This window comes from Toxorhynchites rutilus, chromosome 1, assembly GCF_029784135.1.
Source record: "Toxorhynchites rutilus septentrionalis strain SRP chromosome 1, ASM2978413v1, whole genome shotgun sequence".
Taxonomy (NCBI): Eukaryota; Metazoa; Arthropoda; class Insecta; order Diptera; family Culicidae; genus Toxorhynchites; species Toxorhynchites rutilus.
Window position 1 is genome coordinate 132941970 of NC_073744.1, and position 121896 is coordinate 133063865.

General features: G+C 39.0%; 5 protein-coding genes across 8 annotated transcripts in view; 3 read left to right on the forward strand and 2 right to left on the reverse strand.

Annotated features, from left to right (window-relative positions):
- LOC129766273 (myosin heavy chain 95F) overlaps positions 1 to 39223 on the reverse strand; it is an 87700-nt gene extending 48477 nt beyond the window's left edge. For 2 of the 4 annotated variants that reach the window (XM_055766810.1, XM_055766795.1), the window contains exons 1-3: positions 39086 to 39223; positions 38446 to 38665; positions 11860 to 11881 (exon numbers count right to left, since the gene is read on the reverse strand). The gene's annotated coding sequence lies outside the window, so the exon portion shown is untranslated. Of the gene's footprint in view, positions 1 to 11601; positions 11671 to 11859; positions 11882 to 38445; positions 38666 to 39085 lie in introns of all 4 variants that reach the window. The other 2 variants (XM_055766805.1, XM_055766800.1) reach the window with 2 other exon arrangements.
- Positions 39224 to 42049: 2826 nt separating this feature from the next.
- LOC129775575 (pre-mRNA-processing factor 17) lies at positions 42050 to 44250 on the forward strand. Its single transcript, XM_055780460.1, has 4 exons — positions 42050 to 42427; positions 42490 to 43533; positions 43600 to 43955; positions 44018 to 44250. The coding sequence occupies exons 1-4, from the start codon at positions 42215 to 42217 to the stop codon at positions 44193 to 44195; spliced, it is 1791 nt and encodes a 596-aa protein (XP_055636435.1). The 5' UTR covers positions 42050 to 42214; the 3' UTR covers positions 44196 to 44250.
- A 14974-nt stretch (positions 44251 to 59224) lies between these two features.
- LOC129761958 (uncharacterized) lies at positions 59225 to 61493 on the forward strand. The gene is made up of 2 exons (XM_055759821.1): positions 59225 to 59344; positions 59403 to 61493. Exons 1-2 carry the CDS (start codon positions 59288 to 59290, stop codon positions 61254 to 61256), a joined length of 1911 nt encoding a protein of 636 aa, XP_055615796.1. The 5' UTR covers positions 59225 to 59287; the 3' UTR covers positions 61257 to 61493.
- Positions 61198 to 102936, reverse strand: LOC129761960 (paxillin). Its single transcript, XM_055759824.1, has 4 exons — positions 102735 to 102936; positions 88939 to 89154; positions 61566 to 61799; positions 61198 to 61496 (listed from the first exon to the last, which is right to left on the reverse strand). Exons 1-4 carry the CDS (start codon positions 102735 to 102737, stop codon positions 61413 to 61415), a joined length of 537 nt encoding a protein of 178 aa, XP_055615799.1. The 5' UTR covers positions 102738 to 102936; the 3' UTR covers positions 61198 to 61412.
- On the forward strand, positions 102713 to 120768 carry LOC129761959 (uncharacterized). The gene is made up of 2 exons (XM_055759822.1): positions 102713 to 103356; positions 120249 to 120768. Exons 1-2 carry the CDS (start codon positions 103010 to 103012, stop codon positions 120652 to 120654), a joined length of 753 nt encoding a protein of 250 aa, XP_055615797.1. The 5' UTR covers positions 102713 to 103009; the 3' UTR covers positions 120655 to 120768.
- Positions 120769 to 121896: the final 1128 nt, after the last annotated feature.

Consider the following 121896-nt stretch of genomic DNA (forward strand, 5'->3'; position numbering starts at 1 on the left):
GTGAAATGGAAATCTAGGCACTGAACAAGTAGGAAAAAATGCAAGATTTGGAACGCTTATAACTCGAGCATTTCTCAATAGATCGCAAAAGTTTTTGCATCAGTTGATAGGAAATATATCTACGCATCTATCATAACGAATATCATTTCATTTTTCTTGAGATAAATAATTGAATAATTGTGAAATATCAAGCATTGTCAAAATGCACTATGTGCCCATTTTTGATTGGTCCATTTTGTGCTCCTCAAATCGTACCGACCAAAACGGGCAACCAGAACAGCAGTGAAATAGAATGAAGCACGATTGGAAAGGAAAAAGAAAAAAATTAACGAAACATTGGTCGCAGTCTCACACATACGTAATTCTCGAACCAGCCAGTCAGCTTAAAAATCCCCGCTCCGCTGCCGTAACGATCATTCTCATTCAAACCGTACACCACATCGGTTCGCATCACAACACATCAACAAACCAACCCAAGCAGCCATGTCTGGACATGGTAAAGGAGGAAAAGTGAAGGGAAAGGCAAAATCCCGCTCGAAGCGTGTTGATCTGGAGTTCCCCGCAAGGGTAGCTAGGCCGAGCGCGTTAGTACCTAGCCGGCGTTATATAGTTTCGGCCGCCGAAGTGATCGAGTTAGCTGGCAAAGCTGCTCGCGACGATAAGAAAGCCCGCATTCGGAACAGAACACATTCGGTTCGGTGGACATCAAGACAACAGGCAGTTGCAGCGAGTGACGAGTGGCAAACGCAATCGCAAAACGGCAGCAGGTAGCAGAAGAAAAAAGTTTGTTCTTTATACAAACTGCTTTGGTGGCAAATCCAGAACAAGGCGGCATCGAGGGCGTTCGAAATGGTTTTTTTCAAAACCACGAGTACTAAGTTTTCTAAATTGGAACCAGTCCATAAAACATGGCGCATTTCGGGGCCATTAAACCTTCCAAAAAAGAGTTTAGGAAATACAGTTCAATGTTTTCTAAAACAATATCCAAAATAATAATAAAACACAAATTGATTTTTTCATAATTTGTTTGCTAGGATCTGATGAGTATGTGAATTTGGCAGTTGTTCTGAGCTTATTGATAGTTGGGGACTTTCCTGATTATTCAATTTTCACCAATTCTTAAATTGTTTCCAGATTGAAAGTACAGTAATTTACAATTAGTTCGACATTTAGCTAATTGGACGGACATGTAATGCGACTTATTTAGTTGGACATTTTTGTAAACATAGAGATCCAAATTATGACCCCACATTGAAAGTCGACACTGTACCACTGTCGTCTCAAATGTTCAATTTCAGGTTAAAATCGCCTCCAATGCGACACTGAGTGGGGCTTCGGCACGTCGCATTGAATGTAATTTACTGTACAACATGTCACAAAGCTGGATGGGAAGAAATTTTCCAACTGTGAAAGCTGTGGCGAGTGGCAACAAATCGCGAAACAGAAAGGTTTAGCCGAACAAGATGGGGATATCGAGCGATAACAAAACAATAAACTCTTTAGATTGAAGATAATTTTGAGATCCTGAAAAGGATCCTTTTTAGCCTGCATGTGAATCCAACGAGCGAACAAATCGTAATGAATGTATTTTTTTTGCCATCGCTCCCTTTTAACGCTCATTCGTTCGTCTCGTTGGACTCGCCCCTCTGGCTGAGTCTCCCGATTTGTCTCTATCCTGTGAGTGTGTACCGCTAGAGTATAAAACACGCGGACCCCAAAAAAATATTCTATTTTCTTTCAAACCGTAAACCCGTGTGGTTGTACGGCATCGGCATCGTGGACGTAACAAAGGAGGACAAGTTAAGGGAAAGGCAAAGTCTCACTCGAACCGTGCAGGTCTCCAGTTCCCAGTTGGTCGCATTCACTGATTGCTCCGCAAGGGTAACTAGGCGGAACGGATTGGTGCCGGAGCACCAGTATACCTAACAGCGATTATAGAGTTTCGGCCGTCGGAGTGCTCGAGTTGGCTTGCAAAGCTGCTCACGACAATCAGAAAACCCGCATCAAGAACAGAGCAGCTTCGGTTCGGCGCTCATCAAGGCAACAATTAGTTTCAGTGAGTGGCAAAGTGTTTCTCCGGCACGTCGCATTAAATGTAATTTACTGAACAATATGTCACAAGCTGGATGGGAAGAAATTTTCCAACTGTGAAAGCTGTGGCGAGTGGCAAACGCAATAGCTAAACAGGAAGGTTTGACCGAACAAGATGGGAATATCGAGTGATAACAAAAACACAACACCAAAGGTTCGTTTCAGAACCATCAACATATTCATAAAGAGTAAACAGTAAACTAATCCATTTTTCAGGTAGATAGGTAGGTATTCACGTAGGAGAAGAAAATAAAACAATATATTTAAAATATATATTTAACAAAAGCTGTCCCCTTTGTATAGTTCTACGTCACTCCGGTTATGTCCCCGACATTACCCACCCGTCTTTTTTATGTAAGTATTGAACACATACTTCGACAATGTTATAGTCCCATTTATTTGAGATATCTTTGTAGAACAAAGTTTTTCTCTATCTCTCGAAATAATAAATAAAGCGTCTTTTTTCTATGTTACGTTAGGGTCACCATGAAAAAAACTGTTTTTCTGGTTTTTCTGCTCTAACTTTTATATCTCAAATTCTACATACAAACCGTCTTCGGAAGACTTTTAGAACTTACTAATATAAACATTTTGCGATGCAGAACTTGTCAAAATCTCAACTTAACTCAAAGTTAAAAAAAATACGCTCTGTTCAATTGTTTGTCATTCTTTCTGGGGCAAACATAAACAAAGTTTATTGGCGGCATTTGAAAGAGCATATTCCACTCTACATGATGTGTGATTTTCAAAACTATGTTATTTTTCGTGTTTTAAATTAAAATTGGAATCATGAGTTTTTGGGTAAAAAACCATCAACCATCTGCATCGCAAAATGTTGGTATGAATAAGCTCTAAAAGTCGTACGAAGACAGTTTTGATGTAGAATTTGAAATATAAAAGTTAAAGCAGAAAAACCTGTTTTTTTCATGGTCACCCTAATGCAACTTAGAAAAAAGCGCTAAATTAATTATTTTAAAAGATAGAAAAAAGCTTTGTTCTACAAAGTTGTTAAAAATAACTGGGGCTAAAATATTGTCGAACTATGTTTATCTCTATCTATAAAGATAAGAATGTTAGATTTTTCATTTCATCGACAGTTTTGGTCACCCTATTTTTAATAGCATAAAAATGAGCGCTCTATCATATGTAACAACTTTGTCGAAGATAGTTTTTGTCTAAACAATAAATATCTCCCACAAAGTTGTTTTTAGCGCTTTCTATCTGAGTTGCGTTAGGGTAACTATGAAAGAACGGTTTTTTTACTTTAACTTTTATATTTAAAATTCTACATCAAAATTGTCTTCGTACGACTTTTAGAGCTTATCAATACCAACATTTTGCGATAAAGAATTTGTCAATATCTTAATCCTGCTCAAAGTTATTGATGGGGTTTCATCCAAAAACTCATGATTTCAATTTTAATTTACTCAAACACAAAAAATAACATAGTTTTGAAAATCACATATTATATAGTGTTCTTTTAAATTCCGTCAACAAATATTTTTTATGTTTGCCCCAGAAAGAATGACAAACAAATGAAGAGTGCGTGTTTTTTGGGAAGAAATGTCAATAACTTTGAGTGAAGTTGAGATATTGACAAGTTCTGCATCGAACAATGTGTGTATTAGTAAGCTCTAAAAGTCTTTCGAAGACAGTTTGCATGTAGAATTTGAAATATAAAAGTTAGAGCAAAAAAAAACAGTTTTTTTCATGGTGACCATAACGTAACTTAGAAAAATCGCGCTATATCGGCTATTTCAAGAGATAGAGAAAAACTTTGTTCTAAAGGGTGTGTCACATCAAATTGCATCACGGAAAAAAAGCTGTAGAAATTTAATTTTTAGGAATTATATCTTCAGATTTCGCTTATAATCAGATAAGAGTGTATAGATCACGTTGGCCATGCTTCACTGTCAATTTTTCGTAAATTTGGAAAAATGTCGTCGAACGAAAAAGTGCGTCGTGAATTAATCCTGTGCACTCATTTCGAGAATCCGGAGTTGTCACATCGGAACATCGGCAAGATACTGGGAATCGTCCAATCCACGGTCAGCAGAGTACTAAACCGATACTTCGAGAACCTAACCACCAACCGGAACGGCAAAAATGGATGCTCCGTCAGTGAAAAAGATCACAAGCGCGTAGTTAAGCAGTTTAGACGTGATCCGAGAAGTTCGGTCCGGGATGTCGCCAATGAGCTGAATTTGTCAAGTTCATTCGTCCAGCGGACCAAGCAGCGGGAGGGCCTGCGTACATACAAGGTTCAGAAGGCTCCTAACCGCGACGAAAGGCAAAACATGGTGGGGAAGACGCGAGCCCGGAAGCTGTACACCGAAATGCTGACGAAGCCGCATTGCCTGGTAATGGACGACGAAACCTACGTCAAAGCGGACTTTCGTCAGCTGCCGGGCCTGTTGTTCTTCTCCGCAGAGGACAAATTCAGCGTTCCGGAGGAGATTCGCAAGCAGAAACTATCCAAGTTTGCCAAAAAGTACATGGTGTGGCAAGCGATCTGCTCTTGCGGAAAGCGGAGTGCCCCCTTCGTGATGACCGGCACGGTAAACGGGCAGGTTTACCTTAAGGAGTGCCTACAGAAGCGCTTACTACCACTATTGAAGCAGCACGAGGGCCCGACCATCTTCTGGCCGGATCTCGCTTCGTGCCACTATTCAAAGGACGTGTTGGAGTGGTACGGAGCCAACGGGGTCACCTTAGTGCCAAAGGAAATGAACCCGCCCAACGCGCCGGAGCTTCACCCAATAGAGAAATATTGGGCGATTATGAAGCAGGCCCTCCGGAAGAACCTAAAAGTTGTCAAATCAGAGGCGGACTTCAAGAGAAAATGGATTTCTATTAAAAAAAACTACAACCTGACGTTGTACAGAACCTTATGGACGGGGTAAAGAGGAAGGTGCGAGCATACGGGCTTGGGCTCGAAGTATGAATAAAAAGAAAATGCCAAAAGTTGTTTAATAGTTTTTATTTTACTGTCTAAAATTTTCAAAAGGATCGGTCTACTGGGCGAATTTCTACAGCGTTTTTTCCGTGATGCAATTTGATGTGACACACCCTTTACAAAGATGTTTCAAATAAATGGAGCTACAACATTTGTCGAACTATGTTTACCTCTATCTATAAAGATACGAAAGTTAGATTTTTTATTTCATTGACAATTTTGGTCACCCTATTTTTGACAACATAAAAACAAGCGCTCTATCATATGTAACAACTTTGTCTAAGACAGTTTTTGTTTAGAGAATAACTGTCGAGCTCTAAATGCTAATTTCCACTTAAATGCATCTCCTGGACCATTGTGCATTGGTTTCACTTCTCTGATAAAAGAAATTCATCTTGAATAGAATTCATACTGGAAGGACTTACGGAACGCGTCATGTAATTTTTCAATTCGTAACTTTGCAGGCAGCAGTTTGATGGTTTGAGGAACATATTTTCAAAAAGGCCTGATTCCGATAGCTTTTCATCAACATGAATGCAAAGTCAGAAGTGCAATGAAGTACTCCATAATCATTCACTGTTATTTTTACATCGAAAACAATGTGATAATTGGGTTATTTGGCATAAATTCATAAAATCCGGCATGATTTAATGAATAGGGGTTTCAGATTTTGGACTGGTAAGTTTGTTTACCAGATCAAAACCCTGTCAAGAACATATGGGGAGTGATCGTACGAATAGTAGATACAGCTCACAAGCAGTATGAGTGATTTGAAGAGCTCAAACGAGCAGTATCTTCTGCGTAGAACGAAATACACACTACAATATGGCGCAGCTTGATCGAAACCATCCCGACTGGGTTGTTTGAACAGATTGAGAACTAAGGATGACCTACGAATTAGCAACTTATTGTATTCCATGTGAAATTGACGTTTATTTTGTAAATGAGTGAGAGTTTTTCCATCTGGTTCTATAGTTATAAAACACTGGAATTTAAGTTTTTTTTATGTTTCGCACCTGAACGCAAGAATAAAGTTTAAATGATCAGTCTTATAAATGGAGATAGTTTTTATATCCTACACTATATACTTCAATTCAACTGACTTCTTACATATCTCTGGGAACTCAGAAAAAAAGAGTGGTTCTATAGTTATGAAACGCAGTGTATTCAAGAATCAAAAAGAGTAATACTCAAATTTATGTTCAATATTCAAATATTCATTCTCTGAATTAATTCCGATTAATTTGATTCTTAATTATAGATTTGAGAAACATATTCAGATTCAGATTTAGATTCCGAACTCTAATTAAAAAACAGGACAACTTCAGTCCAGATTTCAGCTCAAGATCAAGGAACAGATTTTATCTCCAAACTTCATATTCAGATTCAGATTCCTATTTAATGGATCGAAAAACGTACTCTGAATTTCAAAACGCCAGGTTCATTCCAAATTCAGACAACGAAACAGATTACAAATGCAAACTTTCAAACATAATGCCACAATTCAGAGGAAGATTCCGATCCGTGTTTCAAGCTGAAATTCTTGGAAAATGACAGAATCAGATCTAGAATTCAAACTAACATTGGAATGCAACACATACAAAATTTCTGATTCAACATTCGGATTCGGATTACCAATTGGAAAATAAGAAAACTGTCCTAGGTTCAGATTCTTGATTCTCAATTCTCAACTCAATTCAGTCCAGATTCAAATTAAGACCGAGAAACAGATTTCATATACAATCTCCATATGTACTCAGATTCATTTTACAAATATCTGATTCTGACTGAATATGGAAAAGCAGATTTGAAGGAATAAGCCAGATTCTTTAGTTAGATTTCAAATAAGGATCTAATATACACATCAAATACATAAAATCCACACATATAGTATTATTTTTCAAATGCAAACCTCTGGAATTTCCCTACCCTCAAATTTAGATTCTAGATTTGAAATTCTAGTTTCCGCGAAACTATAAGGGATAAGTGTATCATAGTTATCGTATATGGATGCTTCAATTGCCAAATCGATTAACTCCATAAAACAAGAAGCCGAGAAAAATCATAAAATATTACATGTTTTTTTAAATTCTTTTCAAATTACAAATTCGAAAATACGATGTAGAATGTACACCCAAAGTTATTTTTTAGCACATGTTATGGCATCCCAATTTATTACATTAATTGTGCTGAAAAATAACAGAAAATGTTCTACTCCCCTATACATGTACATCATTTGTATAATATATATGCTAGAGTCAATATGAGCGAGCGAAACAGGAGACACATTTAAATGAAAGTATATGAAGTGAGTGAATATGGATAGCGTGGTCGTGTGAAATAGCTTTGCATTCCAGCCGGCCTTGGTTCGATCCCCCTTGACGTCGTATGGACTTTTTTTTTGGCACAATCCCAAATGAAATGAGAAAAGAAAGCAGAAAGAGATGTCTGCTCGCATACACACAAACCATTTTTAAGCTTTCAAAACAGCTCATTGAAATGATTTGAAATGTTTTCAGCCAACGCTAGTTTGGGTGTATTATTGCAAACGCATATTTGATCTGACGACATATTAAAAGTATAAGATGGAATAAACTTGGAGTTTTTGTTTTAATTACTACAATTTTTTTGTGATTAGGGGAGTTAATCGATTTGGCAAGTGAAAGCCAATTATTAATTAAAATTCAGTCTTTGAATATTTTTTTTTTATTACGAATTTTAAAATGTTTTTTTCAGATATTAAACGTCCACTTCTATTTCTGTATCTTACACCATTCATTATGCTATGCTTTTGGACATTTCGGTCCCATTGATCAGGATTACGACTTCTTTTTCGTCCAGTCCTTCTGCAAACCCATATTGTCATGCTCACTCCCCCAATTCGTAATACGAAGCTCAATGCCGTCACCGCGAATAACGAAATTAAACGAACAACTAACAGATGTCTCCGTAGGAGAGGAAAGATAATGCAGCGGGTCAACTAGATTTTCATTATTATGCAAATTCATTATAATATGGAATTAATCAGATTGGCTTCTGACATAAATTATTTATTATTCAATGGCTAAAAAGATTTTGTCATTTAGTGTTGTAATAGTTATTATTAAAAAAAATTGTTTTGAATATGTACAGTTAGAAGCTAATCAAGTACTTTGATATTAAAATTTAATAATATTAAAAAATGGAGTTAATTGATTTGGCAAGTGGAGCATCCATATATTTCTCTCATAACGAAATAGAATGTTGATTGTCGGAGTGCGGGTTGAGTTTGGAAATGAATTTCGGTATTGACCTACTGAATAAAGAATGAAGAAGACTATCAAACATTAAAAAATGAAGGTGACATATTTTATAAATGGTGCACTAAGAGTTTATTACAGCTCAATGTTAGGAAATGCACTTTTATGACTTTTACAAGAAGAAGAACACACTTGAACAATGGTGTTAAGCTGGGAAATCAACCCATCAATAGATGTCAACGAGTAAGAGACTTAGGCGTGGTCTTAGATTTAGAAGCTAATCTTCGTTGATCATTATAATACAATCATCCATAGAGCAAACAATATGTTGAGCTTCATCAAACGCTTTAGTCACCATTTCCAAGATCCGTACACAATAAAGACATTGTATATTACATATGTCAGATCAATTCTCGAATACTGTAGTATTGTATGGTCCCCCTATATATCTTCACACGAAGACAGAATTGAATCTGTACAAAAACAATTTTTATTATTTGCACTTCGTAAACTAGGCTGGTCTTCATATCATCTCCCTCTATATGAAGCACGCTGTATGCTAATCAATATTAAAAGCCTAAAAGAACGTCGGAACTCTGCCATGATTCTATTTATTATTGACATCATATCACAACGAGTGGACTCAGAAGAAATATTAGGGAACCTAAATTTTTACGCACCGATTAGGCACCTGAGAAATCCTAACATTTTCTACATAGATTACCGAAGAACGAATTATGCCAAATATAAAGGGTGTGTCACATCAAATTGCATCACGGAAAAAACGCTGTAGAAATTCGCCCAGTAGACCAATCCTTTTGAAAATTTTAGACAGTAAAATAAAAACTATTGGCATTTTCTTTTTATTCATACTTCGAGCCCAAGCCCGTAAGCTCGCACCTTCCTCTTTACCTCGTCCATAAGGTTCTGTACAACGTCAGGTTGTAGTTTTTTTTGAACAGAAATCCATTTTCTCTTGAAGTCCGCCTCCGATTTGACAACTTTTGGGTTCTTCCGGAGGGCCTGCTTCATAATCGCCCAATATTTCTCTATTGGGCGAAGCTCCGGCGCGTTGGGTGGGTTCATTTCCTTTGGCACGAAGGTGACCCCGTTGGCTTCGTACCACTCCAACACGTCCTTTGAATAGTGGCACGAAGCGAGATCCGGCCAGAAGATGGTCAGGCCCTCGTGCTGCTTCAATAGTGGTAGTAAGCGCTTCTGTAGGCACTCCTTAAGGTAAACCTGCCCGTTTACCGTGCCGGTCATCACGAAAGGGGCGCTCCGCTTTCCGCAAGAGCAGATCGCTTGCCACACCATGTACTTTTTGGCAAACTTGGATAGTTTCTGCTTGCGAATCTCCTCCGGAACGCTGAATTTGTCCTCTGCAGAGAAGAACAACAGGCCCGGCAGCTGACGAAAGTCCGCTTTCACGTAGGTTTCGTCGTCCATTACCAGGCAATGCGGCTTCGTCAGCATTTCGGTGTACAGCTTCCGGGCTCGCGTCTTCCCCACCATGTTTTTCCTTTCGTCGCGGTTAGGAGCCTTCTGAACCTTGTATGTACGAAGCTTGGTCCGCTGGACGAATGAACTTGACAAATTCAGCTTATTGGCGACATCCCGGACCGAACTTCTCGGATCACGTCTAAACTGCTTAACTACGCGTTTGTGACCTTTTTCACTGACGGAGCATCCATTTTTGCCGTTCTTCACCTTCCGGTCGATGGTTAGGTTCTCGAAGTATCGTTTTAGTACTCTGCTGACCGTGGATTGGACGATTCCCAGCATCTTGCCGATGTCCCGAGGTGACAACTCCGGATTCTCGAAATGAGTGCACAGGATTAATTCCCGACGCCCTTTTTCGTTCGACGACATTTTTCCAAATTTACGAAAAATTGACAGTGAAGCATGGCCAACGTAATCTATACACTCTTATCTGATTATAAGCGAAAGCTGAAGATATAATTCCCAAAAATTAAATTTCTACAGCGTTTTTTCCGTGATGCAATTTGATGTGACACACCCTTTAGTCATATTAATCGTATGATGAGCCTCTGTAACGAACACAGTGAAATAATTGATGTAACCATGTCAAGGTCATTGCTTAAAGACTATCTGAATAGAATAAGATATAGTTAAATTTCACCGAAATATTTGGGCAGCATATTTAGTCTACGCTGGTTTGACGAAACAAATAAATGGATTAATTTTTTTTTGATTATGTAATACAGGGTGGGCCATTTAAAGTGGAAGCATCTGGCAACCCCATAACTTTTGATGTCAGATTAACAAATGTCATACCGCGTTGGAAGCGTCATTTCAGTACAATTTTAACCATGGAACAATACACACCTAAACAACGCGCTGAAATTGTTCAGCTGTACATTCAAAATAACTTCTCAATTGTGGCTTTTGGCAAAAAATCATAATGTCTGATGAGGCGCATTTCAACTTGAATGGAGGAGTGAATAAACAAAATTGTCGGTTTTATGCTACTGAAAACCCTCAATTCATCGAAACGCAACCTCTTTACGACCAAAAAGTTACTGTGTGGTGTGGCATTTATGCCGATAAAGTCATCGGCCCGTACTTCTTTGAAAACGAAAATGGAGCAACGGTAACCGTGAATGGGGAGCGTTATCGGACAATGATAACCGATTTTTTATTGCCATTTGTTCGTGAAAATGAATTGGACAATTACTGGTTCCAACAGGACGGCGCTACATGCCATACAGCGGCTGCCACGACCAAATTATTGCGCGAAATGTTCCCCGGAAGATTAATATCGAAAAACGGCGATTATGACTGGCCACCGAGATCACCTGATTTGACGCCTCCTGACTTTTTTTTATGGGGATATTTAAAATCCAAGGTATACACTGGTAAACCAAGGACCCTGGCTGCGCTGAAAGACAATGTCCGACAAGAAATTGCTGCCATATCGGCCGAAACATTGGGCAAAGTGATGGAAAATGCCGAAAAAAGGGCACATTTTGCGGTCAAGGCCAGAGGCGGTCATTTACGAGATATCATAATCAAAAAGTAGTTAGAACAAATCTCCTTGGACCAAAATAAATGAATTTAAAAAAAAAAATTTAAATTCCACTTCTTTACTTTGCTATTGCAAAAACAAATCCTTCCACTTTAAATGGCCCACCCTGTATGTTAAAATCCTCTTCTAAATTAAACGGATAAATTATCCAGCTAGCTCTCTTTAATTTTTTTTTAGTTTTAAGTAAGTAGTTTTAAGTATTATTAAGAATGTATCGGTCTACAATTTTGATTGACGACAATAAATAAATAAATAACAATAATTACCCAACTGATAGCCACCGGTCACAGCATCAATGCTTCGTGCAATTTTGATAGTTCAGGTAAAAAATTAACCTAGTGAAGAAAGTTCAGACTGAATAGAAATAAATTTAATTTGAGCAGGAATTTGGTGCGAAAAAAAGAAAGACCGATGACAGAGGGGATCTACTGCGAAAAAAGGACAGTATGCACCATCCAGATGTACTTTAACATTCGAATCCAGGGTGAGTTGTAGAAACGCCAAGCAAAATTTGCGTGACTTACCTTGTTCGAAAACTCCGTTTATCTGAAAAGAAGAAAGAGTAGATGGCATGAGAAAATCTCAAAATACACAAATAAATACATTTATGTGGTTGAAATATCAACATTTTAGACTTGTTATCGAGACAAGTGATACGCCCAATTGCAGTTAATCGTAAGCAATTATTCTCTCTACCGCCATGAAACCTTCAATCCACACGTTCAATCGCTTATATCTGGCTCGAACTGACTCCACTGAAGCAGACTACTATAGCGATAGCATCTATCACGTACCGGTGTACCGACAACCCATGATCATAAACTCGATCTACGAGAGCGATATAAGGAAAAAATAATAATCAGATTATAGATGAATACACTTTCTCCTTCAATAATTGATAATACAAAGCAGTGTGCGTGTTACGTTGACTTCCGAGACTGTAAACTTAACTCGTTCACACGTGTTGATGAAACACGGTTGATCTGCGCCGTTGTGCTCCAGCAGTTGAATGATTCGAAAATTACAAAGCACTAACGTATGTAATCAACGATTGCAGAAGATGAACACAATGGTTGCATAAACCTCCATTTCCTTCGGCTTAGGGCAAGTGAGAATGATTTGCATGGAAAGCGCAATTTATCCACAGTGTTGATGGGGGATGCGGAAATATGCGAGTTCTATTATAATCTGAATTATATTCCGAAATAAAAAAAAATCTCGCAAGACAAATCGATGGAGGAGCAAAAAAGGTTTGTGCTGATGGTGTCGAGTGCAACTGCATTTCAAGAGGGATCATTGCAAGCCAACTCTCGTTTGGGGCCGAGGTCACGAAGAAGTATTGATTTATCACCGCAGTAGAGTGAAGATAAACACGTATACAGCATCGTTCTCATTTCCATAGTGTTTTGGAGACAAGCCAACTGAAAGTTGGCCAATTTAATTCATTTATTTATCACTGATATTCTTTTTTTTTGTTTTACTGATGTCTCTCGATTGGCAAGGGGAATACTGTTATTCGTGTAATTCACGCATCACTCTTCGAAACATTACAAAAATTCATCATAAATAATTGTTTTTTTTTCATCCGTAGATTTTCCAGGTGCCACTGGAAAAATACATGTTTCGCATTTTATGATAACCGACAGAAAAAAAACCACACATACGGAGGCGATGAACCAGTTCTGGAACTATGCAATGTTCAGGCGTGAAAGTTTTGCGAGTCCGAACTTGGCAATGAACGCCCACTTTTGCCTACACGCTCGCGCCTGCAGCGAACGGAATGCGGGAGTTGTGACTTCCATTACGAGTATAACTTTTTTTTTCCTTTTTTTTCAATTACTTATTGAATGATTTATTACCACAACTTGTCTAGTATTTCTGATAGTTGTTGCATATGCTTTGGTTGATTCACAACATTACATGTGACATCTCAAGTCTAAGCCAGATATCCATCAAACGCCTTTCGTGCCAGGACCGTACAAACCAAACAGGTGCTCAAGATTTGTCTAACCGAAAGTATTACGTGACGAGCCCAGCCTGCGAGCTCTATTTATTTTACAAATCAATCAATTTAGACGGAACGGTTACGATGACCATTGCTGATCTGTCAACCGCAGAAAGGAATTGGTTTGTAACAATCAACCCAAAAAAACTGAAACAAAAACACAAAGACAACAATGGCAATGAACATCAATAATTGCGAAAGTAACTATGAAACCGAGATAAACGGAGCAGTTTTGAGAGAGATATATGGAAATAGCCACCATACAAAACGAATCCAGTTTCGGGAGCGTATGTGCATGACGATGATGAAATAATAAACGCTGCGTGCAAAATAAAGTAATAAACAAACGCCAATTAATTGCTAGGGTAATCGTGAGGTGTTTGACTCGAGGGGCCGAACGTTTTCCCCACCTTTGTTGGCTCTAATGCTTATAAGTTCAAACATAAATCCAACAATGGTAAAAGTGGACCACATTAAGTTGGTTTTGTTTTCGCGATCGGATGTGGATCGATACGGTGTCTTGGTCATCTCAAGGGGGGTTGCGTAAGGGACTTTGACTGCTCCGAAGTTATGTTAGAAAGACACACATACTGCAGCCTCTTCGCAGTAGAGTGCACATATGCTTTGAATTGTTACATTATGCTTTGATAATAACGAACCATTGGATAAATGTTATGTGTGTACGGTGTCGCGTTCCGCAAGGTTTTCGCACTCCGTTGACCATTGAATATAGTTGATCACTGTTTTCCTTCAACTATCTTGGTTATTTAACTCAAACGGGCGCATAACAAACGCATATTTCTGTTGACTTGAGTTTACAAATATGAACCGTGTAATTGTAATGTTTCAAAAAAAAAACCAATTTTACGACGATTGAAATGGTTCAGTATAAATGTTACAATTTGAATGAATGCTTATATATACAACCAACGGTTTCGGGAACCACGTTCATCATATCAAACATTTGAAAATTAACCGTAAACGAATGTTTTCGTATTTTGAACTGTCAAGTTTCGATAAGTCCAGTTACATTTTCCGTTGTTTTAGTTGTTTTGATCAATTAAATCTGGCAAATGCCGAAGGGAAAAGTCCTCACGGAGAAAGAAGAAAGACAAATCGATGCATTTCACCAAGAAAATGTTGGTATCAGAGAAATATCTCGTCGGATTGGACGATCCCATCAAGTAGTGCGGGGAGCGTGATATCTCGGCTTATGTCCAATCACTACAACCTAAACGCGCATCTCTATCGCATTGGGCTCGCAGCAAACAATCTTTGTGATTGTGGCGATGGCTACCACGACATCGAGCATGTTGTCTGGTCGTGTATCCGGTTCCATGCTGCTCGCTCTCAGCTCTCTAGAGCACTGAGAGCACAAGGCAGACAATCGGATATCCCCGTCCGGGATATCTTAGGTAGCCGTGATCCTGATCTTCTGCTTCATCTATACCTGTTCCTCAGAAACGCCGATGTCAACGTTTAATGATGTTTCCTTTGTTGTGTCCCCGTTTCATATCCCTCCTATCTGATCGATAAACTTTTACTTAGTCGCGGCAATACATACACATACTCTTTACAGATGCACGGGCCGAAGGTTGTGCAGTCCACTGATCATTCAACAAGAGCCAAAGGTTGTACCGCTCATGACAACTCTACACGAGCTGATGATTGCGCCGGCTAGTGACCATTCTATCCTGGATTCCTCGAGTCGAGAAAGACGCACCACGCTAGATATGGGGTACAGACTAGGGGGGCGTTGCTGATTAATGGTCAGCTGCATCCCAATAGGAAGTATCCCGTGTCGGGCAAACGTACAGAGCATCGAAGACTGCAGCATACCAATTATGAGAACACTTGTAATACTAACCTCGAGCCAACCGCGAGTAATCGGTTACATATTACTAACATAGTTGTAAGCAAACATTGTCGAAATATTGAACTCCCGGCCCCGTTAGGCTGACGCCATATGAGCCTTAATAAAATATATATTTTGGATAAAAAAAAAGTAGTGCGGCGTGTCGTAGAACAAATTCCAATGAATCTTTTGAAACTTTAGAACAATACCGAAAGCGTTACATAGGGGTTTTTGAAAATTCGAAAAATTTCCAAAACGGCGGCCATTTTTGTTAAAAATTAGATATTTTTCATGGAAAATCTCTAAATAGCCATTTAGATCCTGAGATATTGATACCGTCAGTAAAAATAACATGGTTTTGAGAAAAACACGATTTAAAATTCGTACAGCAATACTGTATCCCTTGAGGTGACTTCATGCTTTTGGCTGTAACTTTCCAACGAAATCAAATATCGAAAAATCCTAAGCTTCCCAAAAATGCAAAAAACTAAAATTATTTTTTTTCGATTTTCCAGACCGGGGTCCCCCCTTAAGGTATAATGATCTGACACGTGTACGTATACCCTTTCGAACATCTGAATCAGCAGCAAGTTGAATTCTTTCGTTGCATTTTTACATTGCCAAACAACAGGCTCGATATCATGATATTCTGGACCACAATTACATAAAGTGTGAGTAGCAAGATCTACACGATAAAAACGGTTTAGTGTGCTGCTTTGGAGATCACTGAAAGTTTTGGAAACCGCGTAAGGCCAACAGGCAAACTGCTCCAACATACCCGTGAAAGGCGTGAACCTCCATAGCGATGGAGATTGGAGCGACGGGTCTCAAATAAGCGAGCCGCAATTGGAAGACTGGTGGCTTGCAAAAAAAAAGTCAGCAGATCGGCCAAACTATGTCGAGTAGCTGTGCAGCCAAATGAACTTCACCAGCTGGAAGCTCACTCGAACAAGAATCCTTCCTGAATTCGCCATTCATTCTCCCAATAGACAACAATACGTTGAACCCATCAAAATACGGACCGATAACGTGCCTACCGAGTCTGTAGTAGCTAAGTAGCATTACAACTGATAAAGTTTTTGCTCACTGCGAACAGTACATTTTTTTTATCTCATTTATTTATTTATCAGGCTCATTAGCATTTTATCTGTAACAGAGCCGGGTTTTTATCGTGTACATGTACATATGTTTATGTTTCTATAAATTGTAAATTACACAATAGAAGTAGTAGCCATTTAGGCGTTAGGTTTTCTGTTCCATTACATTATGGTAAATTACACTGTAGTAGCCGTTTAGGCGTAAGGGTATTCTATCTGTTCTTCCATTGTTCAGTAGACCGGACAGCGGAGACAGTTGATATTGATCATTGTTGGGTTATTTATAGAACAGCAGCCCGTTGTTTCTTGCAGAGCAGAGCAGTTGTATGGATGAATCGATCTTTGTTCCACCGTGGATCGATCTCCATAGCTGATGATGGTTGCGTGGACGTAGTTTTTCTTTAACAACACAAAGATGGTCAATTGAGGGCCCTGAGTTTGAACTCACGATCGATCGCTTAGTAAGCGAACGCGTAATCAAGTGGCTACGAAGACCCCCAATTATGCAGTACAACATTATCGCAGTAGAACAGAAGGGATGCAAGAAAAGTATGCATGGCTGTAAAGATCATCATCAATACAGCAAAAGTCGGACAAGCAGTTTACAACCACCGGAACTATCGGAAGGTTTATGACTCCATCTCGTCAATGTATTGTAGGTCTATAAAATTAATGCAGTCTGGTTCCTGTAGCCTGTGATGAGGCATTGGGACCAGGGTTACCATATCTACAGAATAATCTGTATTTATACAGATTTTTTAGACTTTTTGAAACCAAGAATCTGTAGATACAGATTACAGATTTTTTTTGGTTTTCATACAGATTTACAGATTTTTCAAAATAACGATCCAATATTAGTTATGGCTTGACATCAAACATATTTTTTCCCAACTCACCAATTTTATTCATATAGCATTCGAATCAGTCTGAATGAGAGTCATATTGCCATTCATATGTAGAGTGTAGTACTGCTTTCTCATGTTCAATCTAAGGCGAAAAGGTTCAATCATGTTCTACGCTGATGGGTCGAAAATGGGAATCAGAACAGGTGCCGGAGTGTATGGTCCCAGAACAATAATCTCTGTGGCTATGGGAAACTGGCCAACAGTTTTTCAAGCAGAAATAACTGCAATAATAGAATGTTTCAATGTCTGCCTCAAAAGGAAATATAAACATGCTAACATCTGCATATTCTCAGACAGTCAAGCGGCACTTAAAGCTCTAAATGCTTTTGAATGCTCTTCAAAAATTGTCTGGGAATGCATTTCCCTTTTACGGCAATTAAGTCAGATAAGTTCGGTACAATTGTACTGGATTCCTGGCCATTGCGGTATAGAGGGCAACGCGAGCGAGCAGATGAACATGCCAGGAACGGCTCAAACTCACCATTCACTGGTCCAGAACCATTCTGTGGACTTTCTGACTGTGTGTTGAAAAGTGAACTGAATAAAAGGGAAGACCGGGAAGTTACAGCCAATTGTATGGCTGCAAAACTTAAACAGGCGAACAAATTTATTACGCCGAGTATTAAAATTACTCAACAGCTGCTAAGTCTTAGTAAGAAAGACCTCAGCACATTCACTGGTCTTGTAACAGAACACTGCCCGAGTAAATACTATCTTAAAAACATAGGTTTAGCACAAGATGATATTTGTCGCTTTTGTAATGCCGAAAGCGAAACCTCGGAACATTTGCTCTGTAACTGCGGAGCTCTAACTAGACGCAGACTTCAACATCTTGATAAAGTTACTCTGGAGCCCAAGGAAATTTGGTCTGCGTCGCCGATCAGGATTATAAATTTTATCAAACAGATTATTCCTGATTGGCACCTATCTCGCTATAGTTTTTAGTCCACTCCTTCATCAATAAGAAGTAGATAAGCTTGAAGTGTAGTATAAAAAAGGGGTATACCACAATAGTTCAAAATAATTGACGCAGTGGTTCACACCCAACAGGAAAAAAAATGCGAAAATATGCAAAAGTCTGCGTCATCGGCTAGCTTTATTACTCTGTTTATATTTTTCCCAATAAAGCATACTGAATACAAATTTTTAGGTGGATTCCAGAAACATCGTCAAATTCATAATAACTATTCCAATGATACTTAACCTAAGATTATGATCCAAGATTGAACTTATAAATCCCTTTGCGGTCGAATTAAATTTCGACATGTGCACTGGTCGCAATTTTTCACATGATAAAGCAATGATGTTTAGCTTTGTCAGATTGTGAAAGATGAACAAGGTTCCTTTATTTTTATGTAAACATCTGATAAGTATGTTCTTATGTTTATGTCTTGCAATGTTGTTATGTTTATGTTTTAAAAATAGTTGCAAAAGGTTGATACAGATTTTGATACAGATTTTCTGAGAAAAAGACGGGTGGGTAATTTCGGGGACATAACCGGAGTGACGTAGGACTATACAAAGGGGACAGCTTTTGCTAAATATATTGTTTTATTTTCTTCTCCTACGTGAATACCTACCTATCTACCTGAAAAATGGATTAGTTTACTGTTTACTCTTTAAGAACATGTTGGGGGTTCTGAAAAGAACCTTTGGTATTGTGTTTTTGCGTTTTTTTTACAAACCTGATTCTTGATTTTTTTCTGAAGGCTTTGTACTTATTAAATGTTCAACGCCGGGCATCTTTCGGCGTATGCACATATCGTACAATCAAAATGATGACTGTGATAAGGAATGCATAGGTGGTCATCAGCTTACCGTAACTTAAACTGTGGTTTCGGAGACGAATGAATTGTAAGATTTGTAGTCTCCGTAAACAAAGTAAATAAAAATGAAAAAGAACTGAGGTTTTGGAGACGAACTCTACGATCTGTCGAGAAATAAACGAGCTATAAGCATTCTGAAAAACCAACAGTAAATACAGGGACGGATGACCTTCGGATTAAAGTCCTTTAAAATAAGAACAGAGCAGCAGGAAGTACATAGCTCATCATGTTGCTCCTTAGTTATTTTTCTATACAATGCAGATGTAACGTCAGTCAATTTTCAACATCAGTTATCAACCAAAGGAAGCAGTTCTTGCTACCGAGAAAATTCGTTAATGCCATCCTGCATACAATGTGTTGTAATTTGAAGCCACTTTTAATTCGGAAACTATGCATGGGTTTGTGAAAACTGAATGATCAATTTAAAAGACCCCAACCACCAATAAGTTCAAGAACAAGTATAAAAAAAATAAATTAGTTTATATTATATGTCATATTATGTCACTTTAGAATGCATTGGTATTGTGAAAAACTTTTAATAACTCTTCTTTGAAAGGTTTAATGGCCCTGAAAAGCGCCGTGTTTTACGGTGGCTGGTTTTGCCACCAAAGCAGTCTGTATAAACAAACTTTTTCCTTCTTCTACCTGCTGCCGTTTTGCGATTGCGTTTGCCACTCGCTGAAACTAGTTGTTGCCACCGAACTGAATGTGCTCTGTTCTGTAGGTGGGTTTTCTTATTGTCGTGAGCAGCTTTGCAAGTCAACTCGAGCACTCCGGCGGCCGAAATTCTATAACCGCTATTAGGTATACTGGTGCTCCGGCACCAATCCGTTGATGCGATGTGAACTGAAACGATGCCATACAACCACACTGAGATGCCTCCCAATCTATGGTGGGATAGCATATGTTCCAAGCTTTATGTAGAAAAATCGAATGCATTTAAAGCTTATCGGAAACGTGGAACCCCTGAAAATTTTCAGACGTATTTGGACCTTGAAAATCAATTTAAAAACTTGATCAAAGGGAAAAAACGTGCTTATTGGCGAAATTTCGTGGGAGGTTTGTCACGAGAAACGTCAATGAAAAAATTATGGAAAGTGGCTCGAAACATGAGAAATCGCTCTTCAACGAATGAAATCGAAGAATATTCACATCGATGGATTTTGAATTTTGCACGGAAGGTTTGTCCTGATTCCGCTCCTGTGCAAAAAATTGTTCGAGATATACCACAAGATAGGTGCGATCTTGATTCCGAGTTTTCGATGGTAGAATTCTCTCTTGCTCTCCTTTCATGTAACAATTCTGCTCCGGGATCGGATAGAATTAAGTTCAACTTGCTGAAAAACCTCCCTGATGTGGCGAAACATCGCTTGTTGAACTTATTCAATCGGTTTCTGGAGCATAATATTGTTCCAGATGATTGGAGACAAGTACGAGTTATAGCTATTCAAAAGCCCGGAAAACCCGCGTCCGACTTCAATTCGTACCGCCCAATAGCAATGCTGTCTTGTATACGGAAATTGTTGGAGAAAATGATCTTGTTTCGCCTTGATCGATGGGTTGAAACGAATGGCCTACTCTCAGATACACAATATGGGTTCCGCAGGGGCAAGGGGACGAATGATTGTCTTGCGTTGCTTTCTTCAGAAATTCAAATGGCTTACGCCGAAAAAAAACAAATGGCTTCAGTATTCTTGGACATAAAGGGGGCCTTTGATTCTGTTTCAATAGAGGTTTTGTCGGACAAATTACACTCTCGGGGTCTGCCGCCTCTATTGAATAATATGTTATATAACTTGCTTTGTGAGAAACATTTGAACTTTTCTCACGGAGATTCGGCAGTAAGTCGGGTCTCTTACATGGGACTCCCCCAGGGCTCATGTTTAAGCCCCCTTTTGTACAACTTCTATGTAAGCGACATCGACAATTGCCTTACACAAAATTGCAGCCTAAGACAACTTGCAGATGATGGAGTGGTGTCTGTCGTAGGATCAAACGAATCCGACTTGCAAGGACCCTTACAAGATACTTTGAACAATTTTTCAACCTGGGCCATTGGGCTAGGGATCGAATTCTCCACGGAGAAAACAGAGATGGTTGTTTTTTCTAGGAAGCATAGACCAGCAAAACCAAAGCTTCAACTTTTGGGTAAACCGATCACTCATGCTATGTCATTCAAGTATCTTGGGGTCTGGTTCGACTCCAAATGTACTTGGGGGCCCATATTAGGTATCTGAGTAAAAAATGTCAACAAAGAATAAACTTTCTCCGTACAATTACCGGCACCTGGTGGGGAGCCCATCCCGAAGATCTTATTATGTTGTATCGAACAACTATTCTCTCAGTGATGGAGTATGGCAATTTCTGTTTTCAATCAGCTGCCAAAACACACTTCATTAAACTCGAGCGAATTCAGTATCTTTGTCTCCGTATTGCGTTGGGATGTATGCCCTCAACGCATACCATGAGTCTCGAGGTTTTGGCAGGCGTACTCCCACTAAAAGATCGCTTCAATTTATTATCTCTTCGGTTCCTCATCCGGTGTAAGGTTATGAATCCATTGGTGATCGGAAATTTTGAGCAATTGATCGAGCTAAATTTTCATTCTGGATTCATGAATTCATATCATGAATTCACCTCTATGCAGGTTGTTCCTTCTTCGTATATTCCCAACCGTGTTTGTTTTCCTGACTACATCAATTCTTCTGTACATTTCGATCTGTTCATGAAGGAGAAAATCCATGAAAATCCAGATTATCTTAGATTGGGGTTCATTCCTACAATCTTCAATGCAAAGTATGGGCGTATCAATTGTGATAATATATACTTTACTGATGGGTCCTCTATGAATGAGTCCACAGGATTTGGAGTGTTCAACGTATTTTTTAGCACCTCACACAGTCTTCAGAATCCTTGCTCGGTATATATTGCTGAATTGGCAGCGATATACTGGGCGCTGGACAGCGTCGCCTCACGACCTGTTGAACACTATTACATTGTAACGGATAGTCTTAGCTCTGTCGAAGCTATCCGTTCAGTGAGGCCGGAAAAGCACTCGCCGTACTTCCTTGAGAGAATACGAGAAATTTTGAGTGCTTTATCCAGACGCTGTTATGTCATTACCTTTGTCTGGGTCCCTTCACATTGCTCAATTCCGGGTAATGAGAGGGCTGACTCATTGGCAAAGGTAGGTGCAATTGAAGGCGATATTTATCAGCGTCAAATCGCCTTCAATGAATTTTATTCTTTAGTTCGCAAAAATACCATCGCTAACTGGCAATGTAAGTGGAATGAAGATGAATTGGGCCGGTGGTTTCACTCGATTATCCCAAAGGTTAGCCTCAAACCGTGGTTCAAAAGTCTGGATTTGAGTCGGGACTTTATTCGCACCTTCTCCCGACTCATGTCCAATCACTGTTCGTTAGATGCACTACTCTTCCGTTTCAATCTTGCCAGCAGCAATCTCTGCGTTTGTGGCCAAGGTTATCACGACATCGAGCACATTGTTTGGTCGTGCGAGGTGTATCTGGTCGCCAGATCGAATTTAGAAAACTCCCTTCGGGCCCGAGGAAGACAGCCCAATGTGCCGGTGAGAGATGTGTTGGCTCGGTTAGACCTTGATTACATGTCCCATATATATGTTTTCCTTAAAGCTATAGATCTTCGTGTGTGATTGTCCCTACATCCTTATACCCTCCTTTCCTTCCTTTGCGGGTAATTCGTCCCCTTGCTATAAATAGTAGAATAAGTTGAAATGTAAATAAACTATAGATATACGAATAGATTTAAGAATTGAGTGCTCATCAACATTGTTACAATTTCCTTATATCCCATCCTTCTCCTAAAAATATGTCACCCTTCTAAACTCGAGTACACCGCGAGTAATCGGTTTTCCACCTTACTAACCATAGATGTAAGAAAATTGTTTCTATATATATATAGTTTTAAAAATATATTTAAGAATTCGGCTCCTTTAAACTTAAGTAACTGAGCCTGTAAAAATAAACGAATTAAAAAAAAAAAAACCACACTGATTTACGGTTTGAAAGAGAATGAGATATTTTTCAGCGGATTCGCGCATTTTGTACTTTAGCGGTACATGGTCACAGGATAGAGACAAATCGGCAGACTCAGCCAAAGGGGCGAGTCCAACGAGACGAACGAATGAGCGTTAAAAGGCAGCGATGGCAAAAAAAAAAAAAACTCATTACGATTTGTTCGCACGTTGGATTCACATGCAGGCTGAAAAGGATTCTTTTCAGGATCACAAAATTATCTTTATTCTAAAGAGTTTATTGTTTTGTTATCATTCGATATCCCCATCTTGTTCGGCTAAACCTTCCTGTTTAGCGATTGCGTTAGCCACTCGCCACAGCTTTCACAGTTGGAAAATTTCTTCCCATCCAGCTTGTGACATGTTGTACAGTAAATTATATTTAATGCGACGTACTGAAGCACCACTCAGTGTCGCATTGGAGGCGATTTTAACCTGAAATTGAACATTTGCGATGGCAGTGGTACAATGTCGACTTTCAATATGGGGTCATAATTTGGACCCCGATCTCTATGTCTACAAAAATATCCAATTAAATATGTCGCATTACATGTCCGTCCAATTAGCTAGATGTCGAGCTAAATGTAAATTACTGTACTTTCAATCTGGAAGCAATTTAAGAATTGGTGAAAATTGAATAATCGGGAAAGTCCCCAACCATCAATAAGCTCAGAATAACTGCCAATTTCACATACTCATCATATCCTGGCAAACAAATAATGAAAAAATCAATGTGTGTTTTATTATTATATTGGATATTGTTCTAGAAAGCATTGAACTGTATTTCGTAAACTCTTTTTTGGAAGGTTTAATGGCCCTGAAAAGCGCCGTGTTTTATGGAATGGTTCCAATTTAGAAACCTTAGCACTCGTGGTTTTGAAAAAAAAACCATTTCGAACGCCCTCGATGCCTCCTTGTTCTGGATTTGCCACCAATGAGGTACATATAGAGGTGGAGCAGTAGGCGAAGTATATCTGTATTGGCAAGCAAAATATCGTGTCGTAATTATTTGCATTCAATATGGAATGTATATGGAAGATACAAAACAATGTTCAAAGTACACACGGTTGCATGATAATTTGAGCCAAAATTCTCATGAAATCATTCAACTGGTCGAAATAAGCCACGATATAATTGCCATCTGTTAAAAAACATAACAGATGGCAATTATATCGTGGCTTATTTCGATTATTCCTGCGGAAAAAGGTCCAGAGAGCAGTCGTATGCTTAGTTCTCGAAAGCAGTAACATTTTCGGTGAAATTTTGATTAATTGGCGATTATTATCTCACAACATACACACCAACACTGAGAGCCTTCGAAACATCAACTTCATAACGGTAAAATAATGGAACTTCGTTTGTTTCTTTGAACGCGGGGGAGTGAAAATGGCACATGGAAATATCAGTTTTATCCGTCTTTTTCGACGTGATTTCACGAATATTCACTCCACGCTATCACATTATCCTCATATTCAGCGGGAGCTCTAAAAAAATGTACGTTTTTAATTTATAAATTACATCCTGAAAATAGCATTTTTACATGGATGCGGTGGGCTATCAAAGATAAACACAACGACTGACGTCACTATTTGCTAAATAGTTATGACAGCGCATGCTATGTCGCTCAAAACTCGACCATCTTCATTACCTTTTTTCCAGGACATTGATTTGCCACCAAAGCAGTTTGTATTAAGAACATTTTTTTTCTTCTGCTACCTGCTGCAGTTTGCCACTCGCCACTTGCTGCAACTGCCTGTTGTTGTCTTGATGTCCACCGAACCGAATGTGTTCTGTTCTGAATGCGGGTTTTCTTATCGTCGCGAGCAGGTTAGACGTTCCGGTTAGACGTAGTCTTACGTCAAAAACACAGATAAAAAGATTTTTGGAGACCAAAAACACAGATTTTATTATGGCAACCCTGATTGGGACCCGTCTCTGTGTATATAGTATATAGAGGACAGGGGATTCGGCGCCCTGTACTTGGTGCATACGAAGTGTCAGCCCAACCGCAATCTGCAAACAGTGGAGGAGAAAATTGTAGCTTGGAAGCAGATGATGACAGTACATGGTGTCCACCCCCATGAGCATGAGTCTACAAGTACCGACCATCGCGATGGAACTCAAGGAACTGTGGGAGCTAAAGGAGGTTTCAAGAATCGCTTCCGAAGAAAAAAAGAAATGGAAGAAAAAAAAACTATGGATGGGTTATACCTATGATATAACCGCAAGGTTGACGTAGGACTGCCGTTGACTTAGTAATCAATTGTAATTCTTCAATTAGCAATAATCCCACCTCGGAAGTTCCTCATTGGGTACGATATCGCTGCTGCGTAACCAAACCAGAGAATAGGTCATGATTTGATGAAATAATGTTAACGTGAATAAGTTTTTTTTTGCTACGACCGAAATTTGATGATATGTACAGTAATCGAATCATCTAGGGAGGCGATCTGGCGTAGTGGTAACATCCATGCCTCTCACGCTAAAGGTCACGAGTTCAATTCTCACTCCCGACATTCTTCCAAAAATGGAAGTTGAAGTGACGAACCAGCCAAATGAGTTGAAAGTCACTATAATACAGATATAAAAAAAAAAAAAGTAATCGAATCAGATTTGTTTGTTATGCCGTGCATTACGATTCCACAATCTGTAAACGAAGTAAACTAATGAAAATTGGAAGCATTCCTATTTTCCCATATTTTTATTTTGTCCATTTGTGTGCTTACCTACCCGTTCGTCAATAACGAGCAATCACATACATCGATGGCCAATGCCAATTTCCTCAGGCTCCATGATTTTGAAGTCTGTGTTAAGGAAACATTCCAATTTGCAGAAACGCAAGCGAGTACAAAAGTACCCGCTGCTTGCATCCAATTTGCTATGCCAGTTTCTCCTGGCTCCATGGTTTTGAAGTCTATGTTAGGGAAACATTCCGATTTCCAGAAAGTGCAAAAGTACAAAAGTACCCGCTGCTCGTATCTATTTCGCAATACCAAGGTTCCATGGTTTTGAAGTCTGTGTTAGGGTAACATTCCGATTTCCAGAAACGCAAGCGAATACAAAAGTACTCGCTGCTTGCATCTAATTTGCTGTGTCAATTTCCCCAGGCTCCATGGTTGTGAAGTCTGTGTTAGGGAAACATTCCGATTCCCAGAAACACAAGCGAGTACCAAAGTACTCGCAGCTTGCATCTATTTTGCAATGCCGATTTCCTTAGGCTTCATTTTTTAGAAGTCTGTGTTAGGGAAACATCCATCCATTCCAGCGATCGTACCTCAAACGTTGCGCAATCATAACTGAGTGGATTTCCGAGCGGCACTCGCTTATATACCGATTGGAGTGATTCCAGTAGCCTATTTTGAAGGCAATTCTAGGGCTATTGAAACAAGTTTTTGGATGAAAAAGTAACAATCATATAAGGCGTAGACATTTTATCTTTCAAATGTAGTGTTTATCATACCATTTCGTTCAGTTGTTTATGAGCTATTAACGCTCAAAATCTCGTTCTCCGGCGTAACGCTTTCGTTTCCGAAACTTTGAACTTACACCCCAGTATAGAAATGAAAGACGTAGTCCTACGTCAAAATTAACGAGATAAGATAAATAAAAAAAATGAAGAAGTAAGAAGAAAGAAGAATGAAAAAAATCGAGAAGAAAAGAACAATAAGAAACGAAAAATGAAGAAATAAATAAAAAAGGTAAATGAGAAGGAAAAAAAGTGGATTCATTTTGCAAGGATAATTTTGCCAAGTCAGCTGTCTGGGCTCGAAGCATAGTTGAAAAGTTCATTAGCGTATAGTAACACACACGGGGAAAATCCTAATATTATTGTCTGTAACTAGACATCAGTTACACTAGTTTCTGGACGGGGTATGCGTATGTTGAAATCAACTAAACAAACTTAAACAAATTCTATGTATTCTACAAGCCAGTGGTTCCAAATGTTCCACTCATTACCTACCAGGTGGAATCCAACCGGGTTAGCTGTAATGGGGGAAAAAATGAAAAGGAAACCTGTCGTTGCCCTAGGAAGGAAGGGTGTAGCTTTCCAGTTTCGGATCGCCTGCTGCACATCGAAAACCCCATAGGCAGCAAGGCAGTACAAGCGTTCAAAAACCGCTGCTGCGTTAAGCCCTGGGTATGGCGAGCGAAATGATGCGATTACGTGAATTTTTTTTCCGAGTACACTAACCGTCGTCGGCTGCCCTGTGGCAGGAGTGTTATTGTTATGATAATAATAATAATGCTATTATACACATTTTTGCTTTTATGCGCATATGCGCGCCCGGCGTGTGTGCAGCTTGTTGCGAGCAGTTTGTTGTTTGTGTCTTACTTCCTAATATCACGGAACCAGCGCACAAGCAGCAGCACTTGCTGCAATCTATGCGAAACCGAATGTTGCTGATGTTGCGCCTTCAAACAATCGCGGAAATTCGTTCTTGGTCCCGCAATGTTCACACACAACGGCGTTTCGCGGGAACTTTCGTGGACGGTTGAGGTTGTGAGAAAATCACGGTTTCAACATCAACTTTGTGGTGTTGTCTCCGAATTCTTTGTCAGCTTTGAAGTTGATAAAGTATCGCAACTCTGGTAACACTGCCAAGTTGTTCGAATCACGCAAATGGGTTGAGACCGAAATCTGAGCTCGCGAGGGCGTACCGAGAATCACAGAATGAGGGAGGGGAAACAGACGATTCGTTTAGGCTTCGTTATAGAACAAAGGCAATCATTATTAGTTTCCCGGGTGGGATTGTGTACACCTTATGGTATCTTATCACCGTGCATTGGTGATTTTTATCAGAACTAGTCGTCTGACCATTTCTGTTGTTTTCTGTATTTCTGTTATCACTGTTGATTAGTTGATTAGTAATGGAAAGAAACCATCACCGGGCTGGTTCTTGCCAAGTTTGTCGGTTTCTTATGGTGGAGGCCACGAGTATTGACGTGGTTCGGACGAATCGAGAGTAGTGCTTGATTTCAAATTGTTTGTACAAATACTTTACACTTATCGATAAGAAGTATATTCGAGACAAGATGCTTACAAACCATTTGGAGGAATTAATCACACGTGCCTTTTCAATTGAAATTCTTTGACAATATGTATCGCAACCAGGCGAACACTTCCCCCTCCCACGACTGCGATTTACGTAACGACAGATGCACATCAATCCGACTCCAGGGGTTTGTTGGCGACGAGTCATCCACTACCCCACATATAGGTGGGACTAATTTCAATTTTGATACTCATTGCGCGGCTGGTTGCGTATGTAGAACCTAAGCGCGTCTGTCAGAGTCAGCATCAGAGTCAACACTTATTACACCAACACGCTCGTGACTATATCCGACACGGTTGATGCATGTACCGATTGAACAATACATGCGACGACAATTTGTATTATCTGTCGCGCGGGAAACGGTGATTTCCGTGTGCTTTCGGGGGTTCAGCTACACCGTTTCGGAACTTCTGCTGCGGGTTATTTTGGAAGCGAGATATCTGTAAACACCAACTAATATAGACATACATTTATTTTTCTTTGTTTTCAAGTGCAATTTTTATTCTTTTACTAGCTGACCCGGCAAACGTTGTGCTGCAGTTGTCACCGAGACGATCTGTGCACAAATATATTGTTGCTTCGCTTTGATTGAGAGTTCCATCTCATATTAACTCAGGAATTAAATGTACGGAATCATATCTGTCGCAAAAGCCATTGTGAAGAAATGCTTCAGAAAATCCCTCTACATGGGTTTTTCGCGAGTAATGAAGCATACCGCTTCCAGTGGAATGGGTTTGCCAGCAAGCAGAAGTTTCTGTATTGGGTGCCATACAAATGAAGCACAAATTTCTGCATAACTCGAGAATCAATCAAGGAAATGAAACCAAATTTGGCATGTAGAGGTTTTAGGGTGCAATAAATGTTTTTACGGTGGTTAGACACTCCACCCACCTCTCTAAGGGGGAGCCGCCATAGAAATGGAACACAAATTTCTGCATAACTCGAGAACTAATCAAGAAAAAGGAACAAAATTTGGCAAATGGAGGTTTCAGGGAGCAATAAATGTTGTTATGGTGCTTTGACACTCCTTTTTTCCCCTCTAAAGGGTGTTGAACAGCTTGAGAACTGATCCAGCAAATGGAGCCAAATTTGGGATGTTTGGATTTTTGGGCACGAGAAATGTTTCAATGATGGTATCACACCCTTCCTCCTCTGGAAAGGAGAGGGGGTCCCATAAAAATAATGCACATATTTCAACTAAACATATACCAACCAAACAAGCCAATAAAAATTTTCGGAAAACTCTGAAAGAAAAATGGGAAAATTCGAAAAATTCAATTCACATGTGTTCTACAATTACATATCGACAAGTGTTGTCCATTTGATACTCGCGGTGACGAAATTGATCTTCGTTCGAAGGTGAAAATGGATTTTAAAGTTATAAAATGCACTCCTTTATCGTCTTCTATCTATATAAATAAAAATGGATCGCCGAATGTGTTGGTAAGAGCAAAACTCGAGGAAGGAATTGTTCAATTTAGGGTTGTCTTTATTATATCATATTTTCTTTATCAAACATTTATTCTATGTAGCTGAGAAACATGTTTTTGCAAGTGGATGAAAAATCTTAAACGAGAATTGTGTCTGAAAATAATCTGATATTATAATGTCGAGTTTGGGTAGAAGTACTAAAAATTTTAAAGTTAAAAATAATTTTAAAAGGGTAGATTCGAATATCAATCAATGAACAGTTCTGCGATTGGACCCATGAACTTGCTCATAGTAAGAAAACGTGAATGTTTGAAGATATTGATAACAAAAAAAAAATTGTAAGGGGTTGTATCTAGGATACGACCGCATATTTTCGACGTAGAACTACACAATTATATTATGCAATCCACTTGTTTGTCACTTCGAATATTATTTTAGAATGCATCGAAATTTTTATAATAGATTATGTTCTTCGTTACAAATAAATTTGATGAACGTCCTTTTACGTTTGATATGATGCGTAGGACTAACAAAATATGTGATCGGAAGAATTGTCAAACGATCATTGTATTTTACATTTTCCTCTGAAATTATTACACATCTCATTTTTACGTAGTTCTCGATCCGCGAAAGTTCATTCACCTCTAGTATATGAAATGACGATTTTCCCAGACCTCTCAGTTTAAATGTTTTAAGGAAACATATTCCGGTCTGCACAACGGCAAGCGAGTACAAAAGTACTCAACACCAAAAAATACCCCCGACTTGCATGTATTGGCAAAGCGAATTGTCCCAGGCACATTAATTTTGAAGTCCGTGTTAGGGAAACACAGCTCGGTGGAAACAAAAATACCCCCGACTTGCATGTATATTTGCAAAGTAGATTTCCACAGGTACATCGATTTTAAAGTCTGTGTTGGGGAAACCGTAAATCGGGCCAACCAAAACTTGGCAGTAAGGGCGTTTAGATAACGCTTGACATTTTACAGTTATTCCATTGTTCATCTCATGAACTATAACATTTTATTAATTGTGATATACGCGTAGAAATATTTCCGTTCAATTCATGCAAACATCTTTCGATCTGTTAAGAAATGTTCGAATTAGCATTCGAAATACGGGTAGGGTTAGCACACAAATCGGCAGAACAAATGTATGGGAAAAAAGGAAGTTCTTCCGGTTTTCATGAATTTAAACCGTTAAGAGGTTAACGAATTGTAATGTTTAGCAAGGAAGCAACAAATCTTAAGGAATTTCCGATTCGACTGGTATGCAAATCATGAGAATTCGTTCACGGTGAAAATAGTAAAAAACTTTATTTCATAAAAACGTGACCTGTTTTCTGATTTGGCACCCTTGCTGAAAGACGTAGTTCTACGTCAAAACAAATTTTGGGCGGGACGAAGTTTGCCGGGTCAGCTAGTAAATTATAAACGAGCGGGGCTAATTTGCAATATCTTCTCTCTTCACAGTGTCCTTATGCATCAGAATTTGGAGCGCTCGATTTACGCACACCTTATTTGCAATGGTATATAAAAATTACACCGCACGACTCCACTCGTGTCTCGGTATAGAAAACACAGAACAAATGTATGTGAAAAAGGGAATGCTTACAATTATTACTAATTTAAACAATTTAAGGATTAAGAATGCGTAATTTTTAACACATCAAACAATTCTCAGAGAATTTCCTTTTCGATTGGTATGCAATCATCATCTTCCGTTGGCAGCAAAAAAAGATATTAACGTTAACATTATTTCATAAAAACGTGACATGTTTTCTGATTTGGCTCTTTTACTGAATGACGTAGTTTTGACGTAGGACTAGTTAATTCAGGTGAAATACAGGAGGCTGAATTTATTTAAACTGTGTTTTTATGATACCTGCACAACCTTCGGCCCGTGTCGTTTGTGTCTGTAAAGAGTATGTGTATGTGCTGTTGCGACTAAGTAAAAGTTTATCGATCGGATAGGATACAGGAATACAACGAAGGAAACATCATTAAAGGTTGACATCGGCGTTTCTGAGGAACAGGTATAGATGAAGCAGAAGATCAGGATCACGGCTACCTAAGATATCCCGGACGGGGATCCGATTGTCTGCCTTGTGTCCTCAATGCAAGCTTTGAGCGGGCAGCATGGAACGGGATACACGACCAGACAACATGCTCGATGTCGTGGTAACAATCGCTACAATCACATAGGGTAAATGATCTTGCTTTGTCCGATTTAGGGAGTTTTACGCAACTAGTAAATGCAAATCGATTTTTCTTCATGAAAATCACATATAATCGATACGAGTTTGGGTCTCTAGTTGCTAATACTACCATGAGACGTTGAAATTATTCAAATTTTTATGATGTTTTAACAATTTTCCTTAAAGAGAAATTATGATCATGGTTTGTCCGGTTTTAGAAATCACCATTTTTGAATGATAAAACTCGAATTTTCAAGTAAATGTTGAATTTATCATTGTTTGAGTTTACTATCATCATATTGATCCATTCATAATTTAGGCTTTTTCCAGATTATTGCTTTTTCCTGGGAATTTTTAAAGTGTTCACCTCAACACACTCAACACAGAGAAACTTCATTTCTGCTATGCGCGAAGAACAATATAAACAAACTACAGCGCGCCAAACGGTTGCCATATAAATCATGTGGACAAAACAACATTAGTGAATCGGACAACTCATGATCAGAATTGAGGTCATCTAAATGCGTTAATCGATTGGCTGAGACTGTCTGAAAAAATAAAATAATGGTCGATGGGCAATGTTTCATCGCACCCAGTTCAGCAACATATACGAAACAAGGATCTCTGAGTTTAAAAGAGGCACTGATGTTTTCATTGATAATACCGAAGCCAGTGTACCCAATAATGAATGAACCGCCCGTGAAGAACATTCTATCAGATCTAACTTTACGATATTCTGCCGAAAAGATCGGCGGAACTAAATCGGAGAGTGTCGAATGCAAACACCATGTGCCCTCTCCAGCTTGAGAATATGAAACCTGGCAGCTGATCGGGAGCAAAAGCTACCATATTCTAACACCGATAATATCGTTGTCTTGTACAGCTAAATGAGGTCTCCTGGATGGGCACCCCACCATGTTTGGAGAAAATTTATTCTTTTCTGGCATTTCAGTTTCAGACACGCAATGTGTATTCCCTAGGTACATTCAAGGTCGAAATATACTCCCAGGTATTTGAAAAACATAGTGCTTGAGTTCGGATAGTTCATGAATTGAGAAGGTTCATGCTTCTTAGAAAAAACGACCATTTCGGTTTTCTTCGTAGAGAATTCGATACCCAGCTTGAGAGCCCATGTGAACAGGTTGTTCAGGGTTCTTGGTTGGTTGGTTCTTTGTTTTTAAGAGGCTTTGAACTTTGCAGTTCATTCGCCTCTAACCAGGGCATCTTGCAACGACGGATCCAATACCCGTAATGTAAATAACTCCATTTTCTGCAAGTTGTCTCAGCGCGTAGTCTCTAGTTAGACATTCATCCATATCATTGACGTAAAAACTATACAAGAGGGGACTTAGGCAGTAGGCTCATAAAACTGTAACGAGAAGATTTCGAGCTGCCATGAGAGAAAATTTGCTTTTCTAGCAATAAATTGTACAGGAAAATATTCAGAATTGGTGAAAGTTCACGATCATGAAGTTTCTCTGAGAGAATTTCCATGGAAACTGAATCAAATGTCCCTCTGATATAAAAAATAGAAGCTGTCTGTTCTCTGCGAGTAAATGCAATTTGAATTTCAGAAGATAGCAGCGCGAGACAATCATTCGTCCCTTTACCCCGATGGAGTCCAAACCGCGTATTTGACAGCAAATTGTTCGTTTCGACCCACTTCTAGTAGAATCATACTGGATAACATTGCAATCGGCCTATACAAGTTGTGATCGCAAGCCGGCTTGTTGGGTTTTCGTATGGCTATCACTCTCACTTGTCTCCAGTCATGCGGGACAATATTCAGCTCCAGAAACTTGTTGTACAAGTTCAGCAAATGCTGTTTTGCCAAGTCAGGAAGATTCTCCAACAAGTTGAATTTAATCTTGTCCGAACCTGGAGCTGAATTGTTGTTACTTGAGTGGAGGGTAATTGAGAATTCTACCATCGAAAAAAAAAATCTCATATTCGCTTTGTCGGAATGTCGCGTACGACGTCTTGTGCAGGAACGGAGTCGGGGCATACCTTCCTTGCAAAGTTGAAAATCCAACGGTCAGACTATTCCTCACTTTCGTTTGTATGGTCCCATCCACACATTTTCCTAGCCGTATTCCAAAGAGTGCTCATAGCGGTCTCCCTTGACAAACCATTGACTAATTTGCGCCAATAATCACGCTTTTTTTACTTTAATCAAACCTATTAGTTTGGCTTCTAGAGCTTGGTACTTTCAAAATCATTCCACTGATCCAGTTTTCCTGAATTTTTTGAAAGCGGATGATTTTTCAAGGTAGAAGACTTTTGAGCATTCCTTGTCCCACCAAAGTGATGGAGGACGACGTCGGAAAGTGACAGCAGGAACACGTTTCTTTGAGCTTGAAGTGCGCTTTCGTAAATCAAACCTGATATAAAATTATACTCTTTGAGTGGATGAAGTTCATGCATTAAAAAATTGCTTCAGATATTTTTTCCGCAAATTTTCTCCATATTTTTCGTTAGGTCATACGCAATATCGACTAACTCAAGAGAACTTGATTCAGTGGCGATCAAGAAAATTATTGGTAGGTGATCACTACCGTGGGGAACTTGGATTACCTTCCACGTTGCTTCCCCAGTATTCAAAACTGTCATTTTGAAGTTGTCGCACAGATCATAAATCAAAGTGGCACTGTTGTCATCGTACAGCGACCCCTCATGTTGTTCCATGGGAGTTGCATTCACCTAAGATAAGCCGCGGGGATAGTGGAGTTGGTCGCAGGCCTGTAAGCCGCACAAAAAAAAACACCAAGCAACGAACGATACACAAGAAACATTGTCAGTCTGGTCATGTTGTAAGGACGTTTAGCCAAAATAGATAAATAGAAAAAGGAGGCTAAATTTATCAAAACTATGTAAAATCTTAGTGATATTACGTTGGAGTACATTGAAAAATGGAAGGCTAGTCTAGGAGAAACACAACAGTATTATATTAAAGTCCATTCCAAAATTGCCAGAGATTCGAAGTGGCATTAGTAAAAAAATCTTCCTGGTTATATGTATTACGGAATTATAATCAATGAGATAAAAAGGTGGAACATAATCTGTACCTGTACAAAACGTTTTCGGAAAAGTAAAACAAATTTCTGAAATTCGAGGAATTTGCGAAGAACACATGCATTACATCAGTTGAATGTCAGATTTTTTAACGATGACAAAATTCGGACAACAGAATAGTTACGACAAAGACTATGATAATTTACTAACAGAACTTTGAAATTTTATGATATTTTTTTTGTTTTGTTTTGTCTTCAGCACCAATTTTTTTCTTCTTTGTAAAGATCACAGCAGGTACATCTAGGAATGTTTGTTTTGTTTTATTCACTCACTAAAGTTGTTCAAAAATTTTTTTGGTTTTGTTTTTTGAGTTTACGTGTACCGTTTTTATTCCTGAACTATTTGGAGCTATTTGAAAATCTAAAAACAGAACATACAAGGAAAAATAAGATATTTCGAATGGTTATAAACTCGAACATTTATTAATAGATCGGAAAGATGTTTGCATCAATTGATAGGAAACATTTCTACGCACCTATCACAATTCAGGCTATTTTTCTACTGAATGTATTTTGACGTAGAACTACGTCTTTCAGGAAGGGTGCCAAATCAAAAAACTGGTCACGTTTCTGTGAAATGAAGTTAACGTTAATAACTATTTTCACAACGAACAAATTCTGATACTTCGCATACCAATGGAATCGGAAATTCTCTAAGATTCGTTTGATCTACTATACAGTACAATCCAATAATGCCTAAGCAGTTTAAATTGATGAAAACTGGAGGCATTCTCATTTTCCCATACATTTGTTCTGCCGATTTGTGTGCATTCCCGAACAGAGCTGTCAATAACGAACAACTGATACATTCGTATCTGTCCGTTTTCAACATATCTGGTATAAATAAGCCATCCGCGATTCGAAGCCACACCACTTCTCGTTTGGTGGTCATCGAAGCAACATGGTTGCCGCAGAGCGTCGAGCGGGAGAGGATTGTTTTCTTGTCGGGTGGAGGAGGAGTATGGTATAGAGTTTCTTTCCACAAGGGCCCTTCTCAGCGCTAGAGGCGGAAATCAAAAATAGAATAGAATGTAAACACAGATGCGAGTGAGCTAGCATAACACAACGAGCGGATATCAATAATGCCTCATGCTGATTTCACACACATACACACACAACTCGATACAAGGAAAGGAAGCCCGCTGTATCAAGGTGTGCTACGACAAAGAAGAGCAGCATACGAAATTTTTTTGTGCTAGTGCGGATATGGAAGACTATCCAGAATTTGGGAATACTGTGCATTTTTTTAGATAAACGTATATTTCATGAAAGTATGCTTTCAAATTCCAGCAGGGTAACCTTACTGTTGCATGTTGTGGGGTTTGATCACATCTCAAGCGGAATATAGGAGCAAAAGGGTTCATAGTTTGTGATAGATATTTGAGTGGGAAGGAGAAAGTCTGATGCGAGTTGAGCCAAATAAACGAGAAGTACTGATAGATTTCGACTCTACTTGACCCATTCGAGTCTACAGAAGTAAAAATTTAAATAGCTAAAATGATATTACAAAAATGTCGATGGAATCTAAAATAATATCCGAAGTGATAAACAAGTGGATTGAATAATATAATTCCGTAGTTCTACGTCGAAAACTGCGGTTCTGTCCTAGATACATCCCATTACAATTTTTTGACGTGGGACTACTTCTAACCGGAATATATGGAGGGTAAAATGAAAACCTAAACACAGAACATGCAGGAAAAAATGAAAGATTTCGAATGCTTATAGCTCGAACATTTCGTACTGGATAGGAGAGATGTTTGCATCACTTGATAGGGAATATTTCTACGCATCTATCGCAACTAACAAAATGTTGTTTTTCATTAGATAAACAATTGAATAACTGTAAAATATTAGGCGTTATCTAAACGCCCTAACTGCATCGTTTTGATTGGCCCGATTTACGGTTTCCCTAACACAGCCATCAAAACCAAGCAGCCTTGGGGAAATCGGCATTGGAAATACATGAAAGTAGGGGGACTTTTGTTCTCATCGAAAAATGTTCCCTAACACAGACTTTAAAACCAAGCAGCGAAATCGGCATTGCAAACACACGAAAGAGCCTAGAGGCGAGTGAACTGAAAAGTTTAAATCCTCTTAAAGCCAAAAAGAAGAAGAAGAACACACGAAAGTAGGGGGAGCTTTTGTTCCCACCGAAATGTGTTCCCTAATAGAGATTTCTAAACCAAGGTGCCTGGAGAAATCGGTATTTCAAATTCATGCAAGTCGAGGGTATTTTTGTTCCGACTGGAATGTGTTTCCCTAACACAGACTTCAAATCCATGAAGCGTGGGGAAATCGGCATTGCGAATTCATACAAATCGGGGGTATTTTTGTTCCGATTGAAATGTGTTTCCCTAACACAGACTTCAAAACCGAGGTTTCTGGGGAAATCGGCTCTGCAAATAAATGCAATCTGCGAGTACTTTTGTCCTCGCTTGCCTTTGTGCAGAGTGGAATATGTCTGTCCTAACATGATCTTCTAAACTTAGGAACCTGGGAAAATCGTGCAGCCACTAGAAGCGAATGAACTTCCCAGTTTCAAGCAAATTCGAGATTCGAGAAGTATGTACACTTTTGGGATGTAAACTTCAGAGGGAAATGTAAAATAAAATAATCGTTTGATAATTTTTTTTTGTCTTTATTGGAAAGATTTTCAGCCTTAGGCTGGTTCATCAAACGTTTGATAATTCTTCCGTACATATATTTTGTTCTAGTCATCATACCAAACATAAAAGGTCCGTCATTAAATTTACTTGTAACGAAGAACAATCAATCACAATAAATGAATTGACTTTACACGGCATTTGTTCATTTTTTCACTCACAGAGCAAATATATTTAACTCAATTGAATTTGGAAACTGTTTCATTCAATCAAGAATTTAATCAATACAAACGGATGATTGCTAAGCTAAGGTAGTTCCACGTGAACCTTGCGGTTATATCATAGATATAACCCACTCATTTTTTTCTCTTTTATAGTTACTTTTAACACATAATGGCTGGTCACTTTTACTTCCATTTTTGGAAGAATGTCGGGAGTGAGAATTGAACTCGTGACCAATAGCGTGAGAGGTATGGATGTTACCACTACGCCACATCGCCTCCACAAACTACCGAATGCAATGATATCATATATATGCAATTAATAAAATATAGTCCCAGATTTTTGGAGGATTTGAATTTCACCACTTCCCATTTCTCAAAATAAGCTATAACAAGGATTTGGATCGCTATGAAACTTAAGTAAAAATTGCATTGAAGCTGGACACTAATTCGAATAATAAAATCAACAATTACTAAAATAACTGGTTCATTTTCCTGTACATAATGGGTATCCAGCCATGGATATCTACGTTATGTTTATCCAAATGTCCGTCATTTAGCAGAACATCTTCAAGTTTCCCTACAACAAATCAATATATATTTTTTTTTAATTTGTGGAATCAAATTGCCACTCCTTGTATATTATTTCATGGTACTCTTGTTTCAAGAATATTAATTTGAAAATGTTGGAACGCTTTAAGTATTTTCGATTCTTAACCCACAGTAACTAAATTTCATCTCATCTCATCTGATTTAAAATTGTTGGCATCCCTGGAAGTTTCTCTTACCTCTCAGCAATGTTTTCACTGGATCACTGGATATTCACACTCTGGAACCGGTACCAATAATGAAATAAAATCTCCAGCTGGAAGTAGTTTTATTCACCTTTCAAACTATTCCGGCACTACACGTTGAGCCTTGTTTTTCGCACTAGCATTAATCCATTCAATATGTTTCACTATTGTAAATTCACAATATTATTTCTGAATGTAACGAAAATTTATAATCCTGGATAACACAGATTCTTTATGAATGAAGAAAACTAATTCTTGCAAACATACACGATCATGTAAATATATTTTACAGTCAATAATAAAAAAAAAACACAAGTTTCCGCTAATTAGGCGGATAGCTATTCTCGGTACTGTCCCCAAAACTTCAACGCCTCTGGAGTCTGAAAATTCAAAACACTTTTGAACCCGATTGCGTACACGTATCAAAACATTACTACAATGAAGAACAGTACAGGTAAAATGCGTGACGGGAAGTATGAATAGCAACTATTTCCCGTCTATTTGATTATTTTTTTCTGTCGTCTCGTATTCACACTATCCGGCCCGCTAAATGAATGCGGGGGAGAGACGAGTTTCACCCAAATGAAAAAAAAATATTGCCACGGGAGCAGCTTCTGAAAAGAACACCACTAACCACACAGCTTTGTGCTGGGAAGCTTAGAAGAACAAACTGAAAACACAACCGACCGACTCGGACGAGGATAGCGAACTGACGACAAAGCAGGCGAGATTCGACGAATGGAAAGCTGTTTTTCCTCTTTCTGCAACTGTGTGGGGAAATTCTGTGTATGCATGCGAGTAGAAGCTTTTGTCCGTTGCTCAGGGCTAGTGGGCGAGATGTGAGCCGTGATGTGTTGTCATCTGGAGTTCTGTCAGATTATTATTAAGCATCCTTCATACCGATTGATATTGTGGGCAGGGCTCGACAAAGCCAATTCCAATCGGTCGGTGTTAAGTCAGACCGGACCATGTGACATTTTTATGATTTCGAGAAAAACGAGCATAAAGTTTAATCCTCTGTAATTTTCAAAGCATTTATTTTTTTCGTTCAATATTGTTCTCAGAAATGTTAGCTACTCTCTGGCAATACTTTGATGTATGATAGTTTTTACACTAACGGGTTCAAGCATATTTCGACAAGGTACTTACTAGCTTCAAGAAAATGTTTTGTTCTTTAGAGGCGAATGAACCGCAAAGTTTAAAGCCTCTTTAATCCAACATCATCATCATGTTTTGTTGGTTTGGATATTGTTTAAATTCAATATACAAATGATTGTGACATGGTCCACTCTGTCTGCACATGATGTTGTGCCATTTCGTCATGGTAAATGGTCCGCTCTGACTGCATACTATGATCAATCATAACAATTTCGATCCGTTATTCCTGCTGTATGCGTGATTTTCCAAATCTGATAAATGTGGTAGAGAATTAAAACTTTTTCAATTCATTCGTCTCTATCAATAGTTTGCTTTCGAGATGTTCGCGTGCAACCGTAATTAATTTCTATAGTCGCATTTCTCTTCTTCGGATACATAACAGGAAACTGCACCATTCGGCATACATCGTATATATTGATTGCAAAGAGTGAGGGGGTGCTGCCCGACACTTCTGTCCCGGGTGCGAAAGCTCCACTCGACACCACTGGCTGTTCCAACAGTTGAATGAATAGTTTATATAGTTTATAAGGTATCACAGTAAAACTATTTTTTTGCAAAATTCAATTTTATTGTTCAACATAATTGCCTTCGAGGGCGATACAGCGATTATAGCGATCTTGCAACTTGATATCATTGATATCAGTACTCTTTCGGTTTTTCCTCAAAATAGAACTCAGTTTCGGTAATCACTTCATCATCGGTCTTCAATTTCTTTCCAGCGAGCATTCTCTTCAGGTCTGCGAACATAAAATAGTCGCTGGGGGCCATATCTGGAGAATACGGTGGATGCGGAAGCAATTCGAAGCCCAATTCATGCCATTTTGCCATCGTTTTCATTGATTTGTGATTTTTCCATTTTTTTCACTATAACAAAAGTTGCTTCACTATCAATGCTGTAACTCACGAACTAATCGACTGATTGCTGTCAAATTTTGACTCGTATCCTTTAAAAGATGGTGCTTTGTGATAGCCAAGTATATTTTTGCAAAAGGCACCATCTATCAACCCTATGAACTTTTCATCTGAACTGTTAGTACATAACAACGAAAACCCGAACAAAGCGAATATACAAAACAATTCTCTCCAGAAAGACGTGATTTTTGCTGCCTTCGCGGTTGTGGATCGCATGTTGGCTCAGGGTGTTCAAAATTCATTCCCAGCGCAAACACAAGGCATACATTGCGAAGATTCTTTACAATGAAGTGATAATCATGTCATTTCGTTCAATCGACAAAAAATAGTGAGGCTCAAATCTAGTGCCTCCAACGTAACGCTCTCGTTTTAGAAAGATGATGATGAGATATGGTTTTTTCGTTTTGGGTTCTGATTTTTCAAAGTTTACTCGTTTTCAGATTTCGTTCAATACCATTGTGCGACTAGACTAGATCCATGCAACTAGAATCCATTTTTTTAATTGTAAGAATGAAGATCCCGCCTCCCCTCCCCTTCCCCTACATAGGTTTGAGTTGGTCGATTATCTAGTTGATAATTGAGGAGCTCAAAATGAGAGTAGTGTAAGTGATATCATCGATTTCTCTACATCGACTTTTTGTTTTGCTCATAGCTTAGCCGCAAACACATTCCCAGTTGTATTTGACAACGTGGAAGATAGGTCAGAACCTTATCTGTCGGATTCTATAGCAAACTTACATTGGAACGTTTTTGCAGTTCAGTTATTAACTAAAAAAAAGTTAATGAAGAGAAAACGATCAAATCACTTGCACCCCTTTTTTTATAAGCCCCTCAATTAGTTAATACATAACCAGTTTTACAAATAAAAACGAACTGATTTAATTCGCAGATATGAAATCACCTTTTTGTGATATCGGTATTTCTCTAAGCTTTGTCCAAGTGCAATTTGAAAAGACAAGGGTAGCTCATTGGCTTCAGTTGGATATGTCGGTCCCCTGAATCGGTTCAGTAGTAGTAGATTTTTCGGACCACTTTAAAATGGAAATGGACACCCAAATGAACAAAACATGAAAAATACGGATCTAATATTTCGCAATGTACTCCCGTGGCCGAGTGGTTAGCGTCCCACATTATCATGCCGGGAGTTCGGGTTCGATTCCCGTTCTGACCGGGGGATTTTTCGTCAAAGAAATTTCTTCCGACTTGCACTGTGGTCACGTGTATTCTAGAGCTTGCCACTCCAGAATACAATCAAGACGTGTTATCTGGCATAGAAATCTCAATTAGGTACTACCAACAAAAATGGCGCATGAAATACCTACGTTGCAAAGTTTCATTGGGAGCGATAGTGCTATACAAAAAGGAAAAGATTTGCAAACAAAACTACCAATTTTCATGAAAATCTGAGAACCACTGCATCGACTTGGCATGAAATGGCTGTATAAAGATAATTTCCCACAATATATTTACCTTGTGTACTGAACTTTCTATTCGTTAAAGTCTACCTGCAAAGGAAAAAACTATTACATCGGGATTTGTCACAAACTTCGCTGCGCTGCGTAAACAAACGATTTCCGAACGACAAATTTATTTTCTATTCTGTTTAGCGCGAAATTTATATTATTCAAGACGATTCGAAGTTACAAGCATTCATTCCAGTTCCGTGCAATCATTTTCATAACATACGATCAATATGTTGGGCCTGCTAGCATATACAGGTGGAAGCAGCAGCAGCAGCGATGATTCGGAGCAGGAAGAATCAGAAAGCGGTCGGACGAAAGGTTCAAGCAAACCCAATTCCACCCCAAAGGAAGACGAATTGATACATTTGAAATCTGCAGTGGACAGCTCCCTATCAGTGGCGAAAACGTTGCAAATATGCGCCGCCCCAATGGTGGTTCCAACGGTATGTGCGATAATAATTCATTAGTCGTTTCGAAAGTGATGATTTTCGGTTTTTTTTTGCAGGGTCAGGTAGAGGTATCACGAGTAGTTGCTCCAAATATGAAGGAGCTAAACTACAATCCGAAATACGAGGAGCTTTTTGCACCGGTTGCGGGACCCACGAACCCTTTCCTGACGGAGCAGATGAAGGCACCGAAAAACATGCTGACGGGATTCGTGGAAACTGCACACATTAGCGAATTCCAATTCGAAAATCAGCGCAAGACCTTCCACAGCTATGGGTATGCGTTGGATCCATCCGTGGATGGAGGAAGCGCAGCGCCAGTCGGAAGCGACGAAGGACCCAGCTATGTTGGACATTTGCAAGCAGCCTATGATACCGACGGGAAGACGGTGTTTGAGTCGTCCAAACCGAATCGATTGGGTGACAAAAGAAAACGATTGAAAAACGATAACCCAGAGGATGTGGAAGGGTTCCTAGGGCCATGGGGTAAATTTGAGAACGAGGAAACTGTCGCTCGCCCCAATGATCAGGAACGAGCTGAAATCGAGGAAATGATGGCGAAAAAGCAGCGACGGAATCGTATGGTTGAAGATAAACCAATCGAGGAGAAATCGGTGCTCCATATTAAGGATTCGGTTGACTATCAGGGAAGATCATTCCTGCATCCGCCTCACGATGTGGGAGTCAATCTGCGGAAGAGTGGAGCGCCCGATCGATGCTTCCTTCCGAAGGCTCACATCCACACCTGGACAGGGCATACCAAGGGGATTTCTGCTATTCGATGGTTCCCAAAGTCTGCTCACTTACTGCTGTCGTGTAGTATGGATGCCAGAATCAAAATATGGGAGGTTTACAACGAACGGCGGTGTGTGCGAACGTATTCGGGCCACAGACAAGCCGTACGTGACGTTAGTTTCAACAATCGTGGCGACAAGTTTGTTTCCGCCGGATATGATCGATACTTGAAGCTCTGGGATACGGAGACAGGAGATGTGATATCGAGGTTTAGCTCGCGGAAAATTCCCTTCTGCGTCAAATTTCACCCGGACTACAACAAGCAGCATCTGTTCGTGGCGGGAACGTCTGATAAGAAAATAATTTGCGTAAGTATTTACAGTGGATAGTCGAAGAAAAATCTACCGATTTTATAACATTGATGCGATTTACAGTGGGACACTCGCAGTGGAGAAATCGTCCAGGAGTACGACCGACATTTGGGTGCCGTCAACACGATTACCTTTGTGGACGAGAACAGACGGTTCGTTACCACGTCTGATGACAAAAGTTTACGCGTCTGGGAATGGGACATTCCGGTGGATATGAAGTATATTGCCGACCCTACGATGCACTCGATGCCTGCGGTCACCCTTTCGCCCAACGGAAAGTGGCTCGCCTGCCAGAGCTTGGACAATAAGATTGTTATTTTCTCCGCCATCAATCGGTTCAAAATGAATCGGAAGAAGACCTTCACGGGCCATATGGTGTCGGGATACGCGTGCAATTTGGACTTCTCGCCGGATATGAGGTACAGAAATAGATTTATACCTAACATTTCAAACCAGCTAACCGTAAGCGTTTTTATTTCAGTTACCTTGTCTCTGGTGATGGCGATGGCAAATGTTATATCTGGGATTGGAAGACAACTAAGCTGTACAAGAAGTGGCAAGCGCACGAGAACGTATGCATCGCAGCACTGTGGCATCCGCACGAAGCCAGCAAACTCGTGACGGCAGGATGGGATGGAGTTATCAAATATTGGGATTGAAACATTTATTATTTTTTGTTTGAATAAATCATGACTACCAATGTTGCAACTTCCATTACGATGCATTTTGAATCATTAATGGCAAGGCCCTACTAGAATCAATAGGCATTATGAGAATGCGAAACTTGGTATCTATTGAATAAAAAGCGTACCAATTAAAATGTGCACTGAATGCCTCACTTTCTTCAAATATGTTTTATGAAGTATTGGACCCATTCCAGCGTGGCGTTACAATGTTTTGACTCACTAAAAACAGGTTTTGATGTATAAATTACCCGATTTCCAAATAGTAAGCGATGTCAATTCAAAATTGAGAAAATTTCCTACAAGAATAATCGATTGGAGAATATTTTATAGTTAAATTTGCTCTTTTCAGTCCAATACATTTGTGACGTGACAACACCTGAATTGTTACGATTTCCGATTTTCAGTTCTGTTTCAAAACATACAAATAAACTTTTTTCTATGATTTGTTAACAAAAGATAGACGTAGATTTGTGTATATACAGGTTTAAAAAAAAATCACAAAAATCGGCATGCATGTTGTGACGTGACAACGCGCTCTGTGCGAAAAAAACAGTCTCCACGAAGCGTTGTCACGTCATAAAACAAAAAAAAAGTGTACAAAAATGTGAATTTCATCGTATTGTATCGTATTTTTATGAGAGTTATGAATACTTCTAACATTACTCTGAGATCTCCCCTTCCAAAGGTCCATCCTATAGGAGAATGTGTTCCTAACCCGACCGGTGGCCTGAACTATCTCAGGAACGCTTTGCTTCCTACCGGATTTTCAGTAGTGCCTAATGAAAGATGTCACAGAGCTGATAATTTGATAATATGGTGGCTTATTTCATGTTCTCTCCATTCTAGTGTTTTAGCAACATTTTGCGTTTTCATTGCTTAAAAAACATGGACAATTATTGTTGACCTGTATGGAAAATAAGTTCAATGTTCTTTTAGACTGTGAAACATTACAAAGCAAGGCAATACTAATTGCTTATGACATGTTCATAATGTGATCTATATAAATTGAGCCTACCTGCCGACCTTCAAAAGGTGGTCCTAAGCCGACCTCCAGTTTTTTATTCGTAATCAATTAGTGGACATGCTCCGGCGCATGGTATCTGAAGTGAAGGTGCTCCGGCGCATATCATCAATGGCTCGCACAAGACTGACTCATCGAGTGTTGCTCACTACTGGGGTATGAGAATGTCCACGTTTGTCCACGATGAGGGGGGAGGGGCTATAGATAATTTCCACGTGGACATAGTTAAATTTATAAAAACCGTTACATTTTTATATGCTAACTTCGTCCCGCCCAAAATTTCAAAATTTCACGTTTTCTTACTAAGCGCAAGTTCATGGGTTTAATCGCAGAACTGTTAATTGATTGATCTTCTAATCGACCCGTTGAATTAACCTTTTACTATAAAATTTCAAGTACTTCTACCAAAACCCTCCTCCCCCTCAGAGAGAGGGGAGGAGTGTCTACTTACCATATAAACGTTTCGTGCCTCCTAGAACTTTCACATGCCAAATTCGACTCCATTTGTTTGATTAATTTTCGAGTTTTACAGAAATTTGTGTTTCATTTGTATGGGAGCCTCCCCTTAGAGAGGGAGGCGAAGTGTCGATTCATCATAGAAACGTTTCGTGCCCCGTAAAACCTCCACATGCCAAATATGGCTCAATTTGCTTGATTGGTTCTCGAGTTATGAGAAATTTGTATTTCATTTGTATGGGAGCTCCCCTTTAGAGAGGGGGAGGAGTGTCGAACTACCATAGAAACGTTTATCGATCCCTAAAATCTCTATATGCTAAGTTTGATTTCATTTGTTTGATTAGTTCTCGAGTTGTTAAGCAACCTCTTCCTCTTCTTTAGAGAGGGGAAAGGAGTGTCTAACCACCGTAAATACATTTACCTCCATATGCCTAACTTGGTTTCATTTGCTTGATTCATTCTTGAGTAATGCACAAATTCGTGTTTCATTTGTATGGTAGCCCCCCTAAGAGAGGGGGAGGTGTATCTAACCGCCTTAGAATCATTTATTGCACCCTAAAACCTCCATATGCCAAATTTAGTTTCATTTGCTTGATTAATTCTCGAGTAAGGCAGAAATTTGTGTTTCATTTGTATGGCAGACACACCCCCCCACCCCCTTAGAGAGGGGGTTGGAATGTCTAACCACCATAGAAACATTTATTGCACCCTAAAACCTCCACATGACCAATCAATGATCAATGACCAATGTTTTTGAATACAGATCGATCATCCACAATAATCCATGTATCGTTGAATGATTGCCAGTACTTTATTTTGTGAACTATTAAGTTCCATGTTTGTTTGTTTTGACGTAGGACTACGTCTTTCACTTCTATACCGGGGTGTAAAATCAAAGTTTCAAAAACGAAAGCGTTACGCCGGAGACCGAGATTTTGAGCGTTAATAGCTTCTAAATAACTGAACGAAATGGTATGATAAACACTTCATTCGAAAGATAAAATGTCTACGCGTTATATAATTGTTACTTTTTCATCTAAAAATATGTTTCAATAGCCTTAAAATTGCTTTCAGACTATTGAAATCACCAATCGGTATATAAGCGTGCGCCGCTCGGAAGTCCGCTCAGTTATAATTGAACAGATATTGGAGCATGTTGTCGCTGTTGTGGTGAAGCTGGTGGTGAAGTTCATCATGAAGGCGCTGATGAACGGTGTCACCAAGAGACTTTTGGTGCACCTTAGGTCAGAAGGGAATCCATCAGGAGGAGAGTGACGGCACAAACGGTTTCGTTTGAGACATCGGAGCAGCCACCGCACACACACATACACGCGCAGAACTTTTCTCGTTTGGATGCCATCCAGCATCGAGGAGATTCCTGACCTGAAACGCATTCAGTTTGGAACTGTGAGGGAGCGCAGCAAAGCCGATCATCAGAATCAGAAGAAAAAGAGAAGACGACCGAGAGAGTATCAGCATCGAAAAACGGTTCCATTTGAGATATCGAAACAGCCGAGACACACACACATATATACGTGCGGAACTTCTTTCGTTTAAATGCCATCCAGCATCGAGAAGATTCCGGAAACATATTATCGTTGTTGAAAAATAATCTGCCAGCTCCCCATGGAAATTGAAAAATACATACATGCGAAAGAAATTTAATTAAATGTTTTCTAACATATAACGCTGTGACCGAATACATTTGGTTTTATGATTTTCCAATCAAGTGCAATAAACAGGTGCTTTACATATAACATATAACACTGCGACCAAATACATTTGGTTTTGTGATTTTTCAATCAAGTGCAATTAACAGGTGCTTATCGAGTTAGCATTAACCACTGGTGGGCTTCGAGTATCGAAGAGAATCTGGGAAGATGTTATTGTTGCTGAAAAATAATCTGCCAGTTTCTCATGGGAAGTGAAAAATACATTCCTGCGAAAGAGTTTTTTTTAAATGTTTTCTAACATATAACGCTGCGACGAAATACATTTGGTTTTGTGATTTTTCAATCAAGTGCTATTAACAGGTGCTTACATATAACATATAACACTGCGACTAAATACATTTGATTTTGTGATTTTACAATCAGCTTCTGAAGATTATTCTTCCCCATCAGTAGGATATGTTCGTTTACAATATTGGATGCGCGCGCAACGGAAAATGTTTCGCATCGCGAAAAACGTAATTTTCAATCGATTATTGCTCAGTCGCCGAAAGTATCAAACTCAGAGAGTTAATTCGCCTCTAGTTTGCCTTCTAAATTGCCATCGTAAACCACACCTTCTTTCGATTCAATCACGGACAAAAAGCATACATAAGCGATATTCTGGTGGTGAAACGCATTCATTTTTTGTGAGGACATTGACAAGACAACATCGTTATTGAACGAGCGGAACGAGCTGGACAAGCTGGACTCATTTCAGGTCCACATAACACAAAACCGGTTCTTTTCAGGACCACTTCACAACTTTGAAAGAGTTCAATTGAAGTTCTCTAAATATATATGATGATTTCATACATATACTCATCAGCTCACAGATTTACAAGAACTTTCAGCAATCTTGCAATGTATTCATTCATCCATTCATTAAGAGTTGATTCAGATGCAACTTCAAACAAATGATCACTAAATCAACGATAGTCCTACGTCACCCTTGCGGTTATACCACAGATATAACCCACTTCCTGTTTTAAAAAAAAATAACTGGAGCCCAACTCTAAAATATCATCAAATAAGAGTATCTTCGAGATGGGGTGAGTGGAGGACAAAAAATGTAAGAACCTTTTACACAATACCCACCATCCATATTTTTTCTTTGTAATTTTGGGCTACTACAAAGGCTAAAAAGTACCGGCAATTTTAATGAAAACAGTCGCTTTTTGGACAAAGCTGTATTTATTCCTCAACATAGTTTCCTTCGAGAGCAGGGGTTAGACATCAATTGAATATAGGCTACCCAAAATCAAAATCAATATGTGGTCATTTGTTTACCAACAGATCATTTGCGAGGATTGAAATCGTTGAAATCACGGAGATAGTAAAAATAAGGAAAAATGCGCTGCTTTATTTCTAACTGCGTGACCGATTTTCATATTTAGGTTTCACATGGAGGTGTTCACATTTAACATGGAGTTTAAAGTTAGCCACTATTCGACTTTATAACCGGACCGAGTTGTAAACAATAGTAATTGACAGAACCAAAATGTCAGTGAACCGCAGCAATATTGGGTACACTGGCAATATGAGGGATTTGACGTTTTACCCAGGTAACCATAAGCATTAACTTTAAGCTCTATTGTAGCACTAATTCAGCATTTCTAATGCCAAAATGGCAATATATCTGTTTTTTTATGCTTATAGGCCTTATATCAACATTATTAATGCATATAAACATTAATGAAAATAAGCAATAATGAAAATAACATTAATGAAAGTCCTATATGCGCATTTAATGCTACCATATAATGCTTACAAGCATTAGGATAAAACATATGAAAATAAGCATTCATGAAAGCCCTATATACACATTTAGTGTTATCATATAATGCTTATAAGCATTAGAATAAAACATTCATGCATTCAGCATTAGATATACGGCTAAGCGTTTGTCTCAAAATAAACATAACATGGATATTTTAGGCCAAAAATATGCTTCCAAGCTGGCCAGCAACACCCGCTACATGATCTACATGATCTTTTTGAGCAGGTACCTGAGCGATTGTTTTAATATGACTATTTTCAACTCATTCATCTATATCAACAGTGGTCCAGATAGCAAAGGAACAACAGAGAAACACACATGTTGCAGAAGTACCCCGGTTCGAATCTCATAAGGTAATTTCAATATAATAATTATTTCTCTTTCCAAACAGTGTGCCGTAGATCTAAATAAAGAAGAGTACTGTTATAACCTCAATAACAACTTGCAATAGTCTGCAATAAATGTGTGCGGGTGGGCCCATGAAATGTACATGATTTTTTTTTTGTTTTCTGTCGATTGATTTCAATGGCTTTTTCCTAGAAAAAACGGAAGAAAAACATCTTGACGTTTTTATGAAATCATATTTTAGCATGAATGATGCTTATTTAAGCCTGTCATAACAAGTGATGTTTTCAGATAACCATACGTTAGCTTAAGTAATGCTTATTTAAAGCTGTAACTTATGCATTAAAAGAGCCCTACATTTCGCCTTTTTAGCATTATATCCACCCTATATTGGTTTATAACGCTTGATAAGCAATCGCCAACTCGTCTATGGGATTGGCATGACCCTCTCAGAACTTAATGAAACTTTCTGGGCGTGACGACTTCACCCAGTTGAACAACTTGGCATAGTTAGTTTTACGAAAATTTATCTAGACTAACATATGGAAAGGGCTACATATTTTTGGTAATTTTTTATAATTTTTTTTACTCGAAAATGGTAAGTCCTACAAAAAAGTGATCTATAGAAGAGTTTGAGGAAAATAATTGAATACTCAGAGAAAAATACTGAAAAAATATTTTTTGAAATCCTGAAAAACTGAAAAAAAGTTGATTTTAAAAACTAAAAGTCGATTTTCTCGAAATGGTCATCTCAGATTTTGATGAAATGGCAGATAAATTGTAGATAAATGTGTGCCCTACAACTCTTCCATACATCGCAACTTGTGCATATTTTAGGCAAAAAAGTTTTCCTAACAAAATCTTTTTCAAAATTTTTTCTTGAATTTTTTTTATTTTTTTTGTACACCTATAGAAAAAATCAATAACAGGTAGAAATAGATTTATGGTGACCCTTGGATGCTAAAGTACAGTTTCAGCTTGTTTTTGTAGTCAAATACAATATCATATGGCAAATGCTTACCGAATTTGTTTGGATGAATATGCAACTTTGACCGGATATAATAGCGATTATGATGAAATTGAATTGCGATATAATATGAATATATTCATGAATTGTCAAAGCACCAAATACGACTTTTGCCATACTCATATACGATTTATTACAGACATAGAAAAAAAACAAATGGCCTAAAATATTTTCGTGAAATATTTATTATAGCCTCACGAATCGCCATTTTTAGATATGATTATTTATGTTTGTAGAATAAATAATTGTTTGATTGACTTGTGTTGGGAGTGGAATATGAATGTTTAAAATGGCACAGATTGATGTTTGGTGAAAACTGCTCCGATGTGGGTTCGAACTCCGGTCGTCTGGATTATCATCCACCACTCGCGCGGCTAGCTGAAATTTAATTCAACAGTGGTTAAAACATTCGAGTGAATCAGCATTTCATTGACATTTCAATATGATGTAATATGTTCTTTTTTAGGATCTAATATGATTTACTGTTTCATGATTTTCTTCAGTATGCAACACGATTTACTACAGTACTGAATCGATTTAAATTATACGCTTATACGACACACAAACTGCATCAGCGTAATATACGCATATGATGCGGATTAAATATATTTTACGACAATGTACATCATAAAATTGATGTTTATTATACTGAATTGCGACTTAATTTGATAATGGTAAATAAAATCGAGTTTTTACATTTTATGCGATTTCAAATATACACTAATAATAAATGGATTGTATAGATACCTAACGGATGAATAAAATGGCTCTGCAGCTGTTTGAAAATTACCAGTCGTGACCGGCAGCAAATATAAAGTGACGGAAAATAGATAGCATTATTTTGTATCTGCCTAATCATCTGAATTCAACAAAGAAAAGTGTGACATTGTTTAGCAACTTGAGTCAAGCTGAGATCGCCAAGATTTGTAAGGATTACAAATTCAGTGCTGGTAATAACAACCCCAAGTGTAACCGTAATAAACTACGTCGGTTAACATCAACAGTAATAGAGAAAATACGTTTGCTGGGATATACCCATCCATTGGATGATACAATGCGAATTTGTGAAACTTGTTTGGCATTGATTTAGAACAATAGGTGTGTGTCCACGACATATAGATGGGAATAAAACTAACCAAAATATTGAAGATTCACGTTGTTTGTGGGAAGCTCCCAACGGCTACTCGACAAGCTCTATAGGCCGAACTTTGAATCATCGTGCCATTTTTTAATTCGAATAGCATTTCACCGTTCTGGGAGCGCTTTATTTAGCCAAGTGCTCTCCGAGATTTTTCAGGGATGGAACGGCTTTCACGTTCCGTAAGATATATGTATGAGTCGCAGTGCGCCCGTTGTTTTGACGATGTGAGCATCTGGTTTTTGCCTATTTTCCGAGGTTTCGATATGTTTTTCTTTTTTTCCCTTTTGTCTTACTCTTATCTTTTCTGCCACTCGACTGAAGGGTGTTAGGGGCTGTCCACATACCACGTGTACAACTTTAGGGGGGTAGGGGTTACGAAAATGTCCACGCTTGTCCACATAGAGGGGGAGGGGTTTTTGATAATGTCTACGTGGACACGTCAAGTATTTTTTAAAGTAAAACATTCAAGTTAATGGTCAAAATTTAATGAGATCTGTTTTTTATTTACATGATTTTTTTAACTTCACGCCCGCCCTGAGTATTCATCAATAAAAAGACTGAACTGCCTGAGAGTGCTGCTCGGTCAAACATCCATATTTTTTGATATGACTGAACGTCTTTCCGGAAATGTATATTCTGAAGGTAACGCACATGAACTAGGATCCATCAATTTATTCCAATCGGTAATAGAGGGCCATTAAATCTGTCAGGATGAAGACACCCAAAAACACAAAGAATGTTGTATTTTTTGTAGTATTAAAAATCACGACTTAAGTGCGGGTTGAATTCAGCTTTTGCTCTTGATGACAAAACTGTTTGGCCTTGTTTTCGAGAACTCTCAAGGATTTCTGAACATTGAAACGAACAACAAATTCTTCCATGAGTGTACGGGCCGTATCTCCGCAGATCCATTTCTTGCAATGATGTTGTTCATCATTGATGTCTGGTAATTTTTGTAATACGCTTCTTTTGAGTTGTCTGGAAAGTTCATGCTGCTACTGCTGGCAGTCAAATCGAGACAATTATCAAGATTAATCCTTGATGCACATGAATTATTAGATTCGCTACAGATGTCGAAAATCACCGTTCATGAGAAACGGAACATCACGAAAAACGCTACAATGCATAGACTACCCAGCAAACATTAAATCGTATGAATAGCTATAATTGGAGGCGATATACATACAACCAAGACACATTTGTATGATATATGATGCAGATAACTAGCATATACACACAAAAGTGGAGGCGATATACGTATATGCCATATTTTGTACGCATATAAAGCCGTATATAACAATATGCGATGCTTTTTGGACTGATATGCGATTTGATACGACAACGTTACCACTCAATCCATCGATGACATGGAAAATCGTGTTTTTGCATTTTATGCGATTTGATACGAAATTATATGTGACTTATCATGTGCAAAGTTATACGATTTAATGTTTGCTGGGTACATATTAACCAATATTACGGAACCCGACCGGATTTGACATATCGCAATCCGAACGAAATAAACTTTTGCATTTTGCATTTCAAGGCTGCAACATTTGCACAACCCGATAGGATTTGACTCGATCAGATTAAGGAGGATAGAGACACGAATTTCCGATGTTTCTTCGAGCTCTGAAAAAGTAAAACAAAGAATATTTTTACCATCCATTATATCACTATTTGTTTATCTATTTTTCAACAATAAAACACAAATTGAACGGAAAAAAACATATCCATATTTAAGCTGATCAAGTGAGGGGATTAAAAAAAAGTCAGTGTCATGTCATGGTGTCATGGCGTACACGATTCCAGCATTTCTGGTTATTTGAAACAAACAAATCGAACAGATTCTGAATCAGTAAAGATGTCGCTATCGCATGAACCTTGGACAAGTCAAAAACGTGTTTTTTGACAAAATGGCGGAAATTTGAAGAAAAAAATGCTGTTTAAAACATTTTTTTAAAGTTTCTTGATTTTTTTAAAATAGTAAAGTTACGAAATTATGATTTTTTATAGTTTCATGCGAGAGATGAATACAGATTGTAGAGAGATGAGAGATTAATACAGATTGTATTCATATAAACATAGATCGGATAAGTAGAACTTGAGATATCGTGTAATCCAGTTTGAAAAAAACATGTTTCGAGAAAAACGCGTTTGAAGTTAATTGTTATGGCCGTACTACATAAGATATCGCATCACTGAAATGGCTATAACTTGGTAAATAATGAGATTTTCGAAAAGTCTCTTCTATGGTATATTCTTAAATGTCTGAATTAAAGAAATGTGAAGAAAAAAAAATGTTTTTTTTTTCAATTTTCTAGACTAGAATACCCTCTTAAAGAACGCAACATTGTGCAAATTTCAAATCCGACCGGATTCCGGAATAAGGGTTTATTTTACCGAAAAACACTTAAAGAGACGTATCTCAATCTGCGATTCGTTTCATAAACGCAACGAAAATACATATTTGTAGCGAATTGTAAAGGGCAAATCATTCACAAGAATGTTGAGTTAAAAAAACACTTAGCAAGTGAATGAAACCCCGAAGCAGGTTTTCGCTTAAAGAAAGTTATGGCTGAGTCTGGTTGGACTGGAAGAAAATCTGTATCAAGAGCTTCTGCCAAGCAACTAGTTTCGACGAATTCCAACAAGCACTGCTAGCAGCTGAACGTATTAAAATCAACGATCCAGAATGCTTCTTGGGCACTTCTAAAACTCCACACACCTAACTCACCAGATATTGCATCTTCAGATTATTAACTGTTAAGATTCTTGTGAGAACTTCAACTTACTGCACAGCATAAGTTCTGAGAGGATGGGATTCTCAAGTTGCATGAAGGATGCTGAAATATTCAGGAAAAAACGGTCCATCTATGATCGAAAAGATGTATGTCTACAAAAATATGCTTTTGGTTTTTTCCTTAGAATCGGCACGGGTTTTTCAGGACAATATTCAGGATGATTTATCAATTAAGGGTTGTAGGTTAACGGAATCATCGATCACGCTGATACTGCAGATGTTTTGTTTCTACTAGGTTCATTATAGCCATCAGGCAATACCGAACCTGTAAAAGCGAAAGTCATTGATGTTTAGACGAAAAAATTCTGTTTTCAAACAAAGTGCTTGATTTCATTGTCTGAATGTTTGAAAACTCAAACAGCCAGTCAGCTTTAGTAAAAATACTCGAGAGTAAGCTCACAATCGATGTTTTCATATGGATATGGAGATAAAGTAAATGGAATTCGTAAGAAAATAACGAACTCTCAGACAATGTTGAAAAAAATCGAAGATTTCAAGACAAATCGTTACCAGTGGTAATGCTATAATTTTTATCAATAAAAATATGGAATAGAAAATAGAAACAAACTTGAAATGAAATTTAAGTGAAAAAAAATTGTAAGGAGTTGCATCTAGGACACGACCGCATATTTTCGACGTAGAACTACCCAATTATATTATGCAATCCACTTGTTTCCCACTTCGAATATAATAATAATGTACGTCCTTTTACGTTTGATATGATGCCTAGGAATGTTCATTCGAATGTTCATTCACCTCTAGTATCTGAAATGACGATTTTCCCAGGCTTCTCAGTTTAAAAGTACGTTTTAGGGAAACATATTCCATAGGGAAACATATGTTAGGGAAACACATCTCAGTGGGAACAAAAATACCCCCGACTTGCATGTTTTGACAAACGGATTCCCCCAGGCACATTGATTTTGAAGTCCGTGTTAGGGAAACACAGCTCGGTGGGAACAAAAATACTCCCGACTTGCATGTATATTTGCAAAGCGGATTTCCTCAGGTACATCGATTTTGTAGTCTGTGTTGGGGAAACCGTAAATCGGGCCAATCAAAACATGGCAGTTAGGGCGATTAGATAACGCTTGTCATTTTACAGTTATTCAATTGTTGATCTTATGAAAAATAACAATTTATTAATTGTGATAGACGTGTAGAGATGTTTCCTATCAATTGATGCAAACATCTATCCGATATATTAAAAAAAAGTCCGAGTTATAAGCAATCGAAACACGGGTAGGGTTAGCACACAAATCGACAGATCAAATATATGGAAAAACGTATATATTCTTCCAGTTTTCATGAATTTAAACCCTTCAGAGTTTAGCGAATTGTAATGTATAGCATATCAAACAAATCTTAGAGAACTTCCGATTCGATTGGTATGCAAATCATGAGAATTCGTTCACAGTGAAAATAGTTATTAACGTTAACTTTATTTCATAAAAACGTGACCTGTTTTCTGATTTGGCACCCTACCTGAAAGACGTAGTTCTACGTCAAAAAAAAAAGACGGGTGGGTAATGTCGGTGACATAACCGGAGTGACGTAGGACTATACAAAGGGGACAGCTTTTGTTAAATATATATTTTAAATATATTGTTTTATTTTCTTCTCCTACGTGAATACCTACCTATCTACCTGAAAAATGGATTAGTTTACTGTTTACTCTTTATGAATATGTTGATGGTTCTGAAAAGATCCTTTGGTGTTGTGTTTTTATTATCACTCGATATTCCCATCTTGTTCGGTTAAACCTTCCTGTTTAGCTATTGCGTTTGCCACTCGCCACAGCTTTCACAGTTGGAAAATTTCTTCCCATCCAGCTTGTGACATGTTGTTCAGTAAAATACATTTAATGCGACGTAACGGAGAAAAACTTTGCCACTCACTGAAACTAATTGTTGCCTTGATGAGCGCCGAACCGAAACTGCTCTGTTCTTGATGCGGGTTTTCTGATTGTCGTGAGCAGCTTTGCAAGCCAACTCGAGCACTCCGACGGCCGAAACTCTATAATCGCTGTTAGGTATACTGGTGCTCCGGCACCAATCCGTTCGGCCTAGTTACCCTTGCGGAGCAATCAGTGAATGCGACCAACAGGGAACTGGAGACCTGCACGGTTCGAGTGAGACTTTGCCTTTCCCTTAACTTGTCCTCCTTTGTTACGTCCACGATGCCGATGCCGTACAACCACACGGGTTTACGGTTTGAAAGAAAATAAGATATTTTTTTGGGGTCCGCGTGTTTTATACTCTAGCGGTACACACTCACAGGATAGAGACAAATCGGCAGACTCAGCCAGAGGGGCGAGTCCAACGAGACGAACGAATGAGCGTTAAAAGGGAGCGATGGCAAAAAAATACATTCATTACAATTTGTTCGCTCGTTGGATTCACATGCAGGCTAAAAAGGGTCCTTTTCAGGATCACAAAATTATCTCCAATCTAAAGAGTTTATTGTTTTGTTATCACTCGATATCCCCATCTTGTTCGGCTAAACCTTCCTGTTTAGCGATTTGTTGCCACTCGCCACAGCTTTCACAGTTGGAAAATTTCTTCCCATCCAGCTTTGTGACATGTTGTACAGTAAATTACATTCAATGCGACGTGCCGAAGCGCCACTCAGTATCGCATTGGAGGCGGTTTTAACCTGTAATTGAACATTTGCGATGACAGTGGTACAGTGTCGACTTTCAATGTGGGGTCTTAATTTGGACCTCGAACTCTATGTTTACAAAAATGTCCAACTAAATATGTCGCATTACATGTCCGTCCAATTAGCTAAATGTCGAACTAATTTTAAATTACTGTACTTTCAATCTGGAAACAATTGAGGAATTGGTGAAAATTGAATAATCAGGAAAGTCCGCAACTATCAATAAGCTCAGAACAACTGCCAAATTCACATACTCATCAGATCCTGGCAAACAAATTATGAAAAAATCAATTTGTGTTTTATTATTATTTTGGATAATGTTTTAGAAAGCATTAAACTGTATTTCCTAAACTCTTTTTTGGAAGGTTTAATGACCCTGAAAAGCGCCTTGTTTTATGGAATGGTTCCAATTTAGAAAACTTAGTACTCGTGGTTTCGAAAAAAACCATTTCGAACGCCCTCGATGCCGTCTTGTTCTGGATTTGCCACCAAAGCAGTTTGTATAAAGAACAAACTTTTTTCTTCCGCTACCTGCTGCCGTTTTGCGATTGCGTTTGCCACTCGCCACTCGCTGCAACTGCCTGTTGTCTTGATGTCCACCGAACCGAATGTGTTCTGTTCCGAATGCGGGCTTTCTTATCGTCGCGAGCAGCTTTGCCAGCTAACTCGATCACTTCGGCGGCCGAAACTATATAACGCCGGCTAGGTACTAACGCGCTCGGCCTAGCTACCCTTGCGGGGAACTCCAGATCAACACGGTTCGAGCGGGATTTTGCCTTTCCCTTCACTTTTCCTCCTTTACCATGTCCAGACATGGCTGCTTGGGTTGGTTTGTTGATGTGTTGTGATGCGAACCGATGTGGTGTACGGTTTGAATGAGAATGATCGTTACGGCAGCGGAGCGGGGATTTTGAAGCTGATTGGCTGGCTCGAGAATTACGCATGTGTGAGACTGCGACCAACGTTTCGTTAATTTTTTTCTTTTTCCTTTCCAATCGTGCTTCATTCTCTTTCGCTGCTGCCCTGGTTGCCCGTTTTGGTCGGTACGATTTGAGGAGCACAAAATGGACCAATCAAAAATGGGCACATAGTGCATTTTGACAATGCTTGATATTTCACAATTATTCAATTATTTATCTCAAGAAAAATGAAATGTTATTCGTTATGATAGATGCGTAGATATATTTCCTATCAATTGATGCAAAAACCTTTGCGATCTATTGAGAAATGCTCGAGTTATAAGCGTTCCAAATCTTGCATTTTTTTCTACTTGTTCAGTGCCTAGATTTCCATTTCACCCCCTATATCTTCCGGTTAGACGTAGTCCTACGTCAAAAATAGAATTTCTCGATTTTTCCTCAAATCCGGATGAATGTCCACGTAGATAACAGGGGGAGGGGTGTAAGGAATGTCCATGGAGGGGGAGGGGGGGGTGTCTAAAATCATGCTTTTTCTGTCCACGTGGTATGTGGACGGCCCCTTATTTGTGTGGTTCAATCAGCCGGGTGCTATGATTGATGCTAGGATCGTTAGCAAAATCTCAAGCAGAACTGTCAGTGGGATACCCAATTCTTGTGAAAACAAAGGGGAAATGTCAGTGGGATACTCGATATGTTGGCATCTGTTAGTTCAATAGGGGTTCTCTAAAGACGTCACCCGGCTGGGTTCAATAGTGTTAATATTGAAGATTACTATCCACTATCGTTCGGGTTGAAGTAACATGCACACACTACCGCCTCTAGCGTATTAATATTTTCGAATCAAAAATATTATAGCACCGGTTGCGAGCTTCGCTTCCCCCCATAAACGAAAACGCTAGTACCGCCCAATTCTCGCGAGAACAGTACGACGAAAGGAAGTGGGAAAAAAAGGTACCCAACGTGTCTGCGTGGCGCGAAAATGCTTATCCCAGCGGCAATGTACCCCGCGTTGTTTCATGCATTCATATTTGTTCTGTGTCCTACATTCGAATGTTTGATACGCCGGTTGCCCCTGGTAACGGACGAAGGAGAAACAAAGTAGACGGCGATTGTTCAGCGGTTATTTTTGCGGGCCGCTGTCATTGTATGTTGTGCTGTCGCAACGGAATGTCCCGTTGAGAAAGGAAAAATTGGCTTGGAAAATGGATATTGACGTTGATGAGTTCATGTTGAAGTCCACCGCTGGATACAACTTTCAGGTATGTGTTTCGTGTATCTCGTGGAAAATTAAATGAAGGCCCCCGTTGATGATTACAGTACATCGATGTTAAAGATTTGGACCGTATTATAAGGAATGTTACAAAGAATTCCTATTTTCAAAATCAGACTGCACCTCACGCACCGAGTGCTGAGGCGAGGAATACGGATGTTCGGATGTTGTCTGATGGTGAAATAGATGAAATTTTGCGCACCACTGAGAATGATCTGAAGGAGGAGTTGCTTGCTGTTGATGGTAATCAAAACGCTATTGAATGTCAGCTAGAGCTTCCAGAAGAATTTAGTGATGAAGCCTCAACGGTTTGTTCCTCGTCTGCATCGTCGATTGTTGATTCGCCTGCTAGAGACTCCGACCATAGTATCACCGATGAAATAGCCGATATTGAAGATAACTTAGCGTTTGGTGATGATTATTGCTTTGGCGATGCCAGGCCTGTGGAGAACATTTCACAGTCTTCTGAAGAGAAGAATCGCGCCGAACCGCTCACTTCCATAGAGACCTATTTTGATTTTCTCGATTCAGAAACGATTGTGGAAGAGGTGATACTGCCACCAGAAGACAACGATGGCGATTCGGAGGGCTCTGAGTATGTGGCGCCGGTAATCAAGGTTCATTCACCTGTGAAACCCCCATCGGCATTAATCAGAACTTACGAAAACCAATGCAAGGAACCAGTGAACACGGTTCAACCGGTTTTCGATTTCGAAGCAATTGAACGATCCAGCAAGTCTAGCCCGGATTGTAAATCTGCTTCGCAGGTGTGCGACGCTAGATCCAACGAAAGAATGCGATCATCCTCGCGGAAGTCACTTTTAGATGCATTTGACACGTTTATCAAAATTACGGAATTGCAAAAGAAGGTGTGCATGTTGATTGATGATATAGGTCACTGTTTGGGGAAAAGAGCGGAGCCGGAGGATGAGCTCGAACAAAGAAAGCTGGAAAAACGAACAGCCGAATTCCAGATCAGATTCCAGAGAAACTATCTCTATCAGATAAATCGACTGGAAGAAGATATCCATATAATACCGAAAGAATCGGCGGAATTGGCTCAGAAAATTTATCAACTTTATAGATGCATTTATCAAGGACTGAAATTTTATTTGAAGAATATGAAGTATTTTGTAATTGATGTTAGTCCCGAGAAACTTTGGACTTTGGCTAAGCTAATTTTCAGAGCGACAAAGGTTTGCGTTCAAAAGAAAGTTTTTGACGATGATGATTTGATAGTGGAGGAACTATACGACAAATGTCATGTTTTAAAGACACGTTTGAAAGAGGAAGTCCAAAAACAGAAAACACACTCAAAAAAGTCCAAACAGACCAAGCCTTCGAGTAGTGTTGCATCTTCAAGTCACGTTCAGGTCTCGAAACTATCGATGTATGGAGCCACCACTCCGTTTCAAAAGAAGCGTACAAAAATTAACAAGAGTGTTAATCTGCCGACCAAAAAAACTCTAACCGCAGCGAAACCGAACCCAACCAAGCCCCCGAAGGCTGAAACCGTGACAAAGCCTCAACGTGGCAAAATAACTGCGGTCCCAATAGTTCAATCCAGTTCTTCCTCGCTGAACTGCAACAAAAGTTCGATGCGTGTTCGTTCGGTACGCACCGCAGCGAAACCGATCGACGATGTTGTAACCATGGTCCAGCAACAGTCGGATCCCCTAGCCAACTCTCGTCTGCTGAAGGAAGTTTCCAGTGCTCTCACGAAGATGTCCAACAGTCGGGATGCTGCCATCAGTCCGGAGGTCAACCAACAGCTGCACCAGATGATTATAGACACAATACAGAACATTACCCGACAACAGCTGAATCAATTGATACCATCGCTTGAGGTGAGTGAACGTGTGAATGAACGTTTCATTTATTTCATTATGAATATATTTTAACACACTTCTGATAAATTAATAGCAGTAACATATATCGAGCGTCTGAAGCTATGATAGAGAAGTAAAGAGAGAGAGGAGATGTTTTCATATAATGCTGTTGCTCGTGTTGACGATTATCTAGGGAGAGAGAGAGATGGAGCCGATGATGATGCGCGCTTAGACTGCGCACTTCTCGCAAATCGGTTGTTTGTCCTTGTCGGAACGGAACTTGGAATCCACTCCAATTGGTTCCTTGCATAGCTGAAAAATCAAACAGATCATTGTTTCAATACCACATTCCACCACTGCCAACGATGGGGTGAACCTTACCTTACATTTGAAGCACTCCTTGTGCCACTTGCCTTCGAGGGCAGAGATGGCCTTCTCGGCGATGGCTTTCTTGCAGCCACCGCACTTGGGTGCATACAGTCGCTCGTAATCGGCTGTGCAGTATGGTTTTCCGTTGCGCTCGAAGAATGTCTGGCCGGACAGTTGCTTCTTGCAAGGGCCACCACAGATGAAGTGCTCCAGATGCCAGGCCTTGCCCATTGCCTTCACCACTTTCTGTAAAAATTGAAAAAATACATCAAATTTTAGTGTCCAAAAATCATCTCTTTTATTTCATGATATATTTGGTAGTTTGGAGTTTGATATAATGATTAAACATTGTTGATTGAGAGAAAACAAGTGTAGCTCAGTGTTCAATGTGACATTTTTTATTTAGACCGTATTGGTTTGGAAATATTAGGCGATTTGCTTAGGGGGTCCAAATTGTCTCCACTTATCCTACATACAAATGGAAGGCCAAATGTGTTGGTGAGCGCAAAACCCGAGGAAGGAATGGCCCTATTTGAGCCGACTTTATTTTGTAGTATTCGTCTCTTTCCGTAGATCAATATATCGGAGAAAAAATCGGAAAACTTTGCAGGAAGGTCGGAAAATTGAATTCCCATATGTTTTACAATTACATCATGATAAGCGTTTTCGGTCCTTTCGATGTTTACGCTGTTTACGTTTATTGTATCGCAAGCAAACCTGTGTTCCATCGATTGCCCGGTTAGTTTGAAACATAGGAGACGATCCTTTAGTTAGGTCCGACCGAACGTTAGCGAGATTGAAATTAATTGCATCCAAATGGAAATTTTCACTGAGAGCTCAAGAGTTGCTTAACATATCCTTTTATAGTCCACGGCGAAATAATTTTCAGAATACTTTGGGATATTCGAACGTGAACATGAACGGGGAAATATTTGATTCACCACTGTTTTCACGTTCACGTTCACCGAAGTCGGTGAACAATGGGGAATTCACCAACATCTCGACTCCACGGTGAAAATTCAGAATCGTAGTGAAATATTGAATTAAATAATTTTTATCAATATGGATTATGTTTAAAAATATTTTTCAACTAGAAAATGTTTTTTCCTATCGTTTCAAGATGTTTTCCCCGCTTTTTATATATAGGCTGATGAATTATCAAAAAAGTGTATGTTCACGTTCACGTTTTTTTTTTTTTTTTTTTTTTTTCTTTCTTTATTAAAGAGATTTTCAGCCAAAGGCTGGTTCATCTCTAAACGAGAGAGTGGAGAGGCCTGAGGGGACTCTCTCAAATAGTGGGTAATTGTACCCCTTATTATGTTACACCCTAAACATGGAGCCATGAGTGGGCTAGACCTATGAATTGGGGACATCAAATTTTCTATATTTTCTCTTTTTATATTGGTTTCCGTTCTCGTTGTCCTAGTCCATGCCTGGTCTTTGCCTTGTAGATCCGTTGTTGCTGTTTCCTTTGCGTGTCCTTTCTATTGTTCGCGTCGTCGTGCTTATCCATTGAAACTTGTTTCCGTTCTCGTTGTTCTAGTTCATGTTTCGTCTTCATTTTATTGACCCGTCGTTGCCTTTCCGTTTATCGTGTCTACAAGTGGCATCACAGAGGAGTCTACTGCCGGTCGGGCTATCACCCTCCTCCATTCGCGTGGTGTGTGTTTGGTGGTGTGATTTACGTCCGGTTGTACATGTTGTTATCTTTTAAGTATGCAATCACTGCAGCAATTGTGGATGTGTCATTGCCTAAAGCGTCTCTGATATTTCCAGGGACCCCGTGTAGTGTTCTTGACCCATCGTATTGTGGACAGTGACATAAAACATGTTCTACTGACTGGTGACTGCGGCACAAACCGCATTGAATTCGGAAGCTGTCTCTGTTTCCGCCCATGTTGTAGGCAAAAGCGGCATGCCCGGTTCTGAGTCTGGAAATAATCTGCTGATCGCGGTGTCCCCGGGGATCCTCCCATCTAGAGATTGTCGCTTTAATCTTGCGTAGAAAGAATTCCCGAGTTCCACGTCGACCAGCGTCGTACCATTTTGAGCCCATCTCTGCTCAATTTGTTTGGACACCCATGTTTTCACGTCATCTGCCGGAACTAGACTTGTGAAGTGTGCCCTTCGTCGACCCGATGCTGCAAGACGATCCGTTTCTTCGTTCCCGGGTATTCCAGAGTGGCCCGGTATCCACATGAATGTGGTATCTGGAGGTGTGTCCATGAGGATTTGTTGAATCCACGGGTGTGTCGGTTTTTCCGAGTCAATCGCTGATATCACACTGGCCGAGTCGGACAGCACCAGGACGGGACTGTCCGATGGATGGGTTGCAGCAATGTACGCTGCGACCGCCTCTGCTGAAAAGACGTTGCAAGCGTCTGGAAGGCGATGACAGGTAGATATGTCTGGACCTGTCACTCCTATCCCGACTCTTTTTGAGGCTTTGGAGCCATCCGAGTAGCGAACAGTGTGTTCCGCGTACCGGGTATTTAAAAGTTCCGCAATATGTTTCCGAACGGCTATGGGGTTAGAACCGGCCTTGTAGTGGTCCTTTATCGTTGTATCCGTTTTTAAACGTTTCATATTCCAGCTTCTCGATCCATTCCATTGGATTCCGAATATCGGCGGAAGTTTCTGACCGGTTGTTTCCTGGAGGAGGCGGTTAGCCTCGACAAGGAGAAAACCTTCCCCGTTCGATCCTTCTGTCTTATTTATAAATCGGATCGCACGGTGACATAGTGTTTTCCTTATATAGAACCGGAACGGGAGTATGCCACTCTCAGCGCAAGCTGCGTCTGAGGGGGTAGACGGGAGAAGACCGGAGGTAGTGCGGATGGCGCGATTGTATGTGGGATCGAATTTGTCCAGTAGGGTCTGGATACCCAATACCGTGAGTTCCAATCCATAGGATAGGCGGGAGTTTACTATAGCATTACAGACGTTCATCCTCGTTTTCCGATTAGAGTTCGTGTGTCGACCGGCAAGGCATCTAAGTAAGTTGATACGACTTTGGCAATCATTTTTGACTCTATCGCAGTGCTGGCTGAAAGACAATTTACGGTCTACGGTGACTCCGAGAATCCGGATTGTTTTTCGTCTTGGGATGATTGTTCCTTGGATCCGGATCGGGGTGTTACTAATTCTGTGATTTGTATTACATATGTGGGTAAACTCGCTCTTAGATGGAGATAGTTGGAAGCCCACTGAGGAGGCCCACTTCGCCACCCATGAAATGGCTTGGGCGAGCTTCCGTCTAACAAGCTTGATGGAGGCGCCCATTACCATTAGCATCACGTCGTCCGCGTATACGAAAACACGGATGCCCCTTGGTAGGTTCTCGAAAATGCTGTTCATTTTTACCAGGAAAAGTGTCACGGCTAACACGGACCCTTGGGGAACTCCGGTTTCTTCGGCGAATTCTCTCGATTTTTGATTTCCAACTATTACTCGGAAAGAACGATGGCTCAGGAAACCCTTCACGAAGTGAAGCATGTGGCCTGCGATGCCCCATCTGTACAGCTGCTGCAGAACTGCCGGGGTCCAAGCTCGGTTATATGCTTTGGCAATGTCCAGTGCCGCTAGTTCAGTGTGCAGGTTTTCCGTCCTTGCCTCGTTTAGAGCATGGCTCAGGGTGGCCAGATACGTGTTGGTCCCGCAGCCAGATCGGAACGCGTGTTGTCGGAAGTCTAGCAGATGGTTTTCGGATAGGTGTTGAGTCAGTCGTCGGTTCACCATTCTCTCCATGACCTTGGAGGCGCAGCATGTCAGTGATATGGGACGATAGTCCTCTGGCGAGTGTCCGGTTTTGTTTGGTTTTTTAATCGGGACAACCAAGCTGCTGGACCATTCTCGAGGGAAATCGCGCTCAGTCCAGATCCGGTTAAAAACCTCCAGCAATTTCGACTTGCCTGTTGCGGTGAGTTTCTCAAGGAGAGGGTAACCAACATCGTCCGGTCCCGCTGATTTGCCCTTTCCGACGGCCAGCGCCAGGTTAAGTTCGCGGATGTGGAATGGTTGGTTGAGATTCGGGTTTGGGTCTATGTCTGGTATTTTGTATCTCCGTATTGAGTCTGTCTTGACATCGTTTTTTCTTTTGAAGTCTTCAGAGTAGCCATCCAACGCTGATATAGTATGGAAGTGGTTTCCCAACGCGTTTGCGACTACGAGTGGATCAGTGGTAGTCTCGTTCATCACGGACAGGGTGATGCCTTTGCATTTCCTTTTCCCTGAGAGGGCGTTAACTCGTCGCCATAGCTCAGCCGATGTGCTTTCACTAGACACACCGTCGATGAACTCTCGCCAGCTGTTTGTTTTTGCGTTGCGTATCGTTTTCCTGCATTCGTTCCGAGCTGTCCGATAGAGTTCTACCGCCTTCATTTTGTCGGGGTGCCCAACGGGTATTCGTTTTGCCGCCCGTAGAGCCTTCCTCCTTGATTTAACTGCTGCTTTTACATCGGGGGACCACCATCGGGTTGCCCTCCTGCCAGGGACTGAGCTGCTTCTCGGTATGGATGTGAGAGCTGCGTTAAACAGACCTTTCGAGAGTTGATTCATGGTTGTTGGGCCGGGCTCCCGGTTGAGTTGATCCAGGAAACTTTCGACGTTGGTTTGATAGGCTGTCCAATCCGCTTGGTCATACTGCCACCGTGGCCGCCTGGTGAGCACTGAGGGTTTGTCATCAGTCCGAATGATAATCGGGTAGTGATCACTCCCCATCGGGTCAGAGTGTGTTCGCCACAATAGGCGGGGAAGAAGATTTCGGCTAGAAAAGCTTAGGTCTATGGCTGTTTCGATACGACCGTGTACGAAGGTAGGAGACCCGTCATTTAACACTACGAGTTCCACCTCCTCCATGGCTTCTGTGATGGTAACTCCACGCTGGTTGTGGTTGGGACTTCCCCACGTCTCGTGGTGTCCGTTAAAGTCTCCTAGGACGAGGGTTGAACCGGTGATATTGCGCAGTGTGTTAATGAGCTCATTTCGTAGGTTGAGGATTCTCGGATTTGGTAAATATAGTGAAACGATAGTCACCGGAAATGGTTGGTGAACTTTCACTGCAACCGCTGGAAGCTCTGTGTATAGACTCACTTCGGTGAACTGAAACGGTTGACGAATTCCTATTGCGACGGAATGATAAAAATTGGGGTGCACCCCTAGGACCCATCTGTATCGGCCACCTAGGGATCTGTTAAGTTTGATGGTATCGGCTTTGTGGACTTCCTGGATGGCTAACACAATTGGGCAGTACTTCTGAACCAGAAGTTCAATATCGCAGTAGTTGTTGAAGTATCCGTTCATGTTCCATTGGATGGCTAGCGTTGAGCCTGTAAGGTGGCTGTTTCTGAGGTTCCGCTGTGGTACTGGGTCAGATGACAACAGTGAGCTTGGCGATTGGACGTTCGAGCTTGTTAGGCGAGTTGCGGACCCCGACAGAGCTCCACCGACAGAAGCAGTCTGATTGAACCCCGCTGTAGGCAGAGGTGAGGGAGCCGCAGAAAGAAGTGTTGATGGTTTTGAAGGTGTTGTGGAATTGCCGGTCTTTGCCTGTCGCGAGTTGTGTTTCCGTTTATCTACTGTAGCGGTCATTCGCTCCGCAATTCTTGCTGAGCGTCGAAGGGGTTTTTTAGACTCTGCTTTCGATGATTCGAGAAAGTCCACCGGGCGCCGGGGGGTGGTCCCTAGTTCCGGTTTGTTTATAACTTCCGCACTAGGGGGGCCTCGGCTACCCAGGACTGTGTTCTTCCTGATGTGTTTCCCGTTGTCCTGCGAGGGATACGGGGGTGTGACCCGCTTGTCCGTCTCGCTTTCATAGGAGCTTCCCTCGCTGTCCTGCGAGGAATACGGGTGTGATACCCGCTTGTCCGTCTCGCTTTCTATGGCTCGCCATATATTGTGGCTTGTCGAACGAGTTGCGGACCCCGACAGAGCTCCACCGATGGAAGCAGTCCAGGGAGACCCCGCTACCGGCAGAGGTGAGGGAGCCGCGGAGAAAGTTGAAAGTACTCGTGAAGGTCCAGGAACTGGTGTTTTGTAGTTTCCGATAGTTGCCCTCCATTGGTCGTACTTTTTGGCATCAACTGTTGCGTCTGGTGGCATGGTATTCCATCCCGTAATTCTCACAGGTCGTCGGAGGGGTGGTTTGGTTTCTGTGACTTCTGCGCTAGGAGCGCTCCGGCTGACCGGGACTACGTATCTCTTATTTTGTCCCACGTTGTCCTGCGAGGAATACGGGAGTGGGACCCGCTTGTCCGTCTCGCTTCCGATCTGTTTACTGAAGCTTCCCTCGTTGTCCTGCGAGGAATACGGGATTGAGACCCGCTTGTCCGTCTCGCTTTCGATTTGTATATTCATGTTTCCCTCGCTGTCCTGCGAGGAATACGGGAGTAAAACCCGCTTGTCCGTCTCGCTTGTTTCCGTTGGGTGTCGAGGATTGTCTGTCAGTTCCGGTCCTCCAAAGACTTCCGCACTGGCAGGGCCTCGGCTACCCAAGGTTGTGTTGTCAGTGGTGAAATGGGAGTTCGTTTCGTCGGTTTGGGTGTGTGCATTGTCCTCTCTGTGCTCTCTAGTGTGGCTTTTCGCTTTGTTACGTGTGAGGACCATTGATGATTGCTCAATTGTGGTCTATTGTCTTTCTATTGACTGGAGAGGACATTCCTACTGCAAGCTACGGCAAAATCTCCATATGTTCCCGTGTTTCATCGTCTTCTGGATCATCAGAAGAGACGTTGAAGTCCATGCTGAAATCTCTGACTGATTGAGAGTTTTCTGCCTCTTCGTCAGAGATTTGTATGGCCTGGTCGGCTGTAGGAGATGTGCATTTCTTGTGCTTTTTGGGGGCGGGTTTGTTGAACGATGAATTGTTTTGTGTGGTACCATTATTGCAAGAAGCGAGCTCTGGAGGTCTTTCCGCATTGGAATTTTCGTCGGTCCGACGTCCTTCCTTGCCACGCTTCTGCGAGTTTGATCGTTGAGAAGATCGGGATCGTGATCTGCGGTTGGATGTTATCAGGTTACTAGTGATGTTGCTGGTCGAGGTTTTTTCAATTGAAACTAATTCCTTTTTGGATTCTTTCGTCGTTGGTGTACTCTGTTTTTTCGAGGCAGTTATGATTTTGGGGGTTGAAGTAAGTGTATTGGTGGCATTTAGGACGGCCTCCAACTCAGCAATCCGCGCATCCTTCTCGGCGATTTGTTTGAATTTTGCTTTCATTGCCGTTATGAGGGCATCCATTTTCTTATCGCGTTTCGTAGCTTCCTGTTGGAGGAGTTTAATTTGTTGGTCCTTTTTCATAGTTTCGGAAAGTAATCGTTCAAATTTAGTGTTGAGTTCTGCAAAACGAGCATCGTTGCTTTCGGTGACTACGGCAGCAGTGGTCTTAGCTCGATGGGACGAGTCGTACATTCTTCTAGCGGCTGGGTAGCCGATACCCTGGTCTACCATGAGGTGCTGAATTTCGAACTCTTTCATGTAAACTGGACATTTCCTGCTACTTACCGCGTGTGAGTTGCTTGAGCAGTGTTTACAGTAGGGATTAGCTTTGCATGGGGTCTCTGGAGTAATTGGGTGATTACCGCAGCATATGCCACATACTGGAATTTCGATAGGACAACGCTTTCGAGGGTGACCGTAATCATAGCAACCGTAGCACAACATTGGTGTTGGATAGTATGGCCGGGTTCGAACTCTGATCCAACCAAAATTGATGGTTTGCGGTACCACGGTTCCACTGAGAGTCAGGATCAAAGTGGGTGTAGGTACTACCATGTCGCCTTCTTTTTTGGTGATTCTTCGGACGTCTTTAACTCTTTGATCTTGTAGCTCTTTTTTTATCTCTTCCGTATTATAGCTAGTGGTTTCCGGGCAGTAGACGACACATCTACATTGGTTCAGTGTGGGGTGGTCGTTTATTTTTATTTCCGTTCCATCAATAAGTTTGGTCATTGTTTTGATGGTATCGATAAGCTTTTGATTCCGCATTTTTATGATGTAGGAAGCCCCTCTATTTTCGGGCCTCGCGTCAACAATTTTGGTGCGCAAGAATGTCTCTACTGATTTGCGTATCTCGAAAGGTCTTTTAGGGAGTGCTTTTGACACACCCTCCAGTCGCAGTATTTGCAATTCACCGTAATCGCCATTGAAATCACCATATTCGGGAAAGGTACGTCCCGTATATGACCCTTCAAATTTGTTTGTTGGGCCGGGATCCCCAGGATCCTCATGAGGATTGAGGGGGGGAAAACCCCCCGTTGCCATGTTGGACGGCTACTGTTGGGTTTTGTTTTTCTGCCGACACTCGATATAAAAGAGTAAAATACTCGCGAAACAAAGTCCGATTATAATTCGAAAGACTTCACTTTTTATTCACTTAATTCTTTCGCAGTTCTAAATTCAAATTTATATCAGTTAGATGAACTGATGAAAACGCACCTTAAAGGCGCGTGTCAACTGAACTGGCAACACGGGTTTGGATCAGATGTATGAATAGTAAATATAAACAAGAGTTATGGCGTATGTTCACTGTGTTTTCTTTCACCCACCGACAATATATTCGGGATAAAATCACTATCCCCCGCGCGTGATAACAGTTTATTTACCGGTTAGGAGATGTAGTTCCAATCCGGTAATACTTTCCCGGTAAGTTTTTAATGAAATAACACGGAAGCATCTGATATTAACCGGAGTAAATCGCACCGATAGAGAACGCGTATTGTCGCAACGAATGCATCCAAGACGACTGGTCACGTTCACGTTGACGCGAGCTCTAAACCAGCCTTTACATGGAATACATGTTTGATACTTTTAATAATTTTCATTCGTAATTTTTATTTTCATAGCGTGTTATTCCAGCTGAGAATCTATTGCCATTTTCACTTCAAAACCAACGGATCACGAAGCTTAATTCCACAAACGCGAAATCCAATTGGATTAACAACGATCTCATTATGGAACAAATGGGAATTATTTTATTTCGAACTTTCTCTCAAAGTTTTCCAAAAATTTCAAAACTTTTCCTCAACGATAAAGTCAAGACGCCTCAACTCGGACAACTCGGATATAGGATGAAGCTTGATATAATGATTAAATATTATTGATTGAGAGAAAACAAGTGTAGCTCAGTGTCTAAAGTGACTTTTTTTTATTTGGACCGTATTGGTTTGGAAATATTAGACGATTTGCTTAGGGGGCCCAAATTGTCCCCACTTACCGTACATAAAAATGACGGGTGGGTAATGTCGGGGAGATAACCGGAGTGACGTAGGACTATACAAAGGGGACAGCTTTTGCTAAATATATATTTCGAATATATTTTTTTATTTTCTACCTGAAAAATGGATTAGTTTACTGTTTACTCTTCATGAACATGTTGGGGGTTCTGAAAAGAATCTTTGGTGTTGTGTTTTTGCGTTTTTTTTTCAAACTTGATTCTTGTTTTTTTCCTGAAGGATTTGTACTTATTAAATGTTCAACGCCGGGCATCTTTCGGCGTATACTCATGTCTTACAATCAAAATGATGGCTGTGATAGGGAATGCATAGGCTGTTATCAGCTCATTCACTATCATATATTTCAGTATTGAGCACATTACCGTACCTTAAACTGTGGTTTCGGAGACGAATGAATTGTAAGATTTGTAGTCTCCGCAAACAAAGTAAATAAAAATTAAAAAGAACTGAGGTTTTGGAGACGAACTCTACGATCTGTCGAGAAATTAACGAGCTAGAAGCGTTCTGAAAAACCAACAGTAAATACAGGGACAGATGACCTTCGGATTAAAGTCCTTTAAAATAAGAACAGAGCAGCAGGAAATACATAGCTCATCATGTTGCCCCTTAGTTAATTTTCTATACAATGCAGATGTAACGTCAGTCAATTTTCAACATCAGTTATCAACCAAAGAAAGCAATTCTTGTTATCGAGAAAATTCGTTAATGCCATCCTGCATACAATGTGTTGTAATTTGAAGCCACTTTTAATTCGGAAACCAAGCATGGGTTTGTGAAAACTGAATAATCAATTTAAAAGACCCCAACCACCAATAAGTTCAAGAACAAGCATAAACAAAATAAATCAGTTTATATTATATGTCATATTATGTCACTTTAGAATGCATTGGTATTGTGAATAACTTTTAATAACTCTTCTTTGAATGGTTTAATGGCCCTGAAAAGCGCGGTGTTTTACGGTGGCTGGTTTTGCCACCAAAGCCGTCTGTATAAACAAACTTTTTCCTTCATCTACCTGCTGCCGTTTTGCGATTGCGTTTACCACTCGCTGAAACTAGTTGTTGCCTCCGAACCGAATGTGCTCTGTTCTGTAGGCGGGTTTTCTTATTGTCGTGAGCAGCTTCGCAAGCCAACTTGAGCACTCCGGCGGCCGAAATTCTATAACCGCTATTAGGTATACTACTGGTGCTCCGGCACCAATCCGTTGATGCGATGTGATGTGAAATGATGCCATACAACCACACTGATTTACGGTTTGAAAGAGAATGATATATTTTTCAGCGGATCCGTGCGTTTTGTACTTTAGCGGTACACGCTCACAGGATAGAGACAAATCGGCAGACTCAGCCAAAGGGGCGAGTCCAACGAGACGAACGAATGAGCGTTAAAAGGCAGCGATGGCAAAAAAATACATTCATTACGATTTGTTCGCTCGTGGATTGACATGCAGGCTAAAAAGGGTCCTTTTCAGGATCACAAAATTATCTTCAATCTGAAGAGTTTATTGTTTTTGTTATCACTCGATATCCCCATCTTGTTCGGCTAAACCTTTCTGTTTAGCGATTGCGTTTGCCACTCGCCACAGCTTTCACAGTTGGAAAATTTCTTCCCATCCAGCTTGTGACATATTGTACAGTAAATTACATTCAATGGCACGTCGCATTACCACCACTCAGTGTCGGATTGGAGGCGATTTTAACCTGTAATTGAACATTTGCGATGACTGTGGTACAGGGTCGACTCTCAATGTGGAGTCATAATTTGAACCCCGAACTCTATGTTTACAAAAATGTCCAACTAAATATGTCGCATTACAGGTCCGTCCAATTAGCTAAATGTCGAGATAAGTGTAAATTACTGTACTTTCAATCTAGAAGCAATTTAAGAATTGGTGAAAATCAATAAGCTCAGAACAACTGCCAAATTCACATACTCATCATATCCTGGCAAACAAATTATGAAAAAATCAATTTGTGTTTTATTATTATTTTGGATATTGTTTTAAAAAGCATTGAACTGTATTTCCTAAACTCTTTTTTGGAAGGTTTAATGGCCCTGAAAAGCGCCTTGTTTTATGGAATGGTTTCAATTTAGAAAACTTAGTACTCGTGGTTTCGAAAAAAACCATTTCGAACGCCCTCGATGCCGCCTTGTTCTGGATTTGCCACCAAAGCAGTTTGTACAAAGAACAAACTTTTTTCTTATGCTACCTGCTGCCGTTTTGCGAATGCGTTTGCCACTCGCTGCAACTGCCTGTTGTCTTGATGTCCACCGAACCGAATGTGTTCTGTTCTGAATGCGGGTTTTCTTATCGTTGCGAGCAGCTTTACCAGCCAACTCGATCACTTCGGCGGCCGAAACTATATAACGCCGGCTAGGTGGACTGGTGCACTGGTACTAACGCGCTCGGCCTAGCTACCCTTGCGGGGAGCTCCAGATCAACACGGTTCGAGCGGGATTTCCCTTCCCTTCACTTTTCCTCCTTTACCATGTCCAGACATGGCTGCTTGGGTTGGTTTGTTGAGGTGTTGTGATGCGAACCGATGTGGTGTACGGTTTGAATGAGAATGATCGTTACGGAAGGAAGGAAGGTCTTGTATTATAGAGACTTTAAACTTTTGCAGTTCATTCGTCTCTAGCCTTGAGAAAGGCCCTTTGAAAACTCTACTCTACTCTACTCCAGCGCTACCACCTCCACCCTCTTGCCTTGAGAAAGGCACTCGATCCCTCGCCGTCCAGCTCGTCCAGCAACGATGTTGTCCAGTCGGTGTCCACACAAAGAATGATCGTTACGACAGCGGAGCGGGGATTTTTAAGCTGACTGGCTGGCTCGAGAATTACGCATGTGTGAGACTGCGACCAATGTTTCGTTCATTATTTTCTTTTTCCTTTCCAATTGTGCTTCATTCTATTTCGCTGCTGCTCTGGTTGCCCGTTTTGGTCGGTACGATTTGAGGAGCACAAAATGGGCCAATCAAAAATGGGCACATAGTGCATTTGGACAATGCTTGTTATTTCACAATTATTCAATTATTTATCTCAAGAAAAATGATATGTTATTCGTTATGATAGATGCGTAGATATATTTCCAATCAATTGATGCAAAAATCTTTGCGATCTATTGAGAAATGCTCGAGTTATAAGCGTTTCAAATCTTGCATTTTTTCCTACTTGTTCGGTGCCTAGATTTCCATTTCATCCCCTACATCTTCCGGTTAGACGTAGTCCTACGTCAAAATGGAAGGCCAAATGTGTTGGTGAGCGCAAAACTCGAGGAAGCAATGGCCCTATTTGAGCCGACTTGATTTTGTTGTATTCATCTCTTTCCGTAAATCAACATAGCGGAGAAAAAAACAAAAAAAAAAATTCGGAAAACTCTGAAGGAAGGTCGGAAAATAGAATTCCCATATGTTTTAAAATTACATCATGATAAGCGTTTTCGGTTTGCGGTTTCGATGTTTACGCTAATGAAATTGATCTTTGTTCGTGAGTGGAAATAGGTTTTCGGGCGAAGTAGTGCACTCCTATATCCGAGTTGTCCGAGTTGTGGCGTCTTGACTTTATCGTTGAGGAGTTGAGTTGCTTAACATATCCTTTCATAGTCCACCGCGAAATAATTTTCATAATACTTTGGGATATTCGAACGTGAACATTAACGAGGAAAAATTTGGAAATTTTTGGAAAGCTTTGAGAGAAAGTTAAAAAAAATTAATTCCCATTTGTTCCATAATGAGATCGTTGTTAGTCCAATTGGATCTCGCGTTTGTGGAATTAAGCTTCGTGTTCCGTTGGTTTTGAAGGGAAAATAGATTCTCAACTGGAATAACACGCTATGAAAATAAAAATTACGAATGAAAATTCAATTTTCTGTATCAAACATGTATTCCATCTAAAGGCTAGTTTAGAGCTCTCGTTAACGTGAGCGTGAACACACACTTTTTTGTTAATAATTCATCATTCCATATATAAAAAGCGGGGAAAACATCTTGAAACGATAGGAAGAAACATTTTCTAGTTGAAAAATATATTGAAACATAATCCATATTGATAAAAATGAACTAATTCAATATTTCACTACGGTTCTGAATTTTCACCGTGGAGACGAGATGTTGTTGAATTCTCCATTGTTCACCGACTTCGGTGAACGTGAACGTGAAAACAGTGGTAAATATAATCGTTAAATATTTCCCCGTTCATGTTCACGTTCGAATATCCCAAGGTATTCTGGAAATTATTTTGCCGTGAGCTGTAAAACTATATGTTGAGCAACTCTTGAGTTCTCAGTGAAAATTTCCATATGGATGTAATTTCATTCAATCGGATCTCTGTAGGGTTGAAAAACTTCGTTGCTTCGGGTTTATTCGTAAACAACTGTACATTTTATCCATATTACTTTATTGAAGCTCGATGTTTATTTATTTTAAGTTTACTGGCGAACTTTTAATATGAACGCGAACGTGAACAAAAAACATTCTATTCACCACGATTTTTAAGGTTGTTTTTTCGCACTGTGGTTCACCGTGAAATGATCGTACTATTCCACCACCTGCTCAAGTTAACGTTTGCGGGAACTCTAACTCGGAAGAACATGTTATTTGCGAGTGAATCAGAAATCTTGAGCGAAACTTGTGTCTTAAAATTTATAGATATACAAATCTCGTGTCATCATGTTCGTGGTCGAACTCCTCCGAAACGGCTCGACCGATTTTGATTGAACTATGCACAAAAAACTTGGTAGACATGAGAATAGGTCGTAAACTTTATATGATACTGCTAGGGTACCGATTACTATACATTTAACACCGATTAGGGTGGCCCTATGCAGAAATATTTTAAAAAAATTCTTTTTTCTCATTGCGTTAGGTTCGCTTCAACGAACTTTCATCCACACATACACAAGTAACCTCGAATCTGGAAGGCTTATTGATTGAGCACAATAAATTATTGAAATCTTTAAATCACACATGCTCGAATTGCAAAATGACATTCACGTTATCATCATCGATCCCGATGAAACACTAAATTCATGGAACACGAATTATGGTAGGTAACTGCACAGTGACGCGAGAAATTGTGATTCGAAGAAGAAACAATAGTCTGAAATTCATCGTCGACACTCACCGTTCCTACGACCGTCTCCATGTTCTCCTTCAATAGCAATAACGTTCCCAACGTTCGCCTTGCCAATGTAGTATTACTTGCGTCATTTTCATTAGTACTTAGTTGAAATATCTATGCCAAGCAATACGCCTTGAATGTATTCTGAGTGACATGCTCTAGAATATCTGTGACTACAGTTCAAGTCAAAAGTGTTTCTTTGACGGAAAATCCCCGTCTTGAATGGACAAGACGGGTGTTGCATACAAATTGAGCAGCGAAACACAGCCAAAGGTACTTCATTCATTATGATGATCATTTCTCATTATTTTGAATTGATATTTATGAACAAGCGGTTACAGAAAACGAAAAAACAAAAGAGTGCGCTCGATGGATTTTTAAGTTTATTATATGATGATTCGACAAGATCAAGACAACGTCATTCTCCGATATCATGAGCTATGCTAACACATGTACGCGAAGGTAGAGAGCAAACGATTGCGATTCCTACGACAAAATCAAAAAAAGCGGCGCATGGAAGAACACATTCACTTGCGAAATGCCATCATGAGCAACCCCGACACAGCCTTGGCTATTGCCAGGCCAAACCGCAACCCACTTGTCATGACATTACAGCGCGTGTTCGCTGTTCAAAATGTTCGTGTTCGCTGTTCGAGGTCTGTTCAAAAAGTATCGCGGCTTTCGAATTTACGCGGGTTATCTATATTCGATTCTAGCTTTTTTGTGGCATTATGTTGGTACTCATGTCTCTCACTCATACTGACAAGTACGGCTATTTTGAATGTTCAGTTAATATTTGACAACTGCTTTTCTTACACGTGTTTTGGTTCATCTTCGATTTTTGCCTATTGCAAAACGGATCAAAGAATCTGTATTAAATTTTGTGTGAAAAACAAAATTAAGCGCGCGAACACATTCCGAATGTTGATTGTGATATTTGGTAAAAAAATGTAAACGACGCAAAGCGTGTCGGAAGCCCGAACACGTCAACAACTGAAATCGAATATAAGTAATCTGTGGGTATACAAAAATCGTGATTCTTTTAGAACAGCTCTTGTAGATAGAGTGGTTCACTCTATCCCATTTCATTAAGCATTTCCATAGCCATAACCGATTTTGCTTCGGTAGTACGAAGGAATTTCTCTAGAGATAGGCAATAGGCAAAAATCGAAAATGAACCAAAACACGTGTACGAAAAGCAGTTTTCAAAAATTACCTGAACATTCAAAATAGTCGTACATGTCAGCATAAGTGAGAGACATGAGCCACAGAAAAAAAATCTAGAATCGAATATACGTATCCCGAGTAAATTCGAAAGTAGCGATACTTTTTGAACAATCCTCGTATTGCCGGATGTATTCAATTGATTATCTCATACACACATTTTTAGATTTTTACATTTTTAGACTAACCAATAGTCGATAAAATACGCCCTGAGGAAATAGATAGTGTAATTTCCTCAGAAATTCCAGATCTGTCTACTGAGTAACTACTAAATCGTATTCTGAAAAACCAATCTAATTCTGACTCGATCTAAAGCGATTCGTTCTGACTGAACGGATCGCAATTTTTCATACTGTAATCCGTTCGATTCAAGTTAAATTGAGTTGTGCAAATGTGGCAACCTGGCTACGCAATTCAACATAGACGACATTGAGCTCCTTGTTCCATTTCTGTGAACCGAAAATAGTAATGGATTTTTGGGACACGTTTTTTGGATAATAAACTCTACCGTATAAAATATGTTTTCTATGTAAAATAGCAACACATTCTCTGCAACACATTCTCAGGAAAAAAAAACGTGAACGAGAATTGTGTCTGATTTTTTGATAGAATTGTAAATTTAAAGGAAAAAAAAATTTAGAATATGGATTATGTCTCCTAAGTATTCAAACAACGTCGTGTAATTAATTATTTTCATTAAAATTTTAACAATTTAAAATTTCTTTCGGGTCTGCAAATCTAATAGAGATTAAATTGCTCCATGATTTATTTATTTTGCGTTCGTGTTGCAACAAGGCAAGGTTGCCACATATGCATAGAACGATTGAGTTTGAATCTAACGGTTTTAGGGATGCAAATCAGTTCCATTGAAGTTGTTTGATGTATCATTGGTTTCCCAATTAATGAACGAGACTCAAAAGTTAGAAACCGTGTATCTTCAAAATGGCAAGCGCGTTTTTTCCACCAACGAAACGAAATGACTGTTGATTTTCTTCATTTCATTTTTCTACTTTACGACAAAAAATATATTACTTTTTTCTCTTTGCGTTCTATTTTATCGATCACATTCGATTAATTTTGTAAATCGTTAAAACATTCAAACACACTTACAATACATGATTTATGTTTTTTTTAGCATCAAAAATGTTCACTAGAAATAATTTATATGTCAGAACAACGTTTGCCGAATCAGCTAGTAAATTAATATTATAATGACGAGTTTTGGTAGAATAAGTAAGACATTTGTAGTAAAAGGAAATAATAAAGGACCAATTTTTAAAATCAATCAATGGAGAGTTCTGTGATTCAGCCCAAAAGCGTTCGCTCAGTGAGAAAACGTGAATATTTGAAAGGATTCATATCAAAAAATTAGTTTTGGACGGGATGAACCTCGCCGAGTCAGCTAGTTCTTGAAAAAAATGTAAGTGACTGTGTCTAGGATACGATCGCATTTTCGACGAAAAATTACGGAATTATATTATTCAATTGGCTTGTTTATCACTTATATGTTTGGAATGCATCGAAATTTTTGAAATAATTTTCTAGTTATATACATACGCATCCGATACGCTATGTGCTAGAATATTATAAAGCCTTGTTTGATCTCTGTGTACAACATATTTCATGGCAAACCCTTATTCTATTCAACAGCTATCAACTTTTGCACATAATTTTTGCACTGAGCTGCGCGAATAGAAATATACCCTATCGATTGATGCAAATATCTCTGCGAACTATCGAGAAATGGGGCAGCTTGAATTGCATTATTTTCTCTCTCCTCTCTTATTGTGCGTACAACGAACGCTGCATTTGATTTGTGTATCACGTATATGTCAGCGTCAAATTACTGATGAAGTAAATCGTCGAAACCTATCAGCGCTGTTCGTTTATTTGGTCCCGTACTCACTTTGCGATTGAGTTGCGCAGCTAGCTCGCACCCGTCATTTTCCTTCTCATTCAGGTATCGACCACTAACTATAAACACTTTTGCTTCCATATCCCGCTTAAGGTGGAAACGGACCCCAGCACATGCCACAGTAAGGTTTATCTACTGGGATTTGAAAGCATACCTCCATGAAAGATACGTTGTATCTAAATAAATGCATTGTATGGTCATATTCCAAAATTAAGTATACTCTTCCATATCCGCACTGGCACGAAAATTTCCTGTATGCTGTACCTTTTCTGTCGTTGCATCTTTCTATACAGAAAGCTTCCACTTCTTCGAGGCTGTTGAGGTGAATGTCAACGAAATTGCACTGGTGTTTGCAATATCTTTCATTCTTTCAATTATGGTATCGAGCTGTGTGTATATGTTCGCGATATCAGCATTAAGAATAAATTATGTCCGCTCGTTTTGCTGTGCTTTCTAGCTCACTCGTGATTGTGTTTTAAATTGCGGATGGCGTATTAATACAAAATAAACTGAAAACGGGCAAAAAGAACTGTATAAGTTGCTCGTTATCGAAGATACGGGTAGGTAAGCACTCAAATCGGCAGAACAAATTTATGGGAAAATGGGAATGCTTCCAGTTTTCATTTATAAAAACCGTTTAGGGATTAGTAAATTGTAATGCACAGCATATCAAACGCATTTTTTAGAGAATTTACGATTCTATTGGTATGCCAATCATCAGAATTCGTTCATAGTGCAGGTAGTTATAGGTCTTAAATTTATTTAATAAAAACTCTGATTTGGCACCCTTCTTGAAAGACGTAGTCCTACGTCAAAAAGATTTTCATGTGATCAGTTGAAGTTGAAGACGATTGGATTATTCTTCGCGAAAACGGCCATTACTGTTTAGGTTTAGGTTTACTTTTTATCAGGGCTGCAGTTCTTTTGTGTGTATTGAAAAGTTGTTTTCATTCAACTGTATAGTCTCTTTACATTCTTTATATTTCAAGAAAAAAATACAAAAAATCATGAAATGCGATCGTGAGATCGGATGAATGGCAGAGTTTACTGAGGACTGGAGACACTGATTCTTGGACACTACCGAGTTCATTGTCTTATTTGTGATGAAAACTTCGGTTTTCTGGCCGAAACTGCATCTGGCCTGGATGACCATTAATTTTCGTGCGAATTTATCAGCAAAGGCAAACTTGATTTTGCTGGAACATCTCCTCTACCCGTTGTCACGTGAAATTTTTAGGTAGGGTTCATTATCCAGTCGACTTTAGTCATCAGCTGATCGTACAACTTCTTGAAACGTAGTATGGCCACAGTATTCTGTTTAGGGAATCGGTTTGTGTGTTTGTTGGCTAGATAGGGATTAAAATCTTCTCAAAGTCAAATTCTTCCCACTGAACTGTGGGAGGCACCACATTTTTTGGCCAAATCGCGATCCGAAACGTTTTGGCTCTTGGTGGTTCTTATAACATTTCTATGAAGTCCATCTTTGGCGCAAGCTAGCGATTGGCTTTAGTGATCAGTGTAGAAAGGTGTGCGTCGAAGATGAGTTTAACCTGACTGACTCTCTTTAAGATGAAATCATTGATCGTGCAGTCGAATATAATCGGCTGTCTTTTTCGATTGAAACTCATGATCACACTTACCATCAGCATAGATAATTCAGGCAGCACCAACGCACGAACTGGTCAGGCAAGATCTGCAACCGACGACAATCCTCAAGAGTATTGTTGGCTAGATAAATTTTTACAGCCGAACGCTAGAATAAGCGACACGTCGATATTCAAGATCGCGAACTGCAGTGGTCCCAGACTGCTGCCTTGCGGGACTTTCGAACTGGAGCTTAACACGGAGCGTTCTTCCAGAAAGGTACTACCTTGATCAAAAAGTTCCCGGAATCATCACCGTGTGGCGCTCCGGTTTTATTTTTAATCTTTTTGTAGGTTGGCACATCTGTCATTGACATTCTATACAATTTGTAGTGTGATAGTTTTACATTTCTAATAGTTACGTTGTATTAAGTACATCTGTTATTGTGCGTGCCTTGATTCTGTACAATTTGCAAAATAAATCGTTATTAGTGAACATTTGGCTAAAAACGGAACGAATACTTTTCAGCAACCACCGAATCCACCTGATTTGGCTCCCTGCGACTTTTTTACTATTCGAACGACTCAAGAAACCACGTTTCAGCACCCGGGATAAAAAAATAATGGAGAAATAGAAGATGGCGCTAATGGCTATACCGCAAATCGAATATAATAAATGTTTCGAGGATTGGATCAAGCGTAAGTGCGTTGCAGTCGATGGGGAGTACTTTGAAGGGGACAACATCGATCTTGTATCTTTCATTTCCTGAATGAATTCCGGGAACTTTTTGATCACGTTGGTATGACATCGCCCAATTTATGGATCCTTCAGAAACACCACGATGGGATAGTATTCTGCAGTAGGACGCGATGGTCAATTCGATGGAAAGCGGTTTTTATGTCGGTATAGATATCATAAACTTGATCAAGTTCTTCTAGACGGTTGACACGATACGATGAAAACGTTTATGATGCTGCCCCACCCGTAGCTAATAACGACAGTACTAACGGAGGATGGTGCAGATCCACTGTTAACAGTGGCGATACAGATTCGCTGATTGCTATGTGCCATCATGTGCCATCAGAAGACGCACACAACTCTAGCATGGAACCCAAATGAGGATTATAAACCCCTACGTTACGAGTGCGGTCGTGAGGAATGTATACTGTGCAAAGTGATGTCCTTCTTCCACGTATGGTAGTAGAGACACAAATCTGTCTCACAGAACCAAATAACCAAGATAATTCGGATGGAGCTGGATCAGTTGTAGGTCTACTGCAGGACTCGAGAAAAAAACAAACATGCGTTGCAGCCTCTTTGCAAAAGATTATTGTGCCATGTTGGGGTGTCGAAATGGATGACTTACGATAGACTACGATAGACTAAAATTGAAAGAATAAAAAACATAACAAAATGCAACGAAGATGAAAAATGAAAATCGGCTCCCCTAGCTTCGCTTCGACAAGGACTACTTTGGCATTCGCCGTCAACATGCCTTGAATTGGCTAGAAAAGAAATGACGAGCGTTAAGAGCGACAATGACTGATGGACTGTTCTAGCAAATGGCCTCTTCATTCAATATGACTTCAATCCACACTACTACTCTCCCTGGTATGAATCTTGTTACCCGCGTACAAAATCTTATTTAAACGTCCGTATAAAGTGAAGCGAAAACTTGAAAATTTCGTGAAAAAAAACATACAGAAAAACTTCAACAACATTTACAAATTTGTCAGAGTTTCTGAAAACAACACTTTACGCTTTTTTTATGAGTGAATAATTTTCGGTTACGATAGTACATGTCAAGCCACGTTGAACTCAAACATCCATACATGCGTACGTGATACACGAGAGAGAGAGAGAAACGAGTTCATTTTGGAGGGAGTCACTTCAATATGCAATGAAATCCAATTGACAGGGAAGAATGAAATGGTACACAGTGCATTCAAAAAGTTTCGGGACTATTTATTAAAACAAAGAAAAAACGAGAAACTCAAAGGATTAAATATTAGTTTCTACATATAGGCCACAAATTTTGGAACGTTCATAATACGCGTCACATTTCGTTGAATGTCTGGAACATCGTCAAAACGGTCCCGTTTCATAGCAGTTCTTTAGCTTGGGAAACAAGAAAAAGTCTGCCGGGGCGAGGTCCGGAGAATAGGGGGATGGGTGACGACAGTCACCTTTCGTTTGGCTAGAAACTGCGCTGCCAAAATCGCGGTGTGCGCGGGCGCATTGTCATGAAGCAAAAACCATTCTCCATATCGGTACTAGTACTGAATGCACTGTATATAGTCGAATCGATAGCAACTAAACGCCCGAATGACTGTTGAGTCATGTTGACGGAGAAACTGCCGGAGGAAGCCAAAACTCATTTCCAATTGAATGCGAAGGCGAATTTCTTCATAGTCCCCTGAGTATCCTCAGTTGAATATGACTTTGCCGAGCCCTGGTTGGTTGCAATATAGCTGCCACTGGCCGTCGCAATTTGTTTTATATTTGAATTTTTGATGTTAGTATCAACAAAAATATAACTCAATAAAACTCATGAAAACTATTGAAAATTTCAACAAATATTGAAAACTTCAACTGTTTTTCAATGACTTTTCGGGAAATTTACACTTGCCGCTCCAAATTGGGAGTTGTAGACACGAAAATTGCTCCGAAATGAATAGTTTTTGATTTTTTGCGCTCAAACAAATCAGGCATGTTACTAGATATCAGAACTAGTTACCACATAAGGCCAGAAATGATAATTTATTGTTAAAGAAGAGAAAAAAATAAAATGATTGAAGGCAATATAGTTGCCACAACCCGTAAAATGGTTAAAGGAGCATTTAAAGCGGACTTATGCAAAAGTGCTTAAGCAACCCTTACATATTTTTGGTCAGTCACGCTGTATGTCTCAGTTGTAAAATAGTTTGTACCAATGTACCATTTTTATTACCATTGTTTCTTGAACATTATGCATTAGAAAATAAACTAATTTCGAAAGATAATGAAAAAAAACTTCAAAGTCAATTCATTAGATTTTTTCCTCAAGTCTTACGTTTATTAAGCCTATTTCAGTGGATTTGTAGCAGCCATGGAGAAAATAGTTAAGGAATTACTCTCTATGCAATGTTCGTCACACCGGAGCGAAGAAGTTGGACATCGTGAGGCACTTTGCATCCGCTGGATATGGCCTATACGGCATTTACAATATCCTCTTCCATCTAGAGAAAGGTGAAAGCGTCGAATGTAAGCCTGGTTTCGGCCGCCTGATGGTGCCTTGAGACCGGAGGGTGCAGCAGAAGCTGAAGAAGAAGACCGGGAGCAAGGTGACATCATCGTTCTGCACCTTGGACCGCAAAGTCAGAGCAACCGGCTAAGCGTTTCCGAAGAAGGTCCTTTTGTGACTGATGCTTTTATCCATTTTCCATTCGAGGGCGATAATTTAGATGAATCAGCGGCTGTTCTAACTAATACCTTGAGAACGTGTACAAATTTACTTGTTACGCAAAAGTTTGTTCCTATGAAAAACTCGAACAGCTGGTATAATTTGGAGCTTTTACGCCTAAAACGTGAGAGAGACAGATGGTACAAGAAATTTTGTAGAACAAATGATGGAAATCATTGGAATATGTACACAAACGCGCGCAATAGATATTCACAATCGATTAAGAAAACTCGTTGTGAATACAGTAGAACCTCGATTATCCGCGAGCGGTTGATCCGCGGTGCTGATTATCCGCGAAAGTGAGTTCCCTAGTAATTCTATGAACCTTCCCGAAATTTGTCAGTGAGTGGTGGAGTCTTGCTTTTTTGTTTTGGTCATGGCTTTCACATTATCTGATCACTGATGTACACGACCTTACAGATTGATAGTTCAATAATTTCTGTATTGATGACACATTTTTCATGCTAAAATATCTTTTTTCCGTGTTTGTCCTCATTTTTAGTCCTATATTGTGTTATCCTCGATTTTCGTTATACGCGATGACCTGGCCCGACTATTTCGCGGATAATCGGGGTTCTACTGTATATTCAAAGGAAGATTGATCTGCATCAAAGCAACAGCAAGGAGTTATGGAAAATTTTCAAATCTTTGTTAAAACCTAGTAATAGCAAACCGCGGTCCATATATTTTAATGGCACACTTGAATAGTCTGAACAGGCCATAGCATCTAAGGTTAACGATTATTTCATCAATAGTGTTTCATTGATTAACCAATCCATTGAACTGGTCGATGAATCTGATGAAATAAAACAGCCGGTTAATACGAGGGTCACTATTTATATTTCGGGAATTGGCAACACTGATGTCATGTGAGTCCATCTGACGGTTCCATCGTAAAGTTTGACATTTTTGACGATATACGTACTCGGAACATTTTGTCATACGGACGCTATTTGTTTATTTTATATTTAGTTGAAAGTTTGGTCTCGGCAAAAAAATGGAACTGAATCGTGAACATTTTCGTGCGATGATCTTTTACGACTTTCGACGTGGATTATCACAACAAGAGTGCGTCAATAAACTTAATTTGACTTTTGGCGATGAAGCTCCATCAAAAACCACTGTGTATCGCTGGTATAGTGAATTCAATCGTGGTCGTAGTTCGCTGTTCGACGAGTTTCGTGAAGGTCGCCCAAAATCGACTGTAGTGCCAGAAAACATCCATGCTGTGCACGAAATGATTAAGCAAGATCGTCATGTAACCTATTGTGAGATTGAGGCATCCCTAAGCATTAGTTCCACCAGCATATATGCGATTTTACATGAACACTTAGTTGTGCGAAAATTATGTTCACGTTGGATCCCACATAATTTGACAATCGCTCAAAAAAAATGCTCGTGTCGATTGGAATAAATGCTTTGAAAATTGGTTTAAGCGCATGCAAAAGTGTATCGATCATCGTGGCGAGTACTTTGAAAAACAATAAAAATATATTCGCAGCTTAACTATTTGTTTTTGTTCCTATTCCCGAAATATAAATAGTGACCCTCGTAGTAGTTGTAGATTTGAAAGTTTTCACCCAATTACATTAACCGAACTTAGAACTAATTGCTTTTCTTTAGGAAAAACGGCTGGAGTGGATAATGTCAATGCTAGAGTTATTCAAGATTGCTTTCATGTCATCGATCACAAATAAAAATAAATCTTTGCTAACTAGGCATGTGCCTAAGGTGTGGAAGGAATCTTTAATAGTTCCAATTCAAAAAGCTGCTGGAACGATAAAAGCCGAAGAGTCTCATCAATATGTTGCACACGCTAGAGAAAATTTTAGAAGTAGTCGTTAAAGACCAGCTGCTGGAATATTTAAATTGCAATGCTTTGCTAATACCAGAACAATCGGGAAATCGGGAAGGTCATTCCTGTGAAACCGCATTGAACTTTGTATTAGCAAAATGGAAAGAGAAGCTAGAGTGCAAAGAGAATATCATTGCTGTTTTCTTGGATCTAAAACGCGCTTTCGAAACAATTTCTAGGCCCTTGTTGTTGAACACGTTTAAGCGCTTTGGATTTACGAGTACTGCATATAAATGGTTTGAAGGCTATTTAAATGACAGAACGCAACGGACAATTTTTAATTATTCAATTTCCAATCCCCTAGAGAATAATCTTGGAGTACCCCAGGAGAGTGTATTAGGGCCCCTTTCATTTATTATGTATATCAATGACATGCGAAGAGTTTTACGATTTTGTGATATCAATCTTTTTGCAGATGATACTGTGTTATTCATTGCAGCTTATGATTTAGATCAGGTCGTTTTAATTTGAATGGAGATTTACTTTCTTTAAGCAGATGGTTGAAGTATAAGCAATTGAAATTGAACGTAAAACTAAATATATGGTAATCTAGCGAAATCGTTCACATGAAAACGTCTCCATCGTTATTGATAATGAGACTATCGATCGCGTTCGGGACATAAAATATCTTGGCCTGTTTATTGATGACAAACTCAAGTTCAACACTCACATTGACAATTTCATCAAGAAAATTGAAGAAAAAGTATGGAATCGTATGTCGATTGAAAAACGATTTAACTATTTGCAGCAAAATACAGCTATACAAATCAATCATCTCTCCTTATTTAGACTTTTGTTCTTCCATTTCATTTTTAGCCGATGACTCACAAATATCGAGATTACAGGGCTTGCAAAACAAAATAATGCGGTTGATACTAAAATGTAACAGATTCACTTCCTCATCTTTAATGTTGGACGCTCTGCAATGGTTATCCGTGAAGCAAAGAATTGTTTATTTAACTATGGTGTTAATTTTTAAAGTAATTAACCGTTTGCTGCCTCGATATTTGTGTGATCGAGTTGAAAGAGGAAGTGACTTCCATAGTTATAACAATAGGAACGCGAATGAATTAATAACACCTCATTTCTTGTCATGTGCTTCACAACATTCGTTGTACTTCAAAGGAACAAATGTGTTCAACTCGATGCCAAGACATATTAAATGCGCAACTACATTTACAGAATTTAAGAGGCACTGTATTTCACATGATTTCAAAAGATGTGTTTTATCAACAACCGAACGAGTTTTTCTTTATTTTTATGACGAAGATCTCTACTGACGATGTTTTATATGAACGGATAATTTAATGTGGACAATTTTTTTGCAGTTTGTTTTCAATATTTTCAATGAATCTGACGAAGTTTTTTTTTGAACGGATTATATTATATTAATTTTATATTAATTATATTAATTTTTTAAATTATCTTTTTTTTTATTTGTATTGTATTGTATTTGTATTATCTCTTTTATGTCTGTCATGATCTTGGTGATGATGGACTATTTTTATTTTTATTTTGTCGTTCATATAGTTGTATTCGTTAAGAAATAAATAAAAGTAGTCTACAAAAGTTTGAGCGTCGCGCGAGATGCAGATATAAAGGACATTAAATTGAAAGTTTTTTAAGTGCCGATCTAGGAATTTTTCGTAAAGGAAATTTTCTCGATTTCTCTGAATGAGGGTATTCATAGTCAATCCAAAACAAGGCTGGCGGTTGGACTTGTGCTCTGATGGACCACTTGGCTGCAAGGTCCTTGTCGGGATCGTATCGGATCTGTGGCGGACATGACTGAGTATTGGGTGGTTTTTTGACATTGCAATTTTTTGAACTTATATCTGTAAATAAGATCAGTTCAGTTTTTATGTTTGCTAAACTGATTTCAATGTTGAGAAAAATAAATAAATTATCTTTTAGATAACTCGTCTTGCTCAAACCTCTGTAGGGGAAGGAGGCGGGGCCATCATCATCATTTAAATGTTTTTATCGGCCATCGGCTGAGCTTTCGACCAACTTCCGTGAGGCCGCCCGGTCCGTTAGAGCTTCGAACCATTTTTGTAGAAGGCTTAATGAATGTAGAATTTAAGGACAATTTGTTCCATGGAATTATCTTTTAAAGTGTTTTTTTCAACGCCATCCAAAATTAGTTCATTTTTAATGCATACGTTACGCAAAGAATGTTAAATCTTATCAGCTGTATACACACCGTTACTATATTACGGAAATTACTTTTTATAAATGCCTCAAAAATGGTTATCACATTCCATCTGACGTAATTTTTGTCAGGAGTTTTTTCACCGTTCTTTACTATCATTACTTAAATTGTTGTTTTTGACTTTCTTCTTGCATTTTCCCATGCTCCCTTTGTTTTTTGAAAAATGAGCTCTTTGCACACATCGATGTCATGTTTTTGTGTACACTGTTGAAAGACATTTATAACACACTCAAATAAGATTGTTCTCTGTAAATTTTCACGTGCCCCTTAGAACCATTAATCATTGTTACGAATTTGGCGAATTTTGCTTGTTGATTCGATTAAGCAAGCGAATTTAGAGCGTGAGTCAAACTGCAGTGCTGTATCAATAAGCAGTGGGATGCTGCAGGGGGTTCATCTCACTAACTTGCGAATAAATATTTACGTTCCCAGCTTCGGTCGGTCGAACCATGGACATCGAGAAAGTTCCCGGCTAATAGGGAGACTTGATATTTTTGAGATATATCTTGACCCGAGGATATCGCTGTTGGATTCTATTTCTAGAAGCACACGATCGTCAATGTTTTGCCTGCTCCCACCGAGCTCTGAGACACCTCACACTGTGGGGGTGGCGTGAAGATATGCACACGGTTCGAAAAAAGCGACCTAGTGATGGTTGGTGTGGTGAGAAATTCGAACAGCTGGAGTTAAGAGCGGACGCACACTCTTTCCCGTGGTTTCGTGATATGAATGGGTGTTAACCCTAGATCATCTCATAAGCGATTAATTGAAGGCAAAGAAATTATGAAAAGTAGCCTCGGGACTGACCTCTGTGATCAACTTTCTGCACCCGGCACAGATTGCCTGAATCTTCGATTCGTAGCATTTGACGCACACTGGCATTCCCTCGCTTTCGTGGAATTTATTCTCAATAATACGCTTCTTGCACTCTTTGCAGGCAAAGTGTTCCGGGTGCCAGGACTTATCCAGTGCTTCCAGCATCTTGTCCTTGATTTCCTCCTTGCAGCCGAAGCAAATGGTAGCCTGTGGGAAGGAAACAGAATTCGAGAATTAGAAATCAGTAATCATGTGGGATCATCTGGTTTGTTGAATTTATATTTTCCTGAAATTAGAAGCTGTTTTTGAAAAATTTCGTTTGAATTTATGATCTAACAAAATTTATATTTCAATCATCATCATAAATAAGTGAACTGAAACTGCTGACGGCACACCATTTGAACTCTCGTCAAATATTTAAATATATACGTTAGAAGCATTGCTGCCGATCGAAACTGACATAACCTGCAGAATTTACGAGCAACATGACAAACAGCCCACATCCGGACTATGAAAAGATAAATGTGATATTCGCCAAAACCGAAAACATCTACGAACACTACGAGTTAAGATATTATTTCCTGCTTCCACCGTAAATACTTGCCCATGTTCGTGATACATGTTTATAAATCGTATATTTTTCCTAGTGGCACTTGAGAAACTATGATCGGCATGCGATGACGAATATCCATTTCGGACCTTGTTTTTTTTCGAGAAACGTGTGAAAATTTGAACACTCTCATCAATCAAACGACGTGAATGAAGTGTCACTTAACATTTTTTTTCTGCTGCTCCACGCTTGAGCTTCATGTAACGAATTCATGTTACCGATTGTTGGACAAAAAAAGATGCATCGTTACAGTAATGGCAAGAATGACAAGCAAAAGATTAAAACTAATGAGGGGCTGTCCACATACCACGTGGACAGAAAAAGCACGATTTTAAACTCCCCCCTCCCCCTCCGTGGACAAGCGTGGACATTTTCATACCCCTCCCCCTGTTGTCCACGTGGACATTTCTCTTGATTTTATTAGAATAATTTAGGAAATAACTTAATTGCGCATGAATTAAATTTTAAATCCATTTAAGTTTATTTTGTTTCAAATTTTACTTGCTGAACCCTGCCACGTTTGCCGTGGCTCATTGGTGTTTTATGACAGAAAAAAGAGTAGTAAAACAAAGCAAATATTCCATATGAGTTTAACTTTGAAATACTTGTATGTTCTTTATTCTTTGTTTTTAAAAGGCTTTGAACTTTGCAGTTCATTCGCCTCTCATTTAAATACTTGTAATACTTTGTTTTTCTATTATCTTCGAAGATATAAAGGCTATCTGGTTTGTCAACACGGAAACGCGCAATATCCAGTTGAACAATCCGCATCCGAATATAAATTACAAAATTCCAGGATTTGATCTTGAGCAAAGCCAATCGAATAAAATTAAATAGATTTAAAATCACTATCAGACACAATTTAAGCTCACGATTTTTGAACACATGCAAATAATTGTGTTGCTGTCACATAGAATACCTATTCAATATTAGAAAGTTAATTTACTTTCACAGATTTATTTCAGAAGTGTGCTCATTTCATCTGGAAATCTTGAAGCTTCTTTAGGCGTTGGCAGTATCAACAACAATTTTTGAAGTGGCTCGTATGTTGTGTTATAATATGAGCTCCATCAGAGCTCGAGTTTTTGAAGCGCACAAAAACGAACAGAACGATTTTATATACAAAGACTCATTTTCTATCATTTAAAAAGAATTTCAAAAAAATAAAAAATAAAGTGGAAGCATGTACTGATATCTATAGATCCTCACTTGACAAAGGATGAGGAGTAAAAGGTCGAAATTTTTCAGAGATTTCGGAACGCCTGTATCTTCGATATAAACGATGACATTAAGATAAAAAATACAGCAATTCCAAGCTACAAATTTCTAGTGTGTGATGTATATTTCTAGTTATATGTGTTGTAGATAAAATACTTTGCAAGAAAAGATAAACCGTTTAAAGTTTGTTTTCATCGTTTCTCTAGATTTTGAGAATATATGCTTAAAAGCAATCCAATCAACATGATTATTCCGCGTCCATTTGATTCATAGAGAGTTTCAGTAGAACTATTTACTTATTTGATTTCGAATTAAGAATATTTCATGAAATAATGAACGCACAGCAAATCGATGGTCAAATCTACTCATCGCAATCTTGGAAATATTTAATACATGGTCCAGTTGATGCTTTGACGAATGCATTATTTTATAAAAGAGTTACAGCGTTTCAAAGATTACTCAAAACATTTTCGACATTTCGCCACAGGAAATGTCTGTTCATTCACACGATCAATTCACATTTAGTCATCAGCGCATTAGAAACCTTTTCCGCAATAGTTTCAAAGGGTACTAATACCTTATTAAAAATATTTTCAATATCTTTATATATATTTTTATTCTTCAACTGCTTATTGACCATCCTGCTTCCAAAATACCCGTGGGGAAAAAACACCAGAAAACTCACAACTCAATAATTTTTTACCAATCTTGCACGATAAGTTATTTGTATTGCTCTTTAGTTTTCCTCCAGTTAAATCCTTATCAAAACGTCACAGTTTACCAGAGAGCAATTCAACGTCAAATTAATCCTCCGCTGCCCCGATCCTCTCCATTTTATTGATATTTTGTTCATTTTTTCCAATAATGGCCCTGTTGCCCGTTTGAAACATTTTTTTTGAGAAATTTATTATTTTTATTTATAAATGTTCAAACTCTTGAGAAAAATTTCTCATAAATTGAATAAAATATCGAAAACTATTATATCTGTTTAAAATAATATTATTATATATATAGGTTATTAGGTAGCTGATCCGAAAAATTTTAAAAGATAGGGGATCATAAAATCTTCCACGCTGATGATCAAATCTTAACTACGAAAGAATTATTGAACTTTTCCTTGAGACCGGTTTTTGCCTTAAAATGACTGAACTAAAAATTCAAAAAGTGCGCACGATGCTTTCATTTGAGGAAAATTTGCATAAAATTATGTTGTAAACACATTTAAATTAGAGGAAGATAACAAGAAGGATAATAGTGTGGTGTCAAGGAAGGAACTGTAGAGTGGTTGGAGAGCTTCCAGTTTATCATGCATTTTTGGAAAATTAATTAAAAACACAAAATTTGAAATTGGTTCCTTACATTTAAAAGTTGATTCTGGGTTCTATTAATTTGAAAGTTTTACAATTGCATTCTATGCAAAATTTTCCTATCTTTCGAATGAACAGTATAATTATTCTAAGGAGCGTACTTTCTAAATTAGAGCCAGTTCAAGACATAAAATTAGACTTAACAAAAATTCAACAATGTCCTAGTTGAGAATTGACTACATGCGTAGGATTTTTTCATCAAATATGATCCTCTATCATCTCCTGAAATATTCTATAATTTATCAGAACACTGGCTCAATTGTTTTAAGTTGACGACTAGTGATGCATAGACAAAATGTCCTGCAAATGTGAATATTTATTCCTAGAAATTAATGAAATGAAAATACTTTGGAAAAATGATTTTACACGCAATTCTGTATGAAAAACTATACAGACGTTATTATCATATATTGTTCTCGAGATATAACATAACGTATAGAAAATTATATTTGATAAAAAGCATTTACGCATATCATGGAATCTGAACCATTATGGAATCGTTTAATTTTTATAGTTTTGGCTATGAGGGCTATGAATACCCCGTAACTATAAAAGTTCGATCATATGAAATAGTTGGTCATTCACAATTTACGTGAGATATTTTTATAATACAGATTTCACTGAAGAAGATCCATGATATGAGAGAAAATATATGAACGTTTGACTGGGCAGCACTCTCAGGCTTCTCAATCCGTTTATTGATAAATACGGAGAGAAAATTCTTCCTGTCCAGTCTATACCCCCTCCCCCCTCTCCGTGGACAAGAGTGGACATTTTCTTACCCCCTACCCCCCCCCTAAAGTTGTCCACGTGGTATGTGGACAGCCCCTGAGATGGTGAGATATTTTTAACGTAATACATCAATGGTGTTCACACACTGGGCATTAAAACATCTGTCAGAGATATTGTAGAACCGATTTTCACAAATCATGTTCGTTAAACATAATGCACAACATGCAATTTTTAAACCGGTAAACCTTTTTTTTTGATTTGCTATATTGGTAAAATTTATAGCGGTGAACAGTCGATTTGCCGAATATGGAGCAAACCACTAGGTGCATCTCTTTAACACTTTGATCGCCCCGTCACCCAAATCTGGGTGACACTTTCCTCGTTGAATTTGAGTAGGATTTTCAAGCGCAATTTGATAGAATAGGCTCTTAAATGTAAACATGGGATATGCAAAATAATAAAAAAATCAAAAACATAAAAATATAGTGCACTATACTAAACTTTTAAACGGTTTTATTTAGCATGACCTATTGTAAGTATGCTTGTATGTTTATCTGTAGGGTTGTCCCACATCAATAGAAATTTAACCCCCTTCCTGTTGACATATTGACCTGAAATTTGGAACACGCCTTCATCTCTGCTGTCGTTATAAAACTGCGTATTCTTCGAAATTCAAAATGGCGGACTACATATATAATCAAAAAAAAATCAGCTCCACTGTTAGTCATTCTTTGTGTGGACACCGACTGGACAACCTCGTTGCTGGACGGACTGGACGGCGAGGGATCGAGTGCCTTTCTCAAGGCAGGAGGGTGGAGGTGGTAGCGCTGGAGTAAAGTAGAGTAGAGTTTTCAAAGGGCCTTTCTCAAGGCTAGAGACGAATGAACTGCAAAAGTTTAAAGTCTCTATAATACAATACCTTCCTTCCTTCCACTGTTCTAGTCGTAACCTAGTCGTAACTTCTACTTACTAATATTTCATGAAATTAGCTCAAGGATACACGTGCACCAGTGCAAATCAATCAAAGCCCTTTGAACAAACTGTCAAGGAATTATGGGAAGAAAGGCTGTTGGTTATCGAGGATGAGCGCCATGGCTATGAGTTGCAAATTGATAAATCGGAAATTGGTCGCATCGTGAAAATTTTCCAACTTCGAATGTTTATTGCTCAGTCATTTTCTGATCGATTTATGTGATTTTTGCATCAAAAGATTTAGGCACTCCATAACAATTTATTGCAATAAAAAAAATTATATAATCTATGGAACAAACTATCTAAACTAATTTTCGAAAAAATCTCACTTCACGTGTTTCCAAATTGGCCTTTACAAGCATCTATAATTCAAAACATCTTCGACATTATTGGCCATAAAAAACGCTGCGGCGGTTCTTGTACTCAATCGAGCGAATTTCGCATACACTGATGCAGATTGCTAGGTATCCAGCCCAAGAACAAAAGCAAAAACTGCATCGCAAACCTCACCCCTTAGTCAATCAGAAATTGATAAATTTTGCGGCCTAGCAGCGAGAAACATTCAGTTTATCTTAAACCGTGAAGCAGTCTACACAACAAATCGGAGGAACCCGAAAGAAAAGCAAAATAATAATCATACGAGATATTACATGGGTTGAAAAGTCCCAGGTTTTTTAATGAAAACACGCCAAACCGGCTGTTGAATAATCAACGCGCTGTTTTTGGTTGACGGTCAGCCAACGCGGCACCCATCGCGCGGATAGCTTTTTCATGTCCAAAATGTCGTGCAAAATGCTCCATTCGTTCTTTGAAATGTCTACGGCCTGAGCTAACCTCACTTAACGATCATTCAAAACGAGTGGAATAACATTTCGTCAACCACTGAGTTGATCGTTCAGTTTTTCCCATCAATACACAATATTTGATCAACAAACGATATTCCTCTTTTTCCATTTTCTATACGAATGATCAGGTTGTGACACTTAAACAACTGTAGTTTGTGAACAAATAAACGAAATGTCATGGAACTTCACACATAAGCTAGTGACAGATGAACCACTCAAAATGAATCTTGTTCATTTTTTAGTGGCGCCATCTGTTGAAAAATCTCGGGATTAAATGGACAGGTTTGTAATATAAGAAGGGTAGAAGTTTATCGCCCGTGCAAGGAATAATTTCATTCAACCAAGAACTCATTACGATGGTCCGTTAAATGATGAAAAAATCGAATTAATCCACCTAGAAGTGATATTGTGTTTATCGGAGGTGTAAACTGACAGACCCTCAACTATTTTGCTTTTCGTTCAAGAAAGCTCCATCTTTAGCGATTTGATTTCCGCAGGACATTCGTTACGGTGGCCGTAAACCGTTTGTCCGGAGGTCAAACGTGGTTCAAATTTTATCTGCCAAAAAGAGTCAAATACGGTAGAATCCGTTTGTAATGACATCGAGCGTTGTGGGAAAAACCGTTTTTTTAATGTAAATATGTACTTATGCATGTAGTCATTATATTCGACTTTTTCAAAAAGGATTTCATATGAAAACCAAACTACGTTGCGTAATTACATTTACATTTACATTTACATTTATTCACAAAACGACAACAGGCTTTACATGAGTGCCCTAATGATCGAACCTTACAACTAATCTACAAATACTTCTCAAAACTAACATATTTGGAAACTAAATCTATGTGAGGACTACAGAGTACAGAGCTTTAAGAGACGAACGATAAAGATGACAATCGAAACAGGAACTACATCGGTTAAACACACGACACATACTAGAAACGGGTTCATTATAACCGTAATTAGTGCATGATGATGAGAGTAACAAGAAATTATTGGTACGCAAATAACGTCGGCTAATGTTGAAATTTATTTACCGAAGAAGTTCAGGACCGTGATTACGTAATGATAGGCGATAGGTTAATATGAGCGGAGTCGTAGTAAATGGATTCTACTGTATTTGGCTTCGGTCAAACAGTGTATGAGCACCTTTCGGAATAGAATGAACATACTTTTCGCTCTCCATCTCACTTCCGCTGGTAACTGTTCGTTTCACCCCACCAGTATAATTATTTCAATAATTTAAATTTTCTGTTCACAAATAAATTTGCTTTTCTTTACATTCCTTATATCGCTTCTCTGTTAACTCAAAAACCGAAATATAATAATCAGCAAATTGAATTTTGAAATTATATCACTCAAAATGCTTAATATCGAAGCCGTAAAAATTACATCCACGCGCGAAATCGTGATTGATTTTCGTTTTTTGTTTCCCTTTTCTGCCTTTAATCAGTATTCATTGTCATAAAGTGGTTTAAATATTATAGAACAGCATGTAGAACCTCTTCTCATTGAAATTTGAAATTCATAATGTAACTATACAAATGAATCACCTATCCATCTTACCCCCACTATCCGTCTTACTCGCACCTCCTCTACACCGTGTTCAATATACTCTTATACAAATTCAAACTTCGCATATTTTACAAATAAAAAAAATACCGACACCATGATGCATAACATCCGTTTTATAATATAAAACTTTAATTTTAACGCCTTTCTCATTAAAAACAAGTGATAGTTTCCCGCGTTTGCAAATACCTTCCCAAACCATCATGACTGCTGCCTTTTGGAACTGTGGAATGTTTTTGTCACTATCTGGAATATTCCTCGAACTGTAGAACCACAACCTGCCGTTTTAGACATAATCAAGCTGTTGCAGGACATTTCATGTGATTTGTCCTGCAATAAACTCATAACTTTCATGTTATGGTAGTAGGAAAGTTGCCCCTTCAAACCATTTATTCTTCGAAGGTCCCGAAACTCTATGAACTTCACAAGCTTAAGAGCTTGGTAACTCAAGTCATGTTGAGCATATTGTGCATTATTGATTTTGGAACAATGAGATGAATGGCCATTTTACGTTGTGATTTTCGTCGATGTCGCTCTCTGAAGGTCTTAATACGTTGAGCCCCGCGTCGGTCCCTACACCCAAAATTAGATTTTAGCACATGTTATGGCATTCCGATTTATTACATTAAATGAGCCGAAAAATAACAGAAAATGTTCTACTCCCCAATACGTGTATATAATTTGTATATGCCAGAGCCAACATGAGCGAGCGAAACAGGAGACACATTTAAATGAAAGCATATGAAAGCTTTTCGTATAGTTGGCCAAATACATGGTCCAGACAGAGAAAGATATATTCTCGTTCATGTTCTTCTTTATCCTCTTAGAAAACAATTTCCAACTCTATTTTATGATGAAGTGTAATAATATCACGTTTTTGTATAACAGCACTGGCAGCTGTATGGATAGCGTGGTCGTGTGAAATACACTGTGTCTCACAACTATAGAACCACTCATTTTTCTGAGTTTCCAGAGATATGTAAGAAGTCGGTTGGATTGAAGTATATAGCAACTATCTTCATTTAAAAGACAGGCCATTTGAACTTTATTGTTGTGTTCAGGCACGAAACATTCAAAAAAAATTCCAGTGTTTCATAACTATAGAACCAGATGGAAAAACTCTCACTCCATTACAAAATAACGTCAATTTTACATGAATTACAATAAGTTTCTAATTCATAGGTCATCTTTAGTTATCAATCGGTTCAAATAACACATACGGGGTGGTTTTGACCAAGCTGCGCCATGTTGTAGTGTGTATCTCGTTCTACGCAAATCATACTGCTCATTTAAGCTCTTCAAATCACTCATACTGCTTGTAAGCTGCATCTACTATTTATACGATCACTCCTCATAAGTTCTTGATAGAGTTTTGATCTGGTAAAAAGCTGACAAATCCAGAATCTGAAGCCCCTATCCAATAAACCATACCTTAACTTTCCGGATGTTATGAATTGATGCCAAATTACCCAATTATCACGGTGTGCAAAAGCAGAATTAAATGATTCTGAAGTATTTAATTGCACTTCTGACTGTACTTTGGTGTTGATGAAGAGCTATCTGAACCAGGCCGTTTTGAAAACATTTTCTTCAAACCATCAAACTGCCGCATGCAAAGTTACGAGTTGAAGAATTAAATGACACGTACTGTAAGTCCTTCCAGTATGAAGAAATTCTATTCAAGTTGGATTTATTTTCATCAGAGAAGTGAAATCCTGAAATAGTGAAATCCATGGGACTAGTTTCCAGTTTTTGGACCTACAGCTTTGGAGATGCGATTTTTATGGTTTGGGGAGAATTTTCTCAAAAAGGCCTAGTTTAGATAGCTTACAACCAACACGAATGAACAGACAGAAGTGCAAAGAAGCAATTCAGAATCATTTACTGCTATTTTTACATTAAAAACAATGTGTTTATCGGGTAATTTGGCATCAGTTTATAAAATCCGGAAAGTCATGACATGGTTTGATGAATAAAGGCTTCAGATTCTGGACTGGTCAGCTTGTTTACCAGATCAAAACCCTATCAAGAACTTATGATGAGTGTTCGTATGAACAGCACAGGGTGCGGCAGCATAACTTCCTTTTTTAAAATGCGCGCCACTCAGTTAGTTGATGTCATAGCGGAGCGCTAGTGGTCTCGTTCAAGATGGGATACTGTTAAGTTTGGTCCCGACACGGTTCAGTCGCCATCATGCGTTGGAATAGTGAGAAGCGTGCCTTTGCCGTTGAGGTTTACTTTTCAAGCGGATGTTCGGTTATTGCAACACAGCGTGCATTTCGGAATCGCTTTTATTTAGCCCCGTTGGCTCCCGTCCCAGACCGCAAATCAATTGTTACATGGGTCACTACATTCAGACAAACTGCAAGTGCGATAAAAGGAAGAGCTGGAGTCCCTCGGCCCGTTAGATCACCTGAGAACATTGAAGCAGTGAGAGCGTCAATGTTGCGATCGCCACGGCGTTCTGCGTGCAAACACGCATCTGCCCTTGGACTGACCGATCGTTCTGTGAGACGAATTATTCGTGATGATCTTCATTTTTATCCCTATAAGATGGCGATAGTGCAGGAACTTTCAGAACGTGACTTCAATTCTTGGATGAACGCGTGTGAGCTTCTTCTTGATGTCGTTCTCGAGGGTGCTATTGTTTTTTTTAGCGATGAAGCCCATTTTCATTTGTGTGGGTCGGTTAACAAACGAAACATGCGCTACTGGGCTGACACCAACCCTCGAGAATTGCATCAAAAGCCTTTGCATTCACCCAAAGTCACAGTGTGGTGTGCAATTTCCTCAGCTGGAATTATTGGTCCCTGGTTTTTTGAGGAAAATTAGGTTAAAGTAACAGTGAATTCGGAGCGGTATGTAAACATGCTACAATTTTTTTTCCCACGGTTAGAAAAATTGGATTTGGGGGACACTTGGTTCCAACAAGACGGTGCAACAGCACACACTTCAAGAGCATCAATGGCTGTTTTGAGGGAACACTTTCCAGAGCGCCTTATCTCAGTTAGAGGCGATTTGGAATGGCCGGCACGCTCTCCCGATCTGTCCCCTTGTGATTTATTTCTATGGGGTTTTTCAAAATCCCGTGTTTATGTGAACCGTCCAAGAACCCTACAAGATTTGAAGACCAACATCCAAGAAGAAATTGCCAACATAACACCTGCTATGCTAACAAGAGTCATGACAAACGCCAGAAATCGGTTTACGCAATGTATGGAGAATTGAGGACGTCACCTAATAGATTTGATCTTTGAAACAATGTAAATAAAAACTTTAGACATGTACCTACATTATAAAAAATAAATAAATATTTTCCGATGCAGACAATAGTTTTTATTGAGTTTTGAAAAAAGGAAGTTATGCTGCCGCACCCTGTAGATGCAGCTTACAAGCAGTATGAGTGATTTGAAGAGCTTAAACTAGCAGTATCCTTTGCGTAGAACGAGATACACACTACAACATGGCGCAGCTTGGTCAAAACCACCCCGTATGTGTTATCTGAACCGATAGAGAGCTAAAGATGACCTATGAATTAGAAACTTATTGTAATTCATGTGGAATTGACGTTAATTTTGTAAAGGAGTGAGAGTTTTTTCCATCTGGTTCTATAGTTATGAAACACTGGATTTTTTTTTGAATGTTTCGTGCCTGAACACAACAATAAAGTTCAAATGGCCAGTCTTTTAAATGAAGATAGTTGTTATATCCTACACTATATACTTCAATTCAACCGACTTCTTACATATCTGTGGAAACTCAGAAAAAATTAGTGGTTCTATAGTTGTACTTCTTAATGGTTTGTTAAACAAAATCAAGCTTCACTCCAAGGTTTTTCAAACTTATGAAAATAGCACCTGGTTGCACTTCTTCCAAAGAGATGGGACACCATACATCTATTAGTGATTGCAGCGTCTCTAGATGTCAGAACTGCGAACGTTTTGATAGTGTGATGTTCCTGGGAAACAGGTCTTTATTGACGAATTTACGCAAAGCTGAATCAGCTCATGCGACATCTACATTAGAGCTCAGAACCACAAAAGTGAGGGTGTTTGTTTATTTTACGCACTGAAAAGCAAGATTCGGTTGTGATTATTCATTTTATTTCAATTTAGATTCATTTCAGCCACTAAATGTCGTCAGTATATGGTAAGAAAGTTGGCGTTTTGTATATTTACGATGGTTTACGATGGTCAACACGCGATTTGACCAAAGTCATAGATAATCTTCGAAAATTTTGAGTTTGATAATGCATACCGGTTATTCATACTATGGATAATTGTGATGAAATCGGTATCATATCAAATTGGCTGATATCATTGATTATATAGAGGCCGATACTAGAAGGATTTGCAGTATTTTTAGTGCAAAACACGCTATTCATCGTTTTCTTAGTTGAAAGCAAAATAAAGTTACAATACTTATAACAAGCCATTCCTCGTAATATACATACCACATTGTAAAATGATGATTTTCTAACCTTTTCAGCGTGGAAGAAACAATTGAATTCGGGAGTTTGAAGGAAAATTCGGATTTTTTAAACAAATTTAAACGAATTTCATATTCAAAAAACAAAACATCATCACTTTACTCGCTGCGCTATCTGGTTGTAAATCTAACGTAAATTCATCAATTCTCCATTGACGAATTTACGCAAAGCTGAATCAGCTTATGCGACACTTACATTAGAGTTCAGAACCACAAAAGTGAGGGTGTTTGTTTATTTTACGCACTGAAAAGCAAGATTCGTGATTATTTTCATAAATTTCTATTTAAAATCATTTTAGCCATTAAATGTCATCAATAAATGGTAAGAAAATTATATTTTTGTCTATTTACAATGGTCTCAACACGCGATTGGACCAAAGTCATAGATACATCGAAATGTTTATGTTTGATAATGAATATAGGTTATGAGTACTAACTTCTGGACATTTTTCAGAGGCTCAAACTGTGAATAATGACGATGCAATCGATATCATATCAAGTTGATTAATACCATTGATTATGCAGAGGCTTCCTTTCGATCGATACGAGAAGAATCTGCAATATTTGAAGCGCAACAAATGCCACCCATCATTCACCTATTGAAAAAATGTAAATTATAATACTTGTACCGAATCATTCGTCATATGTTATGAATGAAACAATGTAAAATGATGATTTTCTAACCTTTTCAGCGTAGAAAGAATACTTGAATCCGGGAAATTTGCAGAAAATTTCAAATTCTTCAAAACAAATCAAACTAATTCCATATCAAAAAAACAAAACATCATCATTTTACTCGCTGCGCCATCTGGTTGCACGTAAATGACATAAATGACGTAAATTCGTCAATTGTAATATTTTCAAAAGCATCGTGTGGTAAGAGATTTCACTTCACTTCACTTTTGCATGATGACCCGCAAAGGACAAACAAAGCATCGAAGTAGAACAACTGACAACAACAAAAAATTCAGATCATAGATCACAACAGTAAGTGATTTCATCAAAGAAAAGCCGAGATATTCCACTAAAATCGTCTGTTAGTCTTCAATATTCATCAGTGTATTAACTACCGGAAAAGGAGCCTCCAATAGATGCAGTCATTAGATTGTGTTTCTATATTCCTGGAAAAAGTGTATACGAAAATCACACTGTAATGTTTTGAAAATAAACGTTGTTCAGGCAGATTGAGAATCTTGGAGAAGTGTTATGGTGACGATAATATGCTAAAAACAAAAGTGTACCAGTGTGTCAATGTTTGAAAAGTACTCGTGAATCTATTGACTATATGGTGATGTTTGTTCCGAAAAGTCAATGAATTATAGATGAAATCAGGAAAGTGTTGATAGAAAACCATCGTGTTCGTGAGTTTCTTGACAAAAACAGCATGAATATTTTCAAATAACCGTACATTGTAAATTCTTCCTATACAATGAACTCAAAAATCACTTTCGAAAACTCTTCCGAAACAATAGAGTTAATGTGGACAAAGTTTCCAAGTCGCGTAATTTCACGATCCGGAGACATGAATTGGCCGCCCAGAACCTGATATTAATTTCGAAGATGGTGGCGTTTATTTCGGAATATTTTTTTAAATGTATAATCCTCATATAGATAGATATATATATATATATATATATATATATATATATATATATATATATATATATATATATATATATATATGTATATATTAATAATTAAAAAAATTAAAAAAAACTAAATATTAATTAAAGGAAACTCCAAAAATTTTGTAGATTCTCTGAAGTAGGATGGTGTCATTTGAAAAAGATGGTTCAATTTTAGAATTGACCGACACTCATTAATTTCAAGTGTTCTCTCGTCTCTTCAGTTCCAGTTTATTCGAACAAAATGTCAAACCGCACACCAGTCTCACTTGTCGATCCCCATAAATAATTCACATCAATTACAAACAAATCAGATCGCACCTCAACTAGATGATAATCTACGCTTAGCACATACCATCTTGGGTTTATTTATTCACGCTCCAAACGGGTCTAAATTCACTACAGAGCCAGTTGAACCTATGAGTGTCCTTCTTATTATTTCTTCTTTTCCAGCGCACAACAACCGACAAGTCCAACCACAAGACCGATCCGAAAGGCACCGCTGAGCAGAAACCGTCCGAAGCAACCGATGTCGCGAGTGCAACTGACCAGATCCAAAGTGTGGGAAAGCAATTTTCCACCAAATCGCTCCAATCGCAGGTGGCGCACCACTCCCAGCAGCAGCAGGAGATGGATGAAAATCCGCCGCACGACCAGAGGAAAAATCAAAACGGCGAAAATCACGCCAATGACGCTGCTGACGGGACGGGTCGTGCGGTACAAATGCGTGGCCGCGATTGCGTAGGCGACAGTCATGGTAGCGATTGTGGGAAAGTGGGTGATGCCCCAGTCGGCCGAAAGGGTGTTGATTTGGAAATAAGTGGCAAGATTCCTTCGCACGAAACAAATTCGCCGACGCGTTTGATGTCCCCAACTGGTGGCGTGAAGGTTGCTATCCACACGACTTCGGAGAGCGATCCTGGAGTGGCTAAAGCAGCGGAAGTGCGTCGCAATCTGCTAGACGGCCGGAAACGAGGGTAAGTTTTATTTTTTTTTGTGGTGTCAACTAGAATTTGAAACGTTTCGAGCATCGCGTATTCGAGCTATGGAAAAATGATTAGATAAATTTGAAATGAAAATGTTTACTGTGCCGTCATAATTAATGAAAATTTTAGAATGTAAGCATTGGACATTCACAGAGCTGTCGTAAACAACAATAACATGGATGATTGATTTTTTTTTTAATTCAGCCGATGATGACTTTGGATCACTCAAACCATTTATATTATCTATATTCAGCCCTGACAACGTACATACCATGTTGGCTTGTTTTGGGATTTAAAGACCTAATACACATTTTCTTACTAAGGTTTCATTATCGTTTTAAGTTTTAAGTGGTAAAATGTCGAAGGAAATTCAGCACGAGGTAACGAGTACCTGGATGAAGTAGCTGTATCGCAATTAGGAATCGTGCGCGTCTTTCACGAAGACCATGGGTGATACGCCAAAATATGCTAGAGACAGACGCAACGCGTCTTGACGGAAGAAAGAAGTTTGATTGATAGGTTGAGGCCAGCCTACGTTCAACACCTTGACAGCATGCAAAACATTATGACGCCCAGGATTACTCCACAGGTGTGGTGTAAAGTGACGCCGTGGAAGGTGGTTCATATGTTACGGAGGTCATCAAGCAGCTGTCCATCCTAGCCAGCTGCTGTCAAGGGAAAAGCGTTTTAATTGCATATAATGTGTAAAATGACAATTTGATATTGACAGTGGCTGATATGTGGGTTCGGTCCTTTTGAGCCTCTTCGCACTGCATCCAATGTCTTTCGGAAACAGTGTGCAAAATGGTGGCGACCACGAGTTTCTTTAACTAGTTAACTGTGATTGACGAGTATACTCGTCATGCGTATGAATCAGTGACCATAAGCTATTTAAATTGCATTTTTTGAGAAAAATAAAACATATGCTCAAATTTCAAGATGAGGATATGCCGGAATAAAACAAAAAAATAGAAAATATAAAAAGTTTGAGATGATGTCATGTGTCCCCGTATACACTGGTTGAAAAAGTTAACCAGTTCATGAATTTATTTTTGAATTTATGTGCGATGATAATGTTTTTTAAATGTTCGCATTGCTAGTAACTGAGGAGCAGTAAGGAATCGCGTTACTGGTGTTCGATTTACATAAAGGGACTTGTAAATAGAACATCAGTGGTGCTGCCATACGAATGAAATACAAATTTCTGCGTAATTCAAGAACTAATCAAGCCAATGGAACCAAATTTGGCATATGGAGGGTTTTAAGGGTTTTTTTTGTGCTCCCTTGGCCGAGTGGTTAGCGTCACAACTAACATGCCGGGTGTTCGGGTTCGATTCCCGTTCTGGTCGGGGGAATTTTTCGTCAAAGAAATTTCCTCCGACTTGCACTGTGATCACGCGTATTCTAGAGCTTGCCACTCAGAATGCATTCAAGGCGTGTTACTTGACATAGAAATCTCAACTAAGTACTAATAAAAATGACGCAAGTAATACTACGTTGAGACGGCGAAGTTCCTCTAGGAACGTTAGTGCCATTGAAGAAGAATAAGAAGGGTTTTAAGGGGGCAATCGATGTTCTACGGTGGTTTGACACTCCTCCCCCTCTCTAAAGGAGGGGGGGGGGCTGAATAACTCGAGATCTAATCAAGCAAATGGAATTGAACTTTGCATATAGAGGTTCTAGGGATCGATAAACGTTTCTATGATGGTTCGACACTCCTCCTCCCTCTGTAAGGGGAGGCTGCCATACAAATGAAACATAAAGGGCCTGGCCGGGTAAAGTGCGATTCACATACAACGTTCCGTTACGTCGCAACGTAACGGCCCGTCAGCATACGTTCAACGAAAACGACCGGCAGGATTTGTAGAAAAGAATAATTGACGGAGACGGAGACGGTTGGGTTTTTGTCTGGACTTTGTGTCTTGGCTTTTGTTTTGACTTTGGCTGCATTTTTTTTGCCAACATATTTCCCAGTTTCAAATTTCTTAATCAAAATCAATTCACGACTAGCTGAGAAAAACAGTCTATATATTATTATTGTTAAAAAAGGATCGGGACTACAGGTTTTTGACATTTAAATAATATCGTTCAATGATTTTCTTAGAATTTTTCTACATTTAGGACTGATTCTAGGCATGCTGATTCGAAAGAGGGCATTGCAATTTAAAATTGTTGTAGGTGGCGATACCATGAATAACATTAAATAAATCATTCATTTGACATTTGACGTGACGGTGCTGATGCGAGCATTGACTGCATGTGTGAATTGACGAAGACGTTGACGGAACGTGGTCGTTCTTTTCCGTAACGTTCTATGTGAATCGCACATAAGGGAGTTAAAAATCCCCCAAACCAAATCACCAGCTGTATGAAAAATATTTTTTTTTATCCGATTTATTTATTTATCAGGCTCATTAGCATTTCATCTGTAACAGAGCCGGGTTTTTATCGTGTACATGTACATATGTTTATGTTTCTATAAATTGTAAATTACACAGTAGTAGTAGTAGCCATTTCGGCGTTAGGTTTTCTGTTCCATTACATTATGGTAAATTTCAATGTAGTAGCCATTTAGGCGTAAGGGTATTCTATCTGTTCTTCTAGTGTTCAGCAGACCGGACAGCGGAGGCAGTTGATATTGATCATTGTTGGGTTATTTATAGAACAGCAGCCCGTTGTTTCTTGCAGAGCAGAGCAGTTGTATGGATGAATCGATCTTTGTTCCACCGTGGATCGATCTCCATAGCTGATGATGGTTGCGTGGACGTAGCTATTCTATAACAACACAAAGATGGTCAATTGAGGGCCCTGAGTTTGAACTCACGATCGATCGCTTAGTAAGAGAACGCGTAACCAAGTGGTTACGAAGACCCCCCGTTTGAAAAATATTGTATAGGGTACTAAATAAAACATTTTGGTAGTAGTACCATATATTTGAGTTTTTATATGGTACAACATAGGATCTATGGTGAAAAATGCACCTTTTCGTTTTTTCACGCCATTCTCAATAGCTTTGAGACAAAAATATGAAAAAAAAATACTGAAAGCACATCTTACTAAGGCTTAGTAAGAGTAGTACAGAATCTCTAAATCCAAAAAAAAATTTTTTTTTCTAAATTTCAACATTTTTTTAGTACTAAAATTTTTTAATGAAATTTTTTTTTGATAATTTTTCTTGATACACATTCAGAATTTTTTTCAAATTTTTATCTCGAAGCTTTTGAGGATGGCGTGAAATAAACGAGAAAGTGCGTTATAGATCCTATGTTAAACCACATAGGGGTTCAAATAAACCGTTAAAATTTCTCATTTAATATCCTATACAATATTTGCCATACAGCTAGTGATTTGGTTTGAGAGCACTTTTTACTCCCTTTCCCGGCCAGGCCCTTTCTACATAACTCGAGGTCTAATCAAGCTTATGGAACCAAATTTGGCATGTGGAGGTTCTGGTGTGCAATAAACGTTTCTACGGTGGTTAAATACCACTTCCCTCCTCTCTAAGTGGGTCGCAGCCATACAAATGAAAAAAATTGTGCATAACTCATGAACATGAATATTTGGGGGGCAATAATTATTTCTATGGTTGACACTCCTTCACTCTTTCTAAATGAATGAAAATAGGAAAATTCGGAAAATTCAATCCGCTTATGTTCTACAACTACATAGTGACAAGCGTTGTTAGTCCGTTTGATGCTTGCGTTCACGAAATTGATCTTTGTTCGAAAGTCGAAATGGATTTCAATGCGATAAAGAAGAGCAAAGTTCGAGAAAGGAATCATCCGATTTAGGGCTGTCTTTGTTCTATCATATTTCCTGTATCAAACATTTATGCCATGTACCGGAAAACATGTTATTTGCAAGTGGTTGAAAAATCTTGAACGAGGATTGTGTCTGAAAATGATATTATAATGAGGAGTTTTGATAGAAGTACTAGGAATTTTATAGCAATATGTTATTTTAGAGCATAGATTTGAAGATCAATTAATGAACAGTTCTGCGATTGGACCCATTAACGTGCGCTTAGTAAGAAAACGTGAATTTGATAACGAAAAATAAATTTTAGGCGGGACGAAGTTTGCCGGGTCAGCTAGTAATCTATAGAAATGAAAATGAAAGGCCAAATCTGTTCGTAAGCTGAAATCCCGAAGAAGGGATGGTCCGATTTTAGCTTTTTTTATTTTGTTGTAACTATTCGTCTCTTCCCGTAGATTAATATAGCAGAGAGAAAAATCGGAAAATTTCCGGAAAACTCTGAAGGAAGGTCGGAAATTTTGGAAAATTGAATTCACATATGTTCGAAAATTACATCATGCTAAGCGTTGTTAGTCCATTCGATATTTGCGCTAACGGAATTGATCTTTGTTCGAAGATGGAAATGCATTTTCAGGTGGAATAACGCATTCCTATAGGGTAGGTGTACCAATTACGGAGGAGATGTGTCACCAACTTACTTTACGAATAAATACTCTACTTTAGTTCAAAAGTATACAAAACCTTTCCTTTTCTAGCAGTTTGAACTCTGTTCTTGAAGATTCTCACTGATATTTCGATGTCGATTAACACTAAATTGTGTAAAAACGTGTTTGAAAATATTACTTCCATGTACCCATTATGGTGATAGTGTTCCTATAGTTGTGTAATAAATGCACCTATTATGGTAATAGTCGGTGTCACATGGAAAAAATGTTAATAGGATTCAAATAATACTTCAATAATATTTTTTTAATTAAAACTTTGCCTCTAAATCTTATTCCTAGTATACAATACTGTGTCGTGAATTCTACACTCGACAACAAATTATGGGAACAAAGCGCGAAGTCGAAATTAGAAATGCTTAAGAAACTTCGTGAAAGATCAACGCATGAAGATGGGATATTTTGGTCGTTTTGAAGCATTAAATTTTAAGTTTTGAGATGTAAAATTTGAATGTTTCTACCTTGTTGTTTGTAGGTGTAGTGGATAACAATATTGGAAAAAAATAAAACGTTTTTTTTTCTGTTTGCAGATATTTTCTAGATTAACACAGAATTTTATTAACCAAGTCAATAATGAATCCAATTAAACTTATCATTCAACATTCATTTGATTTCAAGAACGCTCCTGTAGGTTATTTTATTACCGGAAAAAGTTTTAATGGAATGAAAAATTTTCCTTCCTCCAATGCAGAATTTTTCAACCTTGAGAAACTTCCTTACGGATGCGTTGCCCAGGGAGTATCATGAGTGGAGGTACTACAATCCCAGACGCTCCAAATGCGAACATTACGGTGATGTTTTGTTTCCCGGGAACTTGCTCTACTTCGTAAACGTTGCGGGATCCAGAGAGGGCAATGACCTCTTTTGTTTTGGGGTGAAAATAGAAACTTGTTTCGTCCCCGTTATAAACTCTTGAGGGGTCCTCCAAAATTACACGTATCAGGTCCGCAGTCGCATACTCGTCTACCATCTTGAACCATCTTGCAAAGATCTTGTTCGCTCACACGGCTACTTGCTGCAGATACTGCTTCTGGAGTACGGAACAAAAATCCGGTATTGCGTCGTATAAAACCAGTTAACCACTTTCGTTCTGGAATTGTGTATAACATTTAGCATGATTGTGTAGTGTTCAAGCCTTTCAAAATTGATTATTTTTATTGATTATTACGGAACGGTGTGATCCATGGGTTTGATAACAAATATTCACTAACTTTGAAGAGCAGAGCATGTCGGGAAACTGGAAAACCTCGATCCTGCATTCTTTTCAACCAGTCAACAATTTTTTGCTCCTCTTCTCGTGACAATATACATTTTGGCCCTGGTTTGAATTTGTTCTTCTAACATCCTCCAATTCTATAGTAGATAGTGAACAATGGAATCCAGAATTTTTTACAGCTAGTGTACACCTTCATTCCGGATTTGACAGCCTGAACGCATCGTGAAAACGTTTCCTCGGAGTATTTTTTTACGTGAAACTTCCTTTCGTCGGGGTGACATACTGCAAAACGTTGATATTTATTTCTAGATGTACAGTAGAACACTGATCATTCGTGAAAGTGAGTTCCATAGTACAGTAATCGTTCGCTAACTGGTCCTGGTTTAACTGGTCTGCTATTTAACTGGGCGAACGTTAACTGGTCCTTGGACCAGTTACCAGAACACCAGAACAATTTTCTCAAATCATATGTCATACCTGTTGTCGCACTCAATGCGAAACATTGGAATCCTTTTATTTATCCAATTACAGGAACTAAGCGAATCAAACGATTCATTGAAGTTTCCCTCGATTTTATTTGACGTTTAACATGCCGGACCAGTTAAAACGCGAATGTCGATAAGTGGTCTTCTCTTTTCGCCCAGTTAGTGAATGTTTACTGTATTTCCATACAGCTTCCCGAGATCCCGATTATCTGTGTTCTACTGTATAACCATACAATATTTATAATTACCTGAAGCTTTCGTGGTGAAAATGAAACCGTTATTCACAAAGTTGAAAAAAAATAACAAACAATGCACTGTGACCAAAACCAACCGCGAAAAATAGTGATGTTTCGTATGTTACGATAATCAAAACAATGCACCTTTCGCATGCTACGATTATGAGTCAGATGTAAAATTGTACCAATTATGGTGAGTACCTAATCGACTATACATCGGAAGATGGGCACTTTTACAGGGAAAAAGTTTTTCTAACAACAACTTTTTAATGTTTTCTTTGAAAAAAATACAACTTATCCTAATTTTGTTCAAAGTCAAGATAGCGATGTAGTGTATCCGACAAAGTTTTAGATCTTGTTGATATACAAACTTGTGTCGAAGACATCAACTTTCATTCTTTTATATTTTTTGGAATATATGTCATTTTTGTATGAAACTCATGAAAAAAAAAATATTTTTTGTGTGTCAAGATCAAGAACATGTCAAACGTGAGAATTTACGTTTGATATGTTCTTGACATGTTTCTAAATAGAGAAAAGTTAGCAGAGCATTTCAAATGCGATAATTTATACAAAAAAAATGTTACGTGTTGAACATTAATAGCATTTTTTCCATGAAAAACATGAAAAAGTTGTTGTTCGAAAAACTTTTTCCATGTAAATGTGCCCATCGTCCGATGTATGAAAAACTTGTTGGAAATTCTAAAGGCTATTTATATCTATTTCTTACAGAATTTTGAAAGCATCAGTTTTCAAGAAAAATGAATTTTACTTCAAAAATATTTTTTTTTCAATGATTTTTTTTTCCAAAAAAATTTTTGATAATTTTTAATGAAAACCAAAATAATTTTCTACATTCCATTCTTTGACTAAAATTTTGTAGGTCTGATTTTTTTTTGCAGGCTTTTTTTAATTTTGACTATTTTCAACTTTTTTTCGAAAAATTTTAATTTAAAAACCATAACATCTACAAAAAGATGGTCAGAGAATAAAATGTATGAAACTACTTAGGGTTTCATTAAAAATTGTTTTTGGAAAAATATTTCATTGAAAAAAAAAAATTTTGAAAATTAAAATTTATTTTTTTCGAAAACATATGCTTTTAAAATAAAAAAAAAAGATATAAATAGCCCTTAGAATTTCCAAAAAGTTTTCCGTACATCGGACGATGGGCACATTTACATGGAAAAAGTTTTTCTAACAACAACTTTTTATTTTTTTGACGTAGGACTACGTTTAACCGGAAGATATAGGGTGTGAAATGAAAATCTAGGCACTGAATAAGTAGGAAAAAATGCAAGATTTGGAACGCTTATAACTCGAGCATTTCTCAAAAGATCGCAAAGGTTTTTGTATCAATTGATAGGAAATACATCTACGCATCTATCATAACGAATAACATTTCATTTTTCTTGAGATAAATAATTGAATAATTGTGAAATATCAAGCATTGTCCAAATGCACTATGTGCCCATTTTTGATTGGTCCATTTTGTGCTCCTCAAATCGTACCGACCAAAACGGGCAACCAGAGCAGCAGCGAAATATAACGAAGCACGATTGGAAAGGAAAAAGAAAAAATATGAACGAAACATTGGTCGCAGTCTCACACATGCGTAATTCTCGAGCCAGCCATTCAGCTTAAAAATCCCCGCTCCGCTGCCGTAACTATCATTCTCATCCAAACCGTACACCACATCGTTTCGCATCACATCACATCAACAAACACAACACAAGCAGCCATGTCTGGACATGGCAAAGGAGGAAAAGTGAAGGGAAAGGCAAAATCCCGCTCGAACAGTGTTGGTCTCCAGTTTCCCGTAGGTGTATCCGCCAATTGCTTCGCAAGGGTATAGTATCGTTATATAGTATCGGCCGCCGAAGTGATCGAGATGACTGGCAAAGCTGCTCGCGACGATAAGAAAACCCGCATTCGGAACAGACCACATTCGGTTCGGTGGACATCAAGACAACAACAGGCAGTTGCAGTAAGTGGCGAGTGGCAAACGCAATCGCAAAACGACAGCAGGTAGCGGAAGAAAAAAGTTTGTTATTTATACAAACTGCTTTGGTGGCAAATCCAGAACAATGCGGCGTTCGAAATGGTTTTTTTTTCAAAACCACGAGTACTAAGTTTTCAAAATTGGAACCATTCCATAAAACACGGCGCTTATCAGGGCCATTAAACCTTTCAAAAAAGAGTTTACGAAATACAGTTCAATGCATTCTAAAATATTATCCAAAATAATAATAAAACACAAATTGATTTTCTCATAATTTGTTTGCCAGAATATGATGAGTTTGAGAATTTGGCAGTTATGCTGAGCTTATTGATGGTTGGAGACTTTCTCGATTATTCAATTTTCACCAATTCTTAAATTGCTTCCAGATTGAAAGTACATTAATTTACATTTAGTTCGACATTTAGCTAATTGGACGGACCTGTAATGCGACATATTTAGTTGGACATTTTTGTAAACATGGAGTTCGGGGTCCAAGTTATGACCCAACATGTCCCAAGCTGGATGGGAAGAAATTTTCCAACTGTGAAAGCTGTACCACTGTCCGCGCTAATGTTCAATTACAGGTTAAAATCGCCTCCAATGCGACACTGAGTGGTGCTTCGGCATATCGCATTAAATGTAATTTACAGTACAACATGTCTCAAGCTGGATGGGAAGAAATTTTCCAACTGTGAATCCTGTGGCGAGTGGCAAACGCAATCGCTAAACAGGAAGGTTTACCGAACAAGATGGGTATATCGAGTGATAACAAAACAATAAACTCTTTAGATTAAAGATGATTTTGTGGTCCTGAAAAGGACCCTTTTTAGTGTTTGCTTCCGAATCAGCAGTCGGAAAACGCTCTTTATTTGGAGCTGGTATACTTCTTCACCGCTTTGGTACTTTCGGAAACCGCATGCAAGTTCACCGGGCAGCAACAGACTGATTGCGATCTGAATTTCCCACGCCGTAATGATGAACCGCTTATTGTAGTGGGTCAGAACCGGGGCTTCCGCTACGATACGCTCAAAGATGCATTGACGAAGCTCATGACGCTTATCGCCTTCGATGAGAAACCGGTGTCGGAATGATCCTGATTCAGCACCTTATGATGTAGATAGCATATGATTCCTCCTCCTCCCTCTTGTCGGTTTCCGAGATATTCTTCTGCGCCGTGCCGAACTTTTTGGCGGCTTTTCCATTATTCCACTAGTCTTCGGTATCTTCGTGTTTCCAACGAGCGAACAAATCGTAATGAATGTATTTTTCTTCTTCTTTCTTTGTTTTTAAGAGGCTTTAAACTTTGCAGTTCATTCGCCTCTAATGTATTTTTTTCCATCGCTGCCTTTTAACACTCATTCGTTCGTCTCGTTGGACTCGCCCCTTTGGCTGAGTCTGCCGATTTGTCTCTATCCTGTGAGCGTGCACCGCCAAAGTACAAAACGCGCGGACTCGCTAAAAAATATATCATTCTCTTTCAAATCGTAAATCAGTGTGGTTGTATGGCATCGTTTCACATCACATCGCATCAACGGATTGGTGCCGGAGCACCAGTATACCTAATATCGGTTATAGAATTGCGGCCGCCGGAGTGCTCGAGTTGGCTTGCAAAGCTGCTCACGACAATCAGAAAACACGCATTCAGAACAGAGCAGCTTCGGTTCGGCGCTCATCAAGGCAACAACTAATTTCAGCGAGTGGCAAACGCAATCGCAAAACGGCAGCAGGTAGAAGAAAGAAAAAGTTTGTTTATATAGACTGCTTTGGTGGCAAAGCCAGCACGGCGCTTTTCAGGGTCCTTAAACCTTTCAAAGGAGAGTTATTAAAAGTTTTTCACAATACATTTCACAATGCATTCTAAAGTGACATAATATGACATATAATATAAACCGGTTTATTTTGTTTATGCTTGTTCTTGAGCTTATTGGTGGCTGAGGTCTTTTAAATTGATCATTTAGTTTTCACAAACCCATACATGGTTTCCGAATTAAAAGTGGCTTCAAATTACAACACATTGTATGCAGGATGGCATTAACGAATTTTCTCGATAACAAGAATTGCTTTCTTTGGTTGATAACTGATGTTGAAAATTGACTGACGTTACATCTGCATTGTATAGAAAATTAACTAAGGGGCAACATGATGAGCTATGTATTTCCTGCTGCTCTGTTCTTATTTTAAAGGACTTTAATCCGAAGGTCATCTGTCCCTGTATTTACTGTTGGTTTTTCAGAACGCTTATAGCTCGTTTATTTCTCGACAGATCGTAGAGATCGTCTCCAAAACTTCAGTTCTGTTTCATTTTTATTTATTTTGTTTGCGGAAAATCTTACAATTCATTCGTTTCCGAAACCACAGTTTGAGGTACGATAATATGCTCAATAGTGAAATATATGATAGTGAACGAGCTGATGACCACCTATGCATTCCCTATCACAGCCATCATTTTGATTGTACGGTATGCGTATACGCCGAAAGATGCCCGACGTTGAACATTTAATAAGTACAAGGCCTTCAGAAAACACTCACAATGTACGCCGAAAGATGCCCGACGTTGAACATTTAATAAGTACAAGGCCTTCAGAAAACACCCACAATGTTTCACTACTATCTGAGATGGTGCTGCCAACGACCAGTCGAGTTGGCGTGAAATTCGTGAATAGGAACATAGCACCTCTGCTTTTCAGCTTTGCAGCGGTTTCGTACAATCATAACACAGGGCAGATATCGATATTACGATAATTGGCACATACATGTAAAATAATACAAAAACACATGTTTATTACGATAAAATCGTATAAATTGGTCGAATCACAACACCAAGAAGGTTGTAATGTATGCGTCTACACTGTGTTTGCATCAAAATAGCCAATTCACAGCATAAAAATCTCATTATTTTGACCGCATATTCCTTAGCAAAATGCTAAGAAACAAGCATCAATGGGACACACTATTTTCAAACTAAATTTTTCAACAAAAGAACAATGTTACGCATGAAATCAAGTACAAAAATCGACAAAGAAGAGATTTCTGATGTTTAAAAATCATATTAGAGCCTTTAAAAATAAGATGTTTTCTAAACTAATAAAAAACTCACTCATATTACCATAATAGTACTATCGCGATGAAAGGTACTTCTGCCCTATCTTCTATCTATATAAATTAAAATAGAAGGCCAAATATGTTGCTAGTCGCAAAATCAGAAGAAGGAAAGGTCCGCTTTGAGCCATCTTCATTTTGTTGTATTTGTTGTATTCTGCCCATAGAACAATGTTATGATGCGAAAAAATTTAGAAATTTGTTCTAAAGAATTCATATCAAAACATTAAATTTTGAGCGGAACGAAGTTCGCCGGGTCAGCTAGTTAATGAGATAAAAAGGTGGAACAAAGATTCCAGTTGTAATCACTGAAATGTGATCTGAAATTCGTGAAATTATTCTATTTTTACTACGTTGAAAATGTAGAGTTTAATTGCAAGTAAGCACCACTTGTTGGAAGTTTTTATTTCCTGTTTCCATTGTGAGAAAAGTGAATATAAAGTGACTCAGATAGATTTTGTAGGGTATGGTTTGGATGATTTAAAAGTGATGATTTTGGTGTTAATTTTGAAGTTCGCCGGGTCAGCTAGTTAATGAGATAAAAAGGTGGAACAAAGATTCCAGTTGTAATCACTGAAATGTGATCTGGAATTCGTGAAATTATTCTATTTTTACTACGTTGAAAATGTAGAGTTTAATTGCAAGTAAGCACCACTTGTTGGAAGTTTTTATTTCCTGTTTCCATTGTGAGAAAAGTGAATATAAAGTGACTCAGATAGATTTTGTAGGGTATGGTTTGGATGATTTAAAAGTGATGATTTTGGTGTTAAAGTCAAAAAGTGTCCGGATCCGTTGATCCGTTTAAAGCGAGTTATTACTTTAAAAACGTCCAGATTATCCGACCAGACACGTGTCGATAATATTCCATCATGACAACGCTCGGCCTCATGTTCATGTTAAAAACTATTTGGAAAATAGTGGGTGGGAAATTTTGGTTCTCCTGTTTTATAGCTCAGATCTTGTCCCTTCCGACCATGTTTCAATGGATGCGGAAGGAATTGAGTGGAATACGCTTTAATTTAGAACAGGGTATTGGCTGGATTCGTTCATGGCTTCAAACTATGAACGCTTTTTTCGCGACGGAATCCGATGGGAAAAAGAAAGTGACTAGCGATGGCCAATACTTTGAATAATATTTTAATTAATTTTATTATTCAAATAGATGTGTTTTTCATGCAAAAACGGAACGAATTAAGTTGCACACCATATATTATGATATAAGAGTTTTCATGGCTTACGTTACCCGTTTTTATTCCTGAACTATTTGGCCAGCCTAACCATAAGACGTTCAAATTATCCAAATTTTTATGTTTCTTAACGATTTTCTTCAAAGCGAAATAATTATCATGGCTTGCTCACCTCTGACCATGGTTTGTTCGAAAAATGATCATGGTTTGTCCGGTTTTGGAAATCACTATTTTTTAACGAATAAATTTGAATTTTCAAGTAGATGTTGCACTTCTCATTGCTTGAGTTTACTGTCATTATATTGATCCATTCATAGTTTAGGTTTTTTTAGAATATTGCCTTTTCCTGTGTATTTTAAGGTGAAGGTGGAAGCTAGCTACAAATGGCTGCAACAATGGCGCACATTTATTTCATCTCCCTCCCTCACCCCTCGCCCGAAAATCAATTGTTTTGCGAAACAGTGTGAAGAAAATGATCGTTTTCGCACACTTCCCATCAAGTAATATCAACCAAACTCCAATCAATTACTCACAAGATATTAAATTTTCATCTGCTGTCGCACTGTATAGTGAAAAACGTCGGAAAACTCGAGCTAGTGCTCTGAAAGTTAAATTTTCATTTTTTAATTTTCGTCAATGGTTTTGTTTGTATTGGTGGAAGCATCGTTATTTTTTCGACACTGATGCCAGACAACATCATCGAAACAGCTATGAAAACCACTCAATAAAATGTTATTCCTGAGTCATAGCGTTTCATGTCATGAAAATCAATAGAATAAAATTGTGTTGATATCAATACAATTATTATTTTTACGTTTAATGGGTCTATAATGTAAGTTTTAGCAACTTTAACATTGGTTGAGAAAATCGTATTGCAGAGCTCGGAACACTACCACGGCTGCCTATGCTTTCAAAAATAATAAACGGAAAAGTATTACATTCAATTAAAATGCCTCGGCCAACGAAGAGAAGGTTTCAGGTTCTCCAACGTGAATATGTGAAAACAATACGATCAACGAAGGAAAATATTAAAGAATTATCAACATCGAGTTACTATGCGGAAGAACTTGATAATACCAAGAGAGCCCCAATTCGCATGTGGTATAAATTTGCTCGCGTATGATCAGAATTTTACTTCATATGCAAATACACATTCTATATATATATATATATATATATATATATATATATATATATATATATATATATATATATATATATATATATATATATATAAGGGTGCCAAATCAAAAAATAGGTCACGTTTTCATGAAACAACGTTAACGTTAATAACTATTTTTGCTGCGAACGGATTTTAACGATTTGCATATCAATCGAATCGGAATTTTTCGAAGATTTGTTTGATATGCTATACATTAGAATCTCATAGTCTGTATATGGTTTAAATTGATGAAAATTGGAAGCATTCCTATTCCCCCATACATTTGTTCCATTTGTGTGCTTTCCCGAACAGAGCTATCAATAACGGGCAACTTATGCAGCCGCTAGAATAGAAACAACGAAAGGTAAGAAACTTGCATACTAAGTGAGATGTCGCTAGCGTTTAAGTATTGCATCCCTCTGAAGAAAATTCTCAGAATCTTTCTGTGCTCAAAACAACAAAGGTCGCTTATTCTGCTCGTTTTATGTTTTATGTGCTGTGAACGCTAGCGAATATTTCACTTCAAGTACATCTGGCATTGCAATAAATACCAACCATCCGAGCTATGGCAAAGCAGGAGAAACAAGAGAAGAGTGCAAGCTAGCTTTGTTGACGGTTTTGACCGAGAATGGAGAAACGATTTTTCATAAACGGTCGTTCTCGCGATGTTTCATTTTTATCGCTGCAACTGTGTGCATCTGTTAGACGCATGTTTGATGCTTGTTATATGGCGATGCACGGATGATGCCTTTTGTTAAATACTCAGTGCAATGCGTACATTGATATAAAGAAACAAAATGCGACATATGACCAATTCATCATCCTGCGTGGACACCGACTGGACAACATCGTTGCTGGACGAGCTGGACGGCGAGGGATCGAGTGCCTTTCTCAAGGCAAGAGGGTGGAGGTGGTAGTGCTGGATCAGAGTAGAGTTTTAAAAGGGCCTTTCTCAAGGCTAGAGACGAATGAACTGAAAAAGTTTAAAGTCTCTATAATACAATACCTTACCTTATGACCAATTAGTGTATTGCTCTCACAAAGGCAAGAAAGAATCGTTTCTTCTCGAAATAATTCTACAAAACCACGCAAGCCATTGAACATTTTCAGGTTCCCCGAAACTTTTTACTAAAGAGTTATTTATGAAATTCCGACGTATTATCAAATAATATCCGAAATGATAAACCAACAAATTAAAAAAAAAGATTGCGTAGTCCTACGTTCTAAGCGATCGTGTCTCGGATACAACCCCTCGATTTTTTTTCAAATGTATTCTATGACTCGTGTCAGTGAAGCGCCACACAGTCTGATAAGTGAATCGATCTATTTACGTGTGCTTTCCTCTTCTCTCACAAACACTATTACCCCATTTTTACACGTGGGTTTACCTATACTATTATAATGGCTAGCTTCCACCTTCACCTTAAATGTGAACATCACTCAACACAGACAAACTTTATTTCTGTTTCGCGCAAAGGACAACAAAACGAATTTGGCTGATGTCACATTAAGCGGATTCGCCGCCGCGGATATCGCGACGGTTATTTTCTCCATTTTAAAACCGCCCGCTCTGTGTGACATGGCTCATTCACAATACACTGTAGATCCTCCGCTGCGTTTTACTCGCGGAATCCGCGGTGGCGAATCCGCCTAATGTGACATCAGCCTTAAACAAACTCCGGCGTACCAAGCGGTTGCCATAGTATTCATGTGGACAAACCAACATCAGCGCGTTGAACAAACCATGATCAGAATTGAGTTCATCGAGATGCATTAATTAAATGATTGAGATGTATGATTCTGATCCAAGAAGAAGATTCCCACTGTCGATAATTTCGCTGCTTTCAATGCACCTGGTACATAGTACATCAATGACACGCGCCCTTCAACGCCACATTGAGATAACATCGATCAAACATTTCGTGTCTTTTGCCTGTGTGTCATTATTGTAACAAACCGACTATGGTAAACATATTGGCTGTCAGGGTGTCAGTACATCATCTTTTGACACACGGAACAAATTGCCACCTCGGGCAGGTGAAATACATACCAAGCAAATCTTTGCTGAAATTACCCGTTTCATAGCAGCGGTCGTACTTCGGTTGGCGATCTTCCAAGAGATTAGGTACACTTCTTGATGCACTCTGAGAACGGATGCGTCATTCGGCTCTATCGATTAACAAAGTTGCTTCCGCAGCACCCCACCTTGTGTCTTTTGTCCAATGTGGATTTTGGATTGCATTAAGTCGGGTTTCCGCAGATGCAACCCTACACCGTTGCCGTTCAGTGCTGCCTCAGTGGAATCCCACTTTTGTATTTCTGGGAGGATTTCGAAAAACGTTTACCATATGGCTACCGTGAACCGCCTAATTCACGTGACAAGCTAAGCCGAAGCGCAGCTCGTCATGTGTCTATTTGAGATGTCTCTTTGCTTTAATTAATACCAATTGCCGTATGCAAAACAGGGTCGTGGACTATTTTCGCGCTTCGTTGGCGTTAACTGTCCATGTTTCGGTTGGAAATTGATGAGCTTCCTCCCCCAAAAAGTACATGTGATTGGAAATTTACCAAGGGTATAATATGCGGCCGCCAGGCAGTGCTCTCAGTTCGCTGGAGAGTAATCCTGTCATCAAGCGGTCTGTCTTTAGGTTAAAATTACAAAATCATTTGCGCTATAAATAAAATTTAAATGCACCAAGCCAATAAACACCTAGTAGTGGGTGGTGCAAAAAACAAATTGGTTTAAATTCGTCGCAGATTTGTTGGCCCAAAACACGCTCCACAATTAATAAAACTCGCGAATTCCTCGCAAGAAATTTGCCTGAAACGTAGATATTTTCCCATCTGCGTTCATTAGAGGCACCGCACTCGAGGCAAACGCGCGATGAGTTCTTAATTGATACTCTGTCACATTGATGTCGACGAATAATTCAAACAAGCATAGTTTGGCCTCTGCTCAAAAAACCAAAATAAGAACGACTAAATTACTTGTTTTTTTCGTCTTCTTCTATTTCATAGATCATCTGACGCTCCACGCCAGCAGAAGGTCAATTATTCGCACAACCTCCAATATCTGGAGATAGTATCGCCCCCAGAGGAAGAACTTCAATCGAGAAGCATCCCCGAGGTGCAGTCCCATATCAATTTGGCCGAGGAAGTAGCCAACAAACAGCGTAAACAGCAACGGCAACAGTTGTACGCCCAGCTCAAGAAACAGATCTTCCGCGATCGTCTTCAGACGGTGCGTAAAATGGCCGCCAATCCTATCTATGTGAATGCTAACTTCGAGCGACCGTGGCGCACTGTATCGACTATTTCCGACCAGCTGGTGGATGAGCTTCTGGCCGAGGTCGCCGACCAAGGGCTGGATTTTGGCGAGGAGTCGTTTGTGGAGGAGTTTCTTCGGCTGCAGCTGGCGGGATGACGACGGTGACAGATGATAGATTGAATTAAAGGCAGCAGTGAAGGAGGATGATGGGGATGATGTATTTTAGTAGTTGTTTCTGTTCTGTATTTGAATACATTAAATTTTGCATTCCGTATTTATGTTTCAATTCAAACATATCACATATTAGAACGCAACGATAGCCAGACATTTTTCACACGTAAGTTTGTAACGATTCTGAGAGAGCAGACGTGATTATTAGCACGTCACTTGCTTGGACTGGTGTATCCTGTCGCAATGAACACAATCCACGTGGATAACGAGGAAATAATCATGACGGTGATGGTAAGCTGAATCCCACTGTTCATTTCCTTATCCTTTCATTCCCTAAAATCAAACTTCACAGCCCTATTCCTACATCAGCTGTCATTTGTGAAATGGCTCTCCTCGGCGAAAGTCCTAAACGACAGCCATGACGAGGCGAAGAGTCCTGATAGTGGATACGCGACTAGTAACTAGTTCTTCTGGATTGAGCCGTGAGCGAGTCAACACGTTAAACGACATCCTCATTTGATTAGTTTGTCGAAATTTGCCTTCTCCGTTGTAGTTCCGCGAGTGGAAGTGGTGTACTAAGTAGAGGCATCCGTTGATCGCCGAGCCAACCGGAAGAGGTCGTGGATGGACCGCGAGGATAACCGCCAAGGAGTCACCGAGTCCCAACAAGTGGAAGCAGCTTCCTTCTAGACGTATCCTGAACCGACGGGAGCGGTCGGTGGAGGTAAGCCTGAACCTGATTGTGACCTGAATCAGCGCCCTCACCGAGAGTGCGAGGAGCGATTAGGTGCAATCAGTTCCTGTATTTCACGAGTGAACGTTGTTTCACCGTGACATTCTCTTTTTTCGTTGAAGACCCGCCCTGCCCTGATAGCTCTACCGACAACGTGAGCTGCTTTTGAATAAGAGAGATAGAACGAACAAAAGATATCCGCACATGCTTTCGCATGTGACCAATTGGTTTATTAGAATCATGAATTTTATAATAAATAACCACTGAATTCAACTACACTTTATATCTGCCGAATAAATCCAGTTACAAGTTCACATTTATTGTAACATTGCATTTGTCAAATCTGTGTATAAGAAGGTGTCAGATCGAGAATCCACTCAGTTATAATTGTACAGAGGTTGCAGCATGTTATCGCTGCTCAAGATTGATGTGGCTTCGTTCATCATGAAAACGCTGATGAACAGAGTCACCACCAAGGGCCTGTTTGTGCAAAA

What these genes read in the sequence shown, in the direction of transcription:
- LOC129775575 (XM_055780460.1), top strand. Translation starts at nt 42,215, where the DNA reads ATGTTGGGCCTGCTAGCATATACAGGTGGAAGCAGCAGCAGCAGCGAT. An exon ending in CCCCAATGGTGGTTCCAACG is followed by an intron (nt 42,428 to 42,489) that starts GTATGTGCGATA and finishes TTTTTTTTGCAG; the next exon opens with GGTCAGGTAGAGGTATCACG. An exon ending in CTGATAAGAAAATAATTTGC is followed by an intron (nt 43,534 to 43,599) that starts GTAAGTATTTAC and finishes TGCGATTTACAG; the next exon opens with TGGGACACTCGCAGTGGAGA.
- LOC129761958 (XM_055759821.1), top strand. Translation starts at nt 59,288, where the DNA reads ATGGATATTGACGTTGATGAGTTCATGTTGAAGTCCACCGCTGGATAC. An exon ending in CCGCTGGATACAACTTTCAG is followed by an intron (nt 59,345 to 59,402) that starts GTATGTGTTTCG and finishes TGATGATTACAG; the next exon opens with TACATCGATGTTAAAGATTT.
- LOC129761960 (XM_055759824.1), bottom strand. An exon ending in GCAGAAAGTTGATCACAGAG is followed by an intron (nt 61,800 to 88,938) that starts GTCAGTCCCGAG and finishes CAATTTTTACAG; the next exon opens with AAAGTGGTGAAGGCAATGGG. An exon ending in AGGAGTGCTTCAAATGTAAG is followed by an intron (nt 61,497 to 61,565) that starts GTAAGGTTCACC and finishes TTGATTTTTCAG; the next exon opens with CTATGCAAGGAACCAATTGG.
- LOC129761959 (XM_055759822.1), top strand. Translation starts at nt 103,010, where the DNA reads ATGGATGAAAATCCGCCGCACGACCAGAGGAAAAATCAAAACGGCGAA. An exon ending in CTAGACGGCCGGAAACGAGG is followed by an intron (nt 103,357 to 120,248) that starts GTAAGTTTTATT and finishes TCTATTTCATAG; the next exon opens with ATCATCTGACGCTCCACGCC.